Consider the following 144,179-nt stretch of genomic DNA (forward strand, 5'->3'; position numbering starts at 1 on the left):
ACACACAGTGCTTCTTGTTCCACCAAGATGACTAATTTAGGGCATAAAACTTGTTGTCCTAACCCTCCACATTGGGAAAACTTCTTCTCATCAACCTTTAGCACTCTTTTCCCACAATTTTGTCCACTAGCCTTCATTTCATGCAGTCCTAGCTTCTACCCTTTAACTCGTACCTCTGTTCACACTTTTGTGCACAAACTGAGCATTTTCCAGCCTCTTTTCTCACTAAAACTCCTACGCATAATTCCTGAGACATGCAACCCTATCACAAAGACATAAAAAAACCATACGTCCTCTTCTTTAAGGTCTCGACCATGTTCTTAATGCAAAGAACTAGGTCGCATTCACACAGAGATCTTGGACAGACTTTAGAGTAGAACTTTCATGCATAGAAGAAGCTCTAACTAGGGCACAAACCACAAAGAAAAGCCTCCAAACCATGCGCAGAACAAACCTACTTGAGGGCTGAGTATCACAGAGAAACTTCATCTCACTCCTAGGTAGATTTTCCTTCCAAACAAAGATATACTCACAATAAAAAAGGCTCCAACTTGTCCTCCTTAAGGTTTTATGGATTTCTAAGGTATTCGCCCTCTTCCTTGGACAGAAATACCTTAAGATATGTGTTTGCTTGGATGTATGCAATGAGCTTAAACTTACCTCCTTTTTATAGTGTTCATGGTGGTTTCCATTAGCCACCAAGGGTCATCTCTTATGCTCAAGTTGACCTAAGCAATTCATGCTTAAACACAATTAAAACATGAGATTCAAAAAATTCATTCATCTTTTGCCACATCATCAAACCCCTAGGTGCCCCTTAGCCCTTCAAGGGTGCCCCTCATGCTTTCAATGATTAAACTACCCATTCTCTCCTTGGTCTTACGCCCACAACTTTGGGTACAAAACCCATCACTTGGGTACATTTCCCACGAAGCTCCATTTTCGCAGGTCAACTCCTCACAAACCCAATACCCCAAGGGATGTGGGAGTACCTCCCAAGCTACACATTTCAACAGACCATCCAACAGCGCTAGGAGTTGAGGGCTAACATACAGATGTCAACACAGTCATCGATCAAGTTGCAAGCAAAGGACATGAAACACGCAACAACTTTGCAAGATCGCCTGAGAGTTTAAGTTGCTAGTAGGGACAACATGTAGGGTACACATAGCTATTAATTCAGCAATCATGAGAGTAGTGACAAAGCATAGTTCTAGCCATCCTACAGACCATACTGTGGTATATGGTTGTAGGTCATCCCAGGAGTGCACGGTAGGTGACACAATGTGTTGTGACAAGATTTGAACGCAAGTGCGAATCAAGTTATGAGTAGGTTTAAGTCGCCAAAGTTTTGGCAGCAAACTAATTTCTAGGGGTACCTAAAGGACCATAAAGTTTTTTTAAGATTTGGTTAATATGGTCGCAGTGGGTCTTCGGTACAAAGACAAATTAGACAAACATTAGAACTTCCTACTTTGGACAACTAAGGTCACTTTGGAACTCAAGGAAAATGATCTCTGCAAGGTTGTTGAGTTGAGATCCAGAGGCCATTAGATCCTTAAGGGAAGGCCTTTCTAGCAAAGAAGGAGATAAAGGCACAAAGGGTACTTTTGGATGTTGTGAAGGATCATTTGATCCCTCACTTAATTGAGAAGAAGATAACCAAGGATATGTTCGAAGCACTGGTAGGATTACACCAGAGAAATACGATAAACATGAAGATGATATTGAAATATATGCTTCGAACTATGCAGATGACTAGATCTTACTTGTTTGCAAGTTTTTGTGGTGATGTGAATTTGAGGAATAGGTTTCCTCAATTTTATCCACGGTATTCATTTTTAATGAACATTTCAAATCCACACCAAGACCCGTCATTAGAGAGAAAGGATAAGTGAAGAGGTATAAATAAATAGGTAAAAAGGAGGAAAAAAGACCAACAAGAGGAAAAAACCTAAAACCTAAAATAATGACGTCAAAAAAAATCCTATAAGTTAACAAATTAGATTTAATTAATTAATAATTTATTTAAATGTTAGTAGATTAATAATTAATATTAGTATATTAATATTGTTAAACAATATATCAGTATTAAATAATTAATACTTTAATTAATCAATACTAATATTAATTAATTAATTAATAATTTATTTAAATGTTAGTAGATTAATAATTAATATTGTTAATTAATATATCAATATTAAATAATTAAAAATTTAATTAATTAATACTAATATTAATTAATTAATATTATTTGTTAAATAATAATAGTATATTAATAATTAGTAGAAGATCAATATTGTTAATTACTATATTATAATTAATTAACTAATAATACATTGTTAATTAACATTAATTAACTAGAGTTGATTAATTAATTGATTAAAAAATTTAATTAATTAATTAATATTGTTAATTAATTAGTATTAATTAATAATAACCCTATTATTAATTAAAGAATAATTAATTAGTTAATTAATTAATAAGTTAATTAATTAATTAGTATTAATTAATAATAACCCCATTAATGTTTGGAAGGGGAGCGAACAAACCTTAGATCTAACTCGGCGATGATTTATTTGATGAGGATCACGCAAATCAAGTAGATCACACAGCAATGGGAGAAAAGTTAGAAGACTCGGGACTAGTAAACATGGTGTTGAACAGGTTCTCCGAGGCATAGGATCCATTCATCATAGGAGTTTGTGCTAGATATAAACTACCCACATTTGATAGCTCAGGGATGACTACATACAATAGGAAATCAAGTCACAGTCAATGGGAAAGATCAATAAGTAGGTAGATGACGAGAACGTGGCTCTGATTGCAAAAGGAAAAGGAAAGAGCTCAAGTAGGAGTGAGGAGTCAGCCTCACAAATAAACAAGGACTTAACTAAGGGCAAGTGTTTCTCCTATCATAAGACAAAACTCTATGATTCACAGTGTCTAGAGAGGAAGCTCAAGAAGAGTTTGCCAAGACATTTGAGATGAAATTTTCACTTGTTTCCTACCTTACCTCGAGCACATTACCAATGAATAGATGGTTACTAGATAGAAAAGCCACAAGAAATATGACAGGAGCATGAGAGCAATTCACCACCTTGACTGAGTGGGACCCTTAATTGGATGTGAATTTAGGTGTTGATACAAAGCATGCAATTAAAGGGATTGGAATAATGTTATTCCAACTTTAGTCAAGTGGCAGGATGGAAGTGCAGGACATCCTATGGGTGATGAAACTCGAGTGGAGTTTGCTCTCAATCTCAATGATCAAGAAGAAGGGGTTTGGTGTAGCATTCAGGATGGATAGGCACTAATCAAACCCAAGGGATCTAGCTCAAACAGTGGCCACATCATTGGAGTTAGAGAGCGACATATATAGCCTAAAGGGAAAGCTTATTCGAGCAACGACAGAAAGTAGAGTAGTGATAGAGAATAAGGAGAAAGTAGCTCTGAAGGTTGAGCAGCTCAGAGGGAGTTAGTCTTTAGGTTCAATAGGGGACGAACAGTCAGTGGATTCCTCCCAATCTATTAAGAAGGTTTCTTGGTATGAGATGACCTTACAGGATGTTCGAGAGCAGGAGGCTTCTAGGAACAAGTTGACAAGGAATGGGTCTTTGAGTATAATGGCAGGGAAGTCTTCCAGTTCAAACCGAGCAGTAATGGAAATGGATGCAAGTATAGGATCAGAGCCAATTCCAAGTGGCTAAAGTACCTCCTTCACTAAGAGGGAGTGTTGATGTTCGTAGCTCGAGAAGGTACTTCTACACATACCTATGTGTCTAGGCGTAGAGAAGTCGTCCATAGTATCCTTAGGTACTTGCTCTAGTGCGACCAAGATTGCTAATGTAAGGTAGCCTAACACTTAGGAAAATGCACATATTATTATGTTGGATTATTGAGCTAAAAGAAACCTAGGAAAAGTAAATAATTTACTTTAGTGGTTGTGTTTTAACCTTAGCTATTGATCTCAAGTGAGGTGAGATCTAATCTTGGTTGTTAATCACTTTGGATATTAGGGTTACAGTTACGGATTTAGTTCAATGTAAAGTTATAAAAGCAAGGTCAGGGAGAATGATCTGATAATGAGATCTAAGACAATTATTAGGGTATTACAGACTCATGTGCATGGATATGCCTATGTTACTTTGTGTAATGGATCGATACATTGGGAAATACATAGACAATGAAGCAGTTAAAGAAACATAATAGACAACACACATAAACACAGCAAGTTTAATATGGAGTTCAGCCAAACCTGGGCTACATCTCTTGGTCCAGCCTTCAGTGGTGGCCTCTCTGTTATGTCTTCAGAAGTAGAGTTTTACAACAGTATGAGCTCAATTTGAGTCTCAACACACAACAGATACAACAGCAAGAGTTTTGCTTGAACCCCTCAAGCCTCTCTAAGTACACAGACTCTCTCTATCACTCTCTGTCTCTATCTTTTCTCTGTCTCAGCACTACCTGTCTCTGTTTCTGGCAGTCTGTGGCTTTAAAGCCAATCTGCATTGTTTATTCGTTTACTCTTCTTGGGCTCTCTAGCCCCCGGCCTCTGTCTGCTCAAATACCCCTTCTGAGTGTTAGCAATCATAGCCTAACGTCTTCAGGGAAGGTGGCCACCTGTTCTGCACGAAAGAGTCCATCTAGCCTTTGAAATCCCGGAAATGGCCATTCTCTATTTACACAGAGATATATTCAACACGGGAAAAATCCGCCAAAACACAGTTTTTCAGACTTCAAATGTCCTTAAATCCGAACTATATTCCTATCGGGTCCACCTCTAGTCGCTTATCGCATGTTGCGAATGTCCGTTCCATGGTTTCCCTTTGTATCTATAAAATACATTACAACATTGGAAAACCCGCAACAATGGCTTTATGCAGACGTGAAATGTTATATATTTCCATTCGCAAATCCTTTTAGGTCTGAGTTTCATCGCATCGGCTATACGTATATGTATATATGTGTGTGTGTGTGTGTGTGTGTCCACTCCGTTTTGTAGCCCCGATGCAACTTTGCGATGCGACTTGTCACAATCGCATGTCGCACAAGCCCCGGGTCGCTAGTGAGTGCTTCCATGTGTTTCTCTGACGCAATATCGTGAGTCAATCCGGACCGTCGATCTGCGTGCTTGATCAACGGTCCTTGTTGACCGTGCTAATCGTTGTCGCAATGTTTAAGTGGAAACCTCTGATAGCCTCCACCGATTTGTGATATGCCGATCAGATCTGGACCGTTGATCGGCCAGATCCGACAGCTCCTGTGCATAATTGTCCAAGCCTCCGATATGCCTGTTTTTCTTTGTTTTTTCTATGTTTTTTCACCCCAATAGTGTAACCTATCATCTCTAAGAATTCTCCACATGCGATAGTTTTGTTCTTTGGTAGACTTAGAAGATTTTGAAGACTTAGAGGGTGTTCTAGGATCCATTTGGATCATGCCTTCCCACTAAAAAGGATTTTGGACCACCAAAAGTTGGTTTTTAAGCATCAATCAAGTGAGGATACAGCTTCCTCGCTTGCCCAATCTCTATCCATCTTGCACTGCTTGGTTTTGAACCTTTGAGTCCGATTCTAAGGTAATCAACATCCCCTCTGCGCGTAGTTCTCACCTTTCTATCCAAAACTGTATCTTCCTGCAACTCATTGAGATATTCAGGCAACAGATCATCAATAGAAGGCAACTGACTTTGCTCTTTGGAACCTTCAATTAATGAAGGTTCAAACAGTCTTAAATTTTCTACATTAACCACTGAATAGATGTGCATGTAAGCTGGAAAATCAAGGTGAAAAGCGTTCTCACCAATTTTCTCAAGTATCTTGAAAGGCCCATACCTTATTGGCTTCAGCTTCTTTCCCTCACCTTGCATTTTGTCTTTGCTGATATATAGCCAAACTTGATCACCAGCTTGGAAGCTATGCTCAATTCGATGATTATCATGCCTTGCCTTGTACTTGGCCTGGCTCTGTTCCAGTTGTTCCTGCACTGCCTGGTGAATTTCTTGGATCTGTTCAATGAACTTGGTTGCTTTGTCCACATCACTGTGTCCATCAACTGTTATGTCTTTGCTAAAGACAAAATCCAAGGGAGACCTTGGTATAAAACCAAAACAAGTCTCAAAAGGAGATCTTTGTGTAGAAGAATGTTTAGCACAGTTGTAAGCATGTTGCACATAACATAAATGCTCATCCCAAAGCTTGGGATCTTCGCTGCAATAACCCTTGAGCAACTGGATCACTATCCTGTTGACCACCTCTGTTTGGCCATCGCGGTGCTCTTCTTCAGTCTGGTGTTCATTAATTCCCACAGACTTGACCAAAACATCCCAACAAATCGGGAATCTCGATCAGATACTATGGAAGTGGGTAACCCAAAATGCACCCAAACATGCTGAAAGAACAACTTCGTTGTTTTTTCAGTTGTAATCTGCTTGTTACAAGGTATTAAAATACACATTTTGCTGAACCTGTCCACAATAACATATAAATAGTCATGACCTTTTCTAGATTTTGGAAATCCCCCAACAAAGTCCATGGAAACACTTTCCCAAGGACGAGAAGGAACTGGTAGTGGAGTGTACAAGCCTAATTTTCTATTGCTGGGCTTGCTTTTAGCACACATGGTACACCCTTTAATATATCTAGAAATTGTTTCATGCATTCTTGGCCAATAACAGAATCTTTGCAGCTGTGCAACTGTTTTACTTACACCAAAATGACCTGATATTAGAGAAGTATGTGCTTCTCGGATTATGTTAACTCTTTCAGTTTGAGGAATGCATAACTTTCCCAAATGATACAAGAGTTGGTACTTAACATGATAATCCAATTCTTCTACTTGTTTGCCATGACTTAAAGTTGCATATACATCTTTAAAATCTACATCTTGAGCATATTGTTCAATGTAGCTTTCATGCAATATTGAATTATGCTTAAGTATAGTAGATGCATTTATGATTGGTCTGGACAACATATCTGCAACTTTATTATGTATGCCTTTCTTATATCTGATGACTAGATGAAACTGTTGTAGAAAACCCATCCACCTATAGTGTCTTGATTGCTGCAGCTTAGTTTGTGAGTGTAAATATTGAAGTGGTTGATGATCAGTATGTATAACTGTTTCTTTGCCCATTAGGTAATGTTTCCACTTTTTCACACTCTGTACTAATGCATACAATTCTTTATCATATGTGGGATAATTAACTACTACAGAATTAAATGTCTCAGAGTGATAACATATGGGTTTACCATGTTGCATCAACACTGCTCCCATGGCATAGTCACTGGCATCTGTTTCAATCTCAAATGGTCTTTGAAGATATGGCAATGCTAGTACTGGTGCTATACTAATCTTTTCTTTCAAGGTGTCGAAGGCTTTCTGTTGTTTGCCTCCCCACTGAAACACCTTGTTCAATCCTGTCAAAGCATGTAAGGGAGCTGCAATCAAGGAAAAGTTAGCAATAAACTTTCTCCAATATTGTGCAGCTCCTAGGAAGCTTCTAACTTCTGTAGAAGATTTGGGTTTAGGCCAATTCACAATGACTTCAACCTTAGAGGGATCTATCTTCAATTCACCACCCCCTACTATATGACCCAAATAATTTAAAGATGTTTTTCCAAATTCACATTTTGATAACTTAGCATAGAGGTTTTCTTTTTTCAAAACATCTAGAGTTTGCTTTACATGCTTCAAATGTTCTTCCCATTTTTTACTGAAAACAAGAATGTCATCTAAATATACAATTACAAAATCATCAATAAAAGGTCGGAGTACCTCATTCATAACTCTCATGAAAGTGGCAGGAGCATTAGTTAAGCCAAAAGGCATAACTAGTCATTCATACAGCGCTTGCTTTGTTTTGAAAGCAGTCTTCCATGCATCTTTTTCTGCTACTCTGACCTGATGGTAGCCACTACACAAGTCCAACTTGGAAAAGTAAACAGCTTCTTTCAACTAATCTAATAGATCATCATTGCGAGGAAGGGGATAACGATTCTTGATTGTTATTTTATTCAGCGCTCTGTAATCAATGCACATCCTCCATGAACCATCTTTCTTTCTCACCAACACGATCGGAGATCCGCATGGTGATGTGCTTGGTCTTATGAACCCTTTCTCGAGCAGCTCCTGTACCTGCTTCTTGATCTCTACATTCTCTAAAGTGGATAACCTGTACATTCCGATGTTAGGCAATGGAGCATCTTGCTACAAATGAATATCATGTACAATTTCCCTTTTGGGTGGCAGACCTTTAGGTTCTTGAAATAGGATATCATATTCTGAAACCACTGTTTCTAAATCATGTAATATCCCTCCCCTTAATAATAAATAATAAATAATAAATAATACAAAAATAATAATTAATAATATAAATAATAGATAATAATAAATAAATCACTTAATAATAAATAATAAATCATAAATGTTAAATAATAAATGATATTAAAAATATATACAAGAAAATAAATAAAAATAATAAAAATAAAAATAGTAATAACCATACTAAAGCTCTAAATAAGAATAAATAGAAATAAAACAAGAAAAGTATCAAAAAGAAGAAAATAAAACAAGAAAGCTAAAAATCAAAAGAAAAGTAAAGAAATAAAACAAGAAAGCTAAAAATCAAAAGAAAGTTGCATGTATACACATGGAGTGTGTGCATGTGGTTCCCCTTCCAATGTTTGTTCTATTTAATAGATGGTGAGGAAGATGAGAGGCATTCCTGCATTCCATCATTCCGAGATTTTGTCTTTCATTCTCTTGGGAGAATGGTGTTCTAAGATTTAGGAGTCACTGGTAGTAGTACGTTGATTGAGGGCTCGGGGTGGGCAGTTGTAGCAAATCCTTGCGCAATGGAGCCTACGGTTGGGTGGAGAGTCGTCGGGGAAACCTTGTTGCGGTAAGCCTACTTCTATCACAGGTAAGCACTATTCATAGTTTGAATTTAGTTAATTAATTACATGTTTATTTGGCTAGGGAAGTGCCACTCTGATTTAAATTTAATTTTAATAAGTTAATTAGATATTTGTTTTGGGTTGTTACATGTGGTATCAAAGGAAGTTTCAACCCTTAGGCCCTATGGGCATCTTTAAAAAATAAAAAATAAAAAAAAATTCTGTTAACTCGACTTGTTTTGAAAGTTACAAAATCGTTACTTCCAGGAGGCCGCATATTTTTACAAACCCTCGCTATACACGTTTCTGCCATTTTTTTTTATAAACTTGTGGTAATATAATAATTATTCTCGTAGAAGGTTTGCTTTCGTTTTGGCCATCACCACGTAAATTAATGCATTTGAATATTTGTTTATGGGCGGATCACGGTCAATCCAAAGAGAGTGTTGTTTTTCAATTTATTTTGTTGCTGATAAAAAAATAATAATAATTGTTTCCACTGTTCCCCTTATATATTCCCGGTTTGTTGCAATTGCAGAAGCTACCCTAGATTTATGTGATTGTTTCGATTTTGTATGTTATTGTATATTATCCTTCATATAATTTCTGGTAGGTTTGGCAATGTTTCTTTTTATTATTGCTGGGTTTTGCAGAATTTTGGGCATTGTTTTTTAAAAATAAAGTTCATGCATAGCCCTGCCTGGACAGTGGCACTGTTTCATTCTGTTTGCCGCTGGACGGGAGGACTATGAAGGAGATGAAAACAGACAACATGCATTTCCCTAGTGCCCTTTGGAAGGCTTTTAATTTTCAAAATCTATAAGTAGGAACTGTTAAACAACATATAAATGGGCTTAAAGCACATAGAAATAGGTGTTAATCAGTGAGAAATATGTTGGAATAGTAGGTTAACTAGGTTTATTATACTTTGGATGTTTTATCATTGAATATGATGAAATAGGATAGTCAAATTTACTTTCAATCCGATGATTGATTTGACATTCGATTAGTTGAGTAGTTAGGTGAAGAAATTATGTTTCCATTTTGATAATAGAATAGCATTATGTGGATAGAATTTAACATTAGGAAAGTAAAAGTGGCATCCTTATAGAGCTCACCTAAAACAGCGAGACACGATAAGATCATATAGATGTTTTGCTGGCTGTTTTTTAGGCAATGGCTAAACATGTTTAGTTTTGTGAAATTATAAGTTTTTGTGAGTGGAATTTTGGTTTCTGAAAAATCTATTCGTATCCAATTTATGTAATCAGGATTATATTTATTCTACTTTGGAGAATGGAGACTTTCTTTTTTGGGATATACGTTGGTAGATGTCTAAAAAATGATAAAGTTATTAGTTTTTAGTTATTGAGACTGTAAAGTTGTTTTAATGCAATTTACTCCAATCTTTGTAGAAATTTACTATACAACTGACATGGCATTATTGGTGATTATTTCAAAGTGTTTGTACACTACTGTAGGCTGAAGATTAGTGAATTAAACAATAGAATGCTCGAGTGATAGTGAATTAAACGACAGAATTTTAGAGTGATTCTTTTAGTGCTGGTTAGTGTCGACTGGTCCATTCCACGAATACTTGGAGTGATTCATTTAAGAGATGATATTTAATTTTTAGTTTTTATTTAATGGCAATTATTATTATTATTATTTTATTTTTTGAATCTATATTAATTTACCTAACTTTATTACCTTTGTTTTGATTTTGAAAAATAAATTTATTTTCATGTTTTAAAAGTGTAAAATATCAGATTTATGAATTGACAAAAAAAATTGTGAATATGCCATTTATATTTTACTAATTGCAAAAAAAAAAATTGATTAACCTGCAATTTACCATCAAATAATTGGGAACTCACATTGGTGGATGTTCAGATATTTATCCTCCAAGTTTAAATGCTGAGTACCTCCAACATTTCAGATAAATCTGTGATTCCACTTTGTGTCTGCTTTTTTTAATCTTTTCCAGCTCCTCACCCCACCTCCACCTCCAGGCTTTTACACAAATATCCAATTCCTAAATTTTTATTATTGCAATACAATTATAAAAATTATAGGTGCTAGCTGAGAATCGTCTCATGGTTTTGTATGAGTTGTAGTTGAGGCAAAAATTTTATAATCAATTATTGTGTCTATAGAATCAATAAATCCCATTGCTATATAATTATGAATGAGACCTATTGTGATATATTTGAGCGTGAGCAAACATGAGCTTCATCTAATTAAAAAAGTTCTTTTATTGCAGAGAAAACACTTCCTAATTAAAGCCGTGCACAAAAGCATATATTTAAGTGAAAATATTATGGACTATTTCAAATGTTTTCAGATAGTTTTCAAATCAACTAAACCAATACAAAATAATGATTGTAATCACGTATAGAGAGAACACCCACTGATTTTAGTTTTTATACAAAATATTATTGATTATTTAAAAAGAATTCAAAACATTTAATGATGTAACAGAGTTACTATAAAATAATGGCAAGGCACATCAGAGATATGTCTCTTCTTTTACCGTAGGCAGATTGACCCAAGGGGTAAATCTTCTGGCTAAAATATATCCTAGTTTTTGATCATTTTTATACGGTGAATTAGAATTAATCTCTCGAAAATATAATTTTTAAAGGCTTGGGCCAGAGCACTCTACATGTCTAAGCTTTGCCCGTGGTGGCTTACCAACTTTCTGCTGCCCCTGTTGCCTAGATGTTCCGAGAAAATAATTCCAATTACGTGTTCTTGTTTGCCAGGTGTTATAATTGTAGATTTAGGTGTCATAATTAGTTTTAGTTGGTTTTGGTCAGTGGTGTTATAATTAGTTTTAGTTTAGTTTTGGTTGTTGGAAAAATCACCGTACCTTTATGGAATCCATAGTTTCCACTCTGGGGATCCTAGTTACTGGTTTGGAACGTTTACCAACACCTGCGGGTTTTGGTGTAACGGAAAACCTCTTCATTAGTGTATAGGGAAGGTAAAATTTAAGAGAAAGTAGATTGTAATAATGTTTTTAGACATTACTTAAAATATTTAGCCTTTTAATCTACCTAATTTTATAGTTTTTCTAGCATGGTAGAGCTAGTGGTTTGAGATCCAACTTGTTTACAAAAGGTTTGGTGGTTCTCTGTTATACATGCCCTTGACAAGTCAAAATTGCTTTATATACTAACTCAAGGTTTTGACTTACATATTAAATTTAGGATTAAAATTGTAGATTACTATCATATGTTCCGAGCACAATCTAGTGGCCATGGACAACCATAATTATGGAGTATGGGTGCGATCACTGGGAGACTTTTTTCTGGCAGTGGACAGAATTATCAAGCTATGGGGATTACCACCACCTCATGATTTTGCTGCTGGTACAGCTGCAGGTAACTGAAGTATTTTTATGCACGGAAGATGGGATGGCACGAAATGGCTTTCTGATGTTTATATTTGGATACAATGTCACTTGAATGAATGTAGTTGCCTATTATAGGGTCATCACCACCACCTCTTTGTGGACATACAGATACTATGGTTGAGAAGCGCCTTCTTATTATGGCTAAAATGTATTGTAATTTAAGGGATTTGATATGGTGTTGCCTTCGCAGGCAGACCATATAATTAATAAAATGATTTTATTTTGTGTTTTGGGGAGGGATAACCTTCCCAGTCATCCGATCCAGTTTTGGGTCGGGTGGCGGTGTCTCTTCTTGTTCTGGTGTGGAATATTTCTTTGGTGGTTTGATTTTCTTAAATTTCCTTAGAGTAATCATTTAATAGCCAGAAGAATCATTTAATATAAGTAATGATTGCCTAGACAGACACTTTTACAAAATTTCAATTTATATTTATCCTTAAAAGTCATCAATCTATAGATTTAATATATGATTTTTCTTTCAAAATTCAAATACTTTCTTAACACAATAATGCCACCAATATTCTTAAGCTTTAGTCATTCGAATTTGGATTTTACATTGAGACAATTCTCTAAGTTTTATTCTGACATCATTATTACCTTTTAACTCATGTTTTCCATGGTTTTATACTACAAAATTTGTGATTGTTGATAATTTAGGGTTTAATTATTGTAATTTATGGTTTAAGTATTGTGATTGTTGATGATTTATGATAGAGATATATCTTATTAAACTCATAAACTCTGATAATAAGGATAACTTATTAACCTTATTATACTTTGATAATAATTATTATTGAGTAAAACCACTATCTCATTTTTTTGAGTTGTTTGTGCTTGCATAGCTCTCTTCATTACAACCATATAACAAAGTGAAATTCTAAATGAGTCACATAAATTAAGATATAGTTTTATTATGACTCATTGATTCATTGGAAAAGTATATAATCTTCTAATCGTGATGGTGATAATCTACCCATAATTGACGATGTATAATTCTCTGAAAGATCGCACTATTGATATGGTATACTGGAATGTTTTGTAACAAATCTTTAATGCTGGTGTAACTACTCACCATCGGTTCATTTTACAACATAGTTTACATGGCACTTGAAGTAATTGGATAAATGAGTTGAAATTGTCACCAATTAAAGTGCTCTAAAATAGTGAAATCTGTTTCAATTCACAATGGATAAACTCTGATATCTGTTCATTATTTATTGTGCAATTGCCATTCAGTTTACATGTATCTGCTCATTTACTACTCATACCATTTGTATATTAAATATCATCAAGCTACCATTGAAGTCACATTCATTCTTGAGTGAATCAGTTAGGTTTGCAGTATATATATATAAACCACAGGATGATATATTTTAGTCTTAGTGGCAAATCGTACAGATTTGGATCTCAGTTCAAATGTTGAGTATAATGTTACATGCGATTTTGTGATTCAAGGTTAATTGCATATAGTGGATAAAGTTTTCTATGGAGAAATGGAAAGGAGAAACTTGAAATTTTTTTAAAAAGGATGATAACTAATGATAGTTCATGTGATTATGGCCAACTTGGATCAAATGTTTAAGGTGGTAGAGAAGAAGTATCACAACAGGGGTAAGAAATTAGTAAGAAGAAACAACCTATTTTAGAACATAATGGAAGAGTTTCCACTATAAGGTCTATCTAGGGATGATGCATATAAAGAAGAAAATATTGGCAATCAACTAGTGAAGTTGAAAAACCATGGAGGTCCTTTTTTTTAGGAACCTGGAAGCTATGATAAATAGAATGATTGGAGAAGATAAGTTGTGTGTATAACAACATCTATAACAACGGGAGAGCCACATTGTAAAGTTATTCCATAGAAGACTAACTATATGAATGAATTATGGATAACAAGACGTATGATCAGGAGATCTTATTATGTTGATGTCTTAAAAGAGGGAAAGATAAGTGGATTACACTTGGTAAAGAAGGTTGAATTTACAATAAAGCAATCAAATGGTATTGAGATAGGAACTTGACGAGATAAGAAATATTTTTGGTGGATAAAAATGATAATTGTTAAGTGATATAAGTATAAGTCAACATGACTCAACAAACCCTCATACCAGTAAATTAAGCATGATAAAACAATGAAATCATGATGACCTAGTGTCTGCATATAGCGATATTGGAATCGGTAAGCCAAAGGGTAAATGGATGTAAAACCAAGGGATTTTAATTTTGAGATAATGATGGTATAACTAGTAATATTTTAAATAATGAATTTCACCAAAATTTCCTCGAGAGATTAAGACTCAAGATGATGAGGCTTATGCGAAATTTAACGATGTACTTAGATAATTATGCGATGGTGTAAATGATCAACTTTCTAGTTGAAAGAAGTGATTATTGAAAAGTAATTGACAACTTGATGAAACCATATTGACGATGTTTCATGATATGATGATTCTAATAGTGATAATGTATCCATATGGTGATAGCAATATGAATAGGTATTATGACATTATGTCAAGGTATATCGACATATTCATTTACTACGTGATGATAGGTATTTAATGTTCAATACTCATGATGGATATGATATGCATAACATGGCATAGGAATTATGATGCTATAATATGAGGTTTATTGACATGTGGTTCAGTTATTATGTGAAGTCATGATATGTCTTTGATGCAAATGCGTTGATGATTTAACTTATGATGGTATTTCATGAGGTGAAGCATGCGATAGTTGCGTACAAATTTATGACATACATGAGCATAAAGTTCGTTATTATTCATAATGTTGCGATTAACATTGATGAATGTTCTCATGATGACATGCAAGACTTGGCATGTGGATTATTTTCTATGATACTATGATAGTATGGTTAATGCATTGGTCGCATGCTGAGGTGTGATGATTCATAGGACTCCACAAATGGGCCGAGAGGGCCGGTTTATTTGATGATCTCGTGTGAGCCCATATTCACGAGGGAGAATAAGTAACACCATATGGGTTGGGGACAAAACTCAATCAACACTACATATGCCAGTGGTTCCTTTGTCTTATGTACAGCTCTTGATGGATAGCTCTTGAAGAGCTATGGGACCATCTTGAGGAGGCCAAGTGCCTGATGTTCTAGGCTAGGTGCCTGCTATTGGATTGGGATGCCGAAGTCTAGAAGGGTTGTAAAGACTTCGATGCCTGGGGCTGTGCGCCTTAGTAGTTGTGGAGGGAGTGGGCCAACCTTGCGAGATGCCCGGAGTCATTGAGCACCGGACCGGATGCCTGCCTTGGGGCAGATGAGGTCCGATTCAGGCGCGAGCCTTGGGGCCAGCCTTGGACTAGGATACAGACCGGGTCAGGCTTATGCCTGGTGCCGAAAGTGGGAAAAAGGACAGAGATTCCTTGATATTTCCCTGGGTGTTGGGGACTTTCGACGCCTACTGGTTATACTAGTTCAACAGAGGGTGTTGGCAACATGAAGTAAATAAAATAATAAATAATTCAACTAAATAATAAATAATAAATAATTCAACTTAACTTCAGGACGAAGTTCCTTAAAGTGGGAGAGTATGTAATATCCCTCCCCTTAATAATAAATAATAAATAATAAAAATAATAATATAATAATAAATAATAAATAATACAAAAATAATAATTAATAATATAAATAATAGATAATAATAAATAAATCACTTAATAATAAATAATAAAAATAATAAATCATAAATGTTAAATAATAAATGATATCAAAAATAAATACAAGAAAATAAATAAAAATAAAAATAGTAATAACCATACTAAAGCTCTAAATAAGAATAAATAGAAATAAAACAAGAAAAGTATCAAAAAGAATAAAATAAAACAAGAAAGCTAAAAATCAAAAGAAAAGTAAAGAAATAAAACAAGAAAGCTAAAAATCAAAAAAAAGTTGCATGTATACACATGGAGTGTGTGCATGTGGTTCCCCTTCGAATGTTTGTTCTATTTAATAGATGGAGAGGCATTCCATCATTCCGAGATTCTATCTTTCATTCTCTTGGGAGAATGGTGTTCTAAGACTTAAGAGTCACTGGTAGTAGTACATTGATTGAGGGCTCATGGTGGCCAATTGTAGCAAATCCTTGCGCAATTGAGCCTACGGTTGGGTGGAGAGTCATCCCGAAAACCTTGTTGCAGTAAGCCTACTTCTATCACAGGTAAGCACAGGTAAGCACTATTCATAGTTTGAATTTAGTTAATTAATTACATGTTTATTTGGCTAGGGAAGTGCCACTTTGATTTAAATTTAATGTTAATAAGTTAATTAGATATTTATTTTGGGTTGTTACAAATCAGCTTTTTGTTTAGCATCACAGCCTTCAAATATATTGGTTTTATCAAGGTTCTTTTCCTTTACAATCATTAGTAAAAATTGCTTGCATGAATTTACAATTCTTTTCATTTGCCCTGAGTTTATGAGAGTGTACTTATTTTTGAGTTTATGAGCTCTTACAATATATTCTATTCCATCTTTGGTGAGCTGATACTTATTTTCAGTTCTAAAGAAAATGGCTTTTCTATCATACAAGTAAGGACTTCCTAAAACAATTCCACATATATCCAAGGGAACGATATCTAACTCAACCTCATCTACAAATGCTGACCCAAAAGAAAACCTAAGTTTAAATTGTCTAGTCACTTGTAGCTTTGCTCTATCACATACCCAACCTAATGGATATGGCTTCTTGTGAGGTATGGTTAGTAATCCCAACTTCTTTACAATTGCTTCAGAAATCAAGTTTACTTGTGAACCACTATCAAATAAAGTATCAATCTTTTGATGCTTGGAAATAACTCTATATGAAAAAGCTCATGTCTTTTCCTCTCATTTTCTTCATTATCAATAGATTACGCAAAATTACTAGTAGATGTTTCAGAATTTTTACCTTGTATACCTGTGGTTGTGATTGTTGTTTCATCACCTAAGTCTGACTCCAAATCTTTCTGAATAGCAGCAGTAGTCTTCTTCTTCTTGCCATCGAACTTCTTGGGTTTCAACTTTGGATGCAAAAACCAGCAATGTTCATCATCATGTCCATCCTTCTTGCAGTGAGTGCATGAAGGTTTGTTTTTCTGTACAGTGTTTGCCTTCCTCTCTTTCCATTTCTGCTTCTTCTTTTCCTTGTTTTTTCTTGCAGTGGGTTTTGATGATCCCCCAATCTCTAGGTTCACATTCTTGCCCCTAGCCTCTAGATGTGTAGCCTGAACAGATACCTCATCTATGCTAGTAGGGTTAAACATGAGAATGGTGTGCCTCAAATAGCTATGCAGACCACCTATATACTTCAAAAAAGTTTCAGGTGAGTCTAGAGAAATGCCTAGAATTAAAGCTCTTTTTCTAAATTCCTGGGTATAGCTTTGTACACTTTGCCCCTTTAATTGGCGAAGAGTTTGCCAACTCATCATGGCTTGCTGCATATAAGCTAGTGGATAGAATTGTTTTTTAATGGCAGAAACAAATTCACTCCAGGTAGAAAGAATTTTACCATGCTTCTTCAAATCAGCTTGTGTCTTGCCTTCCCACCACACTAGGGTAGTTCCTCCAAGGTGAAGGCTGGCCAGCTGAATCTTTCTCCTTTCTGAATCGATGTTCTGCACCCTGCAATATACATCAATCTGTCTAATCCAGTTATCTAGCTTTTTTGCATTTAATTCTCCATCATATATTGGCAAATCAAATTTTACATCTAATTTAATCACAGAAGTCTTCTTCTTTTTATTTTCAGGGCTAGAAGGAGGTGTTGATGGAGGAGGTTCTTCCCCTTTCCCTTTGCCTTCTGAATGGGCAACTAGAAGAGGTTCCTCTACTCCTTTGCCTGTTTGAGATGCTGAAGGGCTTTCCCCTCGGCCTTTCTTAAATTCTCGGTACATTTCTTCTACCATGGCTCTCATGGTCATGAAACTGTCCATGAACTGAGAGTCTGATTCCAAGGGAATTTCTTCTGTCATTTTCCTCCTAGGATAGACTCTACCAATTTCTGGGTTAGCCTCAACCAGTTCTCCTTCTCCTAATTTGAGCTTTGACCTAGTTAGCATTCAACAATCCAGCACAAGCTTGTCTAACCTTAGCAACCTAAAGCTCTGATATAGACTCATGTGCATGGATATGCCTATGTTACTTTGTGCAATGGATCGATAAGATTGCGAAATAAATAAACAATGAAGCAGTTAAAGAAACATAATAGACAACACACATAAACACAGCAAGTTTAATATGGAGCTCACCCAAAACTCCTGGGCTACATCCTGGTCCAACCTTCAGTGGTGGCCTCTCTATTATGTCTTCAGAAGCAGAGTTTTACAACAGTATGAGCTCAATTTGAGTCTCAACACACAACAGATACAACAGCAAGAGTTTTGCTTGAACCCCTCAAGACTCTCTAAGTACACAGACTCTCTCTATCACTCTCTGTCTCTGTCTTTTCTCTGTCTCAGCACTGCCTATCTTTGTTCTGGCAGTTTGTGGCTTTAAATCCAATCTGCGTTGTCTGTTTGTTTCCTCTTTTCGAGCTCTCTGGCTCCCGGCCTTTGTCTGCTCGAATCCCCCTTCTGAGCGTTAGTGATCATAGCCTAACGTCTTCAGGGGAGGTGGCCACCTGTTCTGCAACGAAAGAGTCCATCTGGCCTTTGAAATCCTGGAAATGGCCATTCTCTGTTTACACAGAGAAATATATTCAACACGGGAAAAATCCGCCAAAACACAGTTTTTCGGACTTCAAATGTCCTTAAATCCGAACTATTCCTATCGAGTCTGCCTCTAGTCGCTTATCGCATGTCGTGAATGTCCGTTCCACGATTTCCCTTTGTATTTATAAAATACATTACAACATTGGAAAATCTCGCAACAATGGCTTTATGCGGATATGAAATGTTATATATTTCCATTCGCAAACCCTTTTGGGTCCGGGGTTATATCCCCTCCTCTGTGTAGCCCCGATGCGACTTTGCGATGCGACTTGTCGCAATCGCATGTCGCACGAGCCCCGGGTCGCTGGTGAGTGCTTCCATGTGTTTCTCTGACGCAATATCGCGAGTGAACCCTGGTCGTCAATCTGCTCGCTTGATCGACGGTCCTTGTTGACCGCGCTGATTGATTTCGCAATGTTTAAGTGGCAGCCTCTGATATCCTCCACCGATTTTCGATATGTCGATCGGATCTGGACCGTTGATCAGCCAGATCTAATGGCTCCTGTGCATAACTGTCCAAGCCTCCAATATGCCTGTTTTTCTCTGTTTTTTCTATGTTTTTTCACCCCGATAGTGTAACCTGTCATCTCTAAGAATTCTCCACATGCGATAGTTTTGTTCTTTGGCAGACTTAGAAGATTTTGAAGACTTAGAGGGTGTTCTAGGATCCATTTGGATCAGAGAAGAGAAAGACACACAACAGTAACACACGATTGAAAGAGGCATCTTAGTGAACATTGTGCTAGGTTCAAGGGAGTGTAGAGAGGTTAGAGATATAGATATGCAAAAAATATCGAGCATCAATCTAAGGTTGATTTGCTTAATGAAATCCAGGTTTACATGTATTCTATATTTTTTTTAGTTTGGCCATTATCCTAGGATGGGAGCCCACGTAAGTTTGGATTATTAATGAAAACTTTGTTGGGAAAAATCTATGCATTGTTTTATCAGATTATTTATTTTATTTTTGCTTCTATTGAATGCTAAGAACTTAGTCGTGCTCTTATTAATTAAACTTATAATCTACTAGGTAGATAAAGTGTCAAGTGCTAGGTCAAGAGGCAAATTAACAGTTTATTGCTCATTAGCATTGGTACATTCATAAGTTCTTTTATTTAGATAGAGCATGAAATTATTAGGAACTAGGTGATAGCTAATGAGAGGTGTAGAGATCATACTACGCTTTTACCCATGTGCTTATTACATGTCCCAACCTTTTTGTCATTTATCATTCTCTTTCAATTTGTGGTTTCATATGTTATTATATTTGGTTCAATTGCATCAACCTCTTAGGGAAAATTTTCTAGGCCATAACTTAGAGATATGGATATACAATGCCAGTCCCAATGACCAATAACAATCAACGCAAAGAATGGAACTGAATATAAGGGAGAGATGGAAAGTGGTAAGTAGGAATTACCTTGGGCACACTATATCAATTAGTGCCTCCTATTAGTGCCCCTCTTAAACAGTGGAAGAAAAAAGGCCTCAAGGGAGGTCACACTAGACTAGGGGCAACAGATAATCTCCTAGGTGAAGTATGGAACAAGGGTACAATCAAGAGCAATCGATCATGCATCCTGGCATGTGATCCATATTAGTATGCCCCAAACATTAAATGAAATCATGTGATTATAGAAATGGGTATTGTACCTTCTAATAGATGACACACATTCCTTCAAGAAGTATGCTAGATGGGAGAGAGCACTTACAAGAGAATAGATGGAGAGATTTGAAGTAAATTTATTTGTGGATCATCACAGGGTTGTTGGCTAGCTGGTTAACAAATTAGGAGAAAAAATTTCTCCTAGGGGCTACCCACCAAAATTGGGTAACAAAGCCCAAAGGCCTGGTTGGTTGAGCAAGCCCTCAATATTGTTATCTTACATGCATCATGGTCAATCCTCCTTGATTTATCATTTATACCATGCTAACAACCAATCACAACTCGATTCACATGGTAATATAAGGTAGAAAACATAGCTTCTATACTAAGTGCTCCATGTTGTTGTTTTGACAAATAGTATGGGTCAGAGCTTTAATATATAATCTGACTTGAATGGGGACTTTGTTAGTTTTTGTAGCAAGGAATGGTGTTCTAGTATCGAGACTTTGTGGAGAGGCTAAAACACAGGAGTTCTCCAAAACCCAGAAATTGTTTCTAGAAATTCCACCTAGAGATGGCTCAATTAAATTAATTGACCATAATTAAAAAATTCCTAAGTCTAACTTAGGAAAAATGGTTAATTAATAGTAATTAATTGAGAAAGGTGAAAATTCTTTAGAAACTCACACGGATCGACTTAGAGATGATCTCAACCATTGATTAAGTTTTAATCATTAGAGTCTTAACTCGATATTATTAGAAGACGTCAATGGCTAGATGGAGAACACGCCAATTATAGATACTAAGTCATCTAGACCATTCAGTTTTCTAGTGCAGATGATTCGGCAGGAGAAATCGAACCAGAGATTGAGTAGCAGGTGTCAAAGAGGAAAATACAGTGAGTCTGGAGGAAGTTTTCTAGTTCTATAGAGTCAGCTATAGGAGGGTCGAGTTTTCTCAGTGGGGTTGTGCAGGGCCTACGCAGAATCTTCAGAGGCAACGTTCGATTTGGCTAGACATAGGATCGATTCAGTTGTTGGAGGCCGAGAGAATTTCTGGAGGGGCTAGTGGGTCATTCTCAAAGGTTGAGTTGGGAAGAAAGCTTGATCAGAGGCAGCTTCCAAGCAGAGCGTAAGAGGGTTCGTGCAGCATTGGCGCAGAGGTTGACGCAGGGGCTTTCATGTGGCCTGTTTGTGCCAATTGTGGAGCTCGATCAGTGTCAGGTGAGACAAATTTTATCTCACTAATTTTTGTGGCTAGTTTATCTTATATATGATTGCCAGTTTGGGCATCCAATTGTACTCATAATTTCTCATTGTTGAATAATAATAAAAACCATCAGGTACTGCACCGATTTTCCCATATTTTGTTTTTCCAGGTGTTGGAAAATGTAACTATGTTCAGTCTTCATTAATGTACGTGAGTCATCATGAAATGTACTTGTCAAAAGAATAAAGAAAAGAATTTTTATTATTATAACAATGACTAATTAAAGCATGGGTTTCATGCTTCGGTCATCATTATATTATTCAAAGTCCCCATTGTGGACTCCTAGGATTAATATTGAGTTTATAGAATCATTGTATATTCAAAGAAAAATTCAAAGAGACCCTTCTTGTCCTTTTGAATCGTGTAAAAGGTTAAGTATTGAGTCAAATATGATTTATGTATCCTCCACACCAAGTCGACCTAGAAGAGATCAAGTCGGCCTAAGGACCCTAATTCGACCCACAAGAAGCCTATAAATACAAGCTAGTCGAAGTCATTTGGAGCATCTCATCTCAAGCTAGTTCAATATCTCAAGAGTAGTTGGAGAAGTGCGAAGTATGTTATCGGGAAGCCAAAGGAAGTCTGAATTTGGGGAAGTCTAAGGCGAAGAAGAAAATCAAACTTTTGGTGCCTCTCTCTTTTTGTTTCGTACCCTAGATTGGGAGATCAAAGTCTTCCAAGTTTTGATGTTGTCGGAAGCTGCCAATTGCTGGAAGCTACTACCTGGTCAAAGTTGTTGGAAGGGGTCAAAGATCTGGGAGGTTGACTTGGTGTGGAGGGAAGGTATGGTCTTTGTCTATGTTGAAGAGTCTCAAAGAATATTATTGAAAGGAAGAATTATCTTGATTGGGTTTTCCCCCCTGGAATAGTGCCTATATCTTGTGTCTCTTATTTTGTGATATCCATACACACATAATATGGTAATTCCTTGATGAAAGATAAGATAATAAAGAAGTAAAAGAAGTCAACACACTCACAAGTAATTATCAAGAAAGGAGAATCAAACCCTAATATAACTACTTTGATTTTCCAACATGGTATCAGAGCTAAGGTTAGGAAGAGTCGAAGATCTCTTTGTTCGCATGGATTCTCCCTCCAAGATGAACTACATAAGAATGGGTATCAGCACTACTGGAAGTTGGATCAAGAAGGTCATATACTACTTGTTCAACAAGGTAAAAATTCAAGGATTCTTGGCTGCTATTACAGGTTCAATTACTGATGAAAATGCTTGGATCATTGATATTGGAGCATCGAGACACATGACAGGTGAAAGTAAACAAATTCATACACTATCAAAGGAGCCATCTTCTCATGCAGTGGAATTAGGTGACAACAAAAGCTATGTTGTTAGAGGCATGGGATCAACATCGTTGAAGTTGGATAATGGATCGAAGTTGCATCTCAACAACATTCTATATGTTCCAGGTTTGAAAAAGAATTTGCTTTATATTTCTTGTTTAGAATATAAAGGGGAAAGAATTGATTTTGTTGATGGAAAAGTATTGGTTTGGGGGAAATACTCTAGCATTGATAAATAAATGGTTATTGCAGTTCATGAAGGAAGTATTTATAGAGACATTACACCACCTTGTCAAGCTCTGGTTCATATGGAAATAAGTCCCATTGAGCTATGGCATAGGAGGTATGGTCATTTATATTATAAGGACATCCCTACTCTTAGTCAATTGATTCAAGGTATTCCTAATATGAAGTTGCATCATGAAGGTGTGTGCAAGGGATTCTCTTTGGGAAAACATACAAGAAATCCATTTCACAATAGTGAAACTAGGTCTAAAGAGATATTATACCTCATCCATTACTATGTGTGTGGGCCCATGTCTAACAAATCACTTGGAGGTCATATCTACTATGTGACATTCATTGAAGACCATTCTAGAAAGACATGTCTCTACCTACACAAAACAAAAGATGAAGTATTCGATAAGTTCAAGGAGTTTAGGGCTAAATTGGAAACCTTAACAGAAAGAAAGATAAAAACTACGAGGTCTGTAGGAATTTACAAGGTAAGTTCCTCAGACAGAACACCAAAGGACACCGCTCACAGACAGATCACAGATCAATACACTAATACTTTTAACGTGGTTAAAACCCTCAAAGAGGGAAATAGTCCACAGCCTGAGCCAACGCGGCCACTTCAGGCAATTTATTAATAAAAGAATGAAAATTTACATAAGCTTCTCTCATGGACAGTTACCCTACAAATGACCCTCCATGCTCTTTAAATAGAGATCATGGACCAATCAGGTGTTAAGCCACGGATCAAGTGTCGGTAATACCGAGGAGAGAATGAACCGTCGGATCACTACATATCGTGACCGTCGGATTGTAAGTTACAAAATTTACATAGTAAAGAAACACACTTTACCTAACTCTACACTAGACCAAGTTATACTTAACTATTTCCTATGTGTCGGAATATCCTAACATCCCCCCTTAAGAACAACTTGGGATAGGATTGAAGGATTTACAAATATGACACAATAGGAGAAGGAAGGAGGCACTAGAGCCTATCCCCCCTTAGTGACAACTTCCTAAACTCCAACCATAAATCGAAGTTTAGTGAACTTCGCCTCTGTGAGAGCCTTTGTAAAGATGTCTACAACTTGATCATCTGTTGAACAATATTGCACTTCAAGCACATGGTCGTGAATGAGCTTTCTGATGAAGTGCATGTGCAGTTCAATGTGTTTGCTGCACTGATGTTGGACTAGATCTTTGCATAGTTGAATGGCACTTTGATTATCACACCAAAGTGTAGTCGGATGTTGTTGCTGAAAGCCAAACTCTGACAGGATCTGACGAAGCCACAAGGCTTCCTTACTAGCTTCTATGGCACCATGATACTCTGCTTCTGCTGAAGAAAGAGAAATGGCACCTTGTTTCTTGCAAGCCCATGTAATAGGTCCTGAACCAAGAGTGAACACATAACCTGCAGTAGACTTACGATCATCAGGGTCACCAGCCCAATCGGAATCAGTGAAACCAACCAATAGAGGAGCTGCTTCGGCACTGTAATGAATCCCAAACTGAACTGTACCTCGAACATAACGAAGTATTCTTTTAGCTGCTCTCCAATGACTTTCATGTGGGTTTTACATAAACCGAGCAACAAGGCCAACAGCAAAGGAAAGGTCAGGACGAGTATGGGTTAGATACAAAAGTTTTCCTACAAGTTGACGGTATAAGGTAGCATCAACTTCAGGAGAAGTACAAGTGACTTAAAGTTTGACTCCAGACTGAAAGGGAGAAGGGGCTGGCTTACAGTCTTCCATGTGAAAATGGCGTAGAATATCACAGGCATACTTGGACTGGGAAAGGGAGATACCTTCCTTGGATTGCAAGACTTGAAGACCAAGAAAATAATTAAGTGTCCTAAGTCTGTCATTTCAAACTTCCTTTTAAGGCTAGACTTCACATGGTTTATAAGGTTGGGATCACTGCCAGTCACGATAAGATCATCAACATAAAGAACAAGAATGATAAGAGACTTGCCCACTTTCTTGGTGTAGACAGTATTGTCAGAATGAAACCTAGAAAAGCCATTTTCTAAAAGAAAGTTATCCATTTTGGCATACCAAGCTCGAGGAGCTTACTTGAGACCATAAAGGGATTTCTTAAGCCGACATACAAGACTGGAGTCTATCTGTATAAAGCCAATAGGTTGTTCCATATAGATTTCTTCATGCAAGTCCCCATGCAAGAAGGCAGATTTAACATCCATCTGATGGACTTCCCATTTGAAAGAGGCAGCAAGGGAAAGAACAAGGCGGATAGAGTTCATTTTGGCAACAGGGGAGAAGGTTTCACTGTAGTCAATGCCTTCAACTTGTGAAAAACCCTTAGCAACAAGACGAGCTTTATGTTTATCAACTTTCCCATCTGGTCCATACTTGGTTCTGTAAACCCATTTGCATCTAACAAGTTTTCGTCCCTTTGGTAGAGGAACAAGATCCCATGTATCATTTGCCAATAATGAATGATATTCTTCATTCATAGCTGCTTCCCAATATGGATGGCCTGAAGCTTCTGCAAAGGTGTCAAGATCATAATTCACTGAAGCTTGAGCCAGTAAAGAAGAGGCTCTATCAAACTGAGAACGTGTACGTCGCTGATCTGTAGGATCACCGGCAAGATCACCTGCTGCATCCCGAGTAGCACGGACCCATTTTGGAAGTTGAGGAGCTGAAGGAGGATCCTGAGAAGGTGGGGGAGGATTTTCATCCTCGCTTTCATCATCTGAAGAAGAAATATTTTCAAAAGTAGAAGAGATAGGGAGAAGTGGCACATCTGGCGAACTAGGCTCGTAGGCCGATATATTTTCAGCAAACTTTACATCTCTTCTAATGATAACATTTTTGGACTTAAGTGGAATAAGTCTATATCCTTTGACATCTTCAGAATATCCAACAAAAACACATTTTTCACTCTTAGGTTCTAAAGCTTTATGTTTCTCATCTGGAATATGGGCCCATGCTTCACTTCCAAAAACACGAAAGTGACTTACATCTGGTTTAATTGAGCTCCATGCTTCTTCTGGAGTGATATTCTTTAAAACCTTAGTAGGAGTGCGATTTATTATGTAATTTGCACAGTTAATTGCTTCTGCCCAATAATTAAAACTAAGTCCTTTAGATTGAAGCATACAATTAGCCATTTCCTTTAAGGTGCGATTCTTCCCTTCAGCTACACCATTTTGTTGTGGAGTATATGGAACAGTATGTTGCATTTGAATTCAATTCTCAGTGCAAAAGTTGATGAATTTGTTCTTAACATATTCTCCGCCATTATGAGATCTTAGCTTAAGAATTTGAAGTCCAGATTGTTTTTCAACAAAGGCCTTAAAGGCCAAGAACATGTTAAATACTTCACTCTTGAGTTTTAAGAAGTATACCCAAGTGCGTCTGGAGAAATCATCAATGAAAGTTAAGAAATACTTGTAGCCAGAGAATGAAACAACTGGAAGTGGACCACATAAATCACTATGCACAAGTTGTAAAGGGGCTGAGGCGTGCCAAGAGGCACGTTTTTCAAAACTATCCCGATGATGTTTTCCGAGTACACATCTGGAACAAACACCATCTCTGCAAGATACCATTGGAAGACATGTCACCATATTTTATTTACATAGATTCTGAAGAGAGAGATAGTTTAAGTGACCAAATCGCTCATGCCAAAGTTTGCTCACTTCATCATTATGAGCACAAATACCGAGGGAAGATTTGATGACCCAAAGTTGTGAAACTTATACAACCTTGTAGAATCATTAGCAATGCCAGTAGCTAAAATCTGTCTAGGATCTCTTAGGTCCTTAATTACAACATCGTGAGGTGAAAATTCAACAATTTTACCTTCACCTGAATGAGTTATCTGATATACAGATAGAAGGTTGCAGGATAAGGTTGGAACACATAATACATCATTAAATTGACCATTGTCTAGATGAACAGTTCCAATCCCTACACACTAAGAGATCTATCATCACCAACATATATATTTTTGGTGTTACAATCATTTAAAGAAGAAAACATGGCTTTGTTTTTGGCCATGTGATAAGAAGCTCCAGAATCAATGAGCCACTCATGAGAATGAGAAGAAGAAGATACATTTAGTGCATAGCCAAACCGAGATGCTTGACAACCACATGCAGAAAGTTCCATTCCTGAAGATGAAGTTGAAGTTGAAGGGTGCTCCAAATGGATATTATGCTTCTTCATTACTGCTTCCAAGGCTTCCATCTTCTTAAAGCATTTGGATTCTAAGTGGCCATCTCGATTACAAAAGTTGCAATGTCTATCAGTCTTCTTCCCTTTGTTTTTATTTGTCTTATCATTTTGTTGAAATGATTTTTCATTTTGAGGCTGAAATTGCTTAGGACCCTTGTTTGGTTTAGGACCATTCCTTTTAGGATACAACTTCTTAGGATTCTTTGAATTTGGTTGCTGCTGGTCGGCTAACGCTTTCTTAGAAGAGTTTCCAAGATGAAGAAGACCAAGGTGTAAGAGTTTTTCTTGTTCTCTTACTAAAGAATCACAAAAGGAATCAAAGGAAGGGGACTTGTAGGCTTGTCCTTGAGAAATGAAGGCTTCTCTTGTAGAATGGAAGGTGGAAACAAACACAGAATAGGCTGGTCCCAACTTAGTAAGAATGGAGTAGATAAGGCTACTATCTTCTTTCTTAACCTTAACACCTTCCAAGAGAAGTCTAAGGGTCTTGAACTTGGACAAAAAAATCTTCAATGCAAGAAAAATTGTTGGGGTCCAATGTAAGCAACTCATTTTCAAGTTGATGGGCTTTAAGTTCATTTTTAATTCCAAAAAATTTAGTGATCTGTTTCATTGCTTCTTCAGGAGTATCAAGTTCTGCAATATGGAATCTAAGATCTGGAGAAATAGACATCCCTATTAACCCACGTGCTTGATCTTGCCTATTTTCCCATTTAGCTGCCTTCCTTCCTTTCTGTTTCTGATTTGCCCAGATCGCACAGAGTCGCGGGGCAAAGCGCATACGCAGAAATGAAAGGTATAGATCCAGTAATAAAAAAAACAAAAAGCTAAATAAACCGAAACCGAAATAAACAGAGAAAAAATAACTGTAAACTGCAAATAAACACTATATACCTCCAGATCTTAAAAATGACGTAGCTAAGGCTACCAGAAACCTTTTCGCATGAAACGAAAGCGGTTCCTCACTGGAACAGATGCTCCTAACACAACAGAGCAGTCCTATCGGCCCGAAAGCAGTCAGAAACAGTAGATCTAGGAAACGGTAGTCGGATGCAGTTCTACCAGCTTCAAATTTGGATCACCAACAGACGCGGCCCTCAAATAGCTCTGATACCATGTAGGAATTTACAGGGTAAGCTCCTCAAACAGAACACCAAAGGACACCGCTCACAGACAGATCACAGATCAATACACCAGTACTTTTGACGTGGTTAAAACCCTCAAAGAGGGAAACAGTCCACGGCCTGAGCCAACGCGGCCACTTCAGGCAATTTATTAATAAAAGAATGAAAATTTACATAAGCTTCTCTCATGGACAGTTACCCTACAAATGACCCTCCATGCTCTTTAAATAGAGATCATGGACCAATCGGGTGTTAAGCCATGGATCAAGTGTCAGTAATACCGAGGAGAGAATGAACCGTCGGATCACTACATATCGTGACCGTCGGATTGTAAGTTACAAAATGTACATAGTAAAGAAACACACTTTACCTAACTCTACACTAGACCAAGTTATACTTAACTATTTCCTATGTGTCGGAATATCCTAACAAGGTTTGATAATGGTGGGGAATACACTTCTAAGGAATTGATTGCATATTGTAAGGAAGCATGTATTAAGAGGGATCTCATTGTTCCCTATTATCCCGAACAAAATGGATTCGTCAAAAGGAATAATAGGTCAATTGAAGAAGGCATTTGAACTATGCTCCTTAATCAAGATCTACCAAATTTCTTATGGGGAGAAGCAACGATGACAGTCATATACATTCAAAATAGAAGTCCTCATAAGAGTCTTGATAATACAACACCCGAAGAAGTATTCATAGGAAATAAGTTGAGTCTGGATCACCTTCGAATCTTTGGAAGTCCAACATATATCCATGTTCCGAAATACAAGCGAAAGAAGTCAGGATCTACAAGTATCAAGGGAATATTCGTTGGATATAGTCTCTCTTCAAAAGCATATAGACTCTACAACATGGAAGGAAGATATGTCGAAGTAAGCAGGGATATAATATTTGATGAGAATCACGCATACAAGAAATTGAAGGATTTTCCTATTGATTTTGATGACGAATAAGTTCCCATATTTGAAGAAGAAGAAGTTCATCATGAAAATTCTACTACAAATCTCGAAGAAGGACCAAGTGAGCCTATTCAATCGGTGGTCATCCCAACCACAAGGAAGAGGCCAAATTGGTTGAAAGCTACATTGGAAGATGTTGAAGGACATGAAGTTGTGAAAGGAACCTTCAGGGAAAGAAAGAGACCGAAAAGATATTCTGGTTATGCTACATATATGACAAAATTGATAGAAGTCGAACCATCTACATTCAAGGAAGTTGTGCATCAAGAGGTTTGGAAGAAAGAAATGCAGGAAGAATATCAATCCATCATGAAGAATGGGGTTTGGGAAATCGTTCCTAGACCTAGTGACAAATCGGTTGTCACATCTAAATGGATCTATAAGATCAAACATGCAGTTGATGGAAGTATAGACAAGTATAAAGCAAGATTTGTTGCAAGGGGTTTCTCTCAAAAGGAAGGCATTGATTATGAAGAAACATTTGCACCTACAGCAAGGTACACTACCATTAGATCATTGGTTTCATTGGTTGCTACAATGGGGTGGAATATCCATCAAATGGATGTGAAGACCGCATTTCTGAATGGGACCATTGATGAGGAAGTGTACATCGAACAACCCAAAGGCTTTGAACATAATAGTAGGGACTCTCATGTTTGCAAACTTAAGAAGGCCCTATATGGCTTGAAGCAAGCACCTAGGGCATGGTATGCAAAGATGGACGCATATCTACTTAGAATTAGGTTCATGAAGAGTTATTCTGATCTAAATCTCCACATCAAGGTTGTGAATGATGAGTCCGTCATTATTCTGTTATATGTGGATGATTTATTCATCACAGTTGTGGAGTGAAGAATTCAAGAATGCCAGAAGATGTTGGCAGTTGAATTTGAAATAAAGGATCTAGGACTAATGCACTATTAACTAGATCTAGAAGTATGGTAATGACCTGGGGAGATATATTCGGGGCAAGGAAAGTACATCATTGAGTTATTGTAGAAATTTGGGATGATGGATTCCAAGCTGATGACTACTCCTATGATCACCAATATCAAGAAGTTGAGGGAATTTGACTCTAGTCTTGTGGATCCTACCTCCTATCAACAGTTGGTGGGTTCCTTGATGTATCTGGTAAATACTAGGCTAGATATATGTTTTGCAGTAAACATTCTTAGTCAGTTTCAGTTGAAGCTCCGTCACGATCACTAAATAGTTGCTAAACATATATTGAGGTATCTTCGTGGCACTACACATCACTACCTAAAGTATGATAGTAAGGAATTCAAGCTGATTGGCTTCAAAGACTCTGATTGGGGTGGCAGTGAGAACGATGGAAGGACCACTACCGGAGGATGTTTTAGTCTAGGAGCTATTATGATCTCATGGATGAGTAGGAAGCAAGATCTTGTTGCGTTGAGTAGTGTCAAGCAGAAAATGTCATTAGGGGAATTTTGAGGTCTAAAATGGGCCTCCTAAGAAAAATGTACAACAAGAAAAAATATTATAAGAACCAATAGGATTCAAGATCATGATGTCAACCATGGGGGATGATCCACCATTTTTGGAGTAAAAAAGCAAAAAAGATTAAATAATAATAAAATAATAAAACTACTTTTTCAACTCGTATTTTCAACTTATCTACCAAAGGCTTTACTCAAATTTCGAGTGATAATACTCGTTAGATGAAAAATTTAATTCCTCATCCAAGGAGTACCCATGTTGCAAACTTTCGATGGACCCTGCTACATGAAAAATGAGAAATACATGAAAAACGTGATTATAATCATATTTTTCATGTATTTCTCGTTTAGCAGGGTCCATCAAAATTATGGAACATGGGTACTCCTTGGATGAGGAATAAAATTCTACATTCAATGAGTGTTTCCTCTCAAAATTTGAGTAAACCCATCGAGAGATAAGTTGAAAATACGAGTTGAAAAAATAGTTTTTTCTTTTTTCCCTCTAAAATTTGATGATGTAATCTAATATTATTTTATTATTTCCATTTTTATTTTATAATTTCCTTAGGAGGCCCATTTTAGACCTCAAAATTCCCCTAATGGCTTGCATGTGAAGTAGGAAAGGAGGTTGTTTGGTTAAGGAAGCTTCTGAAAGATTTGTTCGAGAAGCCTCTGTGTCCTAATGTGATTAATTGTGACAATCAAAGTTGTATCAAGATGTTTGGATATCTCGTGTTTCATTCTAGGACGAAACATATTAATAATAATTTCCACTTTATTAGGAACCTAGTGCAGGATGGGATCGTGAACTTGGAGTATGTCTCGACAGATGAACAGGGAGCAGACATAATAACAAAGGCTCTTCCAGATAAGAAATTTGAGTATCTGAGAAACCTATTTGGTTTGGTAGACAATGTTGATTGTATTGATGATAAGAAAATGGAAGAGATTTGTTGAGGCTTTGCGAGTAAATCATTGCCTGGGAGAACATCTGGCTGACACTTTGTGTTGATGTATAGGTCCCAAAGTGGGGAAGGGTGGCATGGGTCATAGAGATCTGACCATGGATATGCACCTAGGTCCATGAGTTAGTGGTTAGCAAGTAAACCTGATGGTACCTAGAGGGACTGAAAGCTTGAGTCCACCTTATTCCCACTTGGATATATTTCCCTGGTCAGGAATCTAGTCTGTGGCATTATGGTGCCTAAATTGTTGAGAGACTAATGGATAGATTTCCTTGGTCAAGAATCTAGTCCATGGCATTGCGGTGCCTAAAGTTCTTCACGGTTCATATAGTTTGAGATCTTCTATTATATTTCTACATTATGAATATCTCCCCAGTTAAGAGGGAGTGTTGGAAAATGTAACTATGTTCGGTCTTCATTAATGTACTTGAGTCATCATGAAATGTACTTGTCAAAAGAACAAAGAAAAGATTTTTTATTATTGTAACAACGACTTATTAAAGCATGGGTTTCATGCTTGGGTCATCATTATATTAGTCAAAGTCCCCATTGTGGACTCCTAGGATTAATATTAAGTTCATAGAGTCATTGTATATTCAAAGAAACATTCAAAGATACCCTTCTTGGGATTTTGAATCATGTAAAAAGTTTAAGTATTGAGTCAAATATGATTTATGTATCCTCCACACCATTCTGGCCTAGAAGAGATCAAGTCGGCCTAAGCACCCTAATTCGACCCATAAGAAGCCTACAAATGCAAGTTATTCAAAGTCATTTGGGGCATCTCATCTCAAGCTAGTTTGTTATCTCAAGAGTAGTTGGAGAAGTGTGAAGTCTATTGTCGAGAAGCCAAAGGAAGTGTGAGTTTGGGGAAGTCTAAGGAGAAGAAGAAAATCAAAGTTTTGGCGCTTCTCTCTCTTTGTTTCGTGCCCTATATTGGGAGATCTAAGTCTTCCAAGTTTCGTTGTTGTCGAAAGCTGCATGTTGCCAAAAGTTGCTTCCTAGTCGAAGTTGTTGGAAGGGGTTGAAGATCTGGGAGGCTGACTCGGTGTGGAGGGAAGGTTTCGTCTTTGTCTAGGGTGAAGAATCTCAAAGAATACTATTGAAAGAAAGAATTAACTTGACTAGGTTTTCCCCTCGAGGGGGGTTTTTCCTTGGCATAGTGCCTATATCATTAGGGGAATTTTGAGGTCTAAAATAAGTCTCATAATAAAAATGTACAACCAAAATAAACTTTATAAGAACCTATAGGATTCAAGATGATGATGTCAATCATGGGGGATAATTCACCATTTTTGGAGTAAAAAAGTAAAAAGATTAAAAAATAGTAAATAACAAAACTACTTTTTCAACTCGTATTTTCAACTTATCTCCCAATGGTTGTACTCAAATTTTGAGCAGGAGTACTCATTGGATGCAAAATCAATTCATCATCCAAGGAGTACCCATGTTGCATACTTTTGATGGACCCTACTAAATGAAAATTGATAAATACATGAAAAAACGTGATTGCAATCACGTTTTTTCATGTAGCGGGGTCCATCGAAAGTATGCAACATGGGTACTCTTTGGATGAGGAATCAAATTCTGCATTCAACGAGTAATTCCACTCGAAATTTGAATAAACCCATAGGGAAATAAGTTGAAAATACGAGTTGAAAAAATACATTTTTTCCCTCTAAAATTTGATGATGTAATTTAATATTATTTTATTATTCCACTATTATTTTATAATTTCCTTAGTAGGGCCATTTTAGACCCCAAAACTCCCCTAATGCTTATGTCTCTTGTTTTTTGATCTTCATACACACATGATATGGTAATTGCTTGATGAAAGATAAGATAATAATGAAGTAAAAATAGCCAACACACTCACAAGTAATTATCAAGAAAGGAGAATCGAACCCTAATATAATTACTTTGATTTTCCAACATCGGGGACATTTGTCCAAAAATAATTGTGTCATTTTTTATGTGTGTGTGCTAGCATTTATCAGTTCCTATTTTTGCTTCCACGGTATTTTATTTGGTGAAGAAATTGCAGTGTGAATTTTTCGTTATTTTGTAAACAAAATAAACTACATAATTAATTTATTAGTTAGAAGAAATATTTCAAGGAATTTTCATAGACTTTGCATGTGGTATACTTCTTCATTTTTTCCCCATGCACTCAATGTCATTTGGGTATGGCATTTATGTTGGGGATTCACCATCATCATGATGTAGCTTGTTATGGGATTTGTACACTACTCTAACCAATGGAATACCTACTAGCTTGACTCCCCTTATTCCCCAATCACATCTACATTTAAAGTAGTCCAGTAGCCCTACTCCTCCTTGGATCTCATCCATCGATCTTAATCTAATGTTGATTGATCCTCCTCACTCTTGATGGTTTACCCTACTCTTCATGCATTGCTTCCAATTGATCATTTTACCCTTACCCTTGGCTTCACTACTTTTGAGTCGTATTTCTTCTAGTTGTGAGCTTACCTTCTAGACTTAGTTGGAATCATTTTTCTATGTAAAAAAATGTTACCTCAAATCGTTTTGGAAATATCACCATGAGCACTTAGCCCCTAAGCATTGATGTGGATGGATTGTTGGCCATTATGGAGAATTCACAACTTCAATCCTATCTACAATATCTAGAAATAACTTGCACTTTGTTTTGTTTATTGTTGTTGGTTGTTTGGTATGGCATCAAAATGGCATGTTTGTTTGGTGAATCCTTCAATAGTAATCACTTCTGCATTACTCCATCAACTTATAAGTAGTACCCGGGTTGTGTGTTTACTTTGTATTGTTTGAGCTATTTCAGCCCCATTGTAACTATTCTTTTTACAATCTTAAGGCCACCTTTTCTTAGGTGCAAGTACATAATATATGTAGCCATGTAGCATGCAATATTGCATAGAAAATGTAAATTCCCAATGTTGATTTCACATAGGTCTTCTAAACTTGCAAGTATTTCTAATGGTTTGATTCATTTACACATTTTTACCCAAAATTTCATCATTAAGTAAATAGACAGAAGACATTAACATTATAACATTAGGATCATGAAGAGATAGCCAAAGCAAAGAACACAAGAGATTACCCTGAGAAAAAAAACTTCGGGAAAAATCTAGCAACCTTTTTCAGTAGAGAAATTCTTCAATTCAACTGAGATACATCATAGTCAACAACTAGGTCAAACCTAGTCCATCCTCCTAGTCGAGTCATCTGCCCACAAAATAGATCAGGCCTTTTGCCTTCTTGAGAATTCGATCTCCTGCCACAGAAGCCTGATTTGATTCACAAAAATTTTGACCTTCTCATGGAGTATTGCCTTGGATTTTCGCTTGTTATTTGAGTCCTGGGCTACCTTAGATCTTAGTTTCCTTTGTCTTTCATTTTCCTCATATTAGGCCCTTTTCACAGAGATAAACCAATCACATCGATAGACATTCATTCTTGAACCCATCCATCATCATTTTTCTTCTTCACATGGCTCAAATAGAAGATTATACCTCAAAAATCCGAAGTTGTTTTCACAGATCCAAATTTCCTTTGAGGAAGGACGAGTCACACTTATTTATACAACTTTTTTTGGCCAAATGGGTGGCTTTGAGGGTTGATCCAGTGAAAATTTTCACTAGTGCAACAACTAGAAATTATTCTTCTAACTGGTTTATTATTAAGCAGTCTATTTTGTTACGACAAAATATTCAATTAATCACGCTACAATTTCTTCACAGATGAAAAGTTACGGAATAAACTGGAAACTGAGAAAATGCAAGCACACACACAATAAAAATATGACATTGTTATTTTTGGACAAATTTCCCTAGGAAAACCCAAAGTCGGAAAACTAGTGCAGCAACTAAGGATTTTATTATTATGCAGCGGTGAGAAATTATAAATACAATTTATGGATACCCAACAAACTATCCAATCAACAAATATTTTGACAAAAATATTCATAGAGAAAATTCTCTATCCACAAGCAATCCTGGCACTTGGCTCCCTCAAAAAATTTGGTCGTCCAAACCCTACACTGCCTTTGCGCATACCCTCACATGTGTGGCTGGAAAACCTTGTATGATCAAGTCACCATGCATGTCTCTGCAGTTGGAAGTGACTCTTTGGACCTCTAGAAGACTTTCGCGGACTCTAGAAGTTGAATCGATCTCCCTCTCAGCTAAATCGAACTACTATGTTGAAGCTACTGTGCAACCCCTATGTAGCTTCACTATGGAATACTTTTGTCACTTGTTGTTGTCACTCTGGAACTGGAAAACTTCCTCCATACTCACTCTCTTCCCATCACTGTCTCTACATCCCCTCTCTAGCTCGAACTCTCCTCTATTGAATCACTGCAAATAGGAAGCTCGATCTCTGCCAAGGAACTTGACCTCAAGTTTATTCTTCTCCAGCCCCATTGACCTCCTCTTATAATCTCTCGTTGGCTCACCAACGGCCATGATTAAATCTTCATCAACGACTAAGATCATGTCTGAGTTTATCCATGTGAGTTTCTAGATAATTCTCACCTTTCTCAATTAATTCTTATTAATTAATTGATTTCCCTAAGTTAGACTTATGCATTTTTAATTATCGATCAATTAATTTAATTGAGTTGTCTGTAGGTGGAATTTCCATAAACGATTTCAGGGTTCTGGAGATCTCATGTGTTTTAGCCTCCCCGCAAAGATTGAGACTACAACACCATCTAATGCTATAAAAACTAACAGATCCAGCTTGATCATTTGAAGGGGTCAACCTCATCCTTTTGGAGCAATTCAAATTTCTTCCCTTTTCAACTGACATGAAAAACATGTCTTTTTAATAATTTTATTTTGAAAAATAGCATGAAGAACATGTTTTACAAATATATCAAAAGTAAAATAATAATTATGAAGACCGAACACAATTGAAAAATTCAACACTCCCTTTTAACTAGGGAGGTATTCATAATGACTATCTAGATGTTCTCATGTTGACAGAATTTCTATATGAAAAGGTTATAACAAAGCATCATCAACCTTGTCAGCATCTCTGACGTCATCAACATCATTTCGTCAGCGTATTTGACATCATCATCATCATCATCTCGTCAACATCTCTGACATCTTTAGCACCATGTAGTCAACATCTCTGACATATAGTAAATCACCAGCATCAACTAGTAGGAATCTCTGACATTGTAAATGATCGGAATCAACTAGTTACCACAATTGGTCGATACCACTAACCCATAATCCTAATCGGTACTCCTGACATGTGGCATGACATTTAGCATCAATTAGTCATCATCAACATCGTAATCATCCAAGTCGACACTCTTGACCTATAAAAATCATAGCATCCACTTGATACCATTGTCCAAGTTAGCACACTTGACCTATGGTACAACATCAATATCAACTAGTCACCATGATCCAGTCAGCGCCTCAACCTCATGGTATACAAACTCGTACAGGTTTCCATCACCGCAGTCAAACCTTAAGGAACATCCACGTTCCAACTTCACAAGGTTGGCTAAATCCTAGAGGACAATCACATCCTCACTCCACAAGGTTTGCTATCACCAAATCAAACCCTAAAGGACATCTATCTCCCACTTCCACAGGCCCCATTCCAAGCCATACTTCACAGGCCTCACTCCAAGCCATATTCCACAAACCTCACTCCATGGTGTTATATGGGCCCACTCAACGAGCAATTGAGCCTGATGTTGAAAGGAACCCACTCTTATAGAGTGACTAGGCCCAAACATTGAAAGGCACCCAGTCTTTCGAGTAACCAGGACAAAAACTTAAAGGCACCCACTCTTTCAACTGACCGGGCCTTAAGGACCATTCTTCCTAATCTGGGTCAACACACTTGACCTAGGGAGAATGATCATCCTCTGTTATATCACCATCACTCCCTCTCACTAAGAGAGGTATGAAAAAGTCCCATCTTGTCCCTGAAGTACACAAACTTCACCCGGGACAAAGGCTTCGTCAAAATATCAGTTGTATACTCATCCGTAGGAATATATCGGGACCTCACTGCTCCCATTTGCACTACGTCACAAATGTATTGGTACTTGATCTTCATGTGCTTTGACCAATCAGGTTGCAATATACTCTGCCTCTTCTTCCTACTCATTCAAGAAATCATAATAGAAAAAAATAATCTTCCATATGCACTCTTCCTATCTTTCAACATTCCAGTCCATCATTTCAAACTTCCATTCCCAAATAGTAGTGCACAAAATCCTTCATATCAAATTCGGTAGCCAACTCCCTCTGAAGTTGAAGCAAGGATTCCTGAGAAAGCATTCACTTCTTCCTCTTTTCAGTCAATGTAACTCCCTCTCATAGTCTTCTCCCTCTCTGCTTTGTACTTCTTTCCATTTATTGCATACATCATCTTGGAAGTCACAATTTACTTCTTTTCTGTATAGATCAAGGCTTACTTTCATCTTGTTGACTTGTCTGCTTCCTCTAAGTCCAAATCTCATTTAGTACAATATTTCTCAACGCAAGCCCTCTTCTCACGAACTTTTCTTTGTTCTTCCACCTGCCACCAAACCCTAGGCAGCCTTTAATATGTACCTGCAATCCTCACTAGGAGGCCAAGGAAAAGCAGTTACAACCAAGCAAAGAATTCAAAGACGAGACTAACTACTAGTAAAATCAACAAAAATAGTAATAATCAAATGAGAGAGATATAGAATGTTTATCTTTGAGAATGATTTCAACTCCCTCTTGATCTTTAGACTCCTTGCATCCATCTTGCACATTTATCCACGTCATCATCTTGATTTCATTCCTTCCTTGCAAAACCTAAGGTTTCTACTTTCAACAGAAACGTTCGATGAACACTCTTAGGGTTCTTCCTAGGTTATTCAAGCTCTTTTAGTTTGATAAGGCTTAACAAACACTAGGTATATAAATATCCAAAACCCTAGACTTGATTCATTAAACAATCAATAATCATCCTTGGATTCACCATAACCTCAAACACTTTTTGCTTGTTAGGGTTTGAAAATCTCTAGCTCGGTTTTTTAACTTCAAACCCTAGACTTTTACAAATCCATTCTAAGTCCACATATTTTGCAATGTGTAATATTTCCTTTCATGTTCCCTTGACCAAGCATACTTGAGATTTACTAACTTTTTAATCCAAGTAGCCTACATGCATTGACTTCTTGTAACTCACTCATCTTTCTTGAGTAGAATATCAACCTTGATAAGAGGACTCGGCCTCTCCTTCATCAGGTGAGTCTTTATTAACATATAAAAAACATCTTCTAAGGTTTCATCCATGCAAGGTGTTAATATCTTGCTTCTCAATTATACATAACCCTTGCATCTTCATTGTTTTTTGTATTCACACAGGTTTCTCATATCAGGTTGGTTTATAGGCTAAGAAAATTGTCCTTAAGATGTTCCTTAAGTATCTCTTTGATTCGTAAGGCATCAACAACTTCAGACTTAAGCTCAATACGGCATGGCTAACATCAACGAATACTTCAGGCAAAAATTCATTATGGGTGATATCACATACCACTTGTTAATTTTACTGCATTTCATGAGGTCTACAATCCCATGAATTTACACCATTTTTTTTGAAAGGGAACGATTTCAGATCATTGACTTAGTCTTCGAATTAGGGAGCACCATATTTATCACAAACCTTTACGACATACTAAATCATCTTTGCTTCATTGAACTAGAGGTCACTAGCTTCAAAAAGAAATTTCACTTGCAATTGAATTACATGTGGTCTTGGCTGACAAAACTCTTTGGGATATAAGAACAATGATAACACATACCTCATACTTCGAGCATCAAGCTTCATACTTATAGCTTCAATATGCCTTCCTTTCGAGACCTCACATTCGTCTTTGTAATATGCTTCCAAAGTCATTTAAAACACTTTTTCATTATAGTTACAGAGCTATAGTTATCTTGGTCACTGAGGGCATGATCCTTAGCCAACTGAGGTTATGCTTAGACTCTTGTAACTATATTTAGGAATTTCAGACTAATGGGATTTCTTGACCTTAGAATGCTTTATAAAAACATCACAATATTTGTGCTTTTGTGAGACTTAGATCAAGTAACAAAATCATTTCAGGATTCATCTAAGGTTATTTGTGAAGTTACTCTGCCTTTATTAATGGTCCTGAGAACTTTGGATTTTGAACTAATAGAACCCTCAGTTTATTGAAATAAACTAAGACCAATCATGGATTCTTTTAACCTTAAACAAGATGCTAACTTATCAATTTATTGTTTTGATCATTTTCATGAGGTTCTTGATCCTCTGAACAAGCCTTTGAATTTGCAAACATCTTATCTGAGGGTAATCTCAGTTTGAGGACTGAGAATTCTTCGAATACCCTGAGAAATTTCAGCCTGTCAAAGATGGGACTGAGGCCTTTTGAGAGATTCAAACCTCCTGAGATTTTCGATTCTCCTAAGAATTTCAAATGATTGGAAAGGGCTAGACTTTAAACCTACCATTTAGACCAAATTTAGACCAACTTTCTTGTGTTGAAAATGTAACTAGTTTCAGTCTTCGTAATTATCAATATACTCAAGTCATTATGTATATTTTATGTTACAAGAAAAAGAAGAAGGAAAATATTATTTAAAGCATGATTTCTTGCTCCATTTTGATGCTCATCTAGGTCAAGCATGTTCTTCATGCTTCTAGGATTCGTCATGTCAAAAGAATAGTTTTCTTGAGTCAAGAGAGACCTTGTCAATGGTATCAAACCCTTTTGGGCAAGTTGTAACTTGTAAAAGATATTGATTTTGAGTCTAGAAAGTCCTATGAGCCTCCAAGCACAAATCAGCTCTAGAAGTGACAAGTCGGCCTAAAGAAGGGTACTTGACCTCATGAAAATCCTATAAATAGAACCAGCTTCGACCTCATTTAGACACCAATTCGATCTCTCAAGAAGAAGTTCAATCTGAAGTTAGGAACATCAAGAAAGCTAAAGTGAAGGTCAAGGAAGCAAGGAGAAATCAAGAAGAAGAAGAAAAAAATGTTTCTCAGCCATTTTTATCTCGCACATGTGAAAAAGCTAGTTATGCAACTACTACAAGGCCAAACATTGCAGGTTGAAGTTGCAAGGTCGAAGTTGGGGGCCGAAGTTGAAGTTCGAAATCGATTGAATTAGAATTGATCTTTGCTAATTTGGTTGTTCTCTGACCTAATTCGAAGGGCTCCTTGGAGGGATAACTTGGTGTTTGGAGGAGCACTTGGTATAGGGGTTTGGGTCTTCATTTTCTCATTTGAAGCAGATTCTATAAGAAGAAAAGAGATTATTTCTAGGTTTTCCTCTTGGAGGGGTTTTCCCTGGCTTGGAGCCTAATATTTTGTCAATTTTCTTTAATTTTTTTTCTCTCGATAATTGTTTGATGAAGATATCTAATAAAGAAACATAAGAAGATAAATAAAGTTTACAAGCAATTATTAAGATTAAGGATAATTTGAATTAACAGTTTCCCTACTACATTTTCCGACAGATAGAATTTATGCTTCAATCTTGATCAAGCTTTCTGAAGTAATTGGATCCCCTAGAACCATTTTCTGAGGTCTTCTTTTGAGGATTTTGGACAAAGATTTAGTCGCCTGAATTTCGGATTTTGATCTTTTTATATAAGTCTTCTAAACTGATAAGTAGTTCTAATGATTTGGTTCATTTACACATTTTTATCCAAAATTTCATCATTAAGTAAATACACAAAAGACATCAACATTATAACATTAGGATTATGAAGAGACAACAAAAACAATAAACACAAGAGATTACCCTAGGAAAACCCACATGGGGAAAAACCTAACAACATTTTTCAAAAGAGAAATTCTTCAATTCAACTAAGATACATCTTAGTCAACAACTAGGTCAAACCTGGTCCATCCTCCTAGTCGAGTCATCTGCCCACAAAATAGATTAGGCCTTCTACCTTCTTCAGAATTCAATCTTGTGCCACAGAACCCTGATCTGCTTCACAGAAATTTTGACCTTCACATGGAGTATTGCCTCAGGTTTTTGCTTGCTATTTCAGTCCTTCGCTACCTTAGATCTTAGTTTCCTTTGTCTTTCGTTTTGCCTCAAATTAGGCCCTTTTCACACAGATAGATATTTGTTCTTGAACCTATCCATCATCTTTTTTCTCCTTCACATGGCTCAAATAGAAGATTATACCTTAGAAATCTGAAGTTGTTTTCACAGATCTAAATTTCCTTTTGAGGGAGGACGTGTCATACTTATTTATACAACTTTTGTTGGCTGAATGGGTGGCTTCGAGGGCTAAGCCATCTTGATCATTTGAAGGGGCCAACTTTACTAGGAGGAGGCCAACTTCATCCTTTTGGAGCCTAAAAATAAGTTTAGATAAATTCAAATTTCATCCTTTTTCAACCGACATGAAGAACATGTCTTTTTAATAATTTTCTTTTAACAAATAGCATGAAGAACATGCTTTACAAATATATCAAGAGTAAAATAATAATTATAAAGACCGACCACAGTTACAAAATTCAACACCCCACTCCTCTTTATAAGCTAATATTTGTCTTGTTACCTGTGGTCCCATTCAAGCCTATGTCAATATATTGCACTCTACATTTATTTAAAGGTTTGGCTTATGTTGCAATTAACAGAAAAGGACCACAAGGAACAAAGATCAAGCCATACCCATGTTCTCGTTTCATCGATTATCATGTTGAGCAATCTTACTTGTTGCATGCTTTAGCTCTCCGCTCAAATCTATCATGGCTTGACCATAATTTAGTTTCAATGAAATTTCATTTAGCTCACCAATACTCCATAGCTCAATTCTATGTTCTCTTAGTTATTATTTGGAGCTATTAGTAGGCGACTACATCCTTGCATACTAATTGACCTATGCATTATCTTGGTTTGTTGTTTTGCCTCCTACCATCGACTCCTTCGATTAGTTTTACCTTAGGATTGTTTTGGTGGTCAACTCACAGAGCTCGACCTTGCATTGTGCATGTTGACCTAGATTTTTATTGCATGTCCTTCATTTATTCTTAACTAAGCCCAACCCTCCTTACTCGATTTCATCCCGAGGTCTAGGCATTTCATGGAAAGTATGACATCATTTTATATTATACTCATATATGGCATTATGGTCTACAACCTTCATGCACATTTTGAGCCAAACTCAACCTCTGTCAGAGTTTGAACGTAGCCATCATTATGTACAAGCCATGTTTGGCCTTCTTGCTTATAAATAACTCATCTGCATTCCTAGATTTAGCCCTCACCTGCATTTGACATTCATTGACAAGTTATTACACTATTGATATGTGTATTATGTAAAAGCTTTGCATGGTTGTTAATGCCTACTTTCATATGTCACGTGCCCTTTTATACATATCTTGGTGTCACGCCTAACCTTTCAAAAGCCTTCTTTATTTATATCCTATACCCATGCATTTGCTAAAGCATTTTATTAATGAATGTAATAACTATAATATGTTAGCCTTTAAAAGGTTATTATGTTCAAGGCCTTGCTTTAATTAGCCATACATTAGCACTACCAACCAAATTTGCTTGTTGGCTTTCTTGTTGAACACGGCTATATAATGTTGCTTGGCTATTATTTTGTACGTTTTTGAACTCTCCCTTTACCACTTATACCCATACATTTGTTTTCTATGCATCATTTTATAATTCATGTTGTTCATACATTTATTATTCTTTTTTAAAATTATGGCTATTCTCCCTCTCAAGTACCAAGACAGTTCAAAGGATTGTTATACACAAGGTCTATTTTTTATTAGTCATACATATGTATCTTGGTTCTATTGCATTTGGTAGTTGGTTCTGCTATGAATAGGAAGTTGTGAAAAACCATGTGTTAGGATGTAAAATTCTTGCCCAATGCACAATTTCATATACAATGCTACTTAAAAATGCCCAACACTCCTTTGTTGCATCCCTAGTTTACATTTTCCTACACTCGCCAACATTTCCATAGACCTCTTGACCCTTACTAGTCATTGATAGATCTGAATTAATGTGTTAATTAAATGTATACCTGCATCAACATAGTCCATTAAACAATAATTGTTTAAGTAAATATTATGTCTAATTGAAGGATTTACTTGCATTTCATCTTAATCTTAGATGAGATTTTGAATTCATGGTTCACACATCGCAATAGGAGGACATGTAAACAAACCTAGAAAGGTATGGAGGAGTGACAAAAGAAAGAAGATAAAAATTTTAGTTCACTTGGAACTAGATTTGAATGAGTTGGCGAAACTAGTGCAAAAAGAAAGAAGATAAAAATTTTAGTTCACTTGGAACTAGATTTGAATGAGTTGGCGAATCTAGTGCAAAGTGGATACTTGTACTTCGGAGGCTTTAATGTGCAACCACCTCTATTGCCTTTCTCGCCTGACCTGCATCCACACCCAAGTAATTCCAAGTTTCACCCCACTGCCCCGCCTACAACTGGTAGATGGATAACAAGCTATGTTACACTAGTTTTTGAGATGGGGGAACAGCAAAGACGACGGTGACGTGTCTCTAGGACAACTAGACTGCACCCCAAAAATTTTCAAGGGACGACGAGTTGGGGACGAAAATCATATATATATATATGTGTGTGTGTGTGTGTGTGTATGTGTGCGCGCGCGCGCGTGTTGTGAAAATTTATGAATCTATACAAACATAAATCCTACTGCAGTCACTAGTTTATCATCTCCTACTTGTTATTTCATTCAACACATTATTTAATTATAAAAATTGATGAAAAACACTACTGCAGACTACATTGACATGTAGATCATAAACTGAAACAATAGATGAGACAAACACACAAGGGACACCGTTATTTTTGGACAACACATCCCTGGAAAAACCCAATGAGGGAAAATCGGTGCAACAGCTCTAAGGGTTTTCTATTATTAACCAGTAGTTCTGAATACAACGCTAGATGCTCTCTCGGTAATCCAGGTACAGAGATAAAATATACTGGAAAAAACCTAAGGGCGATTACCTCACTTCACCTCGAAAAATCCCCCTGATCCGACAACTGAACTGACTATCCTCGACTACAATTGCACTGCCCCTTTGCAGTAGTTGCGTTGGCCTACGTGGAGCACTTCTAAGACTCTGCGTCAGCCCTCTGTTGCCTCTTACTGCCTCCTAGAGCTCTAATGTCAGCCTTCTCGGTTGATCCTATTGCTCCCCAGCTGAATTCGGACTTCTGCAGGAGGACAGCTCTTCCCCTGCGCTGGCACTGTGTCAAGCAATGTGTGGGCCTTCCTGGCCTAGCGTCAACCTCCCTTGGTCTGCGCTGCCTCCTCTGGCATATCTCTACCTCTCTTTGTTGAGTATTCGGGGTCCCGGAGAAGATCCTCCAACCCCAACTATCCTTGCCCCTCTATTGCAACTCAGATCCCTTGTTCAACTTTCTTAGCAAACCTCACCCCAGAAAAATCGAACTGACTGATCAATATGGTGTATCTCCAACTGACCCTCAAGCCTCCTCTTACACTTTTCTTGTTGATGAATCAATGGCCATGATTAAGTCCCTAATCAACGACTAAGATTAAAACAGACTTGATCCTTGCCTATTAGAAGCTTCTCACCCATATTTTTATTAATGCCCATTAATATTTTTATTTTCCTAAGTTTAGACTTAGGAACCCATTAAAAATATTAATTATTTTAATAACTCACAATCCGCATGAAATTTCTCCAAACGATTTCTGGGTCTTGGAGATCTTATGTATTCTAGCCCCTCCACAAAATTTTGGAGCTAGAGCACATCCGATGCTACCCCAAAATCAACACTCCCTCTTAGCGAGGAATGTGCTCTAGCAATACTTCCAACTAGAAGCATCACACTGATCCACAACATCAGTCCTCTGTGCTGCTGATGCTTGGCCTGCTGCCCTTCATCCACTGCACTGCAGCATCTTGTACTGTTGCCCATGACACTGCCACTGTCACTGCTACATCTACACTACAGCTCCCTCTCAATATGTTGCATCATGTTGCCCATAGCATTACCACTGCTAACTGTTGCACTGCAACTCAGTTGTTGAGAAGTAAGCAACTGAAAAAGCCACCCAAAAGCTGACATATTGGTCAGTTTGGATACCTCGTGATGTTGAAGCTACCTCTGTTGCTAATATGTGTTGACCCTCTGCTGCTACTGCACTGCTGCAATCTGCTCTGTGTCTCTCGCATTGTTGCAACCTCCACTGCGCTACTTCAAACTTTGGCACTCTAGCTCTGCCACTGTCGCTCCATCATCCCTCGCACCAACTGACTCCCGCCATTCTGCCACTGTCATTAAGGGCTCCCATAGCCATATGTGATCCAAGAGTTTGGGCACCTCAAGGATCCTGCCCCAGGTAGTCCTCCCAACTACAACTCGATGTCGCCCCACCTCTTCTTTAGAGGTGCATGTGCATTCATGGCACAATCCTCGTCATCATCCTCCTTTCCAGCTTTCATCGAAGCAGCCTTCGACTCAGACTTCTCTTCCTTGCCCTTCTTCCAAGGGCACTGAGTGGCGAAATGTCCCAATTCCCCACACCTGAAGCATCTGACTTTGGATATATCCTTTTTCTTCCTCTTTTGCTGCCCTTGTTGTCCCGATGATGTGAGAGTTGCATCCTCCTCCTCCTTTTTCTTGAACCGGGCTCCTTTGTCGCTATTCCCTGCCTTGGTCAACCTCCTGATCTCTTCTTGTCAAAGATTTGCCCACATCTCGTCCCAATTGGGGAGAGAATCTTTGCCCAAGATACTCTGGACAAATGTCTCCCAGCCTTCAGTGACTGCATTCAAGGTAGTCTTGACCATGAAGTCAAGATCTAGTGTAGACCCCACGGAAATTAGTTGGTCTCAAATCCCTTGCAACCTGAGAAGGAAGGGATCAATCTCTTCTCCCTTCTGTATCTGGTACTATCTCAGTTGATTCTCCAATAGCATCTTTCGTTGAACGGAAGTCCCCTGGTACAAGGTGGTCAGCGTCTCCCACATCTCCCTTATTGTTTCCTTCTCAGTAATGTGTGGGACCACATGATCTTTGACCCTGCCTAGGATCATGCATTTAGCCTTCGTTTAGGCCTCCTCGTACTTCTTCAGCGGATCAGCGTCGACTAGAACAGCAACTACCTTCAAGGCGTAGTCCTTGATGTGATCCTTGTCTAGCACTGCCAGGATCTTGGCCTTCTAGATGACAAAATTAGATGCTCCATCCAATTTGTCCTGATCCCTTAGTCCATTGATTGCCATCTTTGCTCAACCAAATGTAGGATTGGTTCTCTTCTCCCTCTCTTGCTACTACTCCAGCAAGACTCGGATCTGGATTTCTTCGGCGCTAGAAATCCTCTAAGGAACAAGCTCCTCTAGACTCCCTCTAAGTCCTGATTTCCTTCACGAAAAACCTCCCAAAATGTCAAATCACTCCTCTCCAATCCTCCTTTGTTATTAATCAGCAACACAGATCTAGATTTCTTTGGCTATAAATATGTCAAGGTAGTGACTCCCTCTACCTCGGCTTTGTCTCCACAGACATTGTTTTGCACCAACAACAACAATGTCCCACCAGCTCCATTGATCGAATTTTCACTGCTCCTACAGCGTCGACAACTGAAGAATCTAAGCTCCTCCGGCACTGTGCAGTCACTATGTGAGCAAGATTAGCTCCTCCTAGCCACTGTGTCACTCCTTCCTGGCTCAAAAAGATGATGTGGCTTTGCGTGAGCCTGATTTTCCCCTCTCTGCTTCTGTGTTGGCCCAGAAAGATGATGCAATCACTACGTGGGCTCCTCCCAGCTACTACGTCACCCTATCCTGGCTCAATATGCTGATGCAGCCACTGCGTGAGCTTCTGCATCACCTTTCCTACACTACGTCACCCTTTCCTCTGCGTTCTCTGGCTCTAGAACAGCACTGTCACTCGAGACAGCTGCCTCTCTACAGAAAATTTGTTGGATCTCCCAGTTGATGGCTTCAGTATCCTATGATCTGCAATGCTTTGATACCATGTGAAAAATTATGAATCTATACAAACAGAAATCCTACTGCAGTCACTCGTTTATCATATCCTACTTGATATTTCATTCAACAAGTTATTTAATTATAAACAGTGATGAAAAACACTACTGCAGACTACACTGACATACAGATCATAAAGTAAAACAATTGAAGAGACAAACACATAAGGGACACTGTTATTTTTGGACAACATGTCCCCGGAAAAACCCAATGAAGAAAAATCGGTGCAGCAGCTCTGAGGATTTTCTATTATTAAGTAGTAGTTCTGAATAAAATTTGGATGCTCTCTTGGCAATCCAGTTACAGAGATAAAATATACTGGCATAAGCCTAAGTGAGATTACCTCACTTCACTCAGCAAAATCCCTCTGATCTAGTGACTGAACTGACTATCCTTGACTACAACTGCATTGCCCCTTCACAGTAGCTGTGTGGCCCTGCGTGGAGCACTTCTAAGACTCTGCATCAACCCTGCACTACCTCTTACTGCCTCCTGGAGCTCTCACGTCAGCCTTCTCAGCTGATCCTGCTGCTCCCCGGCTAAATCCAGACTTCTGCAGGAGGACAGCTCTTCCCCTGCGTTGGTACTGCGTCAAGCAATGCATGGGCCCCCTTGGCCCAGTGTCAGCCTCCCTTGGTCTGTGTTGCCTCCTCTGGCGTATCTATGCCTCTCGCTGTTCAGTATTCAAGGTCCCGAAGAAGATCCTCTAACCCCAACTATCCATGCCCCTCTGCTGCAACTCAGATCACTTGTTCGACTTTCTCAGCAAACCTCGCCCCAGAAAAATCAAATTAAATGATCAATATGGTGTATCTCCAACTGACCCTCTAGCCTCCTCTTATACTTTTCCTATTGATGAATCAACGGCCGACATTAAGTCCCTAATCAACGGTCGACATTAAAACAGACTTGATCCTCGCCTCTTAGAAGCTTCTCACCCATATTTTTATTAATACCCATTAATATTTTTATTTTCCTAAGTTTAGACTTAGGAATCCATTAAAAATATTAATTATTTTAATAACTCACAATCCAGATGGAATTTCTCCAAACAATTTATGGCTCTTGGAGATCTTATGTATTCTATCCCCTCCACAAAATTTCAGAGCTAGAGCACCTCTGATGCTACCCCAAAATCAACATGTGTGTGTGTGTGCTCTTGTGTTAAACACGCATGGAATGTGCACAACAAAATAAGATAAAGCATGAATGCATTTACTATTAACAATGATACACATTTATAATACATTAATATGATTGTTGGATTCATATTCCAACGTCTCTTGGACTCCCTTTGACTGTTCATCTCCCACACCTTAACCCTTAGCGGATCAGGTGTCCAACATTCCCCCCCTTAATCCGACGGGGTATGTGTGAGTCCAAGAAGAGAGTTGTAATAAAAAATGTGCAAAAATTCACATCAACACTAGGATGAATGTCATCTCTGAAATGTTAGTATAAGGTGGTGATTTAAGGATGACCACCAACACTGGAACGCTTAGTGCAGTTCTCGAAACTCTTCCAAATCTAGTAAGAAGTTGAAATCTTCTGCTAGAGGAAGTGTTCCTAATGCTGTGGAGAGGGAGACCTTCAACCTAGAAAAGGGAGGTCTACAATCTGTGGTGGCTTAAGGAAGGCCACCAACCAAAGGAATGCTTAGTGCGATTCCCAGAACTCTTCCAAATCTGGCAAGAAGCTGATGTCTTATGCTACAGGAAGTGCTCCTTAATTCTCTGAAGAGGGAGAAGCTCAACCTGAAAAAGGATGTCTCAACCCCGCATAGATGGTTTAAGGTTGACCACCAACCAAAAGCATGCTTAGGGGCATCGATGTCTCTGGCTACAACTTGAATCTGGTATGGCAAGTTGTGGCTCAGGCTCGCTTGAACTTCTATGTCTCTGGCTACAATTCTGAATTAGGCAGCAGGTTCAGGTTATGGCTCAGGCTCGATTGATGTGGCTTTGAAGCTTGTATATGACCATCATTTCCCCCCTATCATATACAAGGTGCGAAGATGGAGAAAACTCAACTGCAAGACTATTCAATACTCTCGAACAAGTTTTGACATATGATTGAAATATCTTCTTGGTTTTTGAAGCCCATTGCCAAGAAGCGACCTATCCAAGATGAATCTTTGTTCTTGCAGGATGCTTGTTTTTGAAGCATCTATTTGAAGAATGAGTGGTTTTATGACAATGCTCAAATGGATGAAAATTAAAAGGTGATATTTCATATGGCCAACTCGATCACAATGTTCACATTTGACAAAATTTGGTTGTTGTAGAAGAGGGACAGGATCTGAAAGAGGTGAAGATAAACCATCATGAAGAAACCCAACACTTTGAAATTTGATTGGCTTGGAGTAGTCTAGAATATGAAGGGACACATCCTTGTCATATCCAAGACCCGTTCTTTGCTTATTGTTGACAACCTCTTCTCAAGGTTTGATGATGGGCTTGGCAAGTGCAGGCTGAATTTCTGCATATGCATGAAAATCTACTCCTAAAATGGGCACATGATGGGAGTCAACCTCAATCTTACTGATTTGATCACTTGTTGGTTGTTGATGGGTGATTGTTTCATCTTCAAACAGAGTACTATTCTCAGCAAACACAAGTTCAGAATGTTGTATTTTCTATAACTCATCTTGTTGGAACTGAGATTCTAGTTGCAAAAAAACAATCTTTTCATGTGCATGTTGCAAAAAGTTTCGAATTTTAGAGAGAGAGGCTTTGTTGAAATTTACCATACCATCAATGGTGGAAAGTATCAGAGTGTTCAACAACTCTAATGCATCATCAAGACTCGCCATTGTCTTAGCAAAAACTAAAGGCTCAAAGTCAACAACTAAGCGTCATATTTTCAAGAAATTTGTGAGTCAAAAATCCTTGAACCAGACCAATAAGCAGTTTGAGTATTCCTTCAACACTATAATTATTTCTTTCCCAAAAATTGCAAGGATCCAACAAACAAGAAAATGGAAACAGGTTCTTGGTGGAGACTATTATATCTCAATACTAAAGAATGCCAAAAGATCAATATTTGTTCCCAATGGAATATCGTTTTATGCGCTGCCTAGACTCGTCAAATGGCATAAATTTTCATTTAATGCACATATAACTTTATCGACACCAATGCGCATTACTTATTCAATTCATACTTGTATACAGACCTTCACGACGCTCACAATCCATAAACATCATTTCATGGCTAGCAGAATGACCAGCCAATACATGTCATCAGGCAACAAATATCAACATACAAATATGTAAAATAGTTCAACAACAACATCATCAGGGAAGTAATGTTAATGTGGGTGATCTCGAGTGCAGGCATTATAAAACTAATGAGGTGTGTCCTTATGACCTCAGTTGCTACTGCAAACACAACCCTACAAATGAAAGGGATTTTAATATGCATGTCCCTTCTTCTGGAGGCAAGTCAAAATCTTGTACGAAGTTATTCAGTACATTTGGGTGTCCTTATGGTGAAGGCTACCACTTCTCGCATTATGTTAGAGGAGGCATTGGCGCCTGTTCAAACTATACATATTGCCACTATGGCACCATCAAGGAAATAACCTGAACCAATTAGTGATCCTAGTGCTACTGTTAGTGGTTACAAAAAATAAACTTCGCAATCGATTCAACAACACCAATGCATTACTCATTGCACCATACATTGGATTCTTCAAAGAACAACCAACGCGAAGAGCACGAATCAGTATTCATGACTTACGCGTGAAGACTCTGCATCATTTTGTATTCCTTCACTGCATCATTGTCTGTTCAATTGAAGTTTGATTGCTAAACACAACGATTTATGGGTTTCTATTCAACTGACCACCACATTAATGGAATATTATTTTGAAGGTTCCGCGAATGCACGCTAGCTAATACCTTTGATGATGTAGAGTCCAATATTCGATCATTCGTTCTCAACTCTTGTTGAATTGGTGTCCCTCTTTTCTCCCTGTCATCTAGCAGTCCATAGTAATGTCGCTCTCCAACCCATTGTTGCAACAACCCACTTCAAGTATTGTTCCTTCTGGGTCTCCAAAAAGTTATCCCGTGGCTTCAAGATCGGCCTCTCAGCATCCTATTTTGAATCGGCCCTCCTCACAATTTTACAGAGAGAGTGCAGTGCAGTTTCATCGAAGTGAAACTTTTTTTTCATTGTCATATACAGATTCAGGCCCTACATTATCGATCGTCCATGCACCAGAAAAAAGTTGTCTTTCAGCGATCGGCGGGGGATTTGAATTGCGGTCCCCATTTTCTAAAGTTATGACATCTACAGACCAAGAATGCTCTCAAACTCAATGAACAAAAGGTTCTTTGCTTACTGACTTAAATCATCCTCCACATAGCACAGATTGAATTGTTTTGGTTTTGAAATCGAACTAAAATTGGTTGGAGGTCTTGTGTGGGGTTTTTTTTGTAAGGTAGAGAAAAATTCACAAGCAGAGGGGAAAGAGAGGCAAAGAGGTGAGCGTTAGGTAAGCACTGAAAATGTCATGATACAAGTTTAGGTGTAAGTAACGCGCGCTAGAATAGGAGACAGGTATGGACAGTGCTGGAATACGATACAGGTTGTAAAGTTCCTGACAAGTCATGGAATCAAACAGAGAGATGGCTTAAACAAAGAGTCGATAAAAGAGGAGTTACAAAAGTAGATAGCTGAGACCTGCGAACCTAAAGGCTGAGTATGAGGGGAAGATGTCAGTTTTTCTATATCATGAAAATGGGTGGAGTTGTTGGACAAGCATGCACAAAAAGTCCACAAAAACAAGTGGCTCACGCTTGAGCAGGGCAAGAGATCGTCCACTATGATACCATGTTAAACACGCATGGAATGTGGAAAGCCAAATAAGATAAAGTGTGAATGCATTTACTATTAACAATGATACACATTTATAATACATTGATATGATTGTTGGATTCAATGTATCTTGGACTCCTTTTGACTGTTCAGCTCCCGCACCTTAACCCTTAGCTCACAAGGTCAGAGTGCAAAACAAGTGGAAAAATCGCCCTATTCTTAACTTCTATGCGGCCTGGCACCTCATTCATGAGTTTTTGGATAAACTCCCGAGTTTTTCATTTTTGAAAAAATCATGAAAAACTCGATTGATAACATTGATGAGTTGAAAAAATCAGGAGTTTCCAATGTTATCATGATTTTATTGGGACTTTTTCCACAGTGATGTATACCTCAACAATTATTTTATACCCATAAATTATTTACTCAATAAAATATGAAAATAGTTGGAAAATATAATCACTGGTTTTTTAACTTTCAGAAATAAAATAAAGAAATCAATTACACTAGAGTACAAAATTCTACCCAAAACAATATTTCTTCATTTTATATTACTCCAAAAAATTAGGGCCTAGACCCACACAAAATACACAAAAAATTACAACAACTGGAACCTAAATTTCAGCCCCTCTCGAAAATCAGCCTTAAGGAATTCGGCCCTGTTGTCACACAGAATGTCTAGGCACCGCGACAACGGCTCAGATCGGGGGTTGTCACCCTGATCCCCAATCTCTCCGTTTAAGTTGTCTCCCTACAGCAGGCTAAGGGGGGTAAACCCTATGGAAAAATGGAATGAAGAAAAACTAGTTGGGAACCAACCAGTTCGAGAGACACAGTGAAGTGATCAAGTACTTGATTAAGACTTAGCAAGACTTATAAGATTTGATTAGATTTTAAACGATTGATACATGTGCCTTATGGAGTCAACAATCTTGCTAGGGAAATGAAGACCAAGTAATCGATTAGCAATTGCTTCTTAGATGAATGACTATCTTATATGAAATGCAAACCCTAAAACTAATGTGAGATGCAAGAATCTTGGTTAATTTTAGTTAAATGTCTATCTAAGTTTTAACCCTTCAATCATTTCTATATTGAGCCTGATTTCATAGTAATTGGCAGAAAGAAGATAAGGTGAAGCACACTAAGGTGTGATTAACGATACCTCTCCTGAAAATCTAACATACCTGGTGCCTCCGACGCTACAGAGAGCTGTGGCTCTAATGACTACAAGGTCACCATTTTAAGTACTATTAAAAGTAGGCTACTCAAGCAAAGATGGATGGATACCTGTCTCTCTATCAACCAAGCTTATACTTGGAAGTAAATTTTATTTATACAAAACTAACTTATATGCAAATGCACCAGATGACGAGAAGATGAGATGAAGTTAGATTCAAGAATGAAAAGATGCGTATGTCGCAGAAACTTCCAATACCCAAATGAAATTTTCGCGTTATTAAATGAAGACTCAAAATTAAACACCTGGAGATATTACAATTAGAACACAAGCTTATTTAAAATCTTTCTGATACAGTTATAGCTCAAAGAGAACAAAAACTTCTTTGCAATTAATATCAACAGATGCTCAAAAAATACTCTGTTTATGAAACAAAAGATATGCATTTTATCACAATTCCATAATAGAGTACGTAATTTTCATAAATTAATTTTTAGGACAGCAGTAAGAAAAACTTTATGACAACAACAATATGACAATGAAAACAATAAGCTATCAATGATATCTTTATGACAAAATTTTACCGAAATTTTTCCAAACTTGCCCACATGAATTATCAAAAAAATTCAGCCTGTTATGATGTGATTTCCGTAATTATATCAGATCTGGTATACTTATTAGATTCAACAATTAAAACATGAAATAAGTATAATGATGAATGCTCAACTCAAGAAATTAATTCCTTAATGTATTAGACAACTTAGGAAGTGATTTTAGGCTAACCCACATGAAATTTTTTCACTGTTATATTTCAGACTTCAGAAACAGAATTATTCAGAGATAAAAGTGACCCAAAATGTAGATCTAGGCCAAATTCTCGATACACATCAAACATAAATCACTTATTAATGTATTTAGCAATTTTTTAGTTAATTTCAAACCACTTAGATGTGTTTTTCACCACTATTAGAAAGGTATATGACTGTTGTAGCAAACAGTGAAAAAACAGATGGTTTAGAGATCAAACCCTTAGGCCCTAGGTCTTGAAGATCACTTGCCCAAGTTGCCAAAAAAATTTCAATATCTGAAACACAAATTTTTACCAAATTTTCTGCAAAACCCACCAATGATTAACTTCAAAAAATCAAATATTCAAATCAGAAATGGAGCAAGGGAATCTAGGGCCAATGAGAGGTAGCACTAGGCCCAATAGAACTAGCGTTGGGCTAGGAGAAGGCAGATCTGGGCTTTAGGAGCCCCAAAACTTGAAACCCTTTGTTCTGAATAAAAAATATTTTGCTTCAGATCTTCAGATTTATTGCAAAATTTTTAATGGTTGGCCTTGTCAAAAGATTTGGGATGAGATATTGCCCTCCAGGGCCTAGATCTGTCTCAAAACCCCCAAATTTGCTTGAAAAATCTCAGATCTGAAGATTTATTTGGCTGATTTTTCAGATATATTCTTGCAAACAATCTTTGAACCCAGATCTTGCCCTCCAGGGTCTAGATCTAGCTCAGATCTGAAGATTTTCTTGGCTGATTTCTCAGATCTGTTCCTGCAAACAATCTTTGAGCCCGGATCTTGCCCTCCAAGGTGTAGATCTAGTTCAGATCTGAAGATTTTCTTGGCTAATTTCTCAGATCTATTCCTACACAAGTGAAAAAAAAAAAAAAAAACAAACAAACAAACAAAAACCCAATACCCAATATGTACAAAAAATAGAGAAAATCCCAAAAACCCAAGTGTTAATATTCAAAATTATATTACAAAATTTCAGAACTACACAAGTAAATAACAGATCTATACAAATAATTTACAGATCTATCAGATCTGAGGAGTATGAGTCCAACTCCGCTCCCAGATCTGATAATCTAAGGCTCCTAATAGCCAGATCTATCAAAATTCCACAAAATATTTAAAAGATTTTGAAATTTTAGAGAGATACTAGCCCAAAAACACCCTGCAGGAAAACAAAAACAAAAAAATATTATCGTTAGATAAATCCTGAGGCTTCTATGAAATAGGCTCTTAAGAAAATATATGTTGAGAGTTGGCTGGTCCAACCAAAGACTATCCCCAAACACTCAATGAAAACCTGAGAGATCTTCTGCAAACACTACATCAACCATCAAATCAAGTAGAGAAATAGACTAACAATAAAATTCTGAAGAAATAGAGATACATGCTACTTCAATCAAAATTAAAAATGTTACCTAGATCCAACAAACTAAATAAGATACTTGTATTCAGATTATTCTAAGAGAGCTATTGATTAATAGTTTTCCCATAATATTAAGCAGAAGTTAAAACAATGTTACCAAAAATTCATGAAGAGGAACACTACAACACATTGAAACCCCAAAGACTTTTGCATTAATTCAAAAAAGTATACAAAAGAGCTTGAGAGCTTAGTACACGACTCAAAAGTTGGATCAACTGACTGACAAATGACCTCCTATTTAAAGATAAATCCTCCAACGGCTAGTTCGAGTGATCCTTGTCAAAGCAATCTCGACCGTTGATGAGGATCAAAATTTCTTTTAATCTCATCCGTCGAAATTTTTAAATATTGAGGAAAATCAAATTTTTCAATTAAACGCATTTTAATTTATTCAAAAATTAAATTTTTGAATTGATTTCCTCAAAATTTTGACTTTGAGTTAACCCGAAGGACCAAAGGCTTAAAATTTAGCAAAATAATTAATTTACCTTAGTCCTTAGACCTCTTAAAATTTAATTTTTTTAAGACCAACGAATTTTGCCTTCGGAGAATTTAAATTTATTTAAGACCTAGAATTAATCAAATTTCTCGCTTAAGATTTTAATTAATTTTGGCTAGAAAATTTAATTAATTAACCTATGAGGGGATAAATTATTTTTTTAACCCTCAAGACACTTTACATCATGATTTTTACATTTTTTATATCTCAAAGGGGAAAACCCATTTGCGAAAGACCCTCACAGACTACCCAGTTCTGCAACACAAATATAATCTAGCAGATCAAGCAATTTGTAATAAAATAACCTAACCAAATAGTTAGGATTATTCCCAAATCGCTTTTACATAAATTCGATCTAGAACACTAGAACTCCCCTAAGATCCCAGTGGAAAAATCCATTCCAGCTTTGGGGTAAGGCTGAAAAGAAACTCTGCCGACCATCCAATAATAAATCGGTGAGACAAAAAACCTCCCAGAATATAGATCGTCACCAGAAAAGTAAGTTTACCTAAGTAATTACATACACAACACGAATCTGCTGAGATTATTTACATTATACACATGCAGAATGGGTTTACATTATAACATGATCATCAGGCTGATGATGATAGCTAGATGGTAGGAACACATTGATCAGGGGCTATCCCTTTTGCAGAAAAAAATGGGATGTACTGCTATGGGCCATTGACATGTAGTGGTCAACAGGGCCTCTAAAAATTTCGGAACCTGGAAAATTCGCTTCCTCTACCAGCAAACTCAGCCCCTCTTTCTCCTTTCGTGCAACTCTTGCACAACAGAGAAAAATTGGCCCTTAATTAGACCTCCCTCTAGAACTTGGCCCTCCTCTTCAATAATTCGACCTCTCTCTCCTAGACTCGACCTCCCTGAAAATTTCTCTCGAAATTCCTTTGCTACAATCCTTTTTCCTTCTCTTCAGTCCTAGAGTCTCTTACTCATTAAGAAAATCATCTGCCAAGACCCAGGGCACAAGGTTGTGCGCACATCTCGTCCATGCACCAAGGGTGAACGCCAAATGCCTTGGTGAGGCAAAATACCGAGAGAAACACCGCCATCGCACCATTTGGTCTATTTGTTGATAAATTGGAAGAGTGGCTAAATCTACAAGGTGGAAATGGTGTTCGGTTGGGGGAGTTTGTGATAAAGCTTCTTTTATATGTTGATGATATTGTATTGATTTCTAAATCGGCCCATGGATTGTAAATGCACTTATATGCCCTTGAGCATTTTTGTAGAGCAATGGGGATGCAAGTCAATACTAGCAAGACCAAAATAATGATTTTTTCTAATAAGGAAGCAGAGCCAGCATACTTTCTTCTTTGAAGATGACATTCTTGAAGAAGTAAATGAGTACAAGTACCTTGGGATTGATTTCAACAACAAACTCAATTGGGAGGACTGCAGAAAGAAGAGAATTTTAGGAGGGTGGAAAGCATTATATGCTCTTCAAAACAGATGTAGAGAGGTAGAGTTATGGGATTGGAAAACGATTAAAGTGCTTTTTAGACTCCTAGTTTGTCCAGTGATGCTATATGGGTGTGAATTGTGGGCTATCATCACTCTCGTCTCAAAATGGAAACAAATTGAGAAAATCCAAAAACGCTTGATCATGAGCAAGTTTAAAATAAAAAGTTCGGTACCTTATGAGATAATGTTGAGTGAAACAGGAGCAAATTCCATTGAAGCAATTGCTATGGTGAGTCTCATAAGATACCTAAAAAGAATTGAACAAATGAGAGTAGGTAGATGGCCTAATGTTATCTTCAATGAAGGCATGACTGAAAGAAAGAAACCATTGATGAAACAAAACTACACATGGATGCAAAAATGGAATATCTGCCTCAATGCATGTCCCACAAATAGCAAGGAGCTAAAGGATTTTGTTATGGAGAAGTTTCATAAAAAGGTATGGGGAAAAGAGTTGGGTAAAAAGAAGAAATATTACATTGAAGAATTCAACCTACGTGTGATTTACAACAAAAAGAGTTCATTGGAGCTAGCATTACGTAGAGGGCAAAGGTTCTTATTGCTTAATTAAGGACCAACTCACATCAACTTCGGTGTGAAACAAGACGGTGGAAAAGGCCTAAAGAAGCTTGGGAAGAACAAGTGCGTACATTTTGCACGTCTGGGGCTATGGAATTGGAAAAACATTTCATTTTGGAATGTGATGCATTCAAAAACATCATAGAAAGTTATGAGAACATGTTAGCATCAATTTCTTGGCATTGTCTTTTTAGCGACGGGATTGTTGGAAGGTTAGGTCAGCTCATCATCAATTTGAATCGAAAAAGGACTGAATTGCAAAGAGCGAAAAACAGGGAACTAATGGTCTCATAGACTATTTTTAGTCTCGTAGACCTTAAAATATCATTTCATTTCATTTATCGCAAAAAATGCAACAAAAGAGGAGTTAGGTGAGGGTGCGCCAACTCAAGTGTCACAAAACTGAGATTTTGGGTTTCTTACGAAGAGCGCAAGACAACTTGGTTGCATAAGTGACGCAAGGGCATGGCACAACCAAGGAGTGTGCCCCAATACCATGTTGCAACGAGTCAGCCTGAGCAAGGATGGGTCGAGTGGAGCAACGGAATGATCCGAGTGTTGGAGAGTTAGTCGACCCAACCTGAAGCCACATAGCGCATCGAGAGAACAACTCAAAAAGACAAGTCAACCCAACCAAAGGTGAAGCGTCACAAGCTCAAATGAACGAAGTTGAGGTTGTATATATATGCGAAGGACCAAATGATGGAGGAGGAGGTCGCAAATCCTGAAGAGAAGATGAAGAAGAATGCGAGCAACAGTCCAAAGTCGAAGTATGAAGGAGGGAGATCGAGCGAGTCTACGATAGACCCCCGAGCAAGCTAAGGAAGACAAACCAAAACGGGTTGCAGTTGAGTAAAGGAGACTCGAGTAGGGTGGCAATTCGAGTGAAGGGTTTTTCTGGCTTATGGTTTTTGGTTTTCGCATTGCATTTGTATGAGGACCGAGCCATTCTCTCAGGTCATTGTAAACTTGTGATTTTTATATAAATAGAAGACCAAAGGACCATACCCCTATATGATTTGTGTAGATGTGTCATTTATGTGGTCAGTTTATTGTTGCAAATTAAATCATGTTGTGTGGTAGATGTGACAATATGTTTATTGTTATATTGATGATTCTCAAATATAATAATATAGAAACAAGAGTAATATATTTTGAGGTGTAATCTGGGTGGATTATCATTGTGCTACACTAGGTGATTGTGAAACACGCCAGTGCCGCACGCTCGAGGGGTCATGATGCATTGGCGACACCTTATAATCGTGCGGAGCCCTTGGGGTCAACAATGCAGCTAAGATGGACATGAGAAAGTAAAGAGGTATGTCTGATTTTTTTTATTCTTGTTCACTTGAAGATTATGTTATGAGGACAAGGGAAGTAACAAAACAGCTGAAGACAAAAGTTGTGCTTTGTTAACATGGAAATCAACAAAATGGGAATACTAGCACTTGTTGACACAAATGCCTCTCACAATTTCATGAAGGCAATTTTGGGAGAGCAACTTGGGTTGAAAGTAGTCGTAAGTGGGACGATGGTGAAGACAGTCAACTCCAAGGCTAGAACAGTGACAAGGTTGGCAACAGGGGTGTCAGTTCAAATTGATGGTTGGAAGGGGCTATTGGATTTACAGTGATACTAATGGATGATTTTGAGGTGATACTGGGACAAGTTTTCTTGAGAAGAAAATAGAGTAGTTTTGATATCATAGATGGATCAACTCATTATTCTAGATGACAGCAAGACATGGATTGTGTGCATAACCGCACGAAAGCAGCAAAAGGAAAGTGTACAACTTGTGTTTGTAATGAGCATGAAGAGATAAAGGAGGTAGGGAGATGATGGGATGGGAACGCCTATAACATCAAGGCTTTCTGAGTTGTTAGAGACATGTGAATAGGATTCCATATGAGTTTTGGAAAGTGCTCTTGCCAAGACGAGAAGTGGATAATCGCATAAAGGTTGAGCCTAGTGCTCCATCACCAACACAAGCTCCTTACAGATTGTCAAGACCAAAGGTGGATGAGTTGAGGCGTCAAATGACAGAGCTGATTGATGCATAGTTCATTTGTCATTCTCGTTCTCCCTATGGCGCTCCTGTACTCTTCGAGAAGAAGAAGGATACAAACGAGTTGAGGATGTGCCTTGACTACCAAGCTTTGAACAAGCAAACCGTGAAGAACCAATACCACCTTCCACTAGCAACAGATTGCTACGACAAGTTGGCTAAGTCCAAAGTGTTCACGAGGCTTGATTTGAGACAAGGTTACTATCAAGTGTGGACAACAGAGGGTGATGAAGCAAAGACAACCATGGTAACAAGCTATGGAAGTTATGAATTCCTATTTCTGCCTTTTGGTTTGTGTAATGATCCTGCTACATTTTTGACCTTGATCAATGATGTATTGCATCCATTCTTGGTTAAGTTTGTCGTACTATACTTCAATGATATTATAGTGTTCAGGGATAATTTGGATGAGCATAAGAAGCTTTTGGCACAAGTCTTTAAGGCATTGCGACAACACCAATTGTACTTGAAAAAATCCAAGTGCATGTTTGCCCAAAAGGAGACACCATTTTTAGGTCATTAGGTTGGCCATGGATTTATTCACATGGACCCCGAGAAGATAAAGGTGATAGTAGATTGGGAGGAGCCTCGCAATGCACATGGTGTGAGGGCCTTCACTAGGATGACCAATTGCTACTTGAAGTTCATGGAGGGTTGTTCAAAGATAGTGCCTTCGTTGACAGACTTAATGAAAAAGGATAGACCATGGAAGTGGACATATAAGAGTAGACCTAGGTTTGAAAAGCTCAAACATAGGATTGTGACAGCGCTCGCATTGAAACTGTCAGGTTATGAGAGATCGTTTGAGGTGCAAACAAATGCATCTGATTTCACCATAGGAGGAGGTATGAAGCGGGATGGTCACCCGTAGCTTTTGAGAGCACGAAGTTACAAGATTGGGAGTGGAGGTATCCCGTCCATGAGAAGGAGATGACAGTAGTGGTGCATTGTCTTCAGGTATGGAGACACTATCTATTGGGGAAGTTGATCGTGTTGAAGAGAAATAACATCGCGACAAGTTATTTTTCTACACAATCAAAGTTGTTACCAAAGCAAGCTCGATGGCAAGATTTTTTCGTTGAGTTTGACATGACTATTGAGTATAGGTCGGGGAAACTCAATGCAATTGTAAATGCCTTGAGTAGAAAGGCACAATTGGCGGCATTTAGAAAGAAGAGGAGGACACGCCTACTCCAAGAGATAGTCGAATTCAGTTTGTTGAAGAGTTGTAGAGAAGAATTCGCGATGAGTTCCAAAACGACACTATAGCGAAGAACATAATTAAGCGAATGAAGGAAGGAAAGACAAGGAAATTCCTATTGCAGGATGATCTTTTGTTCTATGGATCATGCATCTATGTTCCTGAAGCAAGTGGACTCAGGAGGGAACTCTTGAAGGAGTGTCATGATACACCTTGGGTTGGCCACCCAGGACAACAAAAGAACTGTTGGACACCTAATCCTAAAGGGTTAGTGTGGAAGCCGAAAAGACTAAGCAGTCCAAGAGACCTTGGGATCTGAAACCCAAGAGTCACATATTTGTATTATAAATGTACATCTATTGTTAATAAAAAATGTACTCACTGATTTATCTTTCATACTAGTCTTGCTGTCCATGTGAGTTTAACATGGTATCGGAGCCGCTTGTTTTTCTATGGCCTGTTATGTGCATGTCAGTCCTGCACCTCTGCCTGACTCCGGCTATTTTAAGACTCTCTGTCTGACCCTTGAAATTATGCCTGCGCTCTTGTCCTGACAATTTAAATTTCTTTGGCTTTCGTGACTGTTTATAAACGTTTTTTTGAAAAGCGCTGAGTTTGTCAGAAGCACTGAAAACGGGTCAAATACAGCCTGCCTGGATTGCATGAGAGTGTCGAGTAGGGTGATTTCTGACATTCAACGGCGTTTGTCGTGATCATGACATTAAACGTTTTTTGTCAGGCCATTTACTGCCGGAGATAAAGACACCCGTTAGAAGCCGAAGTTTCTTCACGAGACCTACCCATACGTTTTGACGTTACATTGTTTTTAATCAGGATCGCATAGAAAAAAAAAATGTTTTAATAGTAAGGTAGAAGAACTTCATGAAAGTCTGAGCACACAAGCTCAAATTTTGAGCCTTGGCAATCGAGTCCCTTAGCCAAGCAGAGGTTGAGTTCGTTTTTTAATGTGCTGGTCACTGTGTGGAGAATATCTGAAGATGCTAGTGGTTCGAGCTATCCTTTTGAGAGGCAGCTCTAATGTTTAGTCACGGTTAGGAGTATCTTTTACTGTGGTCAAGTTTCCCTTCCTCCTAAGCTGCGTGTTACTCAATGTCTTGAGCGTATGGGCTGTAAGGGATGAAGCACTGTACAAGGAGGTCGTACTTCATAATCTGGTCATGAAACAAATACTTAAGAGGTTGTACTCTGCTACTGTGTATGACCACGAGTTCTGGAAGCTGTATTGAGGACGACGAAGGTCATTTTCCATCTTTATCGTTGTTGTAGCTTCACTGAGGGACTGCATGCTATCTCAGGGTCAATCTTTATGTGTGATACTGTTGAAATAATGACCGCTGCCAATTGTTGTAGCTTGTTCAGCCACTATAAATTAATGCTGGAGCAGACATGATATTGCAGATTTATTTGAGGGTGTATCCACTGTGTTGCACAAATTGCTAAGTACCTGAAATGAATATGGGTGTATAAAGTTTTTTTGTGTATTTCCTGAAGTTATATTTCAATGAGAGAGTAGTTACTGACTGTCAGTGTGAACATTAGTGTCATTGATACTGGTTGAGTTCAATATAAATAAGTCGACGGCACAGAGGTCGATCCTTCACTAGACATCTTTAATTTTCCGGTGGCATTGCTTGGCTTTGCATCCTCGGCACCATTGTTTTGGTATACTGTTATGTTCGGTCTAAGCACAGGAGCGCTATCCGACTGTACAGAGATCGAGGAAGAAGACGGTACAACAAGCCTGGCTGCAAGTAACTTCAAGTTTACAAACTTCAAAGAATTGCATTCTCGGTAAAACGTCCACTAAATCTGGAGCAAAAAGTTTGGGACTCTCCGCACCTCTATTGGCCGTATTTGTGAGCCCGGTCTTGGTATCAGTTGAATGCCATATCTGACAGAGCCCTATCGTTGATGCCATTGAGGTGAGCGCCTCTTCAAGTATTGTGAGAAGCACCCAGCCATCACCGAATTGTGTGTAGATAGCCGAGATTTATCTGACGCTGCAAGGGTCATAGCCGAGCCTTTGAAAGTAATTTCTTGGCAGCCAAGAAAACGTCCTGCAGTGTCCACACTGCTTCAGCGAATGAGCTAGATTTCTCCATGTATGCTTAGATTGACAGAGAACCGCTGCTTGCACCAGAGGAGAGAAGAGAAAAGTTCGATTTGTTGCAGGAACAGAAGAGAAAAGGAGAAAAACACGTGGACGTGAGCACTGGTGCGGTGAGTTTCTAGTGTTGTTTAAGCGATCTAAGGGCACCGTGAATTCTTTGTTGTTGAAGATTTAAAATTAATTTGTTTACAAAGTCAATCTTACTGCCAAGCAACTTGGGCTCGTTTTTGAGATGACCTGTGAAAATAAAAAGTGTGGCAGGTTGTGTAAATAAACCTGTGTGTGAGTGACTGCCTTTATTTTTTCCTCGGCATTGGAGTATAAATTTGCAGTCGCTTTTTCAAAGTAATAATGGTGATACTGTGATACAGTCCAGAATCCTAAAGTGCCACGCAGTATTTGGGAGATTCGATTAGTTTATGTCAGTGACAGTTCTTTATTTTCACATTTATATACTACAGCACAAGCGAAAATAATTCTGTGATGCATGGATCAGTTCCACGCTCAATGGATAACACTTGAAGTCACGGGTGCACAGTGGCTCATATAGTGCACGGTGGTTTTGGACTGGTGCGCATCGAGCCATGGTGAAATTTGTTGAAACGAGGAAGGAGGAATGATGAAACCGATGCACTGCACATTGAATGTTTGTTACAGTATGCGTTATTTTTGTGTTGTCCATGTATAACACACTGGTGAATGTTTGTGCTGTCTTACATTGCGGTCTTACACTCAGAGCGCTGTCCATGTGTGTTTGTTACAGTATGCGTTATTTTTGTGTTGTCCATGTATAACACACTGGTGAATGTTTGTGCTGTCTTACATTGCGGTCTTACACTCAGAGCGTTGTCCATTAACACTCAGAGCGCTACCCAAATATTTATATGTGTTCTTTAACACTGATCAGTTTTGAGTATTATGTTGAATGAAAAGTTGAATGTGTTGAATGCCTGTCTTGCATTGCGGTCTCACACTGTTTGGTAGCTCAACAGCGCTTACAGACACTTGGCCTGGGCTCCCACCTTGCTCGTCTCATACTGATTGCTAAAATTAACAGTAAAACCAGCAGATGTCCTGGCACAGTTGGTAACATTACTGAGTGCCCTGTTTCCTTGTGTAGAATTGTTGGAGAATTCGATCAAATTTGTAAGCTGCGTTGCTCTCATATATTTCAATACATGATGAAGTACTCAATAGAAAGAAACTGTGAAATATAGAATAGCGGCAGAGGTTTTCTGATTCAAAAGGGAAGGAGTATTTGAAGGATCCAAGCAAGTTTGCAGTTGCTGCTGCCTCAGTTGTGGAACTGCATTTAAAACTCATTATAGTTTCTGTTCCTTGATTCATTTGCTGCACATTTACAAAGGATTTTTCTGTGTCTTTGTACTGTGAATGGTGTTACTTTTCCTCATTGAGTCATAGTTGTAATCAGTCTTTTAAAGGGGTGTAATTTTGACAATGAAGAATATGCCTCGAATTACTGAAATATTAGAGTTCTTAAAAACTCTCATACATTCCTCAGATCATGATACAGTGAGAATAAGCAAAGCTTCTCTGGTTGATATTAGAACCTGTTTGTATAATGTACAAGAGAATATTGAGTTTTTGCAGCTTGAGACAAAGCTACAGCAGGAAGAATTAAAACAAAGGAGTCATCATTCTGAACCTGTTTATGTTCAGAACAATGAAGCAGACTCCCATAAACAGCAAGTTAATATTGTTCAAGTTCATTCAGATCCAGTGCCCAATAAAGCAGCAGTTGTACATGCAGATGCAGAAACTAAGTTTGCACTTCCCAAGCCCATCATCAGACCTTGGGAACAGCTTGTCCACAACAAGCACAGAACTGGTCTTGGATATGACAAGGACTTGTCCTTTCATATTCCAGACTATGCCAAGCCTATTCAGTTTCAGAGTGCTGGATTCATTTATGACAGTTCACCTGCTCCTCATGACAGTTCAGCTTCAGCTGTTCCAGACTCTGCCCCTCTTCCACAGCAACACCAACAACAACAACAACAACAACAGATCGTAAAATGCCAACACTGTGACCGAGTTGGCCATTTGAAAGATCACTGTTTTGATCTTCATCCATGTAAGCACTGTCATAAAACCAGCCATTCTTCACACAGATGCTTCAAAAACAAACATCCTGCAAGAACAAAGATTCATCTTGGATGGATCGCTTCTTGGCAATGGGCATCAACAGCCAAGAAGATATTCCAAACACATGTCAGAACTTGTTCCCGAGTATTGAACAGTCTTGCAGTTGAGTTTTCTCCATCTTCTCACCTTGTATCTGACAGGGGGGGAAATGATGGTCATCTACAAGCTTCAAAGTCACATCAAGCGAGCCTGAGCCACAACCTGCCACACCAGTTTCAGAGTTGTAGTCAGAGACAAGATGCCTGAACATGCCTTCAGTTGGCAATCTGGGACTTCCTCTAGCAGAAGACTTCAGCTTCTTGCCAGTTTCGGAAGCATTCCAGGAACAGATTAAGAACACTTCCTCTAGCAGAAGACTCCAGCTTCTTGCCAGTTTTGGAAGAGTTCCAGGAATTGCATTAAGCATTCCAGAGTTGTTGGTCATCCTTAAACCATCACAGATTGAGAACACTTCCTCTAGCAGAAAACTTCAGTTTCTTGCCAGTTTTGGAAGAGTTCCGGGAACTGCACTAAGCGTTCCAGTGTTGGTGGTCATCCTTAAACCACCGCCCTTTTTTACCAACATTTCATAGAGCACATTCAGCGTAGTGCTGCCATGCATTTTTGCACATTTTGTATTACAGCTCTCTTCTTGGACTCATACATAACCCTTCGGATTAAGGGGGGGAATGTTGGACACCTAATCCTAAAGGGTTAGTGTGGAAGCCGAAAAGACTAAGCAGTCCAAGAGACCTTGGGATCTGAAACCCAAGAGTCACATATTTGTATTATAAATGTACATCTATTGTTAATAAAAAATGTACTCACTGATTTATCTTTCATACTAGTCTTGCTGTCCATGTGAGTTTAACAAGAACGCATGCATTATTGGATAGAGGTTACTTTTGGGGAAACATGAGGCGAGATGTGGAGTATGTACATACTTGCGTTATATGCCAGTAGGATAAGTTTGATACCAAAGGACATGCAAGATTATTGCAGCCTTTATTGATTCCAAACAGACGTAGGGTGAGTGTCTCGATGGACTTCATGTCACAATTGTTGTTGGTGCAAGGGTATAATAAAGTGTTGGTTATTGTTGACTGATTCTCTAAGTATGCCATATTTGTAGCTACAAAGGTGCCATGCCATGCAGGGGAGACAGCAAGGAAGTTCTTCTTGAATGTGGTGAAATATTGGAGTCTTCCCTTTAGTATTGTATTGGACATATATACAAGGTTTACAAGGAATTTTGAGACCTCATTATTCAAATTTTTGACGCAGTTGTTACACATTTCCAATTGCATTCGCAAACAGATGGACAGACAGAGTGTATCAACACCCTATCAGAGGATTACCTCGGAGATTATGTGAGAGTCAATCAGGAGAACTAGTCGAACTTGTTGTATGTAGCTCAATTTGGTTACAACCTACATAAGAGTGCTTCTATGGGATATAGTCCATTTGAGTTGGTTAATGGACATATGCCAATTACCCCACATACAGTCATGCAGGGCCACTATGGAAGGAGTCTCATGACTCTAAAGTTCATGAATTGTTAGCAGGAAATGTTGGAGATGGCTCACGTGCACTTCACAGATGCAACAAAGAGGATGAAGAAATGTGTAAACAAAAATAGGAGAGATGCAAAGTTCAATGTAGGCAATATGGTCTTCGTCAAGATGACGAAGTAGCAATTCCCACTGCCTACCTAGATGTTTAAATCACTGGTTAGGAGGTTTAAGGGGGCATTCTAAGTTGTGGAGCGGATTGGTAATGTCACCTATAAGTTAGAGCTACCTTTCCACTTGAGAGCCCATCATCCAGTCTTTCATATCAGTTAATTAAAGAAGGGCAGGGTGGATACAATTGATCTGAGTAGAATGGAGCCAACATGTGCCCCAACTTTGGTTGTCGATTATTAGAAGTTGGAGCTTGAAGAGATAGTGGGTTATCAGACTTTGGGCATTTGCAACAATAGGAAGAGAGAGTACTTTGTCAAATGGAAGGATGCCCTAGAAGAAGAGAATGGATGGGAGACCTGTGAGTCACTTTGGAGATGGGAGAAGGAGTTGAGGGTTATTGAGAGGAAAAGCATCAATTGGCGATCCCAAGGTTGCCAAGGATGGCAACGACTCATGGTGGGGGAGAATGTCAAGCCCCAGGGTGCCAGGGCATGCTCACATCTCGTCCACGAACCAAGCACACACATCATACGCCTTGGTGAGGATTAACACCGAGAGCGACACTGTCATCGCATCATTTGCGACAATGATATTGCAAATAATACGAAGCAAAAGGAGTTGGGCGAGGGCATGCCAACTCGATTGTCACAAAACCAAGATTTGGGGATTCTTGTGGAGAGCGCACGACAGGTTGTTGGCATGGGTGCCATGATGGCATGGCACAAACAAGGAGCGCACCCCAAAACCATGTTCGAGTGAGTCGGCCCAAGTAAGGATGGACTGAGGGGAGCAACAAAACAAGTCAACTGTTGGAGAGCTATTCACCCTGAACCAAAGTCACATAGCGCATGGAGAGAACCGCTTGAGTAGACAAGCCCACCCAACTGAAGGCGAAGGGTTGCAAGCTCAACTGAATTGAGTGAAGGTTATATATATATATATATATATATATGCGAGAGAGCATTATATATATATGCGAGGGAGCATACAATGGAGGAGGAGGTCGCAAGAGATCGCAAGTCGTGAAGAGAAGACTAAGAAGAGTGCGATGAACAGTTTGAAGTCGAAGTATGAAGGAGGGTGCTCATGCGAGCTTGCGGTAGCACAAACCCTAAGCAAGCTAAGGAAGATGAACCGAAATAGGTTACAGTCAAGTAGAGGAGACTCGAGTAGGGTGGCAATTCAAGTGAAGGGTTTTCCTGGCTTATGGGTTTTTGTTTTGGCATCGCATTTGTATGAGGACTGAGCCATTGTCTCGAGTCACTGTATACTTGTGATTTTTACATAAAGAGAAGGCCAGAGAGTCATTCCCCTATACGATTTGTGTACATGTGTATAGTTTATGTGGTTGGTTTATTGTTGCAAATTAAATCATGCTATGTGGCAAATGTGATAATATATTATATGATTATTGTTCTATATTGATGATTCCACAATATAATAATATAGAAGTTAACAAGAGTAGTATGTTGTAAGGCGTAGTCTAAGTGGATTAACACTGTGCTACACTAGGAAGTTGTGAAGCTCTAATGCCACACGCTAGAGGGGTCACGGTGCGTCGAGCGCGCCTTATAATAATGCAAAGCCCCTCGGGTTGTAACAAAGTCACTTAAATAATTAATTATTTATACTTAAAGAAAACATTAACCCAAAGTCAACATTAATTAAATAATTAATCAATGTATATTTTCCTAAGTTAAAACTTTGGAAAGAGACCATATTAGTTGCTCCTCTCAAACAACCACCTAAAGGCTTCTTCTCCTACATGCAAGACACCAGCTTATGCAAAAGGCATTCTGAAGCTACAAAATCAACATATAAAGACTTAGGTAAGCATTCCCATCTCTCTCTATCTTGTCACACAAAGAATTCAAGATCTTGATTTCATAACACCCATTTACATAATTAACAAAACCCTAATGACCTTAACAACCAACAAATGAGAAAATAATTATCTCAATAATAGTAAACACACCATGATTTGCATTTAAATCAGAGATAAAATCCATTTTGTTAACAAAAAAGTCATTTACCAATCAAAAGAAAAGAAACAGCTTTTTGAAAAACTGTTACAAATTAAGCATGTTTTATTAATTAAAAAACATTTACCAATTAAAAGATATATATATTTATGTATATACACTCTTACACCCATTTGGTCCATTTGGTCCCTAAAATGTTCAGAAAGTCGTTATCATGAACAATAACCCTTACGATTTATAGCCAAGCACAACAAAGAAGAAATGCAAAGAGCAAACACAATAGTAGTACAAATAAATCAAACAACTTCAAAAGAGTTTAACACAATTTGTCATGTGGAAAGAAAGTCATGTTAGCCAAAATGAAACGAACGAGGGCCCTGAATGGGGACGATGATTGGATCTAGCTGTGCCATTATTATGTGCTTAAGTTGTAAATGATTTTGCTTTCTGCCAATGCAATCAGCTCCATACGATAGATTTTACTATCTAACACTTGACCTTATGCTTAAAAAATTGAAGGATTTTGTTGAATAACGTTGGGAATTTTGTTTCCTTCATGCCATTATTAGTTTTTTGTAATTTTTACTATCAAAAATACATTTTAATATACCTAAGCATCATGCTTATTTTTCTCACCAATTTTTTAATGGTAGTTGCACACACTGTTACATCCTTTTTTAACATATGGTTATATTAAAAACAGAAATGCCGGCTATACCCGTACAGCCATGATACACACTAAAATAGAATTGCTGAACTAATGTTGAATGTCGGTCCCAAAACATCATGAAATTTTTCTTGTTTCAATTTTCTTCGTGATCATCAGCGTCCTTTCTCTGCCCTGGTACAAGAGCATTGTCTTATAAATTGATTATATAATATAATATAAATAATGAACGTTCAGCCTAGAAACTTACTTTCAGGGATTTTGATTGAAGAGGGTTGTAATTAGTGTGAATTTAAACCCCGAAGCCTGATTTTTTTCTGCTTCTTATTCTCTAAGTTCCTTTTTGGTTGTCTTTCCTCTCATGATAATGATAATGTCACAGATAGAGAGAAAATTAGTTTTTTCCAGGTTGCTCTCTAGATTGGGAGTGTTAGAAATACTGGGGGTGAATCAGTATTTCGTACTAATTCAACTTTTGCCCAGTTTTTACTTTTCTTTACAAATCATTAACTGTATCAGTGATTAAACAGTATCATACATGTAAACATGCACATATCATGAGCAACTATATAAGAACAACCATGAGCATTATCTATCATGAGCCACGAACAACATCATGCACACATAGACACCGAATATTAGGTGCAAAACCCAACTGGGAAAAACCACTGCTGTTGTTGCCGCCTTCTTATTATTATCAATATTAAAATTCTTCTTTTACATCTTACACTAGCTCAACACCAATGCGTAGGCCCCTACCTGCCAGAAGCACTACCTCCAATAGTTTCTCCAGCTACCACTAGAAGGAAGCCACCACTCCCTGATCAAGTTCTCTGACCACCACCGGAAGGAAGCTACCACTCCCTCGCTGAAGGCTCCAACCCTCAAACTCTTGTGGACCTCGTTTCAGAATATTTCACACTGGGTCCACCTGCAACAAATTCAAATCCTGTAGGCCAAGTTTCATTCAATTTTCAAACTAGACCCACTTAGTCTTCTAAGCTCATCAACAACATCTCAATTCATTGAAAAACTCTTTGTGACACAAATCTGACAAATCATCTAATCGTGACAATGAGCTGCACCCAAACCCTAGCAGCAATCCTCACTCATAACTCTGCAACACAATCGAACTCAACTCACCATACAAGATGCAGCAGCATCATATACAAGGCAATATTCATGACAATAGCATTAAACTCTTTCAGCCTCAACATGCAAGACAACAAGCTACCAATCCTGGCATAATGACTCAACAATACTCTACCATCAACAAACAATACATCAATGATTTAACAATATAGCGATACTTGCAGCATTTCAACCATGAACAAACCCTAACAGCAGAGCTTTAATGATAACCAACCATTTTGCCCTCAACATACTCGGCCATACACTCTCTCATTCTCAACATCAACTGCACAATAGCATACAATTAGTTGCTACAAACCATAGCAGCATATAATATTGAATAAACCCTAATTCACAACATGTAACCAAATACCTCTGCAGCACATCAAGCACTTCTACACATACATCAACCTACTAGGAAGCATCATACATCTCTCACTCAATTCAATCGCACACCATAACATCAAACCCTAGTGCATCTCATCAGTCCTCTAGCTCAACCATACAAACTAACTCTGACAACTACAGCATGCAATCTGTCTATGCTTATACTCTAAAACAAGCATCCTAGCAGTAGCATACATCACTCATTTTTACACTGGACAGCATCATCACTTCAACCAAGGCAACTCTGCAAACAAGTTGTGAAAACCTCTGAACAATGTCTCGGTATAAACTATAAAGTTACAACAAAGACATAACAATTACAAGCCTCAAATTCATGATAAATATATCAACGCACTATTGTAACTCCATAAGTATTGTCTTCCTGCAATAAGACCATTGCTAGGACACAAGACCCTGCCTCACATTATCAACTCAATCAATCTCTACTCATTATACTTGCTACAAGTATATTTATCTTGGTTTCATGCGCACTGGTGTATTCTTCTTTTGGCATCATGCACACAAGACATCATTACTCTAACACAGATCTATTTGATTGACCTTTGCACATTAGGTTCAATCCATTAAGAACTCTGAAATTAAACCTGATTGCACCATTATTTGGGATACACATTATGTCTCAGTGATCATACAATATGTTCACCATAAATATGATATCAACTTTGCAAACTAAAATACATCCTACAACACACCAAAACGCACCAGCAAAATCTCTAAACCAATCACACTTGATCCATATATTGCAATATACACTGGCCAAATCAGGCCACTGGAAATGTACTCGGCCTCTATATTTTGTCATTACAAATCCCAGTCATCTCTCCCTTGCTACAACACTGTATGATAATCTTCAGAAGTGCATACTGCTCATGCCAATGTGCACAGGTGTACTTTTGGCTCTGTCCACTGTCTAGGCATGTGCAGCTGCATCCTTCATTCCATTTGGGCACCTTTTCACGATATGTTACTGGTAGACATAGACTCCATACTCTAGCAAAAGAGCCCCAAAAACAATCTAGCCCAAAGCATATCAAAACTGGTATATTTGGACCTCTTCAACATATCACAACAATTAATGTACTTACGCCTTATTGGACCAGATCAATGTGTTTTGTGTTTAAAATTCGGATGTTCTACGTTGTAACAATCACTTATTGCAAAACTTCTTTCTATTGCAATACTAGTTAAGCAATTGTAAATAGAACATAAACAAAATGCAGAATAGAAGACAGCCAAGAACAAAATGAGACATAGAGAATTTAGGTCCAATGAGTAGGGCAAAACCCACAAGGGGAAAACCCAACCAGATTCTTCTTCTATTAGATATCAATTGTTCAGCAGAGATACAGAGTACAATGAGAGATCAATAGAATGAGTAAGTTCACCCAAATCTAAACAAGTTGTAGCATAAAGATCACTGGTAGCAGCAGCAGATGCAAACACTGAATCAACCTTGCCTTCAACTGAAACAATGAATCAACCTTGGCTCACCAAGTTCTGCTCTTACTCTCCAAGTCTCTCTCTCTCACAATCTTCTTCAAGTCTCTCCAACCCTCTCTCTCAAGATCGAATTCTTCTTTCACAATGCACAAGTAGTAAGAAGATGAAATGATATGAGATACATATATAGGAGCAACTAATTCTTGTCATAAAGGAGGAGCAATACGCATGCCTTGAGGAAGAGTAACACATGCCATTTAAGGGAGTGTAACTCATGCCATTAAAGAGTTAAATGTATGCCTTAGTAACTTATGCCATTAATGAGAGGTACGCATGCCTTAGCAACTTATGCCATTAAAGGTACACATACCTTAGTTAAGGAGAGTAACATATGCATTAAAGAGAGTGTAAGAGGTTTTTTTTTATGACATGTCTTTAATGAGTGTAAGAGGAATGTGCCATGTCTTTAATGAATGTGTAAGACAGTGTAATGAATCATTAAGAGAGAGAGATTTACGTAGTGCTATGTGAGACATTAAGGCGAGAGGTGTGAAGTGATTGAGGTCATGAAGGTAAGGTGACTTGTAATTCTTTCTAATAATAGTATCATAATATCATAATGAATAATAATAGTCAAATTAAGAATATTGATGACTAAGTTGAGATTGAACTATTAAGATTGATTAATGATAAGTTAAGTGATTTTCCATCACCTATATTTGATTGCCAATTCATGTAAGGTGATTTACTATTTTTTAAAAGTCATACTTGAGATGCTAGACATGACTTTTTATTTTTAGAAAGTCACTCCAGAATTGTCAAAAATGAGATTTTAATTAAGGAAATTCATTCCTGAGCTTCCAATTTTCAACACTCCCTCTCAACTAGGCAAGAATTTTTTTTTTACAACAAAGATCTCTACTTTTTCTGCTCATCTTTGCTATGGAACAATGATGTCTCAATCTAATGAAGAAGAATCATCATAGGGGAGATTCATCTATCACCCTATATCCATTGATCTTCCCACCTTGACACGAACTTGGGGGATTACCACTTGTCAACACATGACAAGGATTGCGCACAACCAAGTTTTACCATAAGATTCAAGTGGTAGAACACCTGCATCCACAGACTTTGGGGGGGTTACCACTTGTCAACACATAACAAGGATTGCGCACAACCAAGTCCTATCTCTACTTGGGGGGATTGCCACTTGTAAACACCTGACAAGGATCGCACACAAGCAAGCTTTATCACACCCATTGCCCAGATGGGTGGCAATCCCAACAAGCCCAACTTGTGGGTAGGATGCATACTGGGGTATACTCTTGGACCTTGGCAAGTCCCAGACTTGATGGTAGGGGGGATTACCAATTGTCAACACATGACAAGGATCGCACACAATGTATAGTCAAGAGTTCCCTCAACCCCAAGAGCTCTCCTGGCTCCATTCCCAACTTGTAAGCTCAAACAAAAGGGAAGAGCGTAGCTCAGTGCTCTCGATCATCCATGACCGCACCCACCAGGAAGGGTCACATCCGTCAGTCCAAGTTTCTCTCTGAATACCAAGAACTTCCCTTTCGGCAAGGCTTAGTAAGTATGTCAGCTATTTGATCATCGGTCGCAATATCATGGAGCCTCACTGCTCCTCTCTACACTATATCCCGGATACAGTGTAATGACCGTAAATAAATTAAATAGTTGCAGCTATTGTAAAGACTGAGAATAATTTTAATGAGTTAAAGACTGTAAATGATTTTTTTTTTAAATCAATATGAACCTGTTCTAAAATTACACAAAATTTACTCTGAACAACATATGAAATTTTCATGAACCTGCTCTGAAATTTAACAATAAATTTCATATATCAAATTGAATGATTTGATGAGAAGTACCTACCTGATTTCCTGTGAACGAAGAGACTTCAGATTTGCTTCAGCTTTCGCTCCCGTTACCAAAAGACTGAAACCACCCAGCCAAATTGAGCAGAACCTCGCTTACTCAGTCCAGTAAGCTTCTCAGCTGAAGCAGACTGTTCCCCCGTGCCCAGAAACCTCAGAACAAGCAAGGCTCAATCGTTCCTCATGAACTCTGTGTAGCAATTTTCCTCCTCTTTCTCCTTTTTTGGTTTTCCCCCCCTCTAAAAATTCTTTCTACCTCTATATGTAGCCTTCCTTGGCGGTGACCGCTCTCTCCACCAGCGATCCCACCGCTTCCAATCGTATTGACACCTTTTCCCTCTATGTACGTGAGTCATATTCCTTTAAAGGTGTATTTATCTTATATTTAGGATTTTTTTTGTTTGTTTAATTTAAATGCCTTAGGTTTATATTAAATACTTTATTTTGATTAATTTATCATTTTAATAATTTATTAATATTTAATATTCTAGGATATATAATTATATAACCATATGTAAAAATTAACTTAATTTTTACATCTATTTCTTTATAACCCTTTTAACTTTATATTTTTTTTTTAATTTATATCATTGGTATTTGCTCATTAATTACGATGCATTAAGCAATATGCGTGTTGATGGGTGAAGGTAACTTCTATTTGAAGGTGTGTCATGATATTCAACATTTATAGTTAATTTTAGAATATAAATACTAGTGCAGTGCATGCAATACATGCATATGTAGCTATCATATGCATGCATGCTAATATTCTTGCGCTCTCTATATTAAAGATAGGTCATTACATATAGTGATATTTAATCTCAATGTGCTTGGACTTGTCATGGTACACAAGCTTTTCTGCAACTCAAATCCCACTTTTATTGTCACAGTATATTACTGTTGTATCTAGTACATCCTAAAACAGCTCTCCAAAGAGCTTTCTCAGCCATACTGCCTCATAGCTAGCCATGCTCGCAACAATGTACTCGACTTCAGCCATGCTAAGGGCTACAGACTTCTATTTTCTGCTCATCCAAGATATCATGGCAAATCCCAAGCTAAAGCAGCGTCCAGATGTGTTTTTTCTGTCAGCATAGTTACTAGCCCAATCAACATCAGAGTACCCATTTAGTCTCATAACTTTGGCAATATATCTCAATCCAAGATTGATGGTCCCATGTGTTGAAGGATGTAACTAGTGTCAATCTTCATAATCGCATTTGAGTCATGACGTAATGTATTTGTCAAAAGAAAGAAAAAGCAAAATTATTATGAAAGAACAATTATTTATTAGCTTGGGTTTTGTGCATTATTATTTTATTTTTAGATCAAAGCCTCCATTGTAGGCTTCTAGGGTTTATGTCATGAGTCCTAGTCATTGTCATTATTTAATAGACCCTTCTTCATCTTTGTAAAACAAGAAATAAATTTATTTTTGTGTCAAAAGTGTCATTTGTCCCTCCTCCACCAAGTCGACCTCAAAAAGGAGCCAAAAACCACTATAAATAAGCAGTTATTTGACTCATTTGAAAGACACACACAATCAAGTTCGATCTGCAGTTGCAGGAGAAGAAAAGAAGTGCAAAATACCTAGAAGAGGAAGCAAATACCCTAGCGTAGAAGAAGGAAACCCAGCAAAGAAGTTTGAAGACCATTTTCTCTCTTTTTTTGACTCACGCGTGCGAAATTCTGAAGCTACAGGAGGGTCGAAGTAGTAAGTCCGCAGTAGGGCCAAAATTTTGAAGTTGGAGGGCCCAAATTCTGAGTTGAAGCAGTTTGACTAAGCTTGATTATTGAAGTTTATCTATTCATCTTGGGAGGTTGACTTGGTGGATAAAAGAAGGATCTTTGTCTAGGTCTAAGGCCTTGGATTGTCTCAATTTGATTTGAATCTACTGGTGGAAGAGTTTGACTGGGTTTTTCCCTAGCCGAGTGCCTATATCTGGTGTCAATGATCTTCATGTTTTTGATTTGATAATTGCTTGATGAGAAAAGGATAAAAGAAGAACATAAGAATATCACAAGTGATTATCAAGACAAGAAAATATTTCTGCCTTTCTGATTTTCTAACATGGTATCAGAGCTAAGGTGAAGAAAGAGAAGGAAAAAGGCAGCTTGAAGGTCTATTGAAGGAAGGGTCAAGAATAAAGGTTTCAAGGAAGATCATAAGGAGAAGAACCATATAAGAAAAAGAAGGCCTATTATCTATATCAAGTAAGGGAGACATTGTAAAATCTATGGCAACTTCAATGAAGACGGAAAATAAGCTAGAAGGAGCCACCAACTATAGAGCATGGAAGAAGAGAATAGGTATCATCCTTGCAAAGCACAAAGTATTAGATTTTGTACTTGGAAAAGTTAAGGAACCCACAAATGAAGCAGGAAAGGTAAGATACAAGGAAATGGACATCTTGGCCATGAATCTAATTGTAGAAGGAGTGAAGGATAATCTAATCCCCTAAATATCCAATATAGACACTGCAAAAAGGATGTATGAATGTATGAAGCTCCCTCCAAATTATTTACCATCAAAAACATTAGACATGTAACTAGTCTCAAGAATGAACTAAGAACAATAAAGCTGACAAAAGATGACATTGTGTCTTCATAATTTGTAAGGATCTCCCAAAGAAGAGATGAACTCCACGCCATTGATGAATTTATACCAGATAAAGAGTTTGTGATTGTTGCACTACTAGGTCTACCAAAATCATGGAGCTCCTTTGCATCAAGCATTAGTAGTTGGAAAGAAACACCATCCTTTCAAGAAATGTGGAATGCTTGCAGTCATGAAGAAGCTTGCATCTCATCATTAAGTGATAAGAAAGAAGATGAAGAGAATAACGCATCCAATGCATATTCTTCTCACTACAAGAAAAAGGGAGGACACAAGAAGTTTAAAGGACCAAAGAAGAAGACTGACCTATCCAAAATAGAGTGTTATCAATGTCATTTGATGGGACACTACAAGAATCAATGTCCTTAAAATCCTAAAAATAAGAAGAGAGATAGAGAACATCCTACAGTTGCAGATGAAGCTCCACTTAAGAAGAACAAGGTTGAAGAATCTAAAGTCAAAGACTTAGATTATTGAGTCTTTTAGGGATACTATCCCTTACATATCCTTCTACTAATGTTTTAGGATTTTGTGAAGTTTTCCCCTTTATGTTTTGATTTGTAGAGTTAGAAATATGTCTTGTTAGAAATTCTTGAGTTGTTTTGATAAGTTGTAGGTATCCCTCAGAAAGATTGCATTGATGTAAATTAAAAGGGACCCTCCACCATTTTACTAAAGATAAGTATCTTGTTCTTTGTTTCCTTTTTCATGTTTGATTTCCTCCATACATCTAGATGTGAAGAGGAATATGCCATGTCTAAGAGAGAGTGTAGAGAGAGAGAGTTATGTAGTGCTATGTGAGACATCAAGGAGAGAGGTGCAAAGTGATTGAGGTGATGAAGGTAAGATTACTTGTAATTCTTTTTAATAATAATATCATAATATCATAAAGGATAATAATAATAATATTAAGAATATTGATGATTAAGTCGAGATTGAACTATTAAAATTGATTAATGATAAGTTAAGTGATTTTCCATAAACTATACCTGATTACCAATTGATCCAAGGTGATTTACTATTTTTGGAAAGTCATAATTCAGATGCTAGACATGACTTTCTATTTTTATAAAGCCATTCCAAAATTGTCAAAAATGAGATTTTATTTAAGGAAATTCATCCCTGAGCTACCAAACTCCCTCTCAGCTAGGGAATAATTTCTTTATACAACAAAGATCTTTGCTTTCTCTGCACATCTTTGTTCATCTCTGCTCTAGAACAATGATGTTTGAATCTAATGAAGAAGAATCATCATAGGGGAGATTCACCTATCACCCTATATCCACTGATCTTCCCACCTTGACACAAACTTGCGGGATTACCACTTGTCAACACATGACAAAGATCACGCACTACCAAGTTTTATCATAAAAGTGGTAGAACACATGCATCCACAGACTTTGAGGGAATTACCACTTGTCAACACATGACAAGGATTGCGCACAACCAAGTCTCCTCAATGCTTGGGGGGATTACCACTTGCCAACATCTGACAAGGATCGCGCACAACCAAGCTTTACCACACCCATTGGTCGAATGGGTGGCAATCCCAACAAGCCCAGCTCATGGGTAGGATGCATACTAGGGTATACTCTTGGCAAGTCCCAGACTTGATAGTAGGGGGGATTACCACTTGTCAACACATGACAAGAATCACGCACAACCTACAGTCAAGAGTTCCCTCAACCTCAAAAGCTCTTTTGGCTCCATTCTCAACTTGTGAGCTCAAACAAGAGGGAAGAACATAGCTCAATCTTCTAGATCATCTATGACCCCCGCCACCGGAAAGGGTCACTTCCGTCAATCCAAGTTGGCTTCTGAATACCAAGAACTTCCCTTTAGGCAAAGGCTTGGTAAGTATTTCAACTATTTGATCATCAGTCACAATATGATGGAGCCTCATTGCTCCTCTCTGCACGATATCCCGAATATCATGATATTTAATCTCAATGTGCTTGGACTTGTCATGAAACACAAGATTTTTTGCAAGTCAAATCCCACTTTTATTGTCACAGTATATTATTGTCATATTTAGTACATGCTCAAACAGCTTTCCAAAGAGCCTTCTCAGCCATAATGCCTCACAGCTAGCCATGATAGCAACAACATACTCGTTTGCAGTCGTGCTAGTGGTTACGAACTTTTTTTTTCTCTTCATACAAGATATCATAGAAGATCCCAAGCTAAAGCAGCATCCAGATGTGCTCTTTATGTCAATAGAGTTAACAGCCCAGTCAACATCAAAGTACCCATGTAGTCTCACATCTCCTGTAGTATATCTCAATCAAAGATTGATGGTCCGATGCAGGTATCTTAGCATATGCTTTACAACAATCTAGTGTGCATGTGATGGCTTAATCATATATTGGCTCGAAGTATTGACCGCAAAACATATGTCCGATCTAGTGTTCACTAAGAACATCAATGCCCCAATCAGTTGTCGATACTCAGAAGGATTTGTCAAATCGGGACCTGTAGCTTCATCACATAACTTCTAGTAATTCATTTCCATTGGTGTATTCATGGACTTACATTTTGTCATACCAAATATTTCCAGTAGCTTGACAACATATTTTCCTTGATAAAAGAAAATTTCACTAGGTCTTTGCCACACCTCTAGGCCCAGAAAGTAGTACATCAAAAGAAAAACTTTCATTTCAAACTCAGAAGTTAACTCCCTCTTACACTGGAGGACAAGACATTCTCCTCCTATCAAGAGTAAGTCATCAACATATAATACCAAAATCAAAGGCATACCTTGAACCATTTTGAAATAGAGATTTGGATCAACGTTGCTTTTGGTGAAGCCAAGCTTCATCAATAAGCTATCTATGCAAGCATACCAAGCTCTTGGGGCTTGCTTCAATCCATTGAGAGCTTTCTTCAGTCTACACACATGTATTTTCCAGTCATGTACTTCAAAGCCTTGTGGTTGATCCATAAATACTTCTTCCTTAAGGAAGCCACAAAGAAAAGCAAATTTCACATCCATTTGGTAAAGAGTCCATCCCTGGCTAGCAACTAGAGCCACAATAGATCAAATGGTAGTATATCGGGCAACAGGTGCAAAAATCTCATCATAGTCTACTCCCTCTTTCTGAGAGAAACCTCTAGCCACAAATCTAGCTTTATATTTTTCAATATTGTCATCCGCACCATGTTTAATTTTGTACAACCATTTAGAAGTCACAACAGACTTACCTTTGGGTCTTGGAACTACTTCCCATACATCATTATGTATGATGGACTCATATTCTTCGGCCATTGCATCTTTCCATACTTGATCTTTCACTGCTTCTTCAAAAGTGCATGGTTCAGCCTATATAATGTTGCTCATGGCTACAACGTATCCCTGGAACCGGCATGGTTTCTTGCTTTCTCTGAAGGTTCCTTTGGGGGCAGCATGTCTATCAGCATCCTATAGAGTGTCAGGAAGCCATAATGGTCTCTTTCTAGCAGGAAGATCACACAGAGGAGGATTCGAAAGGTCCATGGGTACCATGGGTTCATCAGCAAGATCAAGCTCAAGCTCAAGATCTTCTTGAGCATCCAAGGCATCATCCTGACTTTCAACATTAACAGGAGGAGGAGTGTCTTTTGCCTTTCCAAGAGCTGCATCTTCATCAAATATTACATCCCTACTAAACTCTATAGTTCTTCGACAAGGCACGTATATTTTGTAAGCTTTAGAATTTTAATAATAACCAACAAACATACCTTTTTTACTTGAAGCTTCAAGCTTGGTCCTCTTTTCTTTTGGCACATGAAAGTAGACAGGGTAACCAAAGATCCTCAAGTGCCCAACCTCAGGTTTTTCACCAGTGAAGACTTCTTCAGGAGTCTTGTTGTTTAAGGCTCGGTGTAGAGATCTATTTTGGACATATACAACAATGTTTTCAACTTCTCCCCGTAGAAACTTTGGTAGTTTTTGATCATGCAACATAGCTTTGAATGATTCCATGATACTTTTGTTCTTTCTTTCGGCCACACCATTTTGTTCTAGGTTATATGGTACGGTGCTCTCTTTCCTGATTCCAGCTTCTTTACAGAAGTCAATGAAATCATTTGATGTGAACTCTCCTCCATTGTCAGATCTGAAGATTTTGATCTACTTTCGAGTTTGTTTTTCTACCAGAGCTTCAAAGTCTTTGAACATGTTAAATGCTTGACTTTTGTTTTTCAAAAATGTCAAGCTAGGAGGTAACTCCACGAATTGAATTGTGTTTTGCATTAAGATGGAACATGAATATATACATGGACAGGGAGACTATTAGGTTTCATCTCCCAATGTCTCTTCGTCTTCCAATTCTCTTTATTTTTCTATTTACAACATTTACATGGATTTACCTAATCCCAAAGATTAGGTGTCAACATTCTGTGAAAATTCCTAAGTTGGAATCCCTACTGCAGTAAACTGATGTTACTTCTCCTAATTGATTAAATCATGCAAGTTATTTACTGTGTTCTATGGTAAATACCGAAGCCAATACATCTACAACGTTCACTTCATTTACATATATGCGGAAACAAAACATTGAGCAAGAAAAAAAAATACAACACATAGGACACGGTTACTTTTGGACAAAATGTCCCTAGAAAAATCTAATGCAGGAAAACCGTTGCAGCAACTCTGAGGGTTTTATTATTATGCAGGAGAAATTTTGAGTAAAATTCTAGGATGCTCAACTAGCAATCTGAGACAAAGAGAATACTGAACAAAAGACTAGTGAAATTATCTCACCCTGTCACTGGAGAATCAATGACTGATCTTGCTACTCTGGAGGCTCTACGTCACCCTCTGAACAGAACTACGTCACCCTAGGCAGTTTCTGCATCACCCCTCCTAGTTATTACACTGCCTCTCTGCTCTGGATCCTCTATTGGCTGAGAAATCGACTTTTTTCCTCCCAGACTCACACCCTGGCTTCCGGCAACTGAATTTCGACTTCCCTCAGTAGGAATTCGACTTCCCCTCAAGGACTGCGTTGCCTCGCCAGAATCAGCCTTCCTCTATACATCTTTTTGTTCTCCCTCTGCTTCGTACTCTCCGGAAATTCCTTCTCTCGGATTCTCACTTCAGAAAATCGATTTTCTCAATCTCTGTGTGTTTTCCAAATGACCCTCAAGCCCCTTCTATATCTCCCTGTTGGACAAGCAATGGCCTAGATCAATGTTGCACGAAACGGGGACGTTTTTTGGAAGGGGGGACGCGGAAGCGTCATTTTCCAAAAATCTAGGAAGCGAAGCATCTGCTATATATATATATTTTATATTTTTTTGCTTTTATACTCGAAACAAACATCCCAAATACCAAATTAGTTGTAGAAGACATGAAAACATGCATATTTTTGCATAAATCAAGATAGATATAGCATCCATTGTACATTAATGATTAATTATTCGAGCATCTACCATTTAGATGCATCAACCATCTAGAATCTAGATTCTTCTCCTCTTGTCTAGCCTTTGCCTCTACCTCGATTGTCTAGGGATATTAGTCAACATTGCCCAATTTTGATCAAACTACCTAATTCAAGACTTAAAATATGGTAGAAAAAGCTTAACATGCTTGATCGATGATTTTGACTTGATTGAAAGGTAATTTTTTGCTAAGGGCGTGACAAAGGAGTTCAAAAATTAACACCACCAACACTAGGGTACATATAGGGCTTGGTGCTCTTGATTAAATGCTAATCGCATACCTTCATACTTGATATAATCTAATTGAATGCCACAATTCCATTGATCCTGAATTCCTGAAAACTGTTAAGTCTGCTGAATTTTGAATAGGATATGAAATTATATTTTCTCCATATGAAGTCCAATGAGGCTGGAACCACTCTCAAACATCCTGAGTCATTTCATGGTAATGTTAAAAATTTAAGTAAAAGGATGAAAATAAAAAATAAAGGAGACTGTCACTTTTACTTTAAGAATTTAACATTACCATGAGGGAGCATCTGCTATATTTATATTTTTTTTATATTTTTTTTGCCTTCATTCCTCACCCTAACCCAAGGTGGACCCACCCCCAATATGCAAACTCACCTAAAATTAAAAAAAATCGATTTTCTAAACAGCACAGCGCTTTTTCCGGAATCGCGTACGGGAACCGTACGATTCACCCTCTGAAGCGCGCTTCGGAGGGACGCTTCCAAAATTTCCAGGAAGCATCCAAAACAGGCGGAACCGCGCTTCCGAATTTTGGAGTTGCACTTCCGAGGACGCTTCCTGTATGAATCCGTATGGGACATGCTTCGGGCCTTAGATCCAGGGGGGGGGCGTTTCCTACAACATTGTAATAGAACCATGGGTTCTCATATTGTATCATGTAATAAGCTATTGGGCTTGAGGAAACTCTGTCATTTTGTACTTGCATACTTTCTTAATATAATCAAGACTTTGGGGCTATCTGGCTGGTGTTCTCTTGGCGTTATGAGGTGATGTCCTTTCATACTACTGCTATTGTGTTTAATTTCTTTCGCATGTTGAATTAATATTAGTTTATGCTTGCCATCTTGTTTGGATTGATGTGTGCAAGCTATCTTGCACATATCATTGATTTAGAGTAGTATTCTAGAGATAAGCTTGCCAATTCATTTTAGGAGGAATGCTTGGTTTATCTTATTCATTATATTGCTCTAATCTTGTGCAAACTAATACATGTTCAAGTGTGTAGGAAAGATCTTTTGTATTGTGTGTAGGAATCCATCTAGAAGTGGGAGAAATCTCAATTAGATCAACTCACTCCTAGAGTCACAGCGATCCAAGACTTCGCCATTTTTTCGCTCCAAGTTTTACATCCAAAGAAGATCAAAAAGGATTTTTCTTAATCTATAGTTACTTGGTCATCCATTTAAAATTCAAAATACTTCTTTGATTATATTTCTTTCAAAGTTATGTCTCCTATTCAAGAGTCATTTCTAAAGCTAGGCAAGTATGGGGGTTCACTCCCATTACTTGAGCTAGTACTTTGTGAATTAAATTCTAAGTTTTGTTTTGGTTCTTTTTCCTAATTTTATACTGACAATTGGTATTTTTTTGTGTTTTGCAGCCCATAGGCTTGAGCATCGGGCAACAAGGAGCTTGAGGAGAAGCTTTGGAAAACTACTCACTCTGTGTATCCAGGACCCTCTCACGCTATCCAAAGACTGATTTCTAGGGAGGCCATAAGCACTTGGGAGAGAGTTGCAAACTCATCGAGACCATGGGCCTTTTGAACCTTATGAATCTCTTTTAGAGAGTTTTTCCCATCTTCAAGTTTGTTATTGTTATATTTTTTGGGGAGAGAGTCTAGCTTTGTTAGAGTCTCATCTTTGTAAAGATCTCTCTCATATTGTGGGTTGCCCTCTTAGAGGCATTTTTACCCGGTTTAAGCGCTAATAAAAGATAAAAAAAAATTGTTGGAGGGAGCTTGAGATTTTTCCCCCTTCCTCATTTAGAGGAGGGATTCTTGTGGGTGGCCTAATCTTGCTTTTAGTTTTTTTTTTAAGCTTTCTAGCTTTTAAATTTCATATTGTGCATGCTTAAAATCAATACATTTCACTCCACATGCAAATTTTTACTAATCTTGTATTTAAATTCCCACATGCATACGCTCTCAAGTTTTGCAAACTATTTCTCTTTGAAGCATTTGCATGAAGCATTAGTTTAATTTGGGGAATTAACACAATTTGCACTTCATCTAAGCATTTTAATATAGGAAGGCCCCAAGCCTCATTAAAACTTACCTACAACTTAAGTTGGTTGAATAGACTTTTAGGAACCCTCTACCTCTATTGACTCCTCATTCTGAGATCCAAACATTTTGGTGAGGATGAGGTCTGAGGACTAGAGTTCATTTGTAACTTTGCCTTAGCACTAATTAATAAAATAAACCAAGAACTCAGTCCATCATATTTGCTTTGTTTGCGAAGTTATTAAATTTCTTGCTATCTTGATGGTTTAAAGTCTCACATGCAATTATTATTTCATGAGACAATTTGGATGCAAGCATTGTAATTCCTTTTAATTTTGCAACAAGTTTAATTTTCCTTGTACTTGGAAATTGACTCATCTTTTGGTTTAATTGCATATTGTCATGAATGGTTGATTTCACTTTCGAGTACCTATTATTTTGGGTTGCAAACTTAATTGCATGTTGTCATCTTGGTCTAACATTTGACTTCTTTTTGTATCCTTTTGAGCAAGATAGTTTCCATGCTTTGATTTGTAGACTTATTCATCTTGAAAGCATTTATAATATCTTGTGCTAACAATTTATTGTTTCACTTTTCAAGGTTATTTTAGCTTTCCATTTGAAAGCATTTCACTTCATTTTAAGCAAAATACAATTTCATTTCCTAAAGAGCAAATACTTAGAAGGCACTGGTTGTTTATGTATTTCATACTTATCTTATGACGGTTATTGCTCATATCAGTTTTTTGCTTATAAATCTTAAAGAGATAATCTATTTAACTCTAACAATTCTCCTAAAAACTCACATCTTTTTTTAACTTAACTTTTCATTAGAGACCACCCCCCCTTAGCTAACCTAGGAGATAGTTCAAACGGAGAGAGTCGGGATTAGTTTGACAACCCCTTCTCTAAGTTCCCTACCACCAACCACACCTTGTGGGGTTGAAGATTTTTCTCACTAACTTGTAGGTAGGTGTAGGCAGCAAGGTCAACAAGCAGCAACTTGATCGCTTGGATAAATTCAAACATGCAAAGTCTTTTCAAGAGTTTGATAATGAGATTCCACATCTTGAAGGGGGGATCCCTATACTAGATCAATCTATGGAATCTCCTTCTGAAGCACTCTCTCCCCCTCATGAAGCTCCAGCCACTGATCAAGATGAAACTTTGAGTGATGTGATTGACAGAATTGGGAGGCTAAATCTTGATTTAGCCCCATCTCAATCAACTAAGCAGCCTAGGCCATCTCAAAAAGGTCCTCCAAAACGACTGACAAAGACACTTGAAAGTGTTCGTCATGATAAGGTTGGAAAGACAGGAACAAGAAGCTCTTTTAGACAAAATGGAGATGATGTAGACGATCCTGATTAACCAGTTGATATGGATGTTTCATATGATTGTGAACTAAATTTGTCTACAGATTTTGAACCAACTTCCTTCAAAGAAGTCACTTCTCATGATGAATGGAAAGAAGCAATGTAGAAAGAATATGATGCTTTGATAAAGAATGGCACTTGGAAACTGGGAACCAAACCAATAGGTTGCAAGTGGGTCTTCAAGAACAAGCATAAAGCAGACGGCTCACTTGACAAACATAAAGCCAGGCTTGTGGCAAAAGGTTTTGTACAAAAGGAAAGGGTCGATTATGAGGAGACTTTTTCCCGTACAGCAAAATGGGCTACCATTCAGACACTCTTTGCCTTAGCAGCTCATAATGGTTGGAAAGTCCATCAAATGGATGTAAAAATTGTTTTCTTGAATGGAGATTTGAAAGAGAATGTTTTTATGTCCCAACCAGAAGGATTTGTTGTGAAGGGTCGGGAACACAAAGTATGCAAGCTTGTAAAATCCTTGTATGGCCTCAAGCAAGCACCACGAGCCTGGTACAAGAAATTGACTGAGCATCTTCTAAAACTCAATTTCAAACACTATGATCTTGATGATGTAACTTTGTTTGTCAAGAAAGTTGGCAAAATAGTTGTATATCTTGTGGTGTATGTAGATGATCTTTTGATGATAGGGAACAATGAGAATTACATTGCATCCTATGAAACCAGATTCATCCCCCAAGCCCGTCGTGTCCCGAATCCGGCGAATCGAACATGATTCAGGCATATTCGAGTCCAAAAATCAGGACACATCGCGTCCCGAATCCGGCAAATCGAACACGATTCGAGCAAATTCGAGCCCGAAAATCAGGACATGTCGTGTCCAATCAAGACGCGATCGAATCTGGATCGTGTCCCGATTTTCGGATTCAAATCTAGAAATTAGGAACCCGTGCGGCAATATAGAGGCAATTTTCTCCATTATATTTTCACATTAAGTTGGTTAGTTTGTTGTGGATGTTGAGGAGCAACGAGCAAAGAGTGGGAGCATTTTCAAAAAATTCAAGCAACTGGAAAGTGCATTTTCTCTCTATTTTTTTGCATTTTTATTACAGCAGTTTGCATGTGCATTTCTTTTACAAATTTGTGCATTTTTGGTTTATTTTTTTACAGCATTCATGGTTCAATCAAGGGCAGCAGGGAAGGGGCTAAGGAAGGGGAAGAAAGTCCCCATTGGAGATACCCCTCCTCCCCCAATTTCATCAGGGTTTGTTGCAAGTGTTCCCTCTATTGCAAGTGGGGCTGCAACAACAGCTTCAAATGTTGAGGGAAGACTTCCTCCTCAAGGTAACAAATATCCCTTGTGGAAATATGTCACAAGAGAGTAAGGGCCAAGCAGCAAGGTAACAAATATCCCTTGTGGAAATATGTCACAAGAGAGTAAGGGCCAAGCAGCAAGGTGAAGGGAGGAGGCAATGTGAGTTGGAAATGCAGCTATTGCCACAATACTTTCACGAGCACATATTTCTGTGTGAAAGGTCATTTGTTGGCTTTACAGGTTGTGGAATTGAAGCTTGTACAAAGGTGCCTTTACCAAAGAGGAAAGAAATGGAAAGAGAGTCCAATGTTGGTATGGCAAATGTGGCTGCAAAATCAAAAAAAAACCAAGAATGATGACCCCTTCCATTCTTGAGGAAAAGCAGCAACAAATTACTATTTGAGAGTTCTGGTGGGGGACAAGCAGCAAAAAGAAAGGCAATTTCACTTGGTCCAATGGATAAGATTTTTCAGAAGGAGAAACGGGAAGAGCTTGATCTCACCATTGCCTTTTTTTCTATCAAAACTTCATATCTTTTGATGTTGCACGCTCACCTCTATTTATTGAGATGTGTCGAGCTCTAACTCAAGGGGCTCCATCAGGGTATGTACCTCCTAGGTCAAAGAATCTTAAAACCACATTGTTGACGAAGGCAAAAGAAAGAGGTGGAAAAAATGCTTGAGCCTATTAAAGCATCATGGCCAACATCTGTGGTTAGCATTGTTTCTAATGGATGGACAGATCCAGCATGGTACCCACTCATCAACTTCATGGTGTCTTCCTTGAATGGTCTAATTTTCTTGAAAGCAGTAGATGCACTTGGACAGTACATGGATGCACAATATATGGGTGAGTTGTTTATTAAAGTTATTGAAGATGTAGGTGTTGATTCTTGTGTGCATATCATTACAGATAATGCACCTGTTTGCAAGGTTGTTGTGATGATTGTGGAAGCTAAATATCCACAAGTGTTTTGGACACCTTGCATTGTCTATTCATTGAACTTAACACTGAAATCTATTGCTTCTGATGTGCTTTGGATTGGTAACATTATTGAGAATGCGCAGCATATCCGTAACATTATACAAAATCATACAAATGCCCTCACTATCTACAAGGAGTACAGCACTCTATCATTGTTGAAGATTGCGGATACATGATTTGCCTCTTCATTCATCATGTTGAAGAGGTTGAGGGAGGTCAAGACCGCTCTTGGGGCCATGGTTATTTCAGAGTTTTGGTCTTTTTCGAGAAAGACAAATCAAGTAGCCTCTAAAAGAGTGAAGGACAGTGTTAGATGACGTTTGGTGGGAGAGGGTAGATCTACTTATTCAGATCATGGACCCTATCATTTCTTTGCTTCGATTTGCAAATACAAACCAACCCATCCTAGGAGAGGTTTATGAGGGATGGGATTCCATGATTGAGTCTGTGAGGAGCATTATTTTACAGAGTGAGTGCCCCGAGTATGAGACATCATCAAAGGCCTTCTTCACCACTATACAGGATATTCTTGTCAGCAAATGGGACAAGAATTGTACACCTTTACATTGTTTGGATCACTCATTGAACCCAAAATACTACAGCCATGAGTGGTTGAATGGTGGACCTTCCTGCATATTCCCTCCTCACATGGATGGTGAAATCTCACAAGGGAGGAAAGATGCATTCAGGCGAGTTTTTCAGGATAGAGCATCCCTTGATGAGGTGGAGGATGCCTTTGCATAGTTTTCCACTAGCACTAGTTAATTTGCAGGATATGATCTGATTAGAGACAGGGGGGCTAAGAAGCCCTAACCTTGGTGGGCAAATCATGGGGTAACAAGCCCTCCTCTACAGTAGTTAGCCATGAGGCTCCTCTTTGAGGTGACTTCATCCTCTTGTTGCGAGAGGAATTGGAGCACATATGGGAATTTGTATAGTGTCAAGAAGAGCATGCTTGAGCAGTCCAGGGCAGAGACAATGGTGTATGTGCACACCAACCTTCGTCTTATTTACAAGTAAAGGGATGAGTGGTTGAAGGGAAACACAAAGATCTGGGATGTCTTTCCTGATGATATGGGTCTGGACAACGGTGTTGAGTTGGCATTGGCCAACTTGGATCTCAATGATCCAGTGCTAGAGCTTGTCACATTTGATGATGGCAATATTGTGGAGGGGTCATCCTCCACACCAACAGATGCAGAGATGACTTTCGATACAGGGGAGGAGGATGCAGCAGAGGAGAGCAATTGTGACCATGATGATGAGGACAGTGATGCTGATTCTGATGATGACTATGAGGATTGATGACTCATGAGTCATGAGCTACCTACTGCCTTGAGGCTTGTATACTTGTGGTTGTTTTGTATTTGCTATTTCTATTTGCCATTGGCATTGCACTACCTATGTAGCACATTTTGATTTTGACGAATTAATGAGAAAACTACAATATCTTTATCTTACTATCTTGTCTTTCTCCTATTGGATCATTGATGAATTGAATATGTACTATGATTTATCATTTATGTCTCAATTGTATTTGTCTGCATAGAGTTACTTTGTAAAACTTACATCTAGATGAAGATCTATGTTTGAAATATATATATATTTTTTAATAAAATAATATATAATGTATCCGAATGTGTCCTGTTCAGGGGGTCAACGTGTCTGTATCCGACACTCGAATCCCCGTATCCGTCGAATCCCAAATCCCCGTGCCAGGTGACTTAGATTGCATCCATAAATAAAGAACTGAGGAAAGGTTTCGAAATGATAGATTTGGGATATGTTCACTACTATCTTGGTATTGAAGTAACCAACCATCAGAAGTTTATATTCCTCTCTCAGAAGAAGTACATTGGAGATCTGTTGAACAGGTTTGGCATGACTGAGCGCAATCCTTTGACTACTCCAATGGAACAAAACTTAAAGCTCACATCTACTGAAGGAAAAGAATTTGAGGATGTAACAAAGTACCAACAGCTCGTAGGAAGTCTCAATTACCTGACTACTACTAGACTGGACATTCTATTTGTTGTTTGAATCCTCTCCAAGTTTATGCAAAAGCCTTGTGAGGGTCACTAGTCTGCTGCAAAAAAGTTCTAAAGTATTTGAAGGGAACTCAAGACTTTGGACTCAAGTATACACAAGTGGGTGACTTCAGCGTGATTGGATACTCTGACTCAAATTTCGATGGAGATAAAGAAACTGGAGTATCTACTTCAAGTTATGTTATGAGTCCTGGATCAAGAGTTGTCTCCTCGAGGTCACACAAACAATCAGTTCCAGCAAATTCCACAATTGAGGCAAAATATGCAGCAACAGCTGAAGCAACGAAGGAAATTGTGTGGCTCAAAAAAATTCTGGAAGATTTGCAGCAAAAACAATTGCATTCAACTCCTCTTTTGATTGACAACGCTCCTGCAATAAAGTTGGACAAGAACCCAAAGTTCCATGATCGAACCAAGCACATCAATACAAAATACCAGCTTATTCGACATCATGTTCGGGCCAAGACAATCCACCTACGACATTGTTCCACAAATGAGCAGATTGCAGACATCTTCACCAAAGCGCTTGGAAGGGAAAAGTTTGAAAGATTCAAAATGATGCTTGGACTCACCAACATCCCTTCAAATTAGGGGGGTGGGGGGGGATGTTGACACCTAATATTTGGGATTAGGAAAATCTATGTAAATATTGTAAATAGCAAAATAAATGAAGTTGGAAGATTAAGAGACATTGGGAGATGAAACCCAATAGTCTCCCTCTCCTTCTATATATTCATATTCTCTCTTAATGCAAAACATAATTTGATTTGTGGAGTTACCCTCCTAGCTTGAGCATGGTTACCCTCGTGGTTAAGCATGTTCTTCATGCTTGTAGGTTTTGATTAAGTCAAAGAATTAAATTTGAGTCAAAGTCCATTTGGACTCTTTGTAAGAAAAAGGAAAAATAATTTTTGTATAGTCCAAAAAAAGTCAAATTGACCTCCATAAGACCAAGTCAGCCCTTTAAATTGTCAAGTCGGCTCACTCAAAGGGACATGTTTGTTCATATGTGAGAACAACTATATATAGGCGTTGATCCTCCACCAAAATGCATGAAGTTCAATTGATGATCTGAAGAACAAGTGTGAGTTCTGTGATCAAGTAAGAGACGGATAACTAAGTTGATGTTCAGAAGAAACCAAGGAAAATAAAATATCAAGAATATGAAACCCTACTTCTGATTTATTACAGTCATCTGAAGCAGTGATAGGGCCGAAAATCTGAAGTAACCTGCAATTTGTGACAGGTCCAAAATTTCTCCAAAGTTGACAGTGATCTGATTTTTGCAGTTCTGAACATTGAAGAAACTTGTTTTTTTTTTTTTTCATTTTGACTTTGGAGGAGGGTTGACTTGGGGATCTTCTGGACGTTGTTGTCTTGATCTTGGTCTTGATATCTCATTTGATCTGATTCTATAAGAAGAAGATTGTTCGGGTTTCCCCAGTTGTGGGTTTTGCCCTGGTGTGGAGCTTATATCTTGTGCTCTTTGTGATTTGTGATCTTCATGTCTTTGATAATTGCTTGATGAAGAAGTAAAACAAATAATCAAATGCCAATTATTATCACAAGTAATTATCAGCTAAGAAAAACCATCCTTTACTTTGATTTTCCGACATGGTATCGGAGCTAAGGTCAGTAACAGAAGCAGTTTTGAAGATCATTCTTGTTGGCATAATTGAAGATACATCTACAGCAGTTCATCCATCAATGGCAAGAAGAAGAAATGCAGTAGCCGAGATATGGTAGCAAGAAAAAGGTCACTTTTGTTGGCATATTCGTTCTTCTGTGATAAGTTTCTGAGACACACACAAATTCCCTAATGTGAGTTTCCTTTTACAATTGATGCAACTTTTCTATGGAATATACCTTAATGATGATACAAGCATCTGAGGTTAAGTTATATATACTCTGAGAATAGTTTGAACCTTCCTATAGATAATATAAGTTCTCTGTACAAGTTCTGTGACTTACACTTCTGAGTTAGAGCAAGATATCTTCTCTTACAATAATGCAAGACTCTTTCAGTAAATCACTTGAAGTCTCTCCTTGAAGTGTCAGCAATCCGAGTTCTATACCCAGTGATCCGAGTCTTTATCTGACAGAGAACCGATTAATGTAAGATGAACTGTAATGAAAGATCCGAAGGCTACTTCAACAGTAACAGATGACAACAGAAGTCTGAGTTTTCAACAGAGTAAATTTGCAACAATATTGACTGTTAATGATAGTGAAAAATAAGCTATGACAGCTATGAAAATTCTCCTCCTTGCCATAATTACAATGCAAGATGACAAGAATACTTGGCATCTGAATTGTGCTCCTGTGGAAGGCATCTGAACTATGCTCCTGTGGAATGCATCCAAGCTCTGCCTCCTATCTCCTGTATGATATGATATCCGAGTTCTGCTTCTGAAAGTATCAAGCTAGAGAAATCACTCTAATTCACTAACCTATTGATTCCTCAACATGTAGTCCATGTAAAGACTGACTTTGAAAGTCAAGATGGGCTTCAAGATGGGCTGCTACGAAAGTCAAGATTCTGATCCATCCAAAGTGCAAGACGTCAAGAAGAAAACCTCTGAGATAACCACAAATCCTAGAAGCATAGTGAAGGAGGAAGGAAGATCTGTTTTAGATTCTTTTCTTTTGTGACAGCAGGCCGAAGTTAGGAAGAGTAGGCAGCATGAAAGAGGACAGTTTTATGGGCAGTTCTGTACCAAAGTTTGAGAGTGGTTTTCTCTTCAAACAGGTCCGAAACCTTCTGAGTGTGCCCTAGTTATAGGCCATGTCCTGTAGGTGTCTTTTTGGAGGGTTGAAAAAGCCTAACAGTGGGCTGGAAGTGACATAAGACAGCAAAGTGTAGAGGCCCATTAGAGGAAGATAAGCCGCAGCTTTTGGAGGCTTAGATGGCCAAGTTTAAGAGGCTGTAACTGTGGCTACAGTCAGCCCTAATCAGAGGACCGAGATTGCAGAGAGAAGGTACAAAACTCAAGGACTAGAAGGACAGCAGATTGTTTATAAACGAGGTATGGTTGTTCTATTGTTGTGATGCTTTTAAATTGTTCAGTTTAGAGTCTAGACCAATTATTGAAGGTCATCTTGAAGCCGTTAGGAAGGCAGCAAGAAGATGTCTCTGTTGTACCCTAATTTAGGGCTCCTTCAAATGAGGCATTGCCCTTAAAAGGCTGTCGTAAACTCTGTAAACAGTGCATAGAATGGGAACCGAAACCCTAAATGAAGAGAGGTATGACCACATTGTTTTGAGGGAATCCTAATCTTCAAGTGGGACATATTCAGCCTCAGAGAATGTACTGTGGTGAATACAGATGGGCAGCAAGGTAGGGTTTGCATAGTGAAGGAAGAAAGATCTGGTTTTGGGCAGATAAAGAAACAGTCCATGTACATTAATTGGCGGACTGTAAGTGGCTGATTGGTAAGGCCCAAGTGTTGTGGACAAGTGGCAAACTTGTCAAAACAAGTGGGTTGTACATTGGTTGACTTTTGAAGAGACCCTAAGAAGCAGTATTTCAAAGTCCGAAGGATGTTTAGAGGACAGATTTGAAGAAGCCCTTTGTACAGTGAGCTGAAGAGCTGGTTAACCTTTGTAAGGACAAACTTGTGAAAACCCTAAGGACAGTGAAGCAGTGGACATTCACTGTCAAGTGGGTTGTGTTTGGAAGATCTTATGATAGAAATCTTGGAGATATTGAAAGGCAGTTTGATTGGTGCCCTAAGGACTCTCAATTTGAGGATTGTGTACATACTACAAATACCCGGAGGACAGTCATCCAGAGGCAGGACTGACTAAGAAGATTTATTTGAAAACCCTAACAGTTGGTTATTTTGTAAAGATAAAAATAGCAGCTAGAGGGCATAATTATTTGAGACTATAGAGCTGTGTTGTTAGCCAAGTTGACTGAACAATAGATTGGCTAGCCATGTATTGGGATGATCAGACGGTTGAACGAATTTTATGATGGATTAACTTCAAGGCAGGAAGCAGTGCAAGAAGTACTGTTAGATGCAGTTCTGGATGCAGTTGGTGAAGACCTCAAGTATAGGATAATGATATGTTAGGAGGCAGATTTGGAGCCCTAGGAGTTGCAAGATGAGCAATCTCAGTGATAAGAGGGCTGGTTAAAGAAGCTACAATTATAATTGGTAACTAATGTAAGGGAAGTATGAGTACTTCTGACACAAGTTGAGGCTTGTTGATGAATTCTGCCTGGTTGAGAGGAAGTGAGCATGGATTTCTCCTCTCAAGTTGAGAGGGAGTAAGGTTGGACATTGGTTCTCCCTGTTTCATGTACTAGGCTAGGACTAACCGCCGTAAGTCTAGTGCATGCATCATGGATAGGGAGAAGGATGGTTTGATTTAGCATGATTCTCCTTGTGTCAGGTACTGTGATGGATTAGGACTAATATTGTAAGTCAACTACGTGGACATGGATAAGGAGAATGGTGGATTGGATAAGCATCTTGGACAGAGTTTCTTGAGTCATGTATTGTGATAAATTAGGATGGAGATCATAAGACAAGTACATAGACTTGGATAAGAATGGTCCGATTGGACAGACATTTCCTTAAGGGAAATGGTCCAGTGAAAGATATACTCCAGGTATCCTAGGTGGTGTGGTGTCCCATGGAATGCCTCCCATCATTGTGCCTGATCTTGTGAGTGTTAGTTTTTGTAGCATCGGATGGTGTTCCAATCTCGACAGTTGTACGAGAGGCTAAGAAACACTGGGACTCTAGAACTCAAAAAAGATTTCGGGAAAATCCACCTACAAGTGTCTTAATTAAGTTAATTAATCAGTAATTAATTTTTTCCTAAATCTAACTCAGGGAAAATGATTAATTAACAGGAATTAATTAAGGAAGGTGAGATTTCTCTAGAAACTTACACAGATCGACAAGGAAATAATCTCATCCATTGATTAAGATTTAATCTTGGTCGTTGGATTCCCACAATAACATTACAAGAAGAAGTCGATGGGTAGATGGAAGAACACTGCCAAGGAGATGTGGGATGCTCTCGCTCGGCTATATCATAACCATTCTGAGCAGCAGAAGATGTTCCTGAATGAGAAGCTAAAAAACCCCAGGATGCATAAGGGTGAAGGCATTGATCCCTTTCTCAACAAAATTCAGGATCAACTTGCAATCATTGGGGAAGCGCCTCAACCTATAGAGTTTGAGCATTTGGCCCTGAACAGTGTCTCCGAGGAATGGGAAATCTTCATCCAAGGCATTTTGGGACAAGATACATTACCAGGGTGGGAGAGGATGTGGTCAGACCTGCAACAGCAGGAGATGAGGCAAGCTCTTGTGAAGACCTCCATCAGCGGAAGCAGCAATAAGGGTTTGAAGGGTGAGAAGGAGGAAGAAAATGTGGCCCTTGCATCAAAGGGTCCCAGTTCGGGACAAGGGCAGAAGAAGAAAAAGAAGGACCTATCTAAGGTCAAGTGCTTCAGGTATGGCAAGTTTGTAAAGCCATTTTGAGGTGACAATTGTTTTGTCCTGGGGTCTCGGGACCACATCCTAGACATCGTTCTTCATGATTGACTCGTATTCCTCATTCATAGCATCCTTCCATACTTGATGCTTCACAACTTCTTTGAACGATGAAGGCCCATTTTGAATGATCGTGCTCATAATGGTCAAGTATCCCTGATACCTGGTCGGCTTCTTACTTTCACGGAAAGTCCCTCTGGGTGCAATGTGTCCTTCGGCATCATCAAGTGTCCCCCTAAGCCATGAGGGCCTCTTCCTAGAAGAGGAAGGCTCTTGCGGAGGGGGATCAATAGGATCCATAGGTTCTTCCACTTCGGGCATCGTCTCATCTTCCTTTTCATCCGGTTTCTTGGTGTCAGCTTCTTTAGTTTTCCTTAGTATAGGAAGATTGTCAACTTTGCTAAGAGCCATATCTTCGTCAAAGGTGACATCATGACTAATCTCGACTTCCCTTTGACCAGCCACATAGATTCTATAGCCCTTAGAATTTTCGCTATAGCCCACGAAGATTCCCTTCTTTCCAGATGCACCCAATTTATTCCTTTTCTCTTTTGGCACATGAAAATATACGGGACTTCCAAAAATTCTAAAATGAGAGACATTAGGTTTCTTACCAGTGAACATCTCTTCGGGAGCCTTGGAACCCAATGCTTGATGAGGGCATCAGTTTTGAACATATACGGCGGTATTCGCAGCTTCGGCCCATAGAAACTTCGGAAGCCTTTGATCATGGAGCATAGCACGAACAGCTTCCACAATCGTATGATTCTTCCTTTCCGCCACACCATTCTGCTCAGGAGTGTATGGTGTTGCGGTCTCCCTCTTAATGCCAGCCTCTTTGCAAAAGTCATGAAACTCATTGGATTCATACTCGATCCCATTATTAGTCCTTAAGATCTTGATCTTCTTCTCGATTTGATTTTCGATCAAGGCTTTGAAGTGACGGAACCAGGAGAACACTTCATCCTTCTTTTTCAAGAAGTATATCCACGTCTTGCTAGAATAGTCATCTATAAAAGTGAGATAATATAAATAACCTCCTAAAGAGTTCACGGGCATCATACCAGATATGTGGGAGTGAACCAATTGGAAAATATCGGAGGTCTTGCAATGGCTAGAGGGGAATGGTCCCCTTTTGAGCTTTCCTTCAGCACATCCCGGTGTGAAAATTCTATCACTGCAGCAACTGATTTACTCTTCCTACTTATTCCACAATAAGTTTTTCATGAAATTACTTCAATAAACATTAAAATAAATATTGCTGCAGATATCACACCATAATACAGAAACAAACATATGCACAAGAATCAACACAATGACACAGTTATTTTGGACAACAGTCTCCGGAAAAACCCAATGCAGGAAAACCGGTGCAGCAAGGGAGGTTTTTATTATTCACCAATTCTTCAATACAACACAATGCCAAACTGGCTTACCCACAGAGAGAAATAATTCTCCAGCACTTCTCCCAATCCCAGCGTCAGCCCGGCTGACCTCTACGTGGCTCTCCAACCCTCTACGTCAGCCCCTGCTTGACTACGTCAGCCTTTGGCTTCTCTACGCCACCCACGCAGGCCCAGCTAGTGACTGTGCAGTCTTCTGCTGCCTCTGCGTCTGCCTGAAAAACCCTGTGTCTGCCTCCCCTGCCTTAGCGCTAATCTTCAGTGATTGATCCTGCCTCTCTGCTCCATACTTGCTGCCTCCCGATTGCTCACCAGACCATTGGTTCAATTTCTCTGCTAACCCCGCTCCAGAAATTGAACTGACTAGTCTCCCTCAGTGTGTTCTCCAAGTGACCCCCAAGCCTCCTCTTATACTTTTCTCGTTGACACATCAACGGTCGAGATTAAATCCCTAATCAACAGCTAAGATTAGATCTGGCTTGATCCATGACTTTTGGACCATTCTAACACAGTTTTATAGTTATTCACATTAATATTTTATTTTCCCTAAGTTTAGACTTAGGGACTCCATTAAAAATATTAATTATTTTAATATCTCCCAAACTGTTTAAAATCTGCCCAAACCCTTTCTAAGTATTGGAGATCTCATGTGCCTTAGCCCCTTCACCAATTTTTGTGGATAGAGCACATCCGATGCTTCCCCAAATCAACACTCCCTCTTAGCGAGGATTGTGCTCTAATAATACTCCTCACTGAGCATCACTCTGATCATCCGGCATCGGTCCTTGTGCTGATGCTAGGCCTGTTGCCCAACATCCTCTGAACTACTGCATCCTATACTGCTACCCATGGCCCTGCCACTGCCATTGTTGCATCCGTACTACAACTCCCTCTGCATCCGTGCTACTGTTGGTCCTTTCTCCCAACACTGCATCCACACTGCAACTCCCTCTGCATCCTTGCTGTTATTACTCCCATTTCTGCTACTGAAATGGGTTCTTTACCATCCCCATCTTTTCCCTGAAGTAGTCAAACTTAGTCCTTCCAAGGGCCTTCGTGAGGATGTCCGCCACTTGTTCTCCTGTAGGAGTGTAGCTCAACTGTATAGCTCCTCATTGGACACAGTCCCTTACAAAGTGACAGCGGATATCAATATGCTTTGACCTATCATGAAACACTGGATTCTCAGAGAGCTTGATGCAACTCTGGTTATCGCACATGATCCTGGTCGCCTCCATATTCCTTTTGAATAGGTTCACAAGCAATTTTCTAATCCATATGGCCTCACACGACGTAGTGCTTGCCGCCATATATTCTGCCTCAGATGAGCTCAAAGCCATGGACTTCTGTTTCCTACTGCACCAAGAGGTCATTACCGATCCAATGTTGAAACAGTACCCAGAGGCACTTTCCCGATCCACTGAACTTCCTGCCCAATCTGCATCAGTAAATCCACTCAATCTGATATCCTTACTCCGGGTGTACAAGAGTCCATAATCGATTGTTCCCTATAAGTACCTGAGAACATGTTTGGCTGCTGCCCAATGCGCCCTCTTCGATTCCACCATGAACTGACTGAGGGAGTTGACAACGTAGCAAATGTCTGACCTGGTATTGACCAAATACATCAGGGACCCTATGAGCTACCTATATAGGGTGGGATCGACATCCTTGTCTTCTGATGCATCAATCTTCTGCCAATTGGTGATCATTGGCGTAGCCATAGGTCTACAGTCCTCCAATCTTTTTAGGATTTCTGTAGTATACCTCCCTTGCCCAAGGAAGATTTATCCCTTTTGCTGCCAAACTTCCAACCCTAGGAAGTAGTGCATTCGTCCCAAATCCTTCATATCGAATTCTGTGGCTAGATTCTTCTTGCAGTCCCCAATGAATCTAAATGATCCTGTCAAAAAGAGATCATCCACATACAATACTAAGATTAGCGGCTCGTTCTCTACAACCAGATAGTAGAGATTCGGATCCGTATCACTCTTGACAAACCCCATCTTCTGCAAGTAGCCATCTATTCGACCATACCATGCTCTCGGTGCCTGTTTCAGCCCATACAAGGCTTTCTTCAATCTACATACATGAGACTTCTTCTCATGAGTTTCAAAGCCCTCTAGTTGTTCAATGTATACCTCCTCTTCTATTACCCCGTTCAGAAATGTCATTTTGACATCCATCTGATGGATCTCCCATCCCATCTGGGCTGCAAGAGATATCACGGTTCTAATAGATGTATACCTGGCTACCGAGGTGAAGGTCTCCTCATAGTCAATCCCTTCCTTTTGAGCATACCCCTTAGCCACAAACCTGGCCTTGTATTTCTCAACATTGTCGTCTGCAGTGTATTTGATCTTGTAGATCCATCTTGAACCTACCACTGATCTGTCTTGAGGTCTTGGCACCACCTCCCAGACATCATTTACCATTATGGAGTTGTATTCCTCCACCATCGCATCAAGCCAAACCTGATGTTGAGCTACCTCCTTGAAACTGGCAGGCTCTCCATCCTGAGCTACTAATGCCTGATATCTATCTGGTTGTTTTTGCTCCCTCTTATTGTTTCTTAGCGCACCGATGAAGTCCTCTGCATCTCGCAGAATCTGACGAAGTTACCTGCTAGTTCTTCCTTTGCTAGCAAGTGCTTCCGTTCGCTCCTCCTCCTCATCCTGAGAATCTTCCTATCCTGAGGAAGAATTCTTTACTTATGTTGGTTGAAGAAGCTTAACCAATGGCTCCTCTTTCGACTGCTCCTCAGAAGGCATCTCGCGAGATCTTCTGCAAGCCTTGTCCTCCATGAACTTTACATCTCGTCGTCCTACTACCTTCCTGCTCCCTGGAAGATAGATTCTATATGCCTTAGCTTTCTCCCTATATCCCATCAGATATCCCTTTTCCGCAATCTGATCCAAATTCTTCCTCTTTTCTTCAGGTATGCAACAATATGCTAAACTCCCAAATATCCTGAAATCACTGACTTGATATGTCTTCCCTGTGAAGAGTTTCTCTGGAGTAATCTTGCTCAATGCCCGATGAGGAGTCCTGTTCTAAACATAGACTGCTATGTTGCATGCTTCCGCCCACTGGAATTTTGGCATATCCTGATCATACATCATGGCCCTGGCTGCTTCTACAATAGTCCTATTCTGAACATAGACTGCTATGTTGCATGCTTCCGCCCACAGGAATTTTGGCATATCCTAATCATACATCATGGCCCTAGCTGCTTCTACAATAGTCCTTTTCTTTCTTTCTGCTACCCCATTCTGCTCCAGATTGTAGGGAGTTGTCCACTCTCTTTTGATGCCCTCCCTAGCGCAAAAATCAGTGAAGTCTTTATCGACATATTCTCCACCATTATCTGAGAGCAAAACTATTATTTTCTTCCCAGTCAGATTCTCCACTAGAGTCTTGAACTCCTTGAATCGACAGAAAACCTCATCCTTGGTTTTCAGAAAATAAATCCAAGTTTTCCTTGAGTGGTCATCAATGAAGGTAAGGAAATACTCGGCACCACTGAGAGCTTTGACAGACATAGGTCCGCAGATATCTGAGTGTATCAATCCTAGTACACTCTTGGAAATATTTTTGCTCCTAGGAAATGCTGCCTTGGCATACTTTCCTAAAGCACATCCCCTGCATACATCATCTCGTTCCGTACTCAGATCCAGAACTCCTGTTACAGTGCTCCTGAGAATTCTCAAAGCTCCATGGTGCAAGTGACCCATTCTTCTGTGCCATAGTTCGTTCAAGTCCTTGTCTCCATGACTGCCTATTAGTGCCATTGGTGATTCTAGTTGTAATCTATACAACCGATTACTTTTGAACCCGATTTGCACTTTCTTTTTCCAGCTTGGGTGTTTCACATATACCTTCTCCTTAATGAAGTAGACATCATAGCCCTTGCCTTGTAGTTGCGATATGGAAAGTAAGTTCATCCCCAATCCTGGTACATGCAGCACATTTGTAGCACAGAACCGTTCTCCCGATTCTGTCTGAAAGACTATGGTACCCTTCCCTACTGGAGTACACTTTGCCTTGTTCCCCATGGTGATCTGAAAGTTCATCTTCTCTTCTCGATATTCTGAGAAACACTCCCTGATTCCTGTCATATGCCACGAGAATCCACTATCTATATAGTATATACCATACTTCTGATGATGCAGCACTAGTCATACACACCACTTCTTCTTCCAGCCTGGAAGCTAACATAGAGAAACGACATCTCTTTCTCTTATGCAATCTTCTGAAAACCTGTGTGAGTCCCCTGACATGGATGCCTCTACATCGTGGTCTCGACCCATAACTAATTTTCCCTTCCTGTCTCTGATTACTCGCTCTGATACCATGTGAAAATTCTATCACTGCAGCAATTGATTTACTTTTCCTACTTATTCCACAATAAGTTATTCATGAAATTACTTCAATAAACATTAAAATAAATACTGTTGCAGATATCACACCATAATACAGAAACAAACATATGCACAAGAATCAACACATTGACACAATTATTTTGGACAACAGTCCCCGGAAAAACCCAATGCGGGAAAACTGGTGCAGCAAGGGAGGTTTTTATTATTCAGCAATTCTTCAGTACAATAGGGTGCCAAACTGGCTTACCCACAGAGAGAAATAATTCTCCAGTACTTCTCCCAACCCCAGCGTTAGCCCGGCTGACCTTTGCGTGGCTCTCCAACCCTCTACGTCAACCCCTGCTTGACTGCGTCAGCCTTGGGCCTGTTTGCACCACCCACGTAGGCCCAGCTAGTCACTGTGCAGTCTTCTGTTGCCTCTGCGTCTGCCTGAAAAGCCCTGTGTTTGTCTCTCCTGCCTCAGCTTTGATCTTCAGTGGCTAATCCCGCCTCTCTGCTCCGTACTTGTTGCCTCCTGACTGCTCACTAGACCACTGGTTCAATTTCTCTGCTAACCCCGCTCCAGAAATTGAACTGACTGGTCTCCCTCAATGTGTTCTCCAAGTGACCCTCAAGCCTCCTCTTATACTTTTCTCGTTGACACATCAATGACCGAGATTAAGTCCCTAATCAACGACTAAAATTAGATTTCGCTTAATCCATGACTTTGGACCATTCTAACACAGTTTTACATTAATTCACATCAATATTTTATTTTCCCTAAGTTTAGACTTAGGGACTCCATTAAAAATATTAATTATTTTAATATCTCCCAAACTGTTTAGAATCTGCCCAAACCCTTTCTGGGTATTGGAGATCTCATGTGCCTTAGCCTCTTCACCAATTTTTGTGGCTAGAGCACAAACGATGCTACCCCAAATCAACACTCGGACATACACCTTCATGCTTTATTTTGAGCTCGGGCATCCCTGTCACCATTTGTCTTACATCGGGTAGAGCCTTATAATGAAGGTGGGCAAACCTCCGATGCCATAGTTCGGATTGAAGAGATGTGTCGCAAGACATGACTCCCAACGAACTTCCTCCAACTTGATATAGAGAATCAACTCAAAACCCAGGACTGAAAGCATCTTTAAAATTCTTTTTCCATACACGTACCTTGCCATCGATGAAGGCCACCTTGTAGCCTTTGTCTTCCATTGCCGAAATGGACACCAGGTTCTTCTTGAGATCAAGTATATATAGGACTTCTTGCAAATGAATTGTGTTACCCTGATTTAATTGAAGAGTAACATTCCCTACACCCTTTACGGGATAGGTGGAGTTATCTCCAAGAATAATCTCCAGGTTGGTCTCCTTCTCTATCAGATTAGAGAGAGCTTCCTTGTAACCAGTGAAGTGCCTTGAGGCACCACTATCAATAAGCCAATTTCCCAACGAGTCCGGAGGAGAAGTAGTAGAGAGGGCCGATATTAGATAATATTCATCTTGCTTATTGTTAACAACATTAGATTCATACCTGGAGTTCCTTGCCTTCTTGGAGGGTTGACCACTTCCTTGATTTCCGGCATTCCTCTTTCCTTTGCCATTGAACCTACCATTCCTTTGATTGTGGTTGGAATTGCCCCGGGAGTGATTTTGATCATCGTCATGAGATGTGTCTTTTCTATTTGGACACTCCCTCGCATAGTGGCCGAATTTATTGCAAACGAAACATCTTCCTTCCTTCCACCTTTCGATCCGGCCTTTCCTTTGGATTTAGACCCGGAATTATTTCTCCTTTTAGCATGAGAGGAGAAAGCAGTGGGGTTGCCTTTAAATGAAGGCATTTCCTGCTCTTCCATCCTAGTCTCTTCTTGAATGCATCTCGCCATCAATTCCTCAAATCCTGGAATTACATTACTGTTGAGAAGAGTGGTTCTAAATAAATACAATTCGGATGGGAGCCCTCCAAGAGTTGTGATAGTCATTTCCTTGTCAAGAATGACTTCCCCAATCGATAGGAGATCATTCTTGATCTCGGTGATCCTTAAGAAGTAGGATTGCATATCCTCATCTTTGCCCTTCTTAATTTCCTTCAGCTTATTTTTAAGGAACAAAACTTGATTTGCATCACTAACTTTAAACAAGCTTACCAGTCTATCGTAGATCTCCTTGGAGGTGTTCAGCTCAGAAATGTAGGCCACCAAGTGCTTGTCAATAGAGTCCTGGATGATCTTCTTTGCTTTGACTTCACCCTTAGTCCACTTGTTCCTTGTAGTAGCTGGTGCATTTGATGGAGGCTCTGTAATTTTGCCTCTCACATAGTCCAACACTTCCTGCTCTTCCAATGTCAAATCGAGAGACATCTTCCATCCGTGATAGTCAGACTTCTCACAGAGCTTGTCTTCGGCAGGGAAGTGTGATGAGGAACCCATGAAGTCTTAAGACTTTTTCCAACAGTCTTCGGTGATTGCTCTTGCTCTTGCTCTTGCTTGGGCTTTGTCTTCACCTCAGCTCTGATACCATGTTAAGTTATGGTATGTTCTATGCTTAGAGCAATTTACTTCAATTTCTTCTTATTAGCCCAATGTCAATTTCACTGTTTAGCAATCACATTAACATAAAGTAAAATGCTGATAGAACATAAATAAATCGACAGAAGACAAGCCAAGACAAGAGACACCAGATGTGGCAGCTAGCCAAGGACAAACCCCAATGTGGGGAAACCCTTTGATCAATTCTTCTATAATCTTCAATAATTCAGCAGAGAGACAGATAATACAATATCACAAGTCTGATATTTTATATCAGCAATAATAAATCAGCAACCAACAAAGTCAAAGCTAGTCAAACAACCCTGGATTGACCTCTAGTCAACCTTGAAGAACTCGGTCTTCAACAACAAACTTCGGCAGCCCAAAACAGCCCTCAGTCAACGGTCAAAACAGCAGTCAATAAATCAGCAGCCAGCAATCAGCCCTAACCAGTCAACGCTAGTCAATGTTGGTCAATGCAGCACCCAAATAGCATGCGCAAGTCAAAGCATCATTTAACAACCCTACACCTTGGTCAACGCATCCTAGAAAAGTCAACGATGCTCAGAAAATCAATGCTGCCCTAAACAAAAAATTTCGTCCTTCTTCTTGCACGTGTGCGAGGAACTGCTCCTACGCTGGCCCAATAAGACAAGGAGAGAGAAGATGTGTGTTGAGATGATGTAAAATAATGCCACAAGGTATCTTCCTTTTATATGAATCGTTGAGGTTAAGTTGGGGGTGTGCCACACACTTTATCTCGCTGGCCGACCTTGACAAATTGTCAAGTATATACAAATAAATTCATATCTCCATAAATACATGTCGGAATCGGATGATCATTAGATCAATTCTACACCTCTCGACGAGAGGAATCCAAGAAAAATATCAGCTGCCATAAATAAGATGACCCACATGGAGTTTGGCCCTAGTTTCCAATTTTAACACTCCTGTACTAGGGACAATGATCCACGATACAATATGATTTACAATGATTTTCTTGTACTTGACCGAACACCCAATCACACTATGACCTGCAACCCAACCATGACATCATCCCAACAGTGACTCCTATACCTCCCAACAATGCCTCTTCAACTCTAGGCAGATTGACTCTTTACAATAATGACTCTTTCAATGATGACACTTTTACAGCAATGGCTTTTTGACAAGACTTGACACTTGACTCAACATTGCTTCTTGGATCACTTGCAACTGCTGAGGTATTGTTGTGCTTGCTTCAAGTAATGGTACTTTGGCATTGCATGTCCTTCTAGTATGTGTCTGAGTTGTTCTAAAGTGTCATCCTTCCTGCACATGCATTAACAAGCAAGACCCAAACAAATACAAAACAATATACTTATGTTGTCCTGCAAAAACATATGTCAGAGATGATACTCAAAATTCAAATGCAAACAGTAATCATACATACCTTGTTGTAGCAGACTTACCCTTGATTGTTGATGTGTGGTCCTTACTGCAGTATTCCTTGAAGGCATACCTTTTCTTGCCTTCTAGAGGCTCGATATTGAATCTTTTGTATCTCTGTAATTTCAGATCTCCAAAGTCTAAAATATTAATTATTTTAATAACTTCTCATCCTAGTGGAATTTCTCCAAACGATTTATGGGTTCTGGAGATCTCATGTGTTCTAGCCCCTCCACAAAATAGAGCACATTCGATGCTACCCAAAATCAACAATTTGATTCTTCAATAAAGAGTTATGCCCAATCTCCCACGATGACCTGATTATAGACTGGTTCAGTAGAGCGAACTTGTACGAAGTGCCACGTGTCACGGTTTCAACCTTCAGCCCTAAAAACGATATCCAACAAACTGCAGTCCGTCCTTTTCTATCACTATTTACGAAATTTGAATCCAATGCTCAGAGAGAAAGTTATGACGATTTTCTCGAGGTCACCTGTTTGACATGGAATTCGGGAGCCTGCAAAAACCCTAACTTCCTTAGATCATATCTCCAAAAATATAGCGAACCAAGATTTGAAATTCGGTCACGAGGTTCATCAAGATTTCGGCTCAAATGGTTTTAATTTCAACTTCTGAAGCTTCGTATAAAAAAAGTTATAGCGAAAATGCCACGATGACATGTTTGAAGCAGCGAAATCCTAGAATCCAAGGCTCTAAACTTGCTTCAAAACAAACCTTCAAACTTGATCATAATTTTGTGCCCTAACCAAACCTCAACGAAACCTTAAACTCCCTGCAACAGATCCTGCATTAGAAGCTCATGAGGGCCAAAAAATTACAGAGGTCTTCTCACAAGATAGTTCGTTGAAAAGTGCTTGCTAGAGGAGGATATGAGGGTCACTATTTATAGAAATGTCTTGAGTTGAGAGGGTCCTCAACAAGTGAACATTGGAGGGCTTTTAGGAGCATAAAACATTATTAATTATTAACTATTCAATGACCACAACCAATGATGAGTGCCATGCCACAACCCCATGGGGTTTTAGCCCACTAATTGGGGTTACTAACTTCAAACACGAATATCTCTCAAACCGTGAAGAACTACGTGGCATTCCATATATCAACAGAAACATCTCAACGAGTAGAATCCATATAGAAGATCCTTGACTCAATATGGAATGAGTTGCCAGGTCAAAATGCCCATGCAAGATCGGGGTAGCCCTTACTACTGTTTGGGTTGATGTCAATGACAACCACTGATCAACACAGCTATACCTCCAAGAGTGAGGTGGGGCGATATGGAGTTATAGTCTCAGAGTTGCGCAGAGATTGGGCAGAGTACATTGAGGTGTCTTCCTCATGGATCATTACCTTGCTACAGGGGGCCATAGTATTCAGTAGCAGGAGGATCAGCCTCAGTTGATGAAGTCAAATTCCAGAGTGACAGTTGCAGACTAGTTGCAGTCATGTGCTGAGGAGCGCAAAACAGTGTTGGCAACAGTGCATAGTGGCACAGTGCAAAGTCAGCAGCAGCGCAAATTCCCCAGTGGACAATGCAGAGGCTAGTAGCAGTCAGATACTCAGGAGACAGATGCAACACAGATGTTTCAGTATTTCGAATGCTTCTCAATTGCAGTAGTCGCAGTAGCAACAGAAACAGATGAGAGGGAGTCGTAGTGCAGATGCAGAGTTGGCAGCAGTATAGCAGTGTCAGCAACAACACAGATGCAACATCAGAGTAGCGTAGTAGTTGGTACGCAGTGGCAGGCAATCACAATGGCCTGACATCAGCAACATGTACAGAGGGTGATGCAAAGACAGGGTGTTGGATCAGTTTAGCACTATCACACCTTCCTCGCTAAGAGGGAATGTTAGTTTTTGTAGCATAGGATGGTGTTCTAGTCTCAACAGACTAGGACTCCAAAACCCAGAAAAGCTTTCAGGAAAATCCACCTAAGAGTACCTTAATTAAGTTAATTAATCGGTAATTAAATTTTTCCTAAGTCTAACTTAGGGAAAATGATTAATTAACAAGAATTAATTAAGGAAGGTGAGATATCTCTAGAAACTCAGACAAATCAATTGGGAAATAATCTCAGTCATTGATTAAGATTTAATCTTGGCCGTTGGAGTCCCACAGCGAGATTATAAGAAGTCAATGAGTAGATGAAGGAACACACTTGAGATCGATTTTCTTGGGCAGTTCAATTTTCCAGAGAGCAACAGCAATTTGCTGGAAGAGTTCGAGCCAGAGAGGGGAAGCAGAGACAGAGGGGAAGAGACAGTGAGTCTGGAGTAAGTATTCCAGTTCCAGAGAGTTAGCTACAAAATGCTTTAGCTTCCATAGTGAGGCTACGCAATGTTGTGGCAAAAGCTTCTGAGGCAAAGTTCGATTTGGCTAGACAGAGGGTCGATTCAGTTGTTGGAGGTCAGGGTCGTGAATGTTCGAAAACCCGAATCCTATTGTAGCAATTGGAAATTATTCACCTAATTGTTATTCTTAATTAACAATTTATATATTGTTTCCTACAGCAAATACTGAATAACTCACACTGCAACCTACACAAATAAAATTGTGAAAGAATAAACGTTGGAAGAAATGCTAGGACACACACATAAATTTACACATTTATTTTTGGACCAGTGTCCCCAGAAAAACCCAACTTGGGAAAATTGGTGCAGCAGTGAAGGTTTTATTTATTATGCAGTAGTGAAATCTGAGTATATCTATGGATGCCCAACTGGCAATCCAAACAGCAAGAAAATTTGAGTAAAATACTAAAGGGAATTACCCTTCTCCCACAGGCAATCTCTAGCTAGATGTTCCCTATCAAAAACTCAACCTCTTGGATCATTGTGCTGCTCTGCATAGCTAGTTGGACGGCTTGCTTCGGACTGGGCTCAAATGAAGACATTTTGCCCCTGAATGCTGAGAAAAATCGCTTCTTTGACCCTCTGGGACTCCTTTCCGGCCTCTGGAACTGAGAACGAATTTCCTTCTCTCCAAATTGATTTGCCTGACTGAAGCACTGCGCAATACCTCAGCGCTGCCTCTCTGGGATAATTCAACTCACTTGTTGTTGCCTCTCCGAATCTGGAAAAACTTTCCTCTGAATCACTGTCCCTGCCCCTCACTCACTGGTTCTCTCTCCGACCACTGACTGTTGCTACTCTAGAAATCGATTTGCTCGTGAAATCGAATTGCTCAAGTGTCTTCTCCAAGTGCCCATCGACTTCTTCTTATAATCCTTTGTTGAGACTTCAACGGCCAAGATTAGATCTTAATCGATGGCTAGGATTAACTTGAAGTTGATCCATGTGAGTTTCTAGAACATTCACACCTTGACTTAATTAATTCTGACTAATTAGTCATATTCCCTAAGTTTAGACTTAGGAAATATTTAAAAACTGACTAATAATCTAATTAAGTAATTCCTAGGCAGAATTTCGAGAAACGATTTCTAGGTTTTGGAGATCTCATGTATTCTATCCTCTCCGCAAAATTTCAAGGCTGAAACATATTTGATGCTACAAAAACTAACACTCCCTCTTAGCGAAGAATGTGTTCTAGTGATCTACTGAACATCCTGTGTTAGCACCTTGTCTCTTCATCATCTCCTGTCACGCCGCTGATGTCTGACTGCTGCTACCCACCAACCACTGCGCAACTCTGATATGTTCTGCATCTGTGTTGTTGCTAACCCTGTTGAACTGTTGCTAACACTGCATCTCCACGGCAACTCCCTCTTCATCTGTTGTTGCTGCAATTGCAACAACTACAACTGAAAAGCATCCTAAATACTGAATCAACTATGATCAGTATGATGCATCTGTCTCTTGAGTCTCTGACTGCTGCTAGTAAATGCATTGTCACTAAAGGAATCTGCGATGCTACTAACTCTGCATTGTGCCAACTGCACTGTTGCCAACTCTGCACTACGCTCCCGAGCATCTGACTGCAACTAGACTTTGCATCTGTCACTCTGGCATCTACTGCCACTGATCCATCCTGCTACTACAAATGTGGGCTCCTGTAGCAAGGTACTAATCCAAGTGGTGGACCTCCTCAAGAATCCTGCCCATCTGTAGCACTCTGGGGCTACAACAGCAAGTCACCCCACTTCACTCCTGGGGGTATATCAGCAAACATGGAGAAGTCTTTCTCCAGCCTAGAGGACAACCTATCAATCTTTGTTGATGCTTCTTGTTGGTCCTACTCCTCCTTGTCCTTCTTCCTGAGAGGACACTGGGTACTATAGAGACCAAGCTCACCACACTAAAGCACTTGACCTTTGACAAGTCCTTCTTCTTTCGCTGCTCCCCCTGTCCCTGACTGGGACCCTTAGATGCGAGGGCCACATTCTCCTCCTCCTTCACTTGCTTCGATCCGTTGTTGTTGCCACTGATGAAGCTCTTCAAAAGAGCTCGTCTCAACTTCTCCTGCTACAAGTCAACCCACATCCTGTCCCACTCTGATAGCTTTTCTCTGCCCAATATGCTTTGGACAAAGACTTGCCAGTCCTCGGAGACACTGTTGAGTGCCAATCTCACTAGCTCTGTAGGTTGAGGCACTGCCCCAACAGCTGACAACTGGTCCCGAACCTCTTGAATCCTGGTGAGGAAGGGGTATATGCCTTCCCCCTTCTGCATCTGGATGAGCCTCATCTTCTCCTCTAAGTACATCTTTCGCTGCTCGGAAGTGCACCGGTACAGTGTGGAGAGAGTATCCCACATCTTTCTAGCAGTACCTTTGCCAGCTATGTGTGAAACAATGCGATCCCATACTTCGTCTAGGATAAAACTCTTTGCCCGCACCATCTCCTTTTTGTACTCCATCAGCTGATCTGCATCCTAGGGTACTACTACCACTGCATCTATGTATGTCCTCAAGCCAAACTCATCAGATGAAAGGATATCCTTGCCTTCCAGACGACATATTTGAAAGCACCATCCAACTTGTCCTGATCTCGAAGCCCAACAGTGGGCATCTCAACAAATGTCGAAAATCTCCTCTTCCCTTCTGCTTAGTTGTTGCTCATCTATTCGCACTCCCTTCTGGAGTGAGAGACTCTACACACAACGACTGTTGATCTACAAGGAAAATCGAACTTCTTGAGACTAGAAGTTCCCAAAGGAAAATTTTCCCTTAATGTGTGCTCTTCTTCCACCCGACGCTAGCTTTGCTCTAGCAAACTGTTGCAAAACTATTGCGTCGAGTTAGAGATTTGCTCTGTGAAAATACTGGGTTGCTCCCTCTGCCTCTGGAATCCCTCGATCTGGAGAGATCAAATTTTTCTGTCCCACACTCAGAAAAATCGAATCTCCTCAAGAAATTCAGCCTTTTGGCAAGGTGACTGCATTGCCTCTGGGGTTTTGATCTGATGCCCACACTGAACAGCGAAACTCCTTCTTCGCTATTGAGCTCTCCAGCTGATCATTTGTGCTTTGATACCATGTCAAAATTCGAAAACTCGAATCATATTGCAACAACTAGCAAAACTAGAAATTATTCACCGAATTGTTATTTTTAATTAACAAAGTATTTATTGCTTCCTATAGCAAATACTAAATAACTCATACTGCAACCTACACAAATAAAACTGCGAAAGAACAAACGTTGGAAGAAATGCTAGCACACGCACATAAATTCACACAATTGTTTTTGGACCAATGTCCCTGGAAAAACCCAACTTGGGAAAACCGATGCAGCAGTGAGGGTTTTATTTATTATGCAGTAGTGAAATCTGAGTATATCTATGGATGCCCAACTGGCAATCCAAACAGCACGAAAATCTGAGTAAAACACTGAAGGGAATTACCCTTCTCCCACAAGCAATCTCTCGCTGGACTTTCCCTATCAAAAACACGACCTCCTGGAGCACTGCATCAATGTCTACGTAGCTGGCTAGACGGTTTGCTTCAGACTAGGCTCAAATGAAGTCATTCTACCTCTGGATGCTAAGAAAAATCATCTCTCCGGCCCTCTGGGACTCCTCCTCGGCCTCTGGAGCTAAGAACGAATTTCCTTCTCTCCAAATTGATCTGCCTCACTGAAGCACTGTGGAGTCCCTCGACATTGCCTCTCTGGGATAATTCGACTCACTCGTTGTTGTCTCTCCTGATCTGGAAAAACTTTCCTCTGGATCACTGTCCCTACCCCTCACTCACTGCTTCGATCTCACTGGCTCTCTCTCCAACAATTGATTGTTGCTACTCTGGAAATCAAACTGCTCAAGTGTCTTCTCCAAGTGCCATCGACTTCTTCTTATAATCCTCTGTTGAGACTTCAACGGCCAAGATTAGATCTTAATCAATGGCTAGGATTAACTTGAAGTTGATCCGTGAGTTTCTTTAACATTCATACCTTGACTAAATTAATTATGATTAATTAGTCATATTCCCTAACTTTAGACTTAGGAAATATTTAAAAACTGACTAATAATCTAATTAAGTCATTCCTAGGCGGAATTTCCATAAACAATTTTTGTGTTTTGGAGATCTCATGTATTCTAGCCTCTCCACAAAATTTCAAGGCTAGAACACATCCAATGCTACAAAATTTCAAGGCTAGAACACATTCGTTTGCCCAATCCAGCGAGTCATTCTCAGATGCTGGACTGGGCAAACGACTTGATTAGTTGCAGTTCTAAGCAGAGCATACAAGTGTCTGCGTAGATTTGACGCAGGGGTTACGTGTAGCCCATTTGGAGCCAATTTTGGAGCTGGATCAGTGTCAGGTGAGACAAAAATTGTCTCACTAATTTTTGTGGCCAGTTTTCATGTAGAGGATTGCCAATTTTGAGCATCCAGTTGTACTCAGAATTTCTCACTACTGCTTAATAATAAAAACCCTCAGTTGTTGCACCAGTTTTCCCACATTGGGTTTTTGAGGGGACATTTGTCCAAAAATAACAATGTCATATTTTTGTGTGTTTGTGCCAGTATTTTCTCAGTTTCTAGCTTATCTTTTGCAGTATTTTTATTTGTGAAAATTGCAGTGTGATTAATTCGTTGTTGTCGTAGCAATAAACTGCATAATTAATTTACAGTTAGAATAATTAATTCCAGTTGGTGCAATAGAATTTCAGTAGTGAAATTTTCACAGTGAGAATAGAGTGTACCTATCAAGGCCTCAGTAATGTGACAATGCTGACTATGCTGATATTTTGATGCTTATCAATCTGGATCCCTTCTTATCAGAATATTTCAACTTTAGATAGGCTTGTTGAGTTATTATGAATACCTCCCTAGTTAAGAGGGAGTGTTGGAAAAGTAACTAGGTTTGGTCTTCATATTAATTTGCATTTTATGTAAATGAAGAAAAATAAATTTTATTTGTTTAAGCATGGGTTTCATGCTCAAGTCTAGGATAAGCATGTTCTTCATGCTTCTACGTTTTGATTAAGTCAAAGAATTAAATTTTAGTCAAGTTCATTTGGACTCTTTGTAAGAAAAAGGAAAAATATTTTTTGAATAGTCCAAAAAGAGTCAAATTGGCCTCCATAAGACCAAGTCGACCCTCCAGATGGTCCAGTTGGCTCACTCAAAGGGACGTGTTTGTTTGTATGTGAGAACAACTATATATAGGTGTGGATCCTCCACCAAAAGGCACGAAGTTCGATTGACGATTTGAAGAACAAGTGTGAGTTTTGTGATCAAGTAAGAGAAGGGTAACTATCCCGAAGTTTAGAACAAACAAAGGAAAATAAAAGATCAAGAAGATCGAACCCTACTTCTGATTTATTACAGCCATTTGAAGCGGTGACAAGGCTGAAAATCTGAAGTAACCTGCAATTTGTGACAGATCAGAAATTTCTTTGAAATTGATAGTGATCTATTTTTTGCAATTCTGAAGTTTGAAGAAACTTGTTTTTATTTCTTTTTACCGACTTTGGAGAAGGGTTGACTTGGGGATCTTATGGAGGTTGTTGTCTTGGTCTTGGTTTTGATATCTCATTTGATCTGATTCTATAAGAAGAGGATTATTCGATTTTTCCCCAAATTGTGGGGTTTTTCCCTGGCATGGAGCCTATATCTTGTGTTCTTTGTGATTTGTGATCTTCATGTTTTTTATAATTGCTTGATTAAGTAAAACAAATAATAAAATGCCAATTAATATCACAAGTAATTATCAAGTAAGGAAAATGATCCTTTATTTTGATTTTCCAACATATGTGGGATTAAATGTAAATGTAATCTGTAAATATATATGTAATAGAGTCATCCTAATAATGAAGGGAACATGTAATGTTAATTGGTTAGTAAAATATTTATATTAGTAATAGGCTGACTGAGAGCTGCCGCGCTTTCCCTCCCTGTTGCGCCCCGAGGGCCTCCGCAATCTTAAGCATCGGGCTGACCAGAGCGGCCTCCTGCTGCGATCATGGAACCATCGGAGGATGGAGATCCTCCTCCAGGAAAACAGCCCTCTAAGTAAGATGAAAATGCAGATGCCTTTTCATCTCTGATCTCAACCATTGGCCCTCCAAAACCCAGACCTTCGATATCCAAGTTTGTGAAGAAACTTGAAGACATCCCAGAGATCTCTCTACCTCCGTCTCTTCCCCGCCGCGCGGCGCTGTCTCTATCAGAAAGGGGCTTGGTAGGCCAGTTTACAGGACTCTGGCCCTCACCTCGTTCAGTTCAGAAATGGGTTGAAAGGAACTAGTCCTCTTCAATAAACAGAAAAATCTCCATAAGGTTCTGTGGAAGAGGGTATTACACCTTTCATTTCGAAACAAAGGAAGATCGAGATTTAATCTTCAGAAACGACCCATACTTCATGGACATGTGAGGCCTGTACTTAAACAAATGGACCCCGACTTCGATCCTGAAATGGATGTTCCTAGTGCAGTGTCGGTTTGGGTAAGACTCCCTCATCTCCCTCTACATTGTTGGGGCGATGAATCTGTCAGGGCCATCGGGAATGCAGTGGGGAAGTATATTGATAGATGCGAACCAAAAGAGAACATGCATGCATGTGCGAGGATATGTGTTGAAGTGGATCTAGGGAAGGGCTTATCGGAGGCAGTAAAGATCAAAGTAGATCAATGGACGCACATACAACAGCTGGACTATGAGCAGATACCGTTTAAATGCAAGGTATGTCATGAATACAGTCATTTTGCAAATAGATGTCCAAAAAAACAAGAAAGTGAAAATTTAGAAGAGTCTGAAGCAAAATGGGAACAAGTTAAAAAGAAAAAATCGGCAAACAAACAACCCCTCTCCTCCTCAAGCCATCTCCAGGCTCCCCTTCCCCCCTCTGATCCTTCTCCATCATCACCCCCTCAGCCAATCCTCCCCTAATCTCCTCATCTTTCATCAATCCCAACCCCTTTGGACCTCTTGATGATCCTCCCATTCCTCCCTCATCCCACCCCTCCTCCCCTCATCTCTCTCCTTCCCATATCCTCACCCCCTCCGTTCCTATTATCCCTCGCAACCCTCCTCCCCCCTCAATTGATAGAATTCTGACAAGAAACCAATCAAAGGAATCTCTTCAAACCTTAGATCACCAAAAGAAAGCAGGAAGAAAATCTAACAAAGAACTTAGAGATGAAGTGACAGCAAAAGAGATGGCTTTAGGAACGCAGCAGCCCATGGACTCCTTTTTTGGGAAAAGCTCCGGGAACAATGAGAAAAACCAAAATCATCAAAGAGGGAAAGGACCCTCTACCCATCAACTAAATAAATAATGATTGTGGTCTCCTGGAATTGCCGTGGTTTGGGGACACCTTTTAAAGTAAATGCAGCAAAAGATATTCTAGTAAAGGAAATCCCAGATATTCTAATGCTTCAGGAGACCAAAACTAGTTGCCAAGACTCGGAAAAAATGATCAAAAATCTAAAAAATTATGAGGGAACAGCTCAACAAGCTATAGGGGCCTCAGGGGGAATTTTCACATTATGGAGGAAAGGAAAATGGGAGTTGCTACAGCAAAAAAGGAACAACACTAGATTAGAATAGACCTAAAAGAGACAACCACCAATGAGCAATTCTGCATTGTCAACATATATGCTCCCAACCACTTCAGGGAAAAGAACAATGCTAGAATACGGTTCAAGAGACCTTAAATGATACTCAAAACAGAAAAATAATTTTGGGAGGGGACCTCAATCTTGTCCTTAATGTAGAGGAGAAATTTGGAGGGGTTTACCATTCAGACCCTTCAAGGGATGCCATTGAAAACATTATGGAAAAAAACAATCTAATAGACATCCCTCCCAACAATGGTAAGTATACGTGGAACAACAAAAGGGTAGGAAGCAGCAATATAAAGGAAAGATTAGATCGGATTTTGGTTCAAGACAGCATCATCTCCAACTACAATTCAGCAAGATCAAGAATCATTCACACAACAGCATCAAATCACATGTCGGTGGTAATTACTATGGGGTTGAATCAAGGCCCAATACCTTTCAAATACTGCCCAATATGGAACAACAATGAAGAATTCAAAAATCTAATTGCGGAAGTGTGGTCTCAAAAAGTCACGGGGTCCCCCTATTATGTGTGGGAAACCAAGTTAAAAAACTTGAGAAAGGAACTGAAAATATGGGCCATAGAAAACGAAAAGCAAACAAAGAAAAGAAAGGCTGAGTTATTAAAAAAAATGGAGAAACTTCAAGAGGCAAAAGAAAACAAGGAGGAGACCAAAGAGGACCATCTTCAGGAAAAGGCCCTCTTTTGGGAAATATACAGAGAAAACCGGAAAGAAGAGGAAGTGGTGAGACTAAAGTCAAGAAGCCTTTGGTTAAAAGCAGGGGATAAAAACACAACCTTTTTTCATAATACTATGAAAATCAGAAGAGCCAGAAATCAGATCGACAAAATCCAAATAGAGGGACAGGAAATTAGAGGAGCTACTGAATTAAAAAAAGAAGCTCATAAACATTTCAAAAACCTCCTAACAGCAAATGGAGAAAGAGCAGACTACGAAACCTTTTTGTAGCATGTGCCAAACAAGATAAGTGTTGAACAAAATTCGGAAATTATGCAAGAAATCACAGAAGAAGAAATCGAGGTAGCTGTTTGGGGCCTCCATCCGGATAAAGCACCAGGTTCGGATGGATTCACAATTGCTTTTTACAGGCAGCACTGGCAAATAATAAAAAAGGATTTAGTAAGAATGATAAGGAATGTGTTTATTAAAAAAATGGGAGGTTTTACTAAATCCTCCTATCTGGCTTTAATTCCAAAGGATGTTAGGCCTTCCACTTTTAGCAGATTCCGGCCTATTTCATTGTGCAACTCTTCTTACAAAATAATAACGAAGATCATAGCCAACCGAATAAAGAAAGTTCTCCCTGAGATTATCTCGGAAAACCAAGGAGGCTTTGTTCCAAATAGACAGATTATAGACAATGTTCTGGTGGTCCAAGAAGCTCTACACTCAAGCATGCTGAAAAAAGAACAGGGAATCATCATAAAATTGGATATGGCCAATGCCTTTGACCGTGTAAGTCTTCCTTACCTCACTATTGTCTTAAAGAAATTTGGTTTCTCAAACAAAATCATTGAGGTAATCAGTGCCTGCATTATGGGACCATGGATAGCCCCGTTGATAAACGAAAGACCGAGTGATTTCTTTCAAAGTTCCAGAGGGTTGAGGTAGGGTTGTCCTCTTTCACCTTTCTTATATATAATAATGGCAGACTCGTTAAGTAGAGCTTTGGAAAAGAGTAGGAGAGAAAGAACACTAACTGGTTTGCACATTTCACATGGTGTAAGAAGCATTAATCACTCCTTGTTCACAGATGACACATTGTTGATGGGTGGAGCCTCATGCATTATTGCCCAAAGATTCAAAAAAGTCCTAAATAACTTCATGGAGGTTTCAGGTGGTCTCTTAAACAATGCAAAATGTAGAATATATGGCTGGAATGCTCCCTCCCGCACCATGCAAAGAATATCTCAAATCCTTGAGATACCCATATAGGCAAATTGGAATCACTTCTTCTACCTAGGACTACCCATATCTAAAGAAAATCTAAAGGTTGAGTTATGGAGCACACAAACTAAAAAGATGAAGGAAAAAATCCAAAGTTGGGGAGTGTTGTGGTTGAACATTGCAGGCAGGGTGACCCTAATCAAAGCCATGCTCACTGCACTGCCAATTTACCAATATGCCACTATTTTGGCTCTGGCCAGCATCCACAAACAAATGGAATTAATAATCAGGGGTTTTCTATGGCAGGGAGGGAAAAAGGAGACCAAAAAGTTCAACTTGGTAAAATGGGAACAAGTAATTTTGCCTTATGAGAAGGGAGGCTTATCCATAAGGCTACCTGGAATGATGAATGCTGCCCTAGGGGCCAAAATTATATGGAGAATGATAACTGGAAAGGACAACTGGTGGAAACAAACTTTGGCTTTAAAATATATGAATCATCAAAGAACCCACTTGCTGGATGAAAATGTCCCAATAAGGCCATGCTCGCAAGTATGGAAGCTAGTCAAAAAAATGTTACCTACTATCACCAAGTACACTTCGAAGATGCCTGAAAATGGCAAAAGTATCAAGGTATGGGGAGACAGAATCATGGGGAAAGAGCCTTTATCAACCTACCCAGGTATCCATGAGATAAGAGAATGGATGCAAGCTAAGGGGCTAACCTCCCTGCATTCTATCTCTCGATGGGAAAACAGAAATTGGCACGACTGGCACATTCCAAATCTGCCTCCAAATTTAAAAATCCAATGGGATCTCTTAGTCCTCCATCTCAAAGGATCAACCCCAACAAATATGGAAGATGAAGACACAATCATCTGGGATCCTAGTGGGGGTGCCTACTCAGTCAAGTCCGGATATAACTCTCTCCAGGCTCAGCAAGATGAACAAGATTGGGCCCCCTGGAAATCTATATGGAAGACAGAAAGCCTCCCCAAAGTTAAAATTTTCAGTTGGACTCTCCTAAAGGAAAAATTCTTACTACTAATAACCTTAGAAAAAGGGATTCTTCGGCCCGTCAAGGTGCTTAATGTGCCTAAATGAAGAAGAATCCATCCAACATCTCTTCTTGGATTGTCCATTTACTAGAGAGTGTTGGAAGCAGCTTACTAGTCCTTTGGAAATGGAGCTCAACTTCTCCATAACCTTTAATGACTTCTTTACTGAATGGGAAAAAAATTACCCTTACTCATTGAAGAACAAGCAAACCATCAAAAGGTTCTAGGAAAGTCTCCCATCATTTCTCTGTTGGCAGATTTGGCTCTCAAGAAATAAAAGCATCTTCAAAGACCAAACCCCAAAGATTGGAAGAGTTTTGTCAAAAACTTGGGGACTCACTTCAGAATTTCTAAACATGAAAGGTTTAAAAGCAATAGACAGTAGCAGCCTCCAGCAAGAAGAAAGGAATTGGATCAGCCAAGCAACTATCAGAAGTAACTGGAATATCAGTCCCAATGTTAGACCTCCAACTCAAAACTGGAAAATTAGATTAAATAAGGAAGAATTTTCAACATGGAAAGGAAATTTGAACAAGCATTGTCTCTTCTTCGACAGTGCCTCCAAAAACAATCCAGGTAGAGCTGGAGCAGGAGGGATCCTCCTCGAACCAGGGGGGAATAATCCAGTCACTTATGAGTGGGGGTTGGGGGAAACCTCTAACAATAAGGCAGAGGCTTATGGCCTGCTAATGGGAACCAAGATACTAAAAAAAAGGAAATCAGAGACCCTATTATAATGGGAGATTCAACAATCATAATTGAAGCCATGATCAGTAGAAGAAACCCTCCAAATGTTTCCATGCACCGAATCCTCAAAAGAATAAGGCAAAATATGGAAGACCTAGGAAATGTCACTTTTAAACATATCTTGCGGGAAAACAACAGTTCTGCAAACCACCATGCAAATTTGGCAGTAGCCAGGTCTGAAGGGGAAACAAGAGTAGTTGAGGATGTGTTCCTCACACCTATTCCTTAGTCCTATTATCCCTGTATGAAAATCATGTCAAAAATCTCTTCATTCGATTATATTTCGTGGTTCAATGCAAATGTGATCTGCAGTACCCATACATATCCCTGCAGTGATTTCTTTTTTACTGACAGAGCATGGAGGTCTCGTGACTCCACACGAATTTCACTGCGCATTTTCTGCCACTCTACCAGCTCTAAGATTTTCAATATGCCTCCAATCGAGCTCCCCCAGGTAAGCATTTCTTCTCTTCTGACTTGGTCTCCTTCCGCTCCCCCCTCTCCTTTATATTTCGGGCCTCCCTCTCCTCTATTCACTCCCCAATTGTCCCCTGTTCTACCTGTTGATCTCTCTCCCCAACGAGCTCCCTGTTTCTCTGTTGTCCCCTCCCTTCTTCTCAGCCCGTGTTCCACCCTTCTTCGCCTTCCCTTGGCCCTCTCGGGCCTTCTCGCTCCCCCTCTCTGCGATCCCAAGCCTACTCCAAGATTGCAACCTGTGGATTGCTACTATCCTCATGCACGCAATCCTCTTGTGAGCTTCACATCATCGCTCTGCTCTCCCTTTGGCTTTATGTGCTCTTCTGCTCTCTCCACTGGCATCTTTATTATCTCCTCCATTTCCGTTGTCTATGTTGTAAGGCTTGATCTCTTATGCTTCCTATTTCGAATCAAGCCAGCAGATTGGTGCATTATCCAAGGGAAGTTGGAACTTTGTCCATACAGCAAGAAGGATCATAGGCATCACTCTAACAAGCTCAGGGGAACAACAGCAAGGCCTTCATCTAGCAAAGATACCAGGAAGAACCAACACACCACAGAGGATCATATCTCAGATCAAAGGACAGCAAAAGACCGCTCAGCAATGGACTTAAATCCAGTAGATCGAGCTTCCCAAAATGAGAAATGCGCTACATGCAGAGCTAACAAATTCATGATCATCAAGATAAGAGAGACAATTCAAGACTTGAAGGTTCAAATGAGGTCTGAAAATTGTGCTTTGAAGAGACAATTGGAGAGTCAGAAGGCTGAAATAGACTCCCTCACCAACAAGTGCACTCACCTTGAGGAGACAATCAGCTACCTCAAAAACATTACTCTGAATCAGGAGGGAGAAAACTCAAACTACCAGAGCAGTAAACAAAGATCTCAACAAGATCAATCTATAAACAAATATTAAATTGCCCCATAAGTGTTTTTGAAGTCTCTTAGTTTCTGAAAGTTATGTTATGTAAGTGTATTTTCTTGCTTTCTCAGTTTGTAAGGCAGTATGCTAGAAATGTAGTTGGAATCTTTGGAATTTTTGGATTCATGTCTAAAGGATCCTGGGACTGCATTCCCGACCTTCTCTCCTTCAGCATGACTCTTTCCAGCCCCATATGTATCAGGAGCTTGCTCCTCTCTCTTTTTTGGAATATATAAAACCATAACCAATCTTGTAAAAAAAAATAATGAAGGGAACATGTGTAATGCGTGGATAGGTATATAAAGAGATCATGTATTCAATATGGAGGATATGGATGTGATTGAGATATACAAATGTATTTGGGTATTTTGAGGATTTTCTCCTATTATTATCTGTATTGAAGTTGTACTCCATACTCACGTTGTTGTACATGGTGTGTACTTCTGATTTTTATGTATGTGTTACAACATTTGGTATCAGAGCATACGAACCTAGGTTTTGCTGCTTCAAACAAGTCATCTTGGCATTTTCACTATAACTTTTTTCTTGGGAGGTTTCAAAAGGTGAAATCTGGACCATATTGAGGAGAAATCTTGGGGAACATTTGCTTAAAATTTCAGATCTTGGTTCACTGTGTTTTTGGAGATATGCGCCGAGCAAGTTAGGGTTTCTAAATGCTCCTAAAATAAGTTTCAAACAAGTCAGTTTGACATTTTCATTATAACTTTTTGGGGGATGTTTTAGATGGTGAAATTTGGACCGTATTGAGATGAGATTTTGGGGAACATCTAGTCAAAATTTCAGATATTGGTTTGTTATACCTTCGGAGATATGCTTTGAGGAAGTTAGGGTTTCTTAATGCTCCTGAAATCAATTTCAAACAGCTTAGCTTGCATGGTGAAATTTGGACCACAAAATCTTGAGCAACATCTGGTTCAAATTTCAAAGTTTGGTTCGCTATACTCTTTGAGATATACTCTCTCGAAGATAGGGTTTGTAAAGGATCTTGAAATCAATTACAAATCAGCTTGGTATTTTTTCCATAACTTCTTTTCTAGGGCTTTTAGACTGAAATTTTCAGCAATCTTTGGAGACATACAGAAGTACCTATGGTAAAAATTTCATAATTATATTTGAAGAATTGAACACATGGCACAGTATACAAGTTTGCACATGAGAAGAGGCCAAAAATAGCAAGGTTTGGGAGAGCTACTATAACTTTCACCTAGCACATCAAATTTTGATTAGACCTGTGGAACTGCATAGAAGAAATATCAGAGTACTACAGACGAAAATTGCAGACTCAAAAGGGTTGAAATTGCAGAGTTAACACTAAAAGAAAGATTGGACAACAAAACAATCTCCAAATTACAGTTTTAAAAAGTATGTTAACTTCAAATTATCATATCTTTTAACTGGGATGTCCAATTGAGGTGATTCAAAATCTATTGAAAAAGTGAAAACATAGAATATTATATTGGTAAAATGATGGTGTTCATTTGATATCATTAATTAAAACATAGTGGAGTCATAAGTTGAGGGTTTGTATCAAACCTCACTAAAGAATCAATGGCAATACCTATATTTTACAGAGATGAGGACAAGAATGAAATCAATCCTAAGGAATGGTTGAAGAGGGTAAAGAAATATGGAATTGCATCTTCGATGGTAGTAACTTATTTTTGGGGAGAAGCCAGGAAGTGGTGGAATAGCTTTGAGGATGATAATAGATTGCACATCACATGAGAAAAAATTGAGGAAGTATTCTCAAAAAAATGAATCGAGGACCCAAAAATAGAAGCAATGCATAAAATTGAAGATGAGTTAAAAGAAGCAAAAGAAGAGATTAACAAGAATTGTGATGAGCTATCTAAGATACAAAACCTTAATGACACTCATTAAGGAAATTGAACAATTAAAACAGGCAAAGAGTAGCAAGGGGAATTGGAAAAAGGATGATTCAAGGGAAGAATTGAAAAAGAAAGATCAAATATATAGATTACGAAATCATAATAGTAAACTACTAGGTGATGTTAAGGATTGAAAGAAGAAAAGACGCATTATTAGAGTCAAGAAGAAACAAAGATCCTAGATTAAGAGTCTACTAGCTGAGGAAATCTGCAAGAAGATTGAAGAAGCCCTAAACATGAATGAGGTAAAATCATAAATGCAGTCTAGAATTGAAGAAGGGCATCATAATTTGATAGATGGGGTCACATTGCAGCATCAAAAAGAGAGAAGACAGTATTCAAGGTGGTCTCCAAAAGATACCTGAAGAAGTTGAACTCCATATATAGAGGATGTACATGACAAATATGATGGTATTATCTCCAAGGCTAGAGAAGTCAAAGACCAAGTAAAGAGGATAGAGGATACCATTATCTCTTAAAAGAAGATAGACAAAAAACTTGTTATGCAGTGTGAAGGAAAGGCATCAAATGCAAAACCATATTGACATTCTCATTACCAAGAAAGATTTCAAGGAAGACAAGAAGATCCACATCAACATTGTCAAGGAAGACAAGAAGATCCATATTAGCATTATCAAGGAATAAGATGGAGTACCCATCAATATTCATGGAACAGGGCATCACCAAATCATTATTCAATAGCATCTTATCGAAGACCAACAACTGCTACAAATTGGAGAAGTCGCAACAAGAAGCCATGGAATCAGAGTAAAGAAAACTATGCAGCAACCAGCCATCAAGGATTAATGCTGGAAATAACTGAGTTTGGATGGATGGATCATCATCAATGGCAAGAAGAATGTAAGAATCTAAAGAAATCCTATTATTTTGTTTCATCACATGGAACCCCCTTAGCAACAAAGCTTTGAGGACAAAACTTTTCGAAGAAGGGTTCTAGGTCATGATCCCAATGGGGGCCTATATTGGGTTAAATGTATATGGTATGACCCAAGTTGGTGCATATATGGGGTTAAATGTATATGTAATAGGGTCATTTAAATAATGAAGAGACCACATGTGGAATGCGTGAATAGGTATATATAGAGATCGTGTATTCATTATGGACGACATGGATGTGATTGGGATATATAAATGGATTTGCATATTTGGAGGAGTTTCTCCTATTATTATTTGTATTGGAGTTTTGCTCTGCACTCACACTGCTATACATGGCATGTACTTCTTGAATTTTATGTATTTGAGTCATAACACAAGCCATATCCAAGCTAGCAACATACCAAGAAATTTTTTGAAGAGTGGAAAAAGTCTATACCATTAGTGAATCTTTGGTAAAGGATCTTTGCTTAGCCAATGGAAACAAGCCCATAATGAACTACTTGTCAAAAGCCACAGATGGGGCTATAGAATCTGTTCGAGCTTATTATGAGGACAAGGGGTCTAAGGGATATGGCAAATGATTATTGATATTGAAGGTGAACGATGTGCAATGTAACAATGCATTACATCGCACGATCGCCCCATTCATGTTGTAGGAATCTACCTCAACTCCACATTCTCATACTCCTATGGTTTTAGATTTGATGTTAGGGTTATGGATCCATTCCTCCAATCCGTTAAAAGGATGGTGCCAAGTTCACATGAACGTCCAAGGATTTATAGATAAATGGAAATGTATAGGATAGTCGTTGAAACATTTGGCTTTGACATGGTTGTTCACGACAAAAAGACTAAAATCCGAGGTGAGTTTCATTTTGTTTCAAATTTTAATAACTCTTATTTTTTTGTTTCAAATTTCAATGTATTTTCTTTTGTTTATCTTAGTTGGTGTAGATATTTGGTGGATAAGCTATGGCACAACAATACCCAATTTAAAAAAAAAAAAAAAAAAAAAAAAAAAAAAAAAAAAAAATCATTGGGTGCTTAGGCAAAAATGTAGCTATTTAGGTTACAAACACAACTAGGGTTTGTTTAAAAATATACACCAAGAAGTGCAACAAGTTAAAAAATTTCAAATGAGATTTTCAATCCCTTATAAATTATGATTTGTGCCTCGGCAACTTCTAAATTATGTATTATAAATTATGACCCTCATACAAGTTGGTACCTCAACAACTTAATGACATGGTTTGTGTCTACTATAATCTTCAACGGTGGGTGAAGTGGCCTTAAAAAGACCTGTTGCACCCATTTTTTCAACATTCCGAGGAAGCAAGATCCGGAAGCTTGAAGGAAATTTTTCAAAATTCAGAATCATCAGCCATTAGCTTTCTTAGGTCAGAAAGTTAGAAAGAAGACTCAATGTCTGGTACCATAAGTATCTTTCCAGGGTTCGAAGACTAGTTCTCATCAAAGCTATTCTTGAAGCCACTCCGGTGTACTGGATGTCCCTAGCCTGGATACCTAGAGGAATCCTTACTAGAATACAAAATCTCTGTTGCAGGTTCCTCTGGAAAGGCAATCAAACAGGGAGGATTTTTGCATGGGCAAAATGGGATCTGCTTACCCTCCCAAAGAAATGGGGAGGGTGGGGCATAAAAAAACTGGAAGACTTCTCATCAGCTCTGGCAGCCAAGCTAGGTTGGCAGTTGATCACAACAAATAGCCTTTGGACTATGGTGGCTTCCTCCAAGTACATAGCTCCCCTAAACCTGATGAACTGGCTCAGACAGACAAGCTGGAATAAAACAGGGATCTCAGTCATCTGGAAAGCAGTGCTAAATTCTTTGCCACTCATCCGAGATGGACTCACTTGGAGAATTCAAGCTGGTACATCTATTCGCATCGGGCTGGACCCATGGATTGGGTGTGGTAACGCCCACAAGCTCCCTGAAGAACTTAAGCTCCTCCTTGCCAACTCTGGCATTACTCACATCCATCACATTGCTGACATGGAACGATCCACCTTTCTCCACCAGGCCTGGAAATCTGCCTGCAGTTTGCACATTCCACAACAGTGGCATCAACAGTGGATAGACTACACAGCTGCCTTAACAGAATCTCATATCAGAATAGTTGAAGGGGAGGATGAGATTATTTGGGCGCATGCAAAAAACAGGCGGTACTCTCCCAAAGAGGGATACCTCTATTTAGCAAGCAATCATAGACCTCAACCTATAGAATTATGGTGGAAAGGCATGTGGAAACTCAAAGAACCCCCTAGAACCAGACTACTCATGTGGTCAATTTTGAAAAACAAGACTCCCACTGGAGACAATCTAATCAAGAGAGGACTGCACGGACCTTTTTGGTGCAGCTTATGTAAAGACAGCTCAAAATCTGTGGATCACCTCTTCCTCACCTGCCCTATCACTATAGACCTATGGATATCTGTCCTCTCGAACATCCCTACTCAATGCACATGGCGGGGACTGACTGCTAGAGAAGCTTGGACCACATGGTGGACATCTACATCCCGACAAAGGCCAGGAACCTTCCCCTCCTCATCTGCTGGGAAATCTGGATCGCTCGTAACCGTCTCATTTTTCAGGATATTGCTCCTCATTGGCCCACCATCTCTGCCCGACTTCTGGCAGACTTTAAAAACATTCCTGATGATGATGATAATCCTCCTCCCAAACATATTGTCCCGGAAACCATTGACCACACCCAGCCATGGGCTTTTTTTGATGGATCTGCACAAGAAGCAGGGTGTGGGGGCGGTGCCATCCTATATTTGTCAGACTCCCATCACTTCCAAATCCAAATGGGGCTTGGAGGGGGCACAAACAATTATGCAGAGCTCATTACTGCCAAATATCTCATTCAGTTTGCATTAGAAAAACATTGCAAGAATCTACAACTATTTGGGGACTCAAAAATAGTTTGCAATTGGATTAATAAATCATCAAACTGTCATGCATACACTCTGAGGCCTATCCTGGATGAGGCCCATAGACTCATCTCTTTATTTGACAACTTTGCTTGTCGTCATATATACAGGGAACGCAACACACTTGCCGATATGCTATCCAAGGAGGCAGTGGTCAGGCCACGTGACACATGGTTGACACAGGAGTAGAGGGATGAAGCACACTACCAGTATTACCATCGCCCTTTCATGGACCATACAATATAGGCTCAGCAGGAGCCTGTGTTTTTTGTTATATGTTAATATTATCATGTTTATATATTACCAGTTGTATTTACAGACAGACATACTCTTTGAGTAGAGTATTTTTTGATAACATTATATGAACTCTACTGATGGCGGAGCCTCCGTACATGGAGAACTGATTTTATTTTTGTATTTCCTCTACTTGACAAGCACTTAGCCTCATACACTGCATATGCGAACAACATCTACAACATGTAATTTTCCTTAATATGATGAAAATTACGATTTTTCCAAGGGGAAAAAAAGCTTTCTTAGGTCATTGTAAAACCATTCTCCAAATTTGTAATGTAAATGATGCTAGTAAGACCGTGTATTTATGTAACAACCTAGGTAAGCCCATTATTTTGGCGACGAATTTCATCCTAAGAGGTTTTTCATCTCACTAATTCATTTGTGTTTCTAAACACAGATGATTGGCAAAGTTTTTTCCCCCAACCTCACCCCAAAGCTAGGGTGGAATTTATCGTCGAAGTCTTACGTGAGTCCTAGTGTTTTATTCGAGTCCAGGGTTGCAGGGGAGCACACCCCCTTCGAATCTACTCCAGGAGCGTGCTCCGCTCGGGAGCGAATAGGGAGCGACCTCGGGAGCAAATTTCAAGAGCGCGCTCCCTTAAAAAAATTGCACTCCCTGTTTTTAAGGGAGTGATTTAGGGAGCAGTCGGGAGTGGTCACACCTTGACCACTCCCTTTCGTCCTGAGAGCGAAAATTTTGAGGGAGTAGTCGGGGAGCGATCGCTCCCGACCGCTCTCTCCATAAAATTATCGCTCCCATCGGCGAAAAAGTCGCGTGGCAAACGGGGAGAGAACGGGAAGGGAGGGGAGGGGGAAAAAAGATAAAAGGCTCTCCTCCCCTCCCATTACTCACCATTTGCAAAGTGAGAGAGCAAGAGAGGAGGGCTTTTGGAATTGGAGGCTTGGAGCTTGAGTTGAGGAGGTAGATTGAGGGAACTTGAGGAGATTGCAAGGGAGATTGGAACTTGGGATTGAATACCAAAGAGGTAGGATCTACACTCTAATCTAGCATTTGTGTTTTTTATATGTCCATTGCTAAATGAAAATGTTCTCCTCCCTTTCCCATTCCCATTGCTCCATTTTATTGCAGGCTCAAAACTTCAAACATCATGGCTATATGGCTTGGTCTTCTCTTGTTGTTGGTTCCTTTTTTTGTTATTATGGTGTCGGAGAGTAGAAAGAGAGTTGATCATGATGAAGAGGATGAAGAAGTGGGTTTTAGTGGATTTGATGAAAATCCTGGAGAGGAGGAGTACCTTGGTGAGAAGGAAGAGGAGACTGGAGATGAGGGCACAAAAACCAAACCAAACCAAACCCCATTGTGGAAATATGTTTCTAGGCCTGAAGGGGGGAAAGGGGGTAGAAGTTATAACCACTAAATTTACATGCCTCCATTGCAAAAACACTTACAGAGGTTCATTCACCCGTGCCAGAAGGGACCTTTGTGGGAAAAGGCCATGGGATGGAGATAAAAATATAGAAACCAGAGATTGTGTAAGTGTGCTAGCAACACAAGGAGCCAAATACATAAGGGAAAAGGAGGAAGCCCAATACAGATCTAAAAGATCAAAGGGTGTCTTTGAACATAGCCCACGATCACATGCACAAAGAACTCCATCAACATCATCCCATGGTAGTGGATATGGAGGCACATGAACAAACATATCTTTAAGGCGTGGAACCATATCATATTTCCTTGATGAAGGGTGTAGGAATGATGTAGATTCAAAAATTTACCAGTTTCTCTATGCATGTGGGATACCATTCAATGTTCTTCACTCACCTTATTGGCATGAAATGGTTTCTTCCATTAATGATACCCTCAAAGGATACAAGAGCCCTAGGTATGACAAGGCTAGAACCGTGGGACTTGATCATGAAAAAGCAAAAATAGCACATTCTTTGAGTAAAATGACAAATTCTTGGAATGAGCATGGAGTGTCCATTGTATCTGATGGATGGACAAATGTAAAAGGCAAGTCATTGATAAGTGTTCTTGTTGTGTCTATAAATGGTGCAATCTTCTTTTCAGCATATGATTTACTCAGAAAAGTTCAAGACCGCCATTAACATTGCAAAACCATTACTTGAAACAATTGAACGTATTGGGCCATAAAATGTCATCCAAGTCATCATTGATAATGCTGCTAATTGTAAGGCAGCGGAAGCAATTATTGAGGATAGACACCCCAACATATTTTCGTCTAGGTGTTTGGTTCATAGAATGAACCTTTTGATGCATGATATTATTAAGAACAAATACCATCAATACAAATGGATTGGTGATTTGTATGAGAGGCAAATAAATGATAAAATTTATTACAAATCATTGCAATGCAGATGGGCTTTTCCAAAGTCACTCAAGATTGGAATTGTTGAAGCTATCACCTCACCTTCAGACGCCTTTTGAAGGTATAAGAGTCATTGGCTAGCATGGTATCGAGTCAACCATGGCGGTATTAAAGGGCAGGGCTCCAACCGCAATTGACAAACAAGGTTTTGAACAGGTGGAGGAGAACGCTCTTGATTGTCTATTTTGGGCACGTGTGAGGGAAGTTTTGCAATTCACCAAGCCCATTTATAACATGATTCATTTTGTCGATACAGATAAACCAATGATCGGGGAGGTGTATGAGCAGATGGATAGCATGTTGGGGCAAATAAAAGATATTGTTCAGGAAAATGATCCCAACTTGTATACAATGATTCACAATTGTGTATGTGCACGGTGCAATAAACTTAATGTTCCACTACATGCCTTGGCATATATCCTTGTGCCAAAATACTACTCTCCATCTTGGTTGGCCCAACCTGCACTTTGGGTTGGGGTTAGGATCAAACCCCATACAGATCAAGAGGTATCTAAGGGATATAGGGAGAATTAGACAAGTTTGTCCCTGACAAGAAGGAGTGTGCTAATCTGCGTCTTGAATTAGGCAGATACTTCAATCGCACTGGTTCGTTTGGTTCTTTACATGCAATGGAAGATAGAGACAGATTTGAATCTCTCACATGGTGGGAAGCATATGGCGGCATGGGACTTTTGCCAAAATTGCCAAAAAAAGTTCTCTCACGGGTTGTAAATATTTCTTTTGCAGAGAGATGTTGGAGCACCTACAGCTTCATCCATAATGTGAGAAGAAACAGACTCAATGAAAACTGCGTAGAAAGCTTGGTTTATGTGCACTACACCTTGAGGTTGTTGAGTCATTATTGTGATTGGGCTTATGAGGATACATCATATAAAACTTGGGACAACAACCCAAAGGACGATAATTTGGAGGATGGCACTATACGTCTAGAAGAATTGGATGCATAAACTTTGAAGGATGGTGATGAAGCAACAGCAGCCATGCCACCCCCACCATCCAGTAGTAGTGCTCGAGTTCCAACAACTGTTCCTTAGAGACCACCACCTCCATCTACATACTCACGTGGAGGGCATGTGTTCTGGTCGTGCGACTATGCGGGAGGAAACTCCTAGAAGACCACCACAACCTACTCAGAAATTAGACATTTCTCGTGGCAAGAGGCCCAAGAATTAGCAATAGATAATAGATTTACTCGTTTTTTCTAGTTTATAGTAGTTTTTATAACTGTTGACTCTTTCATATTTATTATGATATTTTTCGTAAACAATATATGACGATTAAGTTTGAAGTATGAAGCTGGCAATTATAACTCATTGGTAATGAATTATGAATATGATGCTTCGTGAAAGTTGAAAGTTGTTTCATTTCATTTCATTTTATAACCTTTCATTTCATGTTAGAATTTTTATATAATTTTCGTGATCAATGATGATAAATGTTATGTGTTGAATTTTGAAAGCTTGAAACTTTAAGATTGAAGAATCATGAGACTCGATATGTTGTATGTTACTAACTTGTGGATGTGGTTGATGAAGATTATAACTTCTAGATGATTGATGTTATATGGTTCAATCTATGTTTTTATGCTTTTTATATCTAATTCATCATTCTACATGGCTTTGGTTGACATATATGCATCAAAATATACAAAAATGTATATTATATAAAAATTTGCTCCTAATTCGCTCCCGAACAAAGAGACTTCGAAAATGTCACTCCCCACTCCCGCTCCTGCTCCCCGCTTTTGCGCCCGCTCCCAAGTAACCTTGGTCGAGTCTTTTGTAAAAGTTATTTGGGAATAATTTAAGCTATTTGGCTAAATTATTTTATTATAGATCACTTGGTCTAGTAAATCATATTGTGTCGCAAAATTGGGTATGCATTTTTAGGGTCTATAACGAACGGGGATTACCTGTTTGAGGGTTGAATTTGTAAACTATTATGTAAAAATTATTTTAATACATGCTCCCTCATACTTAGACATCATGGCTAAAATATTTAAGGGTGCAAAAATAATTAATCACCTCAAGTGTCAATTAATTATTTTTTTTGGCAAAATTAAAATTAAATCCTAGGCCAGAAAATTAATTAATTTGAGTCAAATATTAAAACGTTAGAGAAATTAAATTCTCCAAGTGGAAAAATTCGTGGGTCTAAAAGAAATTAAATTTTGGAGGTTCCCCACTAAGGGAATATTGGATATTTCAAAAAAAATTGGACCATTGGACCGTGATGGTTACATCTTAATACATTTTTTTAGGAAATTAGCTCAAAATAATTATTTTTGAGCTAATAAAAAATGGTTTTAATGAGAAAATCGAAAATTCTTCAAAAATAAATATTTTCAAAAGAAGATATTAAAAGATCATCAAAGATTTATCGACGGTCGAGATTATTTTGACAGAGATCAAGCCAACTAGCCGTTATTTTCTACTAGGAGGAATTTTTCTATAAATAGAAGGCATTTTGCTTCTATTTTCATCTGGATCTTGATCTTGAGCTCTACTCTAATGTAACCTTGTAAAAGCTGGTGTAAAGCCATTGTCCCGCTGGAAACATTTTGATCATCAAAATTAAAGGCTTTGGGGTGCAGTTCATGGTGTCTTTGTCTCAATGATTTGCGGTATGTGTTGGGTATGTGCATTCCTATATTGTGCTTAAAATATTAATTAAATCGTTATTTCATTGTAGATGATAAGAACATTCGATTGGTAAGTTTTTGGCATATCTTAGGTGATAAGATTCATTGTAAGTTCTAACGGTTTCTTCTTGAAAAAATATATAGAGTTTGCATGTTCCTCAGCCCTTGGGCTCCAAGTTCAGAAATTGTGGGCATAGGCCTCCTTCCAGCGCTCTCTCCCCTTTCTCGGCCTCCCCTGCCTCCGTCCAACCTCTCCAAGCCCTCCACTCAGCCTTCTCTCCTCCTCCTCTCTCCATTTTCTCCCTGCCATTGCCTCCTCTGCCCTCGGCCAGCGCTGTCTTCCCTTTGTCGTGGGCTTCCAACCCCTCTTCAGCCCTCTATCCCTTAGCCGCAACGCATCTACAGCTTGCGGCAGCCCCTTGGGCCTCCTCTCCCCTAGCCGTGAGGCCTACTTGACGTCTTGGCCTTAGCCGCAAGCCTATTAGGCCCTGCGTTGCCTCTTTTAGCCTCCTTTTAGCCCTCATTTGACCCTCATTCATCTATGATTGGTCACTTAACTTTTGTAGCTAATTCATTGGTGGGTTTTGCAGAGAAATTGGCAAAAAACTTGTGTTTTCAGGTGGCATACCCATTAGCAAAATTTGGGAGAAGTTGGGAAAAATTCTTCTAGGCCTAGAGGCCAAGGGTTTGATCTCTAAACCATATTTTCTCTCATTGTTTGCTACAGGTCTCTGAATACATTCATAACAGTCATAAAAATTGAATTTGAATGCCCTCAATTCATTTAAAAGTTACCTAGAGTTCACTAGCTAATTGTTGCATAAATTGGATGACTTTTAATTGACTAGTTCTCATTGATGTATTGATTGTCATAACATAATCGAATCTGATCTTAACAATGACATAAGTAAATTTTCATGGTTTACATCTTCATTTGAAGTGTTCTTAAGGAAGTAAGTGATTTGGGATTGTTTAATGCATTTGGCATAAGAAAAAACTCATTAGTAGCTCATTGTTTTCATGATTACCTCACTGTTGTTATAATTGCTCATTTATGTCACTAAATATCACAAGATCATAAGTAACTTGAAGTGTTTTCAATAATTGTAATGACCCACCTACAACTATAAATAAAATATGAATATTAGCATACATACGAGACCTCCATACGATAGCTACGTATGTATGGACCCGCATGTATTGCACTATATATAGGCTGGTTACTACAAGAGGAGATATAAATTAAGGTAATGAATTAATACCTCACCAGAATATCATTTATATCAAATTAGGTAGGTAATACGTATACCACCTTAAATATATATATGTTATAAACTAAAAGTAAACATTAATTTTAATTTACAAATTAAGTTAAAATTAAAATTAATAAATAATAATATAAATTAAATAAATCAAATTAATTTATTAAAATAATAATAAACTTTAATCAAATCAAATCTATGTATCCAAATAAAATCAACAAAATCAAATGAGATTTGATTTTATAAAAGTTACACGTAACAAAACAATGACACGAAGATGGGAGGAAGGCAGTGGATGAGGAATTAAAAGGAGGAAGGAAATCTTGAGGAAGGGGGGAAAAGGAGAACAATTTTTAACACAGAGGTACAGACAGGAAGGAGTCTTGAGTCTTTATTGTACTGGAGTTTTTGGGCATGAGGGATCAGATTGCTTCGATTGGAAAGCATTCTGAGACTGAGTACCTAAGTTGTACCTAGTTCGACAGGGAGGTTTTGGCCGTTTTGGTAATGCAATTGTTTACAGCAGAGCAGACAGGTTGGTATTCATTAGATAAATTGTTAATTTTAGGTATGTTCTATGCTAGAGCAATTTATTTAAATTCTTTTCCAGATTAGCAATCACATCAACATAAAGTAAACTGCAGATAGAACATAAATATAAATCGCAGAAGACAAGCCAAGACAAGAGGACACAAGATGTGGCGCTAGCCAGGGACAAACCCCAATGTGAGGAAACCCTTAATCAATTCTTCTTTTATGTTCTTCAAAGTTCAGCAGAGAAAGTGAGAGAGATAGTACATTTACAACAGAAGTCAACACTTTGACTTATCTAGATTTGAGCATAGATCATTTCCTATAACGATGAGATCAGTTGAAGACATTCTGCTTCCACTGATTCTCCAAGGTGACAGCTTCACCTATCGTAGTGCTACCTCTCGTTCATCATCTTCATGCTGCTGCTTCATGCATCATTATGCTGCTCATGCTCATGATGTTGCCCATGATCTCATTTATTTTCAAGTTGCCCATGCTCATATCATCATCCTGCCCAGATCATGATAACGTTGTTGAAGGACTTCATAGATCCTTTTTGCCACAGGAATACGTTGATGATACATAAGCCAAGGATCTCCTTATGAATCCTTATCTCATCATTGAGTCATAGCAAGACAATAATTTGCTTGACTGCGGCCCTCTGCAGCTTCATGCCTTTACTGTGGCTCCATGCATTGACTGCGGCTCCATGCATTGATTGCGGCTTCATGTATTGACAGTGTCCTTATGTTGTATTCTCCATGCGTATATCATATATAGAGTCTTCATGATCTGCGTATAAGGATCTCTATGACCTGTGCATAAGAGTCTCCATGAACTACGTATGACTGCATATAGAGTGATTGCGTGTAGGGTCTCCATTGCTGCGTATGACTTGCTCTTCATAACAGCGTGTACAGTCTTCGTTGTTGGATCAGTCTTCATGACTGCGTATGAGTGCTCCCTTGACTGCGTTCATAATTGTTCCATTGACTGCGTGTTAGGGTTTCTGGACAGCGTATGAGTGCTCATAACTTGACTGTGTGTTGCTTCAGGACAGCGTATGACTGTTCATAACTTGACTGTGTGTTGCATGAGTGTTCTTAACTTGACTGCATGTTGCTTCAGGACAGCGTATGAGTGTTCTTAACTTGACTGCGTGTTGCTTCAGGACAGCGTATGAGTGTTCTTAACTTGACTGTGTGTTGCTTCAGGACAACATATGAGTGTTCTTAACTTGACTGCGTGTTGCTTCAGGACAGTGTATGAGTGTTCTTCACTTGACTGCGTGTTGCTTCAGGACAGCGTATGAGTGTTCTTAAATTGACTGTGTGTTGCTTCAGGACAGCGTATGAGTGTTCTCCATGCGTTATATGACCAGCGTATAACATCCACACAGAACAGTGTATACACTGCGTATTTATTAACTGTGTAAGGTCTCCCTCCTGTGCATATATTGCTGGGCATTTCAACGTATATATATATCTTCATTACCAGTGTATACATATATTTCCACTGCCTGCGTATAAGGTCTTTTATGTCTGCGTATAGATTAGGGCATCATCTTGCAGCTAGGGTTCCTTCTAGGCCAGCGTATTATTTTTGGTCCTCTCCTTCTCAAAAAACCCAAGACGTGGAGAGGAGATCACCTCAAAAATACATGTCTAAAATTACTTCAAGTCCTCACCAATTTATACTAAAACGTGGATGATGAATAGACATGTCTATTGGGCTTCTAAGCCTACTCAAGTTGCTCGCTGACTTGACAATTTATCTTATAACATAAATAAATTCATATCTCCATAAATACTTATCGGAATCGGATGATCTTTAGATCAATCCTACACATCTCGATGAGAGGGATCCAATAAAAATATCAGCTGCCATAAATAAGATGACCCACATGGAGTTTAGCCCTAGTTGCCAAATTAACATAAATTGTTTAAATTTTGTATTTAAATTACATATTCTAGTATTTTGAATTTAGGGCCCTTACAATAATTCATGCCTTATTGTGAGAAAAAATTTGTTTTCATTATCTAATGTGCTTGTTGACATTGATAATAATGGATAAGAAAACTAACACTTGTTGTCCTTTGTGAGCTTACTCATAATCTTGTCAAATTTTGCACTAATTGGTTCACTCCCTAAAGGACATAATCTAGCAATCCCGGTTGTCTAAGTGAATGAATCTAAGATCTCATTGAACATTGGTATCTAATTGTGAATGGTTATCTTATATTGGCATAAATTAAGTTGCTCTTAGCTTGAAATCTAATTGCATAAAGGATCATTGGTATTGAGTGTTCTAGTTTAATTGAGCATATCTTGAATGATTGAGTTGGAATCTTGTTAAGCATTGGTCAAATTATTCTAAGTGCTCCAATTATCATTGAACAAGTTATTACGAGATTTGAGCACATCCCGTAATTGTTGAAAAATTGTATATTGAGGATATCTATTTGGCACTTGGTAACTTGGCACATTTCCTTGTGGTTTAGATTGTGATCTCATTAATAAGTACTTGGTGGTATAACTTAAGATCAAGTCATAATTAAGTACTTAATGTAAAATAATCTTAACTCAAGCAGCATTCACTCAATCCATCTTGCAAGCATTCTAAGTCTAGTTGCATTAATAGCTTATCTCCAAGCATAAGCTTGGCTCATAGATATTTAGGGCCCCCCTTTGTCAATTTAGCTTGAGGAACTTAGACCCTCTTTAGTGGTTAACACAGTGACCTTGCAGTCGTCAAAGCCACAGTCTCTGCAATGTCAGAGGCATCGGGGGATTGGAACACAGCGGAAGTTATCGTTAATCAAGCCTTTGCTTGCTTCCCTTTGGTTTCCATCTCACAACCTACTCTAGAGACTAATTCCAAAATAGTTAAGAGGAAGGTTATACCTAGTTTAGGCATATAATTAAAAGTAACCAAGATTTTGCATTTCACCTAGTTGTTAGGATTTGAATAGCATATAAGTTAGTTGAAGCATCCAAGCAGCGATTGTTCATCTAGTTACTTGGTCTCTAATTGATCTAAAAGCAAGTTAATTGACTCCATAAGGCCTTGGTCTCATTAATAGTTAATTCTAATCCCTTGAAACTTGTTAAAATCAACCATGTGGCTAGGCCATTCAATCGTGTCTCTCGGACTCGTTGGTTGCCTACTTGTCTTGTTGATTTGGGGTAGCATAGGATGTACTCTAGCCGCGAAATTTAGTGGAGAGGTTGGGGCACATGAGATCTCCAATACCCAGAAAGGGTTTGGGCAGATTCTAAACAGATCAGGAGATATTAAAATAATTAATATTTTTAATGGAGTCCCTAAGTCTAAACTTACGGAAAATAAACTATTAATGTGTATTAATATGAATCTGTGTTAGAGTGGTCCAAAAGACATGGATCAAGCCAGATCTAATCTTAGCCATTGATTAGAGACTTAATCTCAGTCGTTGAGATGTCAACAGGAAAAGTATAAGAGGAGGCTTGAGGGTCACTTGGAGAATACACCAGGGTGATCAGTCATTCTATTCTCTAGAGCGGGGTTTGCTAAGAGAGATAGAATCAGTGATCGGTAGAGCAGCTGAGGGGCATTGAGTACAAAGAGACAGAGAAGCAGAAATAGTGCCAGAGAGCAGCAGAGCAGCCAAAGAGAGAGACGCAGGAGCAGCCAGTGCTCACGCAGGGCCACGCAGAGGCAGCTAAGTGTTGCGCAGAGCACCAGAGGGGCCAGTGTAGCTAACGCAGAGGCTCAGAGAGCTGACGCGGGGCCTCTGGGGCTGACACAGGCCAAGATAGGTTGACACAGGGCCAGCGCTGGGCTAGGAGAGGCTGATGCAATCCAGATTGGGCAGACGTTGGGATTTCAGAGGCAGATTGGTGCTGAGTAGCTAGAAGGATTATCCGAGGTTTCAGCCAATAGATTTGTCAAAAACTGAGAGGTACTACTGCCAAGGAAATTCTTTGTCGAGTAGGCTAGTTTCGGAGCCCAGATTGTACTCTGATATTGCTTAATAAGAAAACCCTCAGATAGCTGCACCGGTTTTCCCACATTGGGTTTTTCCGGGGACATTAGTCCAAAAACAATGGTGTCATATGGTGTGTTTGTTCTTCTTTCTTTTAGTTGTTGATCTGTAATATTTTGAGGATGCACTGGTGTTTATTTTCAGTATTTACATTGTAAATAACTTGTTAAGGAAAAAAATAACAAGTAGGTAGGAATAAATCAAATAGAGTGCATGGAGGGTTTCTAACTAAGTAAACTTAGAAACTTCAACATGGTATCAGAGGGTTATTGCAGATCACAGGAGGACTAAAGGACATCAGCCGAGCGAAGCAATTACAGCAGAGAACAATTGTCCCGAGGTGACAGAAGTTGTTTCTAGCAGCGCATAAGCCAAGGAGTGTGAACGCAGAGCCATCCAGGGCCACGCAGAGGAAGCCGGGAGCTGCGCAAAGCCTCGAAGAGGCCACCATTCCTGATGCAGAGGGCCAAAGGGCTGACGCAGGGCATCCCAGGGCTGACGCAGACCCATCCAGGGTGACGCAAGGCATCCCAAGGCTGACGCAGACCCATCCGGGGTGACACAGGGCCAGCGTGAGGCAGAGAGGGGTTGACGCAATTCACAGAGAGGCAATTGCTAGGGTCTAGAAGGCTACAGGAATATTGTAGAGTGGAGCTAGTGAGGTACTGTAGTCAGAACAGTACCTGACAGAGCAGGGCCAGAGGAGTTGCTACCAAGGGTTTCTAGTCGAGGAACTCGGATCAGCAGTGCAGTTACACAAGACGATCAGAGTAGGGGGCATCTCGACAAGCGGCAGAAGGATTTCCAGGAGGGAAATCAGGACTCAGAGGGAGTCCAGAAGAGAACATCCAGATGGGAAGTAGAGACTCAAAGGAGTCGAACAAAGAACTTCAAGGAGGGAAGTAGAGGAGCATCATGGCACTACACGGGGTAAGAGACTAGAATAGACTAGACGGAGCATCGAAGTTCGCAGTCTGGAAGACCATAATCTTATTAGTGCTTGACAGGAATTGTGTCAAGAACTTCGCCTTGAAATTAATAATTGTCCCAGTCGACCCAGTGACAATGACAGGTACGAGGAGGCGATGGCAAGGGCCAAGTGCATTATCCTTGACGGGGTCAAGGATCATGTGGTACCATATATAGCCGAGAAGGAAACGGCATTTGAGATGTGGGAGGCTCTCAAGAAGCTGTACCAGCATACTTCTGTGCAAAGAAGAATGCTGCTTGAGAATCAGATGAGGTCGTATTAGATGAAGAAGGGTCAATCGATTGACACCTTCCTCGGAGGACTGAATGAGATCCAAGACCAATTGACTGCTATACGAGTGACACCGAATCAGGAGCTTATGGTGAGGACAGCCTTGAATGCTGTCTCAGAAGATTAGGACGTATTTTTCCAGAGTATCATGGGCAGAGGGACTCTCCCACCTTGGGACAAGATGTGGGCAGCTCTTTGCCAGGAAGAGATCAGACGGCAGTGGAAAACAGGTAGCAGCAGCAAAGGGATCAAGTTCAAGCAGGAGGAGGAAGATGTGGCCCTAGCATCTGAGGGAAAGTAGGAGAAGCAGAAGAAGAAAGATCTCTCCAAGAGCAAGTGCTTCCACTGTGGGGAGCTGGGTCATTATGCGACCCAATGTCCAAGGAAGAAGAGTAAGGGAGAGTCTTTCGAGACTAAGGCAACGCCAGCACGGGCAAAGAAGGAAGTTTTGACAAACGATGACTATGCCATGAGTGCACACACGCCACTTGAGTGGAAGTGAGGAGACATCGAGCTGTAGTCAGGAGGACTACAAGCAATGAGGGGCAAGATCCTTAAGGTACTCAGCCTCTTGGATTAGACCTTACTATGGGAGCCCCGATGAGGAGTAGTAAGATTAGCTGAGTCGGGTAGAGATGGATGCGGATGAAGCGGCAGAGAGAGCTACAATGCATGATTCCCAAGACAGCGCAAGGCTAGCAGGTTGCAGCAGTGCGAGAGGCACAAGAGTGTTGCACCAGTGCAGGATGGCACAGAGAGGTGTGCAACAGTGCGAGATGCAGGGAGTTGTTGCAGCAGCGCAGAGGTCAGAGAGGGAGCACTTGTCAGCGACAAAGGGAGCTTCAGCATCAGTGTGTGTCTCTAGCCCAACAGGGAGGTCAGATTGAGAGATCAGTTACTTACTTCTCAGTAAATGAGTTGTAGTGTAGCAGTGGGCACCACAATGCAACATGATGAGAGGAGGTGTGGTGCGGATGCAGTGCTGGGAGAAAGGACCAGCAGCAACACGGATGTAGAGGGAGCTATCGTACAGATGCAGCAGTGGTAGTGGCAGAACCATGGGCAGCAGTGGCAGTGGCAGAACCATGGGCAGCAGTACAGGATGCAGCAGTGCAGAGGATGTTGGGCAGGAAGGCCTAGCATCAGCACAGGTACCGATGCCGGATGATCAGAGTAATACTCAGTAAGGAGTATTGCAAGAGCACAGTCCTCGCTAAGAGGAAGTGTTGATTTGGGATAGCATCAAATGTGCTCTAGCCGCGAAATTTGGTGGAGAGGTTGGGGCACATGAGATCTCCAATACCCAGAAAGGGTTTGGGCAGATTCTAAATAGATTAGGAGATATTAAAATAATTAATATTTTTAATGGAGTCCCTAAGTCTAAACTTACGGAAAATAAAATAGTAATGTGTATTAATATGAATCTGTGTTAGAGTGGTCCAAAAGACATGGATCGAGCCAGATCTAATCTTAGCCGTTGATTAGGGACTTAACCTTGGTTGTTGAGATGTCAACAGAAAAAGTATAAGAGGAGGCTTGAGGGTCACTTGGAGAATACACCAGGGTGATCAGTCATTCTATTCTCTAGAGCGGGGTTTGCTAAGAGAGATAGAATCAGTGATCGGGAGAGCAGCTAAGGGGAATTGAGTACAGAGAGACAGAGAGGTAGAGATAGTGTCGGAGAGCAGCAGAGCAGCCAGAGAGAGACAGAGAGGTAGAGATAGTGTCGGAGAGCAGCAGAGTAGCCAGTGCTCACGCAGGGCCACGCAGAGGCAGCTAAGTGTTGCGCAGAGCACCAGAGAGGCCAGCGTAGCTGACACAGAGGCTCGGAGAGCTGACGTGGGGCCTCCTGAGGCTGACACAAGCCAAGATAGGCTGACGTAGGGCCAGCGTTGGGCTAGGAGAGGCTAACGCAGTCCAAATTGGGCAGACACGAGGGTTTCAGAGGCAGATTGATGCTAAGTAGCTGCTGGAAGGATTATCCGGGGTTTCAGCCAGTAGATTTGTCAAAAACCGAGAGGTATTACTGCCAAGGAAATTCTTTGTCAAGTAGGCCAGTTTCGGCACCCAGATTGTACTCTGATATTGCTTAATAAGAAAACCCTCAAATAGTTGCATCGGTTTTCCCACATTGGGTTTTTCTGGGGACATTAGTCCAAAAACAATGGTGTCATATGGTGTGTTTGTTCTTGTTTCTTTTAGTTGTTGATCTGTAATATGTTGAGCATGCACTGGTGTTTATTTTCAGTATTTACATCGTAAATAACTTGTTATGGAAAAAAATAACAAGTAGGTAGGAATAAATCAAATAGAGTGCATGGAGGGTTTCTAACTAAGTAAACTTAGAAACTTCAATTTCACTTCACATTTCCATAGGAGCTACACCACATAGTTTGTTGTTGGAAGACAGCTAGAACGGAGAGGTAGGGGATCAGAGTGACAGCCCCCTACCTGAGTCTTTGTCGCAGTGCCTGTACAATCTAAGCGACAACATTTTCTGGCGTCATTTCCGGGGATAAATTTATCTTGTTCTCAGCGCTTCAACGACATTCTATCATCTTATCATTTCTCATCTTTTCTTATCATCTCATTTTGTGATCTTTCATCCTTTCATTTAGCCAGCAACGCCAAAACACTTTTTGGCGCCATTGTAGGGGACCAATTTGTTGGGCCTTGGTATTGACAACATTCTCATCACTCTTCTGAATCCTCAAATCTTTCATCTTTCATCATTTCATTAGCCCGTCAATCGCCAAATTTTTTGGCGCCATTATATCTCTTCATCTTTTCATCACCTTATCCTTTTACCTCTCATCTTCTCTATTTGCACCTTTAGCACCTGGACAGTCTGATTGGTTTCGTGTTTGGGTGGCAACTCCACTTATTCATTCATTTACAAGAGCTTATTGTTACATTCTAATAGGCATTCAATTTTCTCAAACAAGAAGCTCTCTCTGATATCCATTTTCTTTTCATTAATCTCGATAAAGAATTCATGGATTATTACAGGCTTGCAGCGTTTCCGACATCCAAGGGTATCTTCATAATCTTCCAAATGATTTTGCTATGGACAAGCTTCCAACATTCTAGGGGAACAATATAGTCAATGACGAAGCTCATATAAAGAACTTCAACAATTTCCTGCAAAGATACACTCATGTGGTTGCATACAATCACGAAGATGTTAGAATGAAACTATTTATCCTTATGTGAAGGGGAGGAAGAGAGAAAAATGGCGAACATAAGCCACTGGGGTTAGGGTATCGAGCTCGGTGAACGAACTAGGGATTAGGGCAGCAAACACAGTGAATGGAACCTGTTACCTGGACCTGAAATCAACAGGAAGGAGCCCCGTTAGAGTTTAATGGACCATTCGCGGCTTGCACAAGTTTTTCCATAGCTGTTTACAGTTTCGACCGGTTAAGTTTTATTTGTTTTCCCCTAGACGGTTTTTGGTCCCCCACCGACATACCTGCAGGCAGCTGTCAGCTCGGGTTTTCAACAGTTATGGAGGTCAAAGACGTTTTTGCCGCGGGTACTTCGGAAAACCTGCCAATTTGGCCACAAACCGGGTCCACTGTGGATGATTATTTATCTTTTGAGCACGAACTTGATGCAGAGGTCGATGCCCTACCCTCCCTCTCTCGGTAGCATATACCAACTATCTCGATTGCTACAAAAGCTACGGCCATCCGGGAATACACAGACCCTACTCATCTTGCGGAACCCTTAACTGTTATGCTCTTAACCTGCAAAAGATACCCAAATACAGAATATGCGAAGAAAGATACCCAGAACATAGAATAGTGAGAGACAACAGCAAATATTTTATTATTCAGAAAGCAATGTTCATTGGCCTCTTCGAGGGGGCAACCTCCAATAGAGCAGAGCTCAATACAAAAATAAGACACGATGCTCCTCGCAGGGAGTCTCTATCCTTTATATA

Source organism: Pinus tabuliformis, chromosome J, assembly GCF_031772625.1.
Source record: "Pinus tabuliformis cultivar Carrire ecotype Pingquan chromosome J, CPIR1, whole genome shotgun sequence".
Classification (NCBI taxonomy): domain Eukaryota; kingdom Viridiplantae; phylum Streptophyta; class Pinopsida; order Pinales; family Pinaceae; genus Pinus; species Pinus tabuliformis.